The sequence below is a fragment of the Lynx canadensis genome, chromosome F2, assembly GCF_007474595.2.
Source record: "Lynx canadensis isolate LIC74 chromosome F2, mLynCan4.pri.v2, whole genome shotgun sequence".
Classification (NCBI taxonomy): domain Eukaryota; kingdom Metazoa; phylum Chordata; class Mammalia; order Carnivora; family Felidae; genus Lynx; species Lynx canadensis.
Window position 1 is genome coordinate 36,729,977 of NC_044320.2, and position 144,179 is coordinate 36,874,155.

The window sequence follows — 144,179 nt, forward strand, 5'->3', positions numbered from 1 at the left end:
AGAAGTAATAAATGGGCTTTCCGATTGTTTGGTAAACCAATTAATGAAGAGAAGTGCATTCTATGAACACACTGGGAAAAGATTTAAATTCTTTCCTGATTTGGCACAATTTACAGGCATCGATGAAGATATTTTAAACTCAACCCAAACCACAAGGAAGACATCCATGATGAATTGGTTAATAAATGTCATCAATTCAAAGAGTAGTTAATGCATTGGTAGTTAATGCACAAGAAAATGTGGAATGCCTTGAAATCATAATTCTTTTTTAAATTTTTATTATTTTTGTTTTTTAAGTAGGCTCCAAGTCCCAGATGCGGGACCCACCCTGCGCTTGAACTCACCATCCTGATCAAGACCTGAGCTGAGATCTAGAGTCAGTCGTTTAACCAGCTGAGTGTGTGAGTGTGTGTGTGTGTGTGTGTGTGTGTGTATGTATTTTTTTTTAAGTTCCCAGTAAATTAATTTCTAACCATCCCACCACCCACCACATTTTCAATGAGTTTTGGCTGTATACAAGTTGCATTTAGTCCAGGAATCTTAGAAAAGTGGGATGTAAATATTCAAACCGTTTTTGAGAAAAAAACAAACAAACAAACAACAACTTCGCATCATATTTTAGAATTAGAGCAGTCACGACTATGTCCATTTGGGTTATTACATTAGACTTACCCAGAAGCCAGTGAGTATTAGTTGATGCCTACAGCTTTTAATAAAACTGTCCTTGCTTTGAAGCCTTCATTTATCTGGAGGTGGGATGTATATTTAGAAAAAGACGTGAAAAGTGCGAAATGCTCCTGGACTCGGGTCTGAAAAGCCTCTTCTGAGGTTGTCATTCTCCTCTCCAGGCGCAGTTAATGGAGAGAGGGTTCTTTCCGAGTTTCTAGCTCAGGGCAGGCCGAGCCGCTGAGGGGGCCTCCCGCCTCCAGGGGGCGCGCCGACCGACGCGGCGTGAGGCCGCTCTGGCACAACTGGGGCTCCGCCTGTCTCGGTGGCCCGCCCCTCTCCTTCCCTCAGCCTGGAGCTGCCGCCGCCGCCGCCGCCGCCGGTGCTCGGCCTGTTCGAAGGTACTTGGACCGGGGCCCGTAGGCGGCCCCAGGACGGAACCGCTGACACCTCCCCTGCCGGCCCCGACGTACCGGAGAGCCCCGGCCGGGGGCCTGGGAGACGGGCTTTGGGGGAGTGAGTGGGGAGGCGGCCCGGGGCCCCCGCCCCTATTCGGCGACCGGAGGGAGCCAGACCGTGGCGTCGCGGGTCCGTGTTGGCTTCCCTCTGGGCCGTGCCGCCCGTGGGGGCTGGGAAAAGGCCTGCGAGGCGAGGGTTCTTGTTTGCTCTTGCGGGTAAAGGCCGTGACAGTCCGCAGGAGGAGGCAGCCCGGGTGTGCGGCCCGCGGCGGGCGGGCCTGGGGCGGGGCCCGCTCGCGATGAATCGGGCTGCCTGAGCCGCAGCCCTCCGCCGGCGCTTCGTCTTTGCGCCCGGACCCAGCGCGTGCTGTCGCGGCTTGCGCACCGCGCGACGTGGCTGGTCGTAAGGACCCTGCAGTCTAGGCGTAAGCAGCTGTTGGGGTGTGAGTGAGCGGTCCAGAATGGCACATGGCCCCGTGTTTAAAGACAGCATTTGCCTCTTAATGTGCAATGCTAGGAAGCAGGTGCTTTACCCGCCAGGCTATCCAATACAGTGCTCTGCCTCGCGGAAAAGATACATTTATTCTTTAAAACTGGCTACTGAACATCACTAGGTAAAAAAAAAAAAAAAAAAAAAAAAAAACCAACACCATTGAATAGTAACACTTCTCACTAAAGAATAACAATGGTACCAAGGAGCTCCTAGCTATAGTATCAGTGGTATAGGAATTCTAGTAATAACTGTCTTCCGAGCTTACTATGTGTCAGACGTTGTGCTGAGTGTTCGAAATACCTAATACCTCTTGCAGCAACCCTGTGAAGTTCCATTTCCAGTTTACAGACAAGGAACCGAGCACGGAGAGTCTGAGTTAACTTGTCGCCGGTCAGACAGCTAGACAAGACAGCTAGACAAGAGTGAGCTGGGATTTGAGCCTCATCTGCCTTACTCCAGTGGTCTGCTTCTGTACCTGTCACCTGTCCAGGCATGTTCTAGACGTGTTTGATTTGATTTGTAGCCTGAACTGGTTTCTCTCGCGCTTAATTTTCATGGCTATGAGCAAGGGCCCCATACCAGCTTCTTTTTAGTTTTAAAGGAGTTTCATGAGAAAACTGTTTGCTCATTAAAGGTTACAGTGGATAATAAATTAAGCTCATCGCTCCCAGTGCAGTTTGATTTGGAATAGAGTTGGGTTTATTTGGTTGTTTATGCAGTTAATTACTTCTCTTCGTTATTTGTATTTTGATACCATTTTGAATGCGTTTGCTTTGCCTTTGCAATATTATGACAGTAGTGCTGAAGGGAAATGAGAGATTTTTCAATGACAGTAAGTTCATCTCTTACTGGATGTAGGAAAGGCATTAGAGAGAGACTGAAGTAAAGAGAATGAAGAGATTTTTGCCATGTTTAGAACACATTGAGTTACTCTAAAGGATAAAGACTGCACAGTTCCTATGAACGTCAGAAGGGATGTCCTATTTCCCATGTGGAAAGAGGTTGGATATTATCGTCTCCCAAATCCCTTCGCCTTATCAGCATCCAAGAGTTTGCGTATTCAGCATTCTTGTAGCAACTGTATATTGAGTGCCTTCCATGGCCAGGCACTGTTCTACACACTGGGGATGGAAGAGTGAACAAAGGAAAATCTTTGTCCTCATGGAGCTAACTTTCCACTGGAGGAATGTGCGGGTGGGTACAATAAACAAAATAATTAAAAAAAATTTTTTTTAATGTTTATTTATTTTTGAGAGAGAGACAGAGTGTGAGTGGGGAGGAGCAGAGAGACAGGGAGACCCAGAATCGGAAGCAGGCTCCGGGCTCTGAGCTGTCAGCACAGAGCCTGACACGGGGCTCGAACTCACGAACCGCGAGATCATGACCTGAGCCGAAGTCGGACGCTTAACTGACTGAGCCACCCAGGTGCCCCTAAACAAAATAATTTTTAAGAATTAAAATAAAATATATCCAGTCAGATGGTAACAGTTGCTAAGAAGAAAAATAAAGCAGGGAAGGGGGATAGGAAGAACCAGAGAAGAAACAGATGTAGTTTTAAAATAAGGAACGGCGTCATGGAGATTTTTGAACAAAACCTGAGGGAGTGAGGGACAGCTTCGGAGCTATCTAGGGAAGAGTATACCAGGCAGGTGCTGAAGCCCAGAAACTGTCAGTCTTACTGGAGGACCAGCAAAAGGAGGCCAGCAGGTTTGAGCAGAGTGAGGGAGGGTGGGGTGGGATCTGAGAGCTAAACTGGCCTTGGTAAAGACCTTGGCTTTTTCTCTGAGTGAGGAGGGGAGTGGATGGAAGGTTTTGAGCAGAGGAGTTGGGGGATCTGACTCAACATTGTTTTGTTGTTTTTTGTTTTAATTTAACATTTATTTATATTAGAGAGCAAGATAGAGCGCAAGCAGGGGAGAGGCAGAGAGGGAGACGGAGACAGAATCCAAAGCAGGCTCCAGGCTCTGAGCGGTCAGCACCGAGCCTGATGTGGGGCTTGAGCCCACGAGCCTGAGATCATGCCCTGAGCCAAAGTCAGATGCTCAACCAACTGAGCCACCCAGGTGCCTCTCTGACCCAGTGTTTTTAAAGGATCGCTCTGGCTGCTGTGTTTAGAATCAATTGTTGGGGCAAGGATGGAGCAGGGAGACTGGTTAGGAGGTTGGTTCAGAAATCCAAGTGAAAAGGTGATGGGCGCTCAGACCAGGTGGTATCTGCCAGAATTTACGGATGGACTGGATGTGGAGTGCGGGACTAAAAGAGGAAGCATGACTCGAAGGCCTCTGGCCTGCTGTTGGAAGGATGGAGTTGCTGTTTACTGAGATGGGGAAGATTTGAGGGTGGAGAGATAAGGGGAGGTGAGTGGGATGGCAATCAAGAGTTTCGTTTTAGATGTGTCAGATTTAAGATGCCTGTTCAAATGAGGCTGTAGGAGGCTGGAGTTCAAGGGAAAGATCCTGACTCGAAATAGAAATTTGGGAGTCATTAGCAAATAGATAGTGTTTAGAACCATGAGATTGTATGAGATCTGGTCTAAAGAAAAGAGGATTGAGCTCTGGGCTTTGTGGAAAGATGATTGGTGAGATTAAGATCTTCCTGAGGAGGAGAAGCCTTTGGAGATAGGAGTGTGGAGTGTTAGAAGCCAAGTGAAGAGAGTGTTTCAGGAAGGAGAAAGTGATCATCTGTGTCCTGCTCGTTGGAGAAGTCATGTAGATGAGGATGGTGAAATGGCCAGTGGATTTAGCAACGCAAAGGTCATCGGTGATCGTGCAGAAGCACTTTCAGGAGAACAGTGAGGGAGAAAAACTAGTCTAAAACCCGGTTTACAGAGAAAATAGGAGAGGGATTGGAGTCTACAAGTATAGACAACTCTGCAGAGGAGGTTAGCTGTACATTTTCCATATATAATTTGAAAGCACTGTAGTCATTTCCATAGTAAATAATTTTATTTCCACCTTCGCTTACTTAGCAACTAGACTTGGATTATTTTATCAATGACTGGTGGAAAGAAATACTACTACTACTGGTAATAATTTTCAGTGGTATGCCTTTCTTCATGTGGAGCTGATGAACCTCTTTTGGTGCAGAATTTTTCATTAACTCCATGTTGACTTTTCTTTTGTTATTCACCCTTTAAAAATGAAAGAACTTTGGAGATTGTCACTATGCTATGGAAATTGTCATACCAAATTTGCTTAGTACCATTCTACTAAAGACTTTTCCTAGATGTCTTACAAGGAAAATAGAGAATTAGATCGTGTGTAGGCATTTCATAAAGAACTCTTTTGTGTTGTGTGTAAAAGATTTACCTATTTAATATAATTTTTGATATTAAAACTTAACTTTATGGTTATATCTTTGTAATAAAAATCCTTTTTTTTTCTAAACCAATACATAAACATTAGAATGATCAACTTAACTTAAACTTTATATATGAAAACTAAAATCATTGACAAAGGAGCTTCTAATTTACAGATTAAAAAGATGCTTGTTCCTTTTTCTTCCAGCTTTATTGAGGTATTGGTGACAAATAAAAATTGTATATATTTAGCTAGCACAGCATGATTCTTTAAGGGGTACAATGTGATGATTTAGTATTCTTTATCTGTGTTTTTAAAATTTTTTTAATGTTTATTTTTGAGAGAGAGAGAGAGAGAGAGAGAGTGCAAGCAAGTGAGGGAGAGGCAGAGAGAGAGGGAGACACAGAATCCAAAGCAGGCTCCAGGGTCTGAGTTGTCATCACAGAGCCTGATGTGGGGCTCAAACTCAGGAGCCTCGAGATCATGACCTGAGCTGAAGTCGGACACTTAACCAACTGAGCCATCCAGGCACCCCTTGGTATTCTTATATACTTATGTGAAATGATTACCACAATCAAGTTAATTAATACATCTATCACCTCACGCAGTTACGTGTGTGTATTAAGGCACTTAATATCTACTCAGCAAATTTCAAGTACACAATACAGTATTACCAACTATAATCAGCATACTGTACATTAGAATCTCAGAACTTAGGGTGCCTGGGTGGCTCAGTTGGTTAAGCATCCAACTTCAGCTTCAGGGCATGGTCTCTCAATTCATGGGATCGGGCCCCATGTCGGGTTCTTTGCTGACAGCAACGGAACATTCTTGGGATTCTCTGCCTTCTCAAATAAAGTCTTAAAAATAAGTAAAATAAATAAAAAGAACCTCGGAATTTAGTCATCTTGAAACTGAACATTTGTACGCTTTAACCGATATCTTTTCCTCTACCCTTCAGTCCCAGACAACCACCATTCTATTTTCTGGTTCTTTGAGTTAGGCTTTTTAAAATTCCACATATGGGGCGTCTGGGTGGCTCAGTCAGTTAAGCATCCAGCTTTGGCTCAGGTCATGATCTCATGGTTCATGGGTTCAAGCCCCACATCAGGCTCTGTGCTGACAGCTCAGAGCCTGGAGCCTGCTTTGGATTCTGTCTCCGTCTGTCTCTGCCTCTCCCCTGCTTGCACTCTCTCTCTCTCTCAAAAATAAATAATTGAACATTTTAATTCCACATATAAATAGGATCATACAGTATTTGTCTGTGTCTGGCTTATTTCACTTAGTATAATGTCCTCCATGTTTAATCATGGTATTGTAAATGATAGATTTTCCATATTTTTTTTTTATGTCTGAATAGTATTCCATTGTGTGTGTGTGTGTGTGTATTATTTGTCAACTAATACTTGGGTTATTTACACATTTTGGTTATTATGAATAATGGAGAGAGAATCCCCAGCAGGCTCCATGCTGTCAGTGCAGAGCCCAAGGTGGGGCTTGATCTCATGCCCCATGAGGTCATGACCTGGGCCAAAATCAAGAGTCCAGCACTTAACTGACTGAGCCATCCAGGTGCCCCAGTGCTGTTTAGTTTTTCTGAAGCTTGTCTTTGTTCACTAGGATTGTTGCACTTCCTCCAAGGAAGAGTTTAGAAACCTTAAATACTTATTTATTATTATTGTTATTGCCAGTAATTATTAGAGAAACAAAACAATTCTAAGACCAAACCATGTTTGACAAACAGACATATACCCATCTGATTAAAAAAAGGGACAGTTTGTTGTTGTTTTTTTTTTATTTTTATTTAAAAAAATTTTTTTTAACGTTTATTTATTTTTGAGACAGAGAGAGACAGAGCATGAATGGGGGAGGGTCAGAGAGAGGGAGACACAGAATCTGAAACAGGCTCCAGGCTCTGAGCTGTCAGCACAGAGCCTGATGAGGGACTTGAACTCATGGACCACGAGATCATGACCTGAGCTGAAGTCGGCCGCTTAACCGACTGAGCCACCCAGGCGCCCCCAGTTTGTTGTTTTCTAGTTCTCTGTCCTTTAACCATAAACACATATATACCAAAGAAATACTGATATTTGTATGTATTCAACAAGCTAGCCAATAAGTGGCACTTGTTTTTTTCCTGGAAGTTTGTGCCTCTTAATCCCCTTCACCTCTTGCCCATTTCCCCCACTCCCCTCACCTCTGGCAACCACCAGTTCTCTCTATTTATGTCTGTTTCTGTTTGTTTGTTTTAAATTCCACATATAAGTGATCATATGGTTTTTGTCCGTCTGATTTATTTCACTTAGCATAATACCCTGTAGGTCTTCCCATGTTGTTACAAATGGCAAGATCTCATTCTTTTTTACATAGCTGAGTAATATTCCATTGTATGTGTATGTAAACACACACACACACACACACACACACACACACACACACACACACAACCCGTATCTTCTTTATCCAAACACACACAACCCATATCTTCTTTATCCATTCATCTATAGATGGACACGTGGGTTGCTTCCTTATCTTGGCTATTGTAAATAATGCTTCAATAAACATAGGGGTGCATATATCTTTTCAATTTAGTGTTTTTATTTTCTTTGGGTAAATAGCCAGCATTGGAGTTACTAGATCATATGGTATTTTTATTTTTAATTTTTGGAGGACTCTCCATACTGTTTTCTATAGTGGCTGCACGAATTTGCATTCCCACCAACAGTGCAGGCGGGGTCCCTTTTCTCTATATCCTTGCCAACATTTGTTATTTCTTGTCTTTCTGTTCCTAGCCATTCTGACTGGTGTGAGGTGATACCTCGTTGTTTTGATTTACATTTCCCTGATGATTAGTGATGTTGAGCAGCTTTACATTATTTGTCTCTGGCCATCTGTATGTCTTTGGAAAAATGTCTATTCAGGTTCTTTGCCCATTTTTAAGTTGGATTATTTGTCTTTTTTGGTGTTGAGTTCTATAAGTTCTATATATATTAGATATTAGCCTCTTATTAGGTAATATCATTTGCAAATATCTTCTCCCATTCAGTAGATTGCCTTTTGTTTTGTTGATGGTTTCTTGTGCAAAAGCTTTTTACTATGGTGTAATCCCAATAGTTTATTTTTGCTTTTGTTTCCCTTCCCTGAGGAGACATATCTATGAAAATGTTGCTAAGTACTAATAGGTAGTACATTTCATAAATTTCTGAATACGGTCAATTAAAAGATACGTGCACAATGCTATTTAGGGATGGTAGCAAGTGAGTCAGAAAGAAATGCAAGAACACAAATTCGTAGTTTATTTAGCTAATTTTTCCACGTTGGGTCTTTATGAGACTAGATACTCTTCTATATTTTACTTTTTAAATTCAGTATATCAGGGGCGCCTGGGTGGCTCAGCCGGGTGAGCATCCGACTTCGGCTCAGGTCACAATCTCACGGTTCATGAGTTCGGGCCCCACATCAGGCTCTGTGCTCACAGCTCGGAGCCTGGAGCCTGCTTTGGAGTCTGTGACTCCCTGTGTCTCTCTACCCCTCCCTCACTCATGCTCTCTCTGTCTCTGTCTCTCTCAAAAATAAATAAACATTAAAAAAAAATTAAACTCAATATATTAAAGCTAGCCAAATATCCTATATATTTTATCTTATTAATTACGATGTCTTTTTCTCCCCCTTTAACCAAAGTTTAATTTTAAAGTAATGTCCTGGGGGGTGCCTGGGTGGCTCAGGTGATAAGCATCTGACTTTGGCTTAGGTCATGATCTCATGGTTTGTGAGTTCGAGCCCCACTTCGGGTAAAAAATACGAGCCCAGCTTTGAGTGAGCCCTGCTTCTCTCTCTCCATCTCTCCCCCTCTCCCCCTCTCTCTCTCCCTCTCTCCCTCTCTCCCCCTCTCTCTCTCCCTCTCTCCCCCTCTCCCCCTCTCCCCCTCTCCATCTCTCCCCCTCTCCCTTTCCCTCCCTCCTTTGTCTCCCTCCCTCACTCCCTTTATCTCTCTCTCTCTCTCTCTCTATGTGCCCCTCTTGGGATTCTCTCTCTCCCTCTGCCCTCACTTACTTGCACCCTCTCTCACTCAAAATAATAATAATAACAATAATAATAATAAATATCCTGAGTGTAACATTGTTGGAAGAATTTAGGCATTTGTAACTTTGGTGGCACTTTCAGTCCTAACATCAGTCATTTTTTTTCCAGTTGCCAACTGACACTGCTTCTTCAAGTCTCTCTGCCGTTCCCCATCTTTTGGCTGTGTTTTGCCTGTTAACTGTTACATTGATTTTTTTCTTAAAAACAAAAACTGGTATTCCCTATAAAGAGTTTTCCCACAGTGAGCGTATTTTTATCTCACTTGTTTATTCAGAGTATCTTTTTAGCTTGTTCTGCTGGTTATCTCCATGGTCAGTTCCTAGAATTTACCTAGTGCTCTGTCAGCATCCGATCCCTTGTGCTATTTGTTCCATTTAGATGTGGGTTTTCTTAGACCATAATTCAGTTCATCTCATTCTTGAAGAGAGTTTGGTATCATTACACCCCACCCTTCCTTTGACCTTCGTCTTTTGCTGAAACATGGAACACAAACAATATGTTTTCCTTCTTGGAAAGCAGTGACAGGCGCATGTAGCAGTAGGTTAGGTATCAAGTAGTAATGACCACTTTAGATTCTGTGTCATTTAAATATTTGACTCTAAGTAACAGAAAACCCAATTTAAATTGTCTTAATATAAAAGGTACTTTATTAATGCCTGTATTTAAAAAGTCCAGAGTTAATAATGTGCTTTAAGTGAGGTTTAATCAAGGCTTGATTCCATTTCTCTATCTACTCTTTGTGCAGGCTGTATGTGTGTGTGTGTACATGTGTGTGTATGTGTGCACATGTATATAAAATATATGTCAAAATGACTAAAGCAGTTTTAGGTGTTTACATACCATATTTTCAGGAAAAAAAGATAATGTATCACTCTAACATTCCAAGCAGAGTCTTACTGGACTTGTCACATGTCCACCTCTAAAGAAACACTACAGCTGGGGGAATGTAATTATTACATGGCTTAAAATAATCAGGGATGACCCTTTCAAGGCATATGGGCAGTGAAAAGTTATACCGTTGGGTACTATAGGCAGCAGAAGGTAAGAATGGATACTAGATAGGCAGCCGACGTGTCCACTACAATGACACTGGGCATCTGAGGATAGAGAAACACATATAGGGACGCCTGGATGGCTCAGTCGGTTAAACGTCTGACTTCAGCTAAGGTCATGATCTCATGCTTGGTGAGTTTGAGTCTCACGTCAGGCTCTGCGCTGACAGCTGGGAGCCCACTTCAGATTCTCTTGCTCCCCCCCCCCCCCCGTGCCTCCCCAGCTTGCATGCATGTGCGTGCTCTCTCTCTAGAAAATAAACATAAAAGAAAAACACATAATTAGTTTTAGATCGAAATGGTTTGTTAAGTTCATATTTCAGCACATGGCCATAATTGATCAAACATAAAAAGAGGAAGCCAGAAAGATGTAGTCAGAGCAGTAAATAAATTAAACACGGATCCTAAAACCTAAAACTTAAGTGGGGTTACAGCTTCAAGTCAAGGCCTTGGGTAGAGATTCCCGGAGCACAGGAGGAGTCCCAGTAAAACTGTTGGCTGCTGCCAGAACCAGATGGCTTCAGGAAGCTGGACCTGGCAAGGCACAACATGGCAGTCTCCCGGCCAGGAACTGAACTGGACTTTGGCTCTGGAACTAAGTCTGTAATAGCCCCACTATCACTGAGAGACAAGAGCTCAAACTTACCTTTTATAAGACCTGGTTCTGAACTACATTCCCAGGTGGCAAGGCAGAGGCAGCTCTCAGAGGGAGTAAGCACAGGGGGAGAAGGAATGGGGAACAGAAACAACTAAACCTTTGTCTCAAAATAAGCTTGCAGCACCAATTCCAAAAGGAATGAAGATCTAATGCTAAGAAAAACTCACCCAGTGATATTAGCATTGGAACACAAATTCAATTCTGATGCAAAGAATTTTAGGAAACCATCCAACAGACTTGTAAGTGTCTATATACTGAAAGAGAAAAAGGATTCATTTATTAAAAATGAACAGTAAATTATGAAACAAAAAGTAACAAGAACAGGTAGATATGAAGAATTAATTACAACTCTTAGAAATGAAAAGTTACAGTAGTTGAAATCCTTTTTTATCTTTTTACTTATTTTTTATTTTATTTATTCTCAAGTTGGCTAACATAAAGTGTAGTCTGGCTTCAGGAATAGCTTCCGGTGATTTGTCACTTAAATCCACCCAGTGCTCATCCCAACAAGTGCCCTCCTTAATGCCCATCCCATTTTCCCCACTCCCATCAACCCTCAATATATTCTCTGTATTTAAGTGGCTCTTATGGTTTGCCTCCCTCTGTTTTTATCTTATTTTTACTACCCTTCCTCTATGTTCATCTGTTAAGTTTCTCAAATGCCACATGAGTGAAATCATATGATCTTTCTCTGACTTATTTTGCTTATTTCTATCCACATTGTTGCAGATGACAAGATTTCATTCTTTTTCATTGCCAAATAGTATTCCATTGTATGTATATACCACATCTTTATCCATTCGTCAGTTGATGGACATTTGGGCTCTTTCCATAATTTGGCTATTGTTGATAGTGCTGCTGTAAACATTGGGGTGCATGTGCCCCTTTGAATCCACACTCCTGTATCCTTTGGATAAATTCCTAGTAGTGCAGTTGTTGGGTTGTAGGGTAATTCTATTTTTAATTTTTTGAGGAACCTCCACATTGTTTTCTAGAGTGGCTGTACCAGCTTGCATTCCCACCAACAGCACAGGAGGGATCCCCTTTCTCCACATGCTCACAAACATCTGTTGTATCCTGAGTTGTTAATTTTAGCCACTCTGACCAATATGAGGTGTTGTCTCAGTGTGGTTTTGATTTGTATTTCCCTGATGATGAGCGATGTTGAACATCTTGTCACGTGTCTGTTTGCCATTTGGGTGTCTTCTTTGGAAAAGTGTCTATTTCATGTCTTCTGCCCATTTCGTCACTGGATTATTTGTTTTTCAGGTGCTGAGTTTGTTAAATTCTTTATAGATTTTGGATACTAATCCTTTTAATCTGTCATTTGCAAATATCTACTCCCATTTCGTCAGTTGCCTTTTTTGCTGATTGTTTCCTTCGCTTTGCAGAGGTTTTTTATCTTGATGAGGTCCCAGTTGTTCATTTTTGCTTTTATTTCCCTTGCCTTCAGAGACATGTCAAGTAAGAAGTTGCTGTGGCCAAGGCCAAAGAGGTTGCTGTCTGTTTTCTCCTGTAGGATTTTGATAGTTTCCTGTCTCACATTTAGGTCATTCATCCATTTTGAATTTAATTTTTGTGTATGGTGTAAAAAAGTGGTCCAGTTTCATTCTTCTGCATGTCACTGTCCAGTTCTCCCAGCACCATTTGCTAAAGAGACTGTCTTTTTTCCATTGGGTACTCCCTCCTGCTTTGTCAAAGATTAGTTGGCCATATATTTGTGGGTCCATTTTTGGGTTCTCTATTCTATTCCATTGTGTCTGTTTTTGTGCCAGTACCATACTGTCTTGATGATTACAGCTTTGTAATACAGGCTAAAGCCTGGGATTGTGATACCTCCAGCTTTGGTTTTCTTTTCTAACATTACTTTGGCTATTTGGGGTCTTTTGTAGTTTTTTACAAGTTTTAGGATTGTTTTTTCAAGCTCTGTGAAGAATGCTGGTGCAATTTTGATTGGGATTGCATTGAATGTGTAGATTGCTTTGGATAGTATCGACATTTTAACAATATTTGTTCTTCTAATCCATGAGCATGGAATGTTTTTTCATTTCTTTGTGTCTTCTTCAGTTTCTTTCATAAGCTTTCTGTAGTTTTCAGTGTACAGATCTTTTACCTCTTTAGTTAGGTTTCTCCCTAGTTATTTTATGTTTTTTTATGCAATTGTAAATGGGATTGATTCCCTGATATCTCTTTCTGTTGCTTCATTATTGGTGTGTAGAAATGCAGCTGATTTCTGTACATTGATTTTATATTCTGTGACTTGGCTAAATTCTTGTGTCAGCGCTAGCAGTTTTTTTGGTGGAGTCTTTTGGGTTTTCCATGTCGAGTATCATGTCATCTGCAAAGGGTGAAAGTTTGGCTTCTGTTTTGCCAGTTTGGATGCCTTTTATTTCATGTGGTTGTCTGATTACTGAAGCTAGCACTTTCAACACTATGTTAAACAACAGTGTTGAGAGTGAACATCCCTGTCATGTTCCTGATCTTAGTGGGAAAGCTCTCAGTTTTTCCCCATTGAGAATGATATTAGCTGTGGACCTCTCATATATGGCTTTTATGATGTTAAGGTATGTTCCTTCTATCCTGACTTTCTTGAGGGTTTTTATTAAGAATGGATGGTGTATTTTGTCAAATGCTTTTTCTGCATCTGTTGACAGGATCATATGGTTCTTATCCTTTCTCCTTTTAATGTGAAGTATCGTGTTGATTGATTTGCAAGTGTTGAACCAGTCCTTCAGCCCAGGAATGAGTCCCACTTGATCATGGTGAATAATTCTTTTAATTTACTGTTGAATTCGATTTGCTAGTATCTTATTGAGAACTTTTGCATCCAGGTTCATCAGGGATATCGCCTATAATTCTCCTTATTAGTGGGCTCTTTGGTTTTGGAATCATCGTAATGCTGGCTTCATAGAATCATTCTGGAAGCTTTCCTTATGTTTCTGTTTTTTGGAACAGTTTGAAAAGAATAATTATTAACACTTCTTTAAATGTCTGGTAGAATTCCCCTGGCCCAGGGGAAACCATCTGGCCCAGGACTCTTATTTGTTGGGAGATTTTTGATACCCAGTTCAATTTCTTCACTGTTCAAATTTTTCTTCACTGGGACTGTTCAAATTTTCTGTTTCTTCCTGTTTGAGTGTTGGTAGTGTGTGGGTGTCTAGAAATTTGTCCATTTCTTCCAGATTGTCCAATTTGTTGACATATAATTTTTCAGAGTGTTCTCTAATAATTGCTTATATTCTGTGGTGTTGGTTGTCATCTCTCCTGTTTCATTCCTGATTTTATCTATTTGGGTTTTCTCTCTTTTGAGAAGTCTAGCCATGGGTTCATCAATTTTGTTCATTCTTTCAAAAAACCAGTTCTTAGATTCATTGATGTGTTCTGGTTTTTTGTTTGTTTGTTTTTTGGTTGTTGTTGTGTTTTTGTTTTTGTTTTTGTTTGCTTCTATATTATTTCTGCTCTCATATTTATTATTTCTGTTCTTCTGCCGGCTTTGGACTTTCTTTGCTGCTGCCTTTGTAGCTCCTTTAGGTGGAAAGTTAGGTTGTGTATTTGGGACCTTTCTTGCTTCTTGAGATAGGCCTGAATTGCAATGTATTTTCCTCTTACAACTGCCTTTGCTGCATCCCAAAGGGTTTGGACTGTCATGTTTTCATTTTCACTTGCTTCCATATATTTTTTAATTTCTTCTTTAATTGCCTGGTTGACCATTCATTCCTTAGTAGGATGTTCTTTAACCTCCCTGTATTTGGAGGCTTTCCACATTTTTTTCTTGTAGTTAATTTCAAGTTTCATGGCAGTGTGAGCTGAAAATATGCATGATATGATCTCAGTCTTTTTATACTTGTTGAGGGCTACCTTGTAACCCAGTGTGTGATCTGTTTTGGAGAATGTTCATGTGCACTCGAGAAGAATGTGTATTCTACTTTAGGATGAAAAGTTCTGAATATATCTGTTAAATCCATCTGGTCCAATGTGTCATTCAGATCTGTTGTTTCCATATTGATTTTCTGCCTGTATGATCTGTTCGTTGTTGTAAGTGGAGTATTAAAGTCCCGTACAATCATGGTATTATTATGTATACATTTGTTTATGGTTGTGATTGATATATGTATTTGGGTGCTTTCACATTGGGGGCATGAACATTTACAATTGTTAGCTCTTGATGGATAGACTCCTAAATAATGATATAATGCCCTTTTTCATCTCTTGTTACAGTCTTTGTTTTAAAATCTAGTTTGTCTGACATAAGTATGGCTACTCTGGCTTTCTTTTGCCATCCAGTAGCATGATAGATGGTTCTCCATCCCCTCACTTTCAATCTGCAGATGTCCTTAGGACTAAAATGAGTCTCTTGTAGGCAGCATATAGATGGATCTTGTTTGTTTTGGGTTTTGTTTTTGTTTTTCTTTTTGTTTTTATCCATTCTGATACCCTGTGTCTTTTGATTGGGATAGTTAGTCCATTTACATTCAGAGTGATAATTGAAAGATATGTATTTAGTGTCGTTGTGTTAACTATAGCTTTCATGCTTGTGGTGATGTCTCTTGTCCTCTGTAGTCTTTGCTGCTTTTCACTCACAGAGTCCCCATTAGGATCTCCTGCAGGGCAGGTTTAGTGGTCATGAACTCCCTTAGTTTTTGTTTGTCTAGGAAAGCCTTTATCTCTCCTTCTATTCTGAACGACAGAATATCCTTACTGGATAAAGGATTCTTGGCTGCGTATTTTTCCTATTCACCACATTGAATATTTCCTTTCACTCCCTTCTGGCCTACCAAGTTTCAGTTGGCAGGTCTGCTACTACCCTTATGTGTCTACCCTTGTAGGTTAAGGCTCTTTTGTCCCTAGCTGCTTTCAGAATTCTCTCTTTATCTTTGTATTTTGCCAGTTTCACTATGATGTGTTGTGGTATTGACCTGTTTTGTTGATTTTGAAAGTTCTCTGTGTCTCTTGGACTTGGATGCCTGTTTCCTTCCCTAGATTAGAGAAGTTCTCAGCTATAATTTGTTCAAATAAACCTTCTGCCCCTTTCTCTCTCTCTTCTTCTGGAACTCCTATGATACCGATATTGTTTTGTTTCATTGAATCACTTAGGTCTCTAATTCTTCCCTCGTGGTCTAGTAATTTCCATTCCCTCTTTTTTTCAGCTTCATAATTTTCCATAATATCATCATCTATTTCACCTGTTCTCTCCTCTGTTTCTTTTATCTTTGCCGTTACTGTCTCTAGTTTATTTTGTGTCTCATTTATAGCATTTCTTATTCATCATGACTATTTCTTAGCTCTTTAGTCTCTGTAGCAATAGATTCTCTGCTGTTTTCTATGCTTTTTTCAAGCCCAGCTATTAGTTTTATGACTATTATTCTAAATTCTTGTTCAGATATATTGTTTATACCTGTTTTGAGAAATTCTCTGGCTATCATTTCTTGATGGATTTTCTTATGAGAATTCTTCTGTTTCATCATTTTGGCTAGGTTTTTGTCTTTTGTGTGTTTTAATAGCTTGTTGTGTGTCCTGCACATACTACTGCAAGTACTCCTGCAAGTACTACTATATTAAAAATGGGTCATACACTGTCCAAGGCCTGGCACTTCAGGAAGTGTTTTTCACAGTGCGTTGTGTTTCGACTGCTCTATCCACTTGGTCAGTCCTCTGCAAAACTCCTCCTTGCTTGTAGTGGTGGAGCGTTTGGACCTTCAACCAGGTGTGCTTTGATTTGTTGGTTGAAGTAAGCCTGGAAAAAAGGAAAGGGGGGTGGGAAGCCTGATCCCATACAAAGAGAAAGACAAAAGGGACAGAAAAAAGACCAAGCAGAGAATAAACAACAACAACAAAACCCAAAAACCTATAAGGCTTAATGCAGAGAGAGAGAGAGAGAGAGAGAGAGAGAGAAAGGAAAATAAAGGAGACATAGAAAAGGTGTAAAAAGAATAGAGTAAAAATGCCTAAACAAACAAAATAGAAAAAAATTATATATATAATAAGATTTGACCAAAAACCAAATCAGAAACTATGAGCCTGATTTCAAAAGAAAAAAAGTATAGGGTAGAAAGAAAATGAAGAAAAGCAAAAGACAGACTAACACACAAAAACGCAAGACAGTGGTCTGTTGGTGCCTGGGACCAGTGACTGTGCTCCTGTGGAGAAGAGGCCATCTGGTTGGCTCAGTGTCAGTCCTACTCCAGTAGGTGAGCAGTTACCAGGCACAGAGGGGCAGGGTTTGATGTAAGTGTCCCACCTCCACTGGGGGAGCTCTGCTACTCCCTGAAACCCCACCATGTTGGCGATGGGGATCGAAATGGCAACATCCCAATCTCTCCTCCCCAGACTGGGTGTTTCAAACCACACTGTTCAGGCAACCCTCACAAGTAGCATGGGCGGTCAGCTTGTCCTGCTCCACAGTCCCCTGTGCCTCCTAGGTGCTCGGCTGGGATTCAAAACCCGATGTCTTAAAGGGCCCTACACCAACTGGATCCTGTTTTGGTACATAGCGCCACTCAACCCTGCCGATAAAAGGCCTTTAGCTGGTGCCTGTGGGGTCTTTTGTCCTTGGGGAGGCAATACACCCTCTTCCCACCATACTCAAGGGAGGGGTCTGTTCTCTCCCAGTGCACCTGGGAGCCCCTGAGATCACTGCTGCACCCTGGGGGTGGCTCCCCTCCCCCACAGGAGCACACACATGGCAGTGTCAAAGAAAAGTCATGCAGTCTGCTGTCCACAGAAGTGTTTCTCATGTCCTAACACAGTACCGCAATTCCAGTCTCCCGGTCCCTTTTGTCTCTCCACAGAAGGGGTTTGCTCTCCTCTGTGCCTACTCTGATAAAACAGATATCTCCCCCAATTCACATACACACACCTCAGTCTGGCCAAGCTGTCTCCCTCCACCTGTGGAGATCCTTCTGCCACTCTGCAGATTGATTCCCTGGATGTTCCACGTGATTTGACCTCAGTACAGCTGTGTTGGAGGGAGGAGGAAAATCCCAGTCCCCCTACTTCTCCACCACCTTAACGCCTCCCTCGAGATCCTTTTCTAAAGTGTAATAACCATTTAGACTCCAACCAGCCTGAGCATAAGTGAATTAGAAGAAGGTGCTAGAAACTGCACCTGGAATGTAGCATAGAAGAACCTTTTTTTTTTTTTTGAATAAAGGATAAATTGAACATTGAGTTTCCAGCACATATCTAATAGGAAAATAGGGTTGAAAAGCTCTATTTGAAGAGAATTCGCCAGAATTCTAGAAAGGCATGAGTGCTTTACATTACAAATACATTATGAATCCCTAACATGATCAATAAATCCTCCCACGTAGACCTTAGTGAAACTGTAGAACATTAAGCAGAAAGTGAAAATTTTTAAACCAAACAAAGAAAAAAAGTCATTCCTACGCAAGAACAACAATTAGACTGAGGCAGACATCTCCTGGCCATAATAGATGCCTGGAAGCATTAGAGCCAGAGCTTCAAAGTGCTAATGCAAAGTAACTGGCAACTACAGCCTCATGATCACCTCAAAAGAATAAAGTCAAAATCGAGCCATTTGCAAATTTGCAAAGACTGGGACAGGTTACTGCTCACAGATCCTCACTGAAAGAGGTGGAGAAGTGAACTTCAGCTAGAAAGAAGAATGAATCCAGAGGGGAGGCATGGGATTTTTTTGAAAAAGAATATGATTGATAGGGGCGCCTGGGTGGCTCAGTCAGTTAAGCTTCCGACTTCGGCTCAGGTCATGATCTCACAGTTCCTGAGTTCGAGCCCCGCATCGGGCTCTGTGCTGACAGCTCAGAGCTGGAGCCTGCTTCAGATTCTGGGTCTCCCTGTCTCTCTGCCCCTCCCCCACTCATGCTCACTCTCTGTCTCTCTCAAAAATAAATAAACTTAAAAAAAAAAAAAGGAAACAAAGGTAATAATGAAAGAGATGGTAGGAAAAAAAGCCAAAAAAAAAAAAAAAGAGAAAGAAAAAGGTAATAAATACACAACACAAAATAAATGGTGGACATAAGTCCAAATACGTTAGAAATCATATAAAATGTAACTTGATTAAGTTCACCTATGGGAAAAAATTCTTCAAAACAGTTAAAAAGCAATCTAGTTTCCTGCTGTTTACCAGACATGCATGTAAGACAAAAGCTATACATAAAGGTTGATATAGAAAAATATTCCCCCAAAGTTATAAACATAGAAAGCTAAATAATGTCAAATGTTGAGGCAAGAAACATTAATAGGAAGAAGCACATTAATAAAAGTCTTCCAGGAAGATAGAGCAGTAGTGCATGTACCTAAATATAGTCTCAAAATGTAATCCAAAATTAGATGGGATTACAGAAATAACTGATAAAGCCACAATTCCTGGGGGAAAATTGTAACATTGCTTTCAGAAACTAGTATATCAGATGGCAAAATATTGGAAGAATGTAGAACATTTGCACAACAAAAGTAACAAGATTGATCAAATTTATATCGAGAGTAGAATCCTGTCTTCAACTAATATTCATACATTCTTTTCAGACATATATGGGACATTAACCAAAAGGAAGTCAATAAATTTTAATAAATCCTTGCCCAAAGGCCCATTTTCTTTTACCACAATGCAAATGAATTAGAAATTAACAAAAAGTTTTTCAAATCCCATGTTTGGGTATTTCAAATGCATTTCTATGTAATTAATAGGTTAAAGAAGACATCGCAGAAAATATATATTTAAACAACAATGTGAAATACTACATGTGAAAGTCAGTAGGGTCCAGTTGACACTTCAGTGTAAATTTATAGATTTAAATAAATTTGTTGGAAGAGTAAAAGTGAGTTAAGGGTACAAATCAAGGTAGAAAAAGAAACCACAAAACTTAAAGTAGAAAAAATAAATACATAACAAATTAACAAAAGAGAAACAAGAACCAGAAGCAATAAAACAGCAGACCTGGTTCTTTAAAAATTAAATATACAAGGGTGCCTGCATGGCTCAGTTAAGCGGCCGACTTCGGCTCAGGTTATGATCTCACGGTTTGTGGGTTCGAGCCCCGCATCAGGCTCTGTGCTGACAGCTCAGAGCCTGGAGCCTGCTTCAGATTCTGTTTCTCCCTCTCTCTCTGCTCCTCCCCCACTCATGCTCTGTGTCTCTCTCTCAAAAATAAACATTAAAAACTTTTTTAAAAAAACTAAATATACAAACTTCTATCAATAACAATCTAGGAAAGAAAAAACAAGGAAAAGCACACACACACACACACACACACACACACACACACACACCCACCAAGAAAACCACCGGAAACAAGAAAGGAAACAATACAGATATAATAGGGATTTTTTAGTCATGAGAGTATATAATGAATAACTTTATGCCAATAAATTTGAAAGCTACAAAGGTTAGCAGTGGCTGTGGGTCATGAATTTGAAAGTGACTTAGCTGAATGGTTTAAACTCAGAGTGTTTCAGTCAAGATTTCAGCCTGGGCTAGTCATCTGAAGGCTTGGCTGGGTCTGGAGGATCTTTTCCAACGTAGCTCACTCACGTGACTGTTGGCAAAGAGCTTCAGTTCCTTGCTGTCTAGTGACAATGCTTCATCACACAAACCTCTGTAGGACTGCTTGGGTGTCCTTATGACATGGCAGCTGGCTTTTTTCAGAATGATCCATGAGAGAGTAAAGAGGAGGCTTCATTGTCTAATTTATGACCTATCTTGGAAGCCACTTCTACTATATCCTATTTGCTAATAGTGAATTAATAAGCCCATACTCAGGGGGAGGGGATTTTGACTCCTCCTCTTGAAGAAAGGTGTAGTAAAGAATTTGCGGGCATGTTTTTAAACTAACACACTGTACTTATGTAAGTGATATGGTAATTCAACAAAGAAAATTCAAGAGAACCTATAAATGTATTAATAGAGTTAGTAAGAATTCAGCAAGGTTGCTGATGTGAGTCAACACACATGTATCAGTTTCATTCTTAGTACTAGTAATAACAAAACTGTAATAAAGACCTCAATCATAAGCAGAAATAAAGGCAATAAGTTATTTAAAAATAAAATTTGTAAAAGATGTCTAAGACCTTAATGGAGAAAATTATAAAAATGTATTAAAAGGTACCAAAGAATACCAAAGATACCAAAGAATATCCAGATATTCCATGTTATCTGGGTATGACTTGCAGTAAATATAATTTCCAGTAAGGTTTCTGTCATGTTATCTGGGTATGACTTGCAGTAAATATAATTTCCAGTAAGGTTTCTGTCATACATGACAAAATAATCCTGACATTCAGATGGGATAGAAAATGGCAAATAATTGTTATAATGTTTTTGAAGAACAAGGTTGGGAGACTTGCCACATAAGATACCAAGAACTATGATGAAGCCAAAGTGATTAAAACAGTGTGATATTGGCACATATATATCCCGTAGACTATTAGAACAGAATAGAGACCTGGCAACAGACATACACAGACAGAAATTTGTTGTATATTAAACTACATTGTCCACTATTGTGTCTATTTAAATTTTAAATGTAAAGTGCCTAGCATTAATAACTACAGTACTGGTTCTCAGCATCCTGGTGTGCTAGTATTTAGTGCTGTTTTTAAGTATTTTTCATGATACATTTTTGTCGAGCTTAGCGTTATTTTTTAAAACCTTTAAGTATTTATGTCTTGGGACATACCAAGGGAATTATATGAAGAGTCATGTTGCTATTAAAACTTGAGATCCTTAGTCACTAACCACCCTTTCTCACGTTGGTCACAGCGACCTGGTAGGTCTCTGGGCAGTCTGTAAAAATAGTTTCTTAGGAAACTGATACAGGGATTTGCCAGCCCTATTCCCATTTCTGAAAGATTCTCTAGAACTCTGAATACATAGACTTAAACTGAGCCAACTCATGGATCTGCCATTTTAACAGGAGATGCTTTCTGGGAGCCAGGTCTCAGTCGGAAAGAAGATTGCTATAATTCATTGTCCCTTTCACTTGGGATTACTATGCTGTTGAACAAGCTATCAGGACTGCTGATTCAGCTGTGCCTTAGAATATTGGCATTTCCCACATCTTAGGTTCCTAAGTGGCATCACGAGAAAAGCCCCAGCCAAAACAACTTCTTCCTGTAATCCTTATTTTTATCCTCACAAACTGGCCTAGAAAATTTAGGGGAAAAAAGTCCCTATTTCTCTTTCTTGAACCTAGAGTCATTTCTAAGTATGTCACTCTCTACTTTCTTTTCTCTGGGTATCAGAAGATGCCTTCCCAAAATAGGTTGCCTCCAGTCCAAAGAAGGGGTGGCAGGAAAGGAAACAAAGGTTTCCTTTAAAGTCTCAGACACTTCTCAACCCTTTACTCGCTTCCTACCAAAGTTCTTAACTTCAATTCTTATTTCCAGTAGGGAGAAATAGGAAATGCTTCACACCCCAAATGGTGGTCCTTTTTTGCCTATAAATAAACATGCCATTTTTAGAGGCTATTTGGTAAGTTGGTTCCTTAGTCTCTCTTCAGTTGGTTTTTCATTGTGTCTCCTTATTTACCAGGGCCCCTGGAAGTTGAAATGAGTCAGGTAGGATGTGGGTCTAATAATGTGTAAGGAGCTCTTGCATTTTAAGGGTTGTCTTAGGCCGTAAATGTAAGCAGTATGGAGCTCTAGACTACGGTGATTCATATAGCTTCACACACAACCAGAGGACACCTCAGAGATGTCTACTGGATCCTCTGTGGGGTTGCAGGGCGTAGGGAGGGCCTTGTCCGCCCTGTGTCACTAGAATGGGTATTTTGCACGAAGGGTGCAGGACATGCTAGCACCCATCTGGTGCACAATTTAAAGCATTAGGTGCAGACAGATGACAATAGAATTGTGATAAACATTATGTTGTGTAGATGATGTATGTTTTATTTTCACTGTGGATCCTGAATGGAGCTAGAACCTTGAGAATAAGGGCTGGTTTGTAAAGTAGCCTATGAAGTTACAGCCTCTCTGGTTCTCAGTATCCTTATCTGTAAAATAAAGAGATTGCGTTGAATAATCCTGAATGGGCCTCCTGGCTGTAGAAACTTCATGGAAGAATTTAAGTTTCTCCTGAGAACACTTGTGCCTTCAAACTATTTGATGTGAATCTGATTTAAATTTTGTGAACTATTTAGAAAATAAGGAATAACTTACAAAAAGTTGTAGTTCCCGTATTTTTTAAGTAACACCAAATAAATGAATAAGTAGGAACATCACTTTTTTAGCACTTCAGTTTTGTGTAAACGAAATCTGCTATGGTGGGTTTGAGATTTAGATTTCTGAATAATCCTAGAGTTGTCATTTATACTATTAATTTACTTTAATTTTACTTTAAAAATTAATTTTTTAAATTGAGGTATAATTGATGTACAGCATTATGTTAGGTAAACTTTTTTTTAAGAGAGAGAGGGCACGAGCGGGGAAGGGGCAGAGAGAGAGGGAGACACAGAATCCGAAGTAGGCTCCAGGCCCTGAGCTGTCAGCACAGAGCTCTAGGTGAGGCTCGAACTTGTGAACCACAAGGTCATGATCTGAGCTGAAGTCAGACACTTAGCTGACTGAGCCACCCAGGCGCCCCTAAACTTTTTTTTAAAAGGAACATTGAGCTTCATCCCAACTCTGAATTTTCACTAATTAAGGATTATTGAGAATTATAATGGTAAGTAACGGTGAAATGAAACAGAGAGGGGTGCACCTGGCTGGCTCAGTCAGCAGAGCATGGGATTCTTGATCTCAGGGTTGTGAATTTGAGCCCCACGTCGGGTGTAGAGATTACTAAAAATAAATAAAGAAACTTAATTTAAAAAACAACTTTAAAAAAAATGAAATGAAACAAAGAGAAACTTACAAGCACTCCCTCTTGCTTTATTCCCGTCCTAGATGCTAAAGTTGCAGTTGAAGCCCAGGTGGGCCACAAGGTGGCGCCATTAGGTCATATAAATAAAGTGCTGCTGTTGTAGATAAAACTGGTATTTTTAAAAATCACTTTATTACACAAATAATACATGTGCATGAAAGACTTCAGATTGACTTCCCAGTGCTTATTTAATATACTTATTATATAATTACAAAATATAAGCTGAAGACTTCCTATGGGGGAAGGTCCCTTGCTAAGAATTTTAAACGGCGTAAAATTGGCACAGTAAAGATTTTGGAAAATACTGAAAAGTATTAGAATAGAATAAAATATCCAGGATACCAGTACACCCTTTGGAAACAATTAATTTTATTTATTTTAAGCCAATATCTTTTCAAAAGTTGAATTGTAACTAAATTTTAATAATGCAAAACTATAAGTAATACAAACATCAGAGGAAATATATATCGGAAATCCTTATTTGGTGTTTTTTTATTTTCTGATGGAGAAAGGGAAGTTTAGACAAGCATTTTCTCATTATCCCAATGAGTAAGAGATATTTGAGAATAATGAGTCCAGGAATTTAGTCACTTCCTATAAAGTAGAAAATATTTCCAAATATTTTGTGGTTGTTTTCTCACACTTAGAAAGGATTATTTTGAGATGATTGCAAAGAGTTAATTCATAATGTATGGCTGAATGTTTCCTGTAAGCATGTGATCAATACTTCCTGTAAAGAAACATTTCCAGGTATTTATTGGGTTTTTTCGCAGTTTGAAAACTTTACTTTGCACGAGATGTTTGAAAGGAGTTAATTCAGAGTGTGTGGGCTAGACTAATGTTTCCCTTCATGTAATCTTTGAGGAAAAAGTTTCCAAACTATTTCATTATATGGAAAAGAATTTTATGAAACCAAACTTAATGCCATAGGTTTTTTTGCCCATAAAATGAGGATAATGATAATACTTACCTTAAGGGTTTATATGAGGATTAAATCAGGTATTCCAGGAAAAGCACTTAAATAGTGCCTGGAATGTAATAACTTAGTAAATGTTAAATATTTTCTATCTCATTTTGCTAAGCAGTTGCTGCATAGTAATAGCAGACATATAAATAAATCCTGGTTTTTTTTATCAGTAAGTTTTCTTTCCTAAGAACCTCTACTAAGTAATACCTGATTAGCCTACTTCCAATTATTATATGGACTTAAAAATAAAGAACTGGCCTCTAGTAGCATTCTGTAGTTCACACATTTCAAATCAACCTCACCTTTATTGCATTAATAAGGCTTTAATTATGAAGTAATTGAAGAAATCACAGAATTAAGAATTTTATTTTAGAGAGTGTGTGCATAAGTGGAGAGCGACAGAGGGAGAAGGAGAGAGAGAATCTCACTCAGTCTCACGACCATGAGATCTTGACCTGAGCTGAAATCAAGAGTTGGAAGCTTAAGTGACTGAGCTACCCAGGCGGCCCAAGGATTTTAAATAAATCAAATTAGTCTTGGAAATACCACAAAATTACATATAAAGTAAAAATGTATCTGTAGCAGATCCAGATCTATCTTAAAATTACTCTTTGAACTTCTGTCAATTATTTTTGAGACTCAGAAGTAAAATTCAGAAGGTTCTACTTATAAACTTCCTCCTTCCCATGTTCTTCATGGTGCTGCAGTATCCTGAAAGGGTAATATTCTCAGTTCTTTTTAAAAAATTTATTTCCATGCTTTCAGAAGAGGGCTACCCTTTTCCTTTTTTGAAGCTCAAAATAAATAGCCATATATTTTGCCTTTATTTTGGACAGATACCTCAAAGGTTAAGAATTGAGATCCTCATCATATGATCTATGAGAATTTATTTCCCAGGGTCTTCTAAGACAGCTTCCAAAAAAATGGATATACAAGGATTCTATAAAAGGGATCCTAACTAAAGTGAACTGTAGTTTAAGATTAACGGAACAGCAGAATCTTTGAAGTTTTATAGTGAGTAAAGCAAGTGTTGCATCAGGATTGCTGTCAAAGTAAAACTGTTTGTTCATAAATTAGACTAGTTCCACAGCCAGATGTTACAGCCAGATCCATCTGTGTCACATCTTTTAAGTACATTGCCTGTGAACCCATTACGATAGTCAAATTTTGACCAGAAATGTTATTTTAAAACTCTCTTAGACTGTTTTGATTGGCTTAAAATGTCAACTTAAATGTGTGTGATGGAAAAATATGGAACAAAAATTTTTTTAATGTGCTAAGGAATTTAATAAAATTATGGAAAATTATAGAATGTAACCATTAAAAATTAAAAATTAAGAATTGTTTTGGAAGACTGGTAACATGGACGTATGTTCACAATACAGTAAGTAAAAAAGTTTAACATTTGTGTTTAGAGTATGAATTAAATATATATTCATACAGAGAAAAAAGGCTGGAGGATCATAGCACCCAAAATAGTAATAATAGTTATTTTTAGTTGGTAGGTAGCATTATGGGTAACTTTTATTTTCTTCTCTTTGCTCATATTCATATTTTGTAAAAATTTATAACAAAATGTAGAATTAGTCATAAGAAAAAATGTTACCTTAAAATCTTGTTAAGATGAACTTAATTGAGTGTATAACCCACAAAGAATTCTTGGATTCTCCCAAGTCTAGATTTCAAAAAAAATGTGCCAGGCACTATGTCATCTACAAGGATACACAGATCAGATCCATTTTTTGCATTCTAGAGACGAGTTCTGGCAGGAAGTTTTGCAAACAGTTGTGAACAAACAACTAAGCTTTGTATGAACCATTTTCTACTGATTTTCTTAATTGTGTAGAGGTGGCACGGCCTATTCGAGATATTGCAGACTCAATTTGAAGCCACTTCCAGCAGTGCGGCCGTAGACTCATTAACCTCTCTGAGCCTTGGAAATTATTAAGAGCACTCTATTAGAGAAACATAGCTATTGAAGATAAGCAGACAAGAAACACATTATTAATGTTTTGGGAAGGAATTAAATTTTTGTTACAATTTTTACTTGGAATTGAGCTAGATTTCTTTTAGATACGGCTTTTTTCCCTTGCCCACTGTCTGTGGATCTGTGCAGCGCTTGGGTTTTAAGAACAGTCATTCTAAAGTGCTAGCAGTTTGGATTTAATGACTCCATTGGAAGTTCTTATTTTATGGTTCTTTGAGGTTATTTTATATTTTAAAACAACTGTATCCTTTTAAAAGGTTAAGAATAACCACATGAGGTATAGAGAATCCAGATTTGGGTTTCCATTTGCTGTATACCGCTCAGTTTTAGTACCTCCCTCTGACATTAGAAAATGTAGGCAGTCAGATCTGAAAATGCGTCTCTCTCCAGGTATGCCATTTTTCCCGTGCATTTTGCTGAAGTGTCTGCTGCTTTGATCTCTGATCAAAGTTGCTATGTAAGCATAATGTCAGTCCATTTGAACCAGGAATGTAGCACTTAGTCTTGCCTTTTCCCAGTGGCCTTTCAAAATGAAAAATAAATCAATACATTATGTATGTATGTATTGGATATAGAAAAACAATTTAAAGTTAGGTTTAATAAGTATATATTAAAATACAACAGATTTTCTCCATTAGTTCTTAACCATCAAGAATACTATCTTAAATTTCTATAGATGTGATCCAATATTAACAAAAGAAAAATAGAGAAAGATTATTAACTAGAACTTTCCATCAAGTCAGTGACTCACATGCTTCCACTAAAACCTCCTTATTGTTTTGTTACTTGGATTGAGACAAGCACTGTGTGGTGCTGGGAGCCCTTGTTACTGACACCTAGGTGACTACCTCATCCCAAAGGATGAGTGGCTCCAGCCTCATGAAGTCTCTTAGGTGGTGCCACAGAGCATGGAGTTAGGAGTTTTAAATGTTAGGCCGTGCCAGCCCTTCAAGACTTACCCCCAGAGTCCTGCTTTTCACAGTCCCAGGGAATTAGTCTCTGAACCAGTCACTGTCTCTCATGGACACTAGGAGCTAGGAACTAGGCTATGGTGAACAACTAGAGGATTTGGGGGGGCTTGAGTGTTCCCACTGTTGACCATTCCTGTGGATTTTTCCTCTGCCAGGAATCCGTTCTCTTTTCCTTTCTTGGAGGCCTTTACTCCCCACTAGAGGTCACTCCATTGCTGGACGGTGCTCTGTTACCAGGGGATCAATGTTCAAGGCTCCATGCAGGCTCTCTTCAGTACAGTAGAGAACTGTCTCCCCAGAGCTGTGCCTGTCCTTGGGAAGGGAGTAACTATTATCTTTTGAGTGCTTAAGTCATACAACTGACCCGGAGTCCAAACCTAGGCAGTCTGGGTCCAGATAGCATTCTGGGTGAAGTAGCCAAGTTCTTTTAACAGCCTCTGACAGTAAAAAACTGCCTCTAGAATATTATACACTCCTAACAGTAGTCCTTCAGGAAAGTCAGACGGTATCTTGTCTTTCTCCCTCCTGCTTTTCCTACCTTGAAAAGAAATCTTCACTATGCTCAGCTTTTACATTCATTCACAGGGGAATAGACTCAGCCCTCTGTGAATCTCAAAAGATACTAGTTCCCTGTTCATACTCACACATTAGTGTTTCTAACTCTACTTGTGGAATGGTTCTTACTACACACTATCTTTGGTAAATACCAGGACCCCTGTGAATGCTTGGTCCAACAAACTCTTCGATAAATAACCTCTTAACTGTCCTGGTTGCCTGAGTCACCCAGACAGATGATCCCAAAGAAGACCTTACCTTCTTTTTGTTTGTTTTGATTTTGGTTTTGTTTTGTTTTTTGTTTTTTTGCATGGGGACAATAGGTACCTTCAGACTCAACTGTCTTTTGTCCAAAATCTTTAAGCCTCCATACCAGCAATTTGCACTGCTGGCCATTTATCCTAGAGAAACGAAGACTTAGGTTCACATAAAAATATGTACCCGAATGTTTTAGACAATTATGTTGAGTGAAAAAAACCAACCCCAAAAGGTTACATACTGTATGGTTCCATTTATATAACATTCTTGAAATGACAGAATTGTAGAAGTAGAAGACAGGATAGTGGTTTCCAGGGGATGAAGAGGGTGGGGGTGGGAGGGAAGTAGGTGTGGCTGTAAAAGGGCAATATGAGAGAGCTTTGTGGTGATGGAAATGTTCTGTATCTTAACTATCAGCGTCTGTATCCCAGTTGTGATATTATACTATAGTTTTGTGAGATACTAACACCAGGGGAAACTGGGTAAAAGTACACAGGATCTCCTTGTATTATTTCCTACAACTTCATCTACAATTATCTCAAAAAGTTTAATTAAAAAAATCTTTAGTCCTCCTCACCCCTTGAATAATAGTTAATAGATGTTCGCAATTTTATTCACTTTTATAACTTCTGGAGAAGCAATTAATAGATTCCTAGTGATTAAGGTCTAATTGGGGTCCAGACATTTTCTTTCAGGTTTCAAGTGTAATTAGGTCTAATGCATTTGTATGATATTAACTTTGAAATCACATAAATAAATCTGTAATTTGATCAAATGTACTGTCTTACGGGGCTTGTCTTCAAAAGAAAATGGCAGAAGCATTGTCTTTCCTGTGAATTTAAAGGAACTTTCTGTGAATTTATTTTTAAGTTTTTATTTAAAGTCCAGTTAGTGAATATACAGTGTAATATTAGTTTCAGGTGTACAATATAGTGATTCAACACTTCCATTCAACACTTTGTGCTCCTCACAAGTGCATTCCTTAATCCCTATCACCTATTTCACCCATCCTCCCCACCCACTTCCCTTCTACTGACCAAGAAAGTTCAGGAACTTTCTTGTGAATTTAATGGGTCATTTGAGGGGGTAACTATATAATCTATAATTCTATCTCCAAATGAGAAGCAAACTTTGTCCTTTTCATAGTGTGAACCCTACTATCTTCAGACTAACACCTGCACCATTTTAACTTTAAAAATCATATATTAGAGATAAGCTCTAGTCATGAAGACTCAACCCCCAGTTGTTACAATAAGAAAGTAAAGATACACACTGTGGGTGAACTCAGAATTTTGTTAAAGCAAATTGATTAAGTGGCTCGGTAATACGAAGTTTGTCTAAAATGGTACATATAATTTGTCAGTCCTCATCTTCCAGCCTAGCGCTGATAACCCTTATGATGCAAACTGACTTATGTATTTAAATGGAGCTTCAAAAAATACCATAATTATTCCCATATAAGTTTACTTAAAGGAATTTGATAACAGCATGAATGACCTCTAAAAGCTTAACCTGAATTTCAGCCTGAGCTACAAATTTGAGATTTTGTACTTATATCCTACCACTTAGTGTAGTATCTGCCATATTTGGGGCATATAGTAAATGTTTAATGAATTAACACTGATATGCTGTGGACATACTGTCTGTGCATGACCCTACTTCCATCATCCCTCAAGAATAGAGTCCAGTGGGGCAGACCAGGCACTCGAGATGTCCCTGAGTGCAGAGGGGAAACCTGAGTGGGTCCCAGCAAGAGCATAAAGGACAGGCAGCAGCATGTTTCAGGAGGAGCAGAATCTGGTGTATGGCAAAGATCGCAGGCAGATTTGAGCCAATTTTTCTTTCACGTTGAACAGCAAAAGGGGCAGGGGACAATCTCGTGGGCAGGTTTAAGTACCAGCATTCAGGATGGATTAGAAATATTTTTCCTTAAATATATCCTGTTTGGTTTAAATATAAATATTGATTATTTTTACTCCCTCCCCCCCCTTGCAAATAGCATTTTATTTCTAAAAATGCTTTTGTGTGCTACTCTGAGATCTAACCACCATTTATAATGTGAAAAAATGCATTCTGAATTCCAGTTACTTGGGGTGAATTTTCTGAGCCCAGTTTGTCCTCTACTGATGGCACATAATTTGATTCTTTTTCTTTTATCTTTCTGACCATGCTTTCTTGTTTGTGGGCGACAGAGCCTCTCCTTAATAAGTCCTTCAGTTCTCCCTTTTCATTACTTTATTACTTGTTATTTTACCAGCCTCACAAATTGATGCCTTACCCATAGATCTTCATAGCCCCACTAGTTTCTCCGTTTGATAAAACAGCTAGACTTTCTTCATGTCACACCCTTGTTATAACTAAATTTTCTATTTACTGTAGATCCTTGCCAGCACATTTCTGGATATTCTGTTGAACCTTCTTAAGAATTCAGAGAAACTGCTGGGTGACCACTGAAAAAAAAGATCTAATCTTAAGTTTTACGTGAGTATTTTTCTACTGTCGACTTCCTCATAATATGTGAAAGCTTTGATGCCTTGCTTTATGGCAGATTCAGTTATGTGATCAAGATGAAAAATGTTATCTCTCATTGGCCTTATTAAATCTGGGGGCAAAGTTAGTTTCTCAAGGACACAGAAACACTCACAAAATGCACCACACTTCTTCTCACTTAAAAAATAAACAAGAAAGGCTTTTTTTTTTTTTAACTGAGCCAACATTCGAAAGAATCCCAAGTCTTTAAACCACAAGAATTCGTACTGTGTTTGAACCAAAAATACCAAGTAGCTTGTTTTTCATTGTCTATTCTTACAGAATTTAACCAAAACACGTTATCTCTTGAAAAGCTCTTGATACGTGATATTTTACTTTTTAAAAAGTTTCAGATAGCTTTTCCTTTTTTATGATAATAATCCAGTGAATACTATAGGGGAAAATAAGGAGGTTACTGTTCAAAGAGAATTCTTTTTTTTTTTTTTATGTTTTTATTTATTTTTGAGACAGAGAGAGACAGAACATGAGCAGGGGAGGGGCAGAGAAAGGGGGAGACACAGAATCTGAAGCGGGCTCCAGGCTCTGAGCTGTCAGCACAGAGCCCGACGTGGGACTCGAACTCACAGAGTGTGAGACCATGACCTGAGCTGAAGTCGGACACCCAGCTGACTGAGCCACCCAGGCGCCCCCAAAGAGAATTCCTGACTATTTTAATAAGTAATTTCTTCTCGACAGGATACTTTCTTTAAAAAGTGTTATATAGTGGCATAATCTTAAGTTTATTTTATCTTGATCTCTGTAATTCTTAATCAGAAGCAGATTTCCCACTTATTTAGAGTTATCCTTAACAACTGCTTCTTACCCTTTATATGTAGTGGGTCATTAAGTTGAGCTAATGCTATTTTTCTGTCCCTCTCCAGTATGCTCCCTTCTGTCTGCCACTGCCTTAGATCGGGCTGTCATCATTTATTCCCTAGATTTCAACAGTGACCAGCTGATTGATCTCCCTGTCCCCAGCCTCGAATCTAGCCTCCAATCTAGCCTCTCCCTGTTGCCAACAGAGTAATCTTCCGAAAGACTGATATCATGAGACCATGCCATTTCCTTGGGTTGGAATCCTTCAGTGACTCCTTATTAAAATTCAATGTAATAACCCTTACTATAGAGTTGTGAGGAAGATTAAACAAAATTTACTGGGAACCCTGGGTGCGATGCCTGGCTTGGAGCAAGCCCTTAGCGTGCATTAATGTTTCCCCTTGTTACAGGGAACCCATGGAGGCAGCGGAGCTCTAGTGGAAAGTAACCTGTGTCTAGAGGGACAGAGGCTCTGCTGGGAAACCAGGCTAAAAGGAGAAGGGGCCAAGAATCTCACCAAACTCCGTAGCCATGCTTTCTTGAATCCCCTTGAGGTTAGACAGAAGCATAGATTGGTCTAACGTCCAATTCCATCAGTGTTCCAGAAAGAAAGACTTTGTCTGATAAATTACAAGGCAACCCTGTCTGTGACTCAGCTTTTGTAACTGTAGAGGGAGGAAGTCATCTCTATACATTGGTCTCTGCCTTTGTGTTTTCTTCTTTGGGTTTGTTTTCTCTTCAATTTCTTAGTAAGGTTTCTTTTGTCAGGCTTTAACTTTTTCTTAAAGCAACCAAGAGGGGGCCAGTTAGACACACACACACACACACACACACACACACACACACACACAGACCAAGAGATTGCTGGGGCAGGGAAGTATCAGTGAAAGAGGTGTGGACACACTGGTGAAGCTGGGAAAGCTGAGTTACTCAGATGGATGAAATTTAAAGTGGAGACAGTGGGGATTGCTGCCTTTGCCCTGCCTCTCTATTCCCAGACAGACCTGTTTTTTTTCATCTCTCAGTTTTCAGGCAATGGGAGTTTGGCAAAATCAGATATTTAGATAACCACAGAACAGAGCCGAATAGGATCGATACTGTAAGAAAGACACTCTGAGTTGATTCCATGATATTTCCAATTTTTAAATTCAGTTTATTGCTCTTCCTAGCTTTTTTCTTTCTATGAAAATAGAGGTTTGTGCTATAGACACAACATTTAGCAGGTCCTTATTGAATGTGAATTAAGTTATTTCATTGTTTTTTTTCATGCTGATTTAGTTAACTTTTGAGCAGATAGTTTTGTTTACCATATGGAATATCTCAATTATGATAAGAGGCAAATATGTGAAAGAGGATTTTTTTGTTTTAGATAAGAAATCTCTGTCAGCAGTAGCATGTGTTTAAAGTTTAAGGATAATGTTATATATGTCTTCTGACAATGCAGTGAATCTAAATCTAAGCCATTATATCTTTTTTAACTTTGAAAATCTTTCTTAATCTTTTTATATAATGAACAACGAAATAGAGCTTTAGAATAATTCAATTGCGGTTTTGATTGAATGGATATGAATAAAAGGCATTTTAATGGAAAATAAAATATAATTGATAACTTTGTTGTTGTTTCTGTTTGGTGAGGTAAGTTATTAGAGGCAGGAGGCCAAGAAGGATAAGAAATAGTGCTTTTCTAAATGACTTCATTGTCTTGATTTAGTTTGGCTTTACTGAATCTCACTTACCTCATATTTCATTACAGGCATATTCCATCCACCACATCAGAATAATGTCCTACGTTTTTGTAAACGATTCATCTCAAACTAATGTGCCCTTGCTACAAGCCTGTATTGATGGAGACTTTAACTATTCCAAGCGGCTTTTGGAAAGTGGCTTTGACCCAAATATTCGTGACAGCAGGGGCAGAACAGGCCTTCACCTCGCAGCAGCCAGAGGGAACGTAGACATCTGCCAGCTGTTGCATAAATTTGGTGCTGATCTTCTGGCCACAGATTATCAAGGAAACACAGCTCTTCATCTCTGTGGCCATGTGGACACTATTCAATTCTTAGTTTCCAATGGGCTCAAAATTGATATTTGGTAAGTTCTCTGTGGTTTTTGAAGTCTAGTCATTTCTTTCCATTAGGTTGTCAACCAGTGGTCCAATCTCAGAGTCTGTTGATTCTGCTTTCTCATTGATCAGCTGCAGTGACAAGTTCAAAAAGGCATTGAGGACAAGGTAATCTTGTTAGGGGAGTGAGGAAACAAGAGGCTGACTTCTGGATTTATGCGGAAGCAGTGCAAGCTTGTTTATGAAAATAGTGGTGAGGTTCTGCTAACAATTAATTGTGGTGTGAGACAAGGGAAAAAGAAGAAAAGAACTGACATTTGTTGAAAATCTGTTATGGACCGGGCACTGTGTTTACGTAACGTTAGCTCATTTAATCCTTAGAATGAATAGCTCTTGAGGTAGGTATTATCCTCATTTTACAGATGAATTAGTTGAGACAAGAAGAGTTTAAACAAAGGCAGAGGTCACACAGCTGGAATTTGAACCTTATTTGGTTGCTTTAGACTTTTGTTTTTAATTCTTAGACTTTTTGTAATGTATTTTTTTGCTATAAAATATAAATGTCAGATAAGAGTGAATCTAGAATCTGGAACTTTCCAATTAATTTCTAAGAAGCAGCTCTCTTTTTCATTTATTTATTCTCATTTATTCACTTTTACCTGTATATTCTTCCTTTTTCCCTATAAGAAAAAAAGTAGGTTAATTCAAAATTCAAGTTCTAGTTCAACTATTGGTTCTGCACTGCGCTTTAATTTTGAGTTAATTTGGCCTGTGCCTTATCACTGAGATATACACAAATGGGTACTAACAATACAGTCCATCTGTTACGATGACCTCTTCATATGTATGAACTTTTTTAGCAATCATCAAGGTGCTACACCCTTAGTTCTGGCAAAGCGCAGAGGAGTGAATAAAGATGTCATCCGATTGCTGGAATCTTTGGAAGAACAAGAGGTAAAAGGATTTAACAGAGGAACTCACTCAAAACTGGAGACCATGCAGACAGCTGAGAGTGAAAGGTACTTACGATATAATTTTTTAAGGGGCAAGCCAGTTTAAGTCCTTAGATCTTTTATGACAACTTTGTGAGCTTTCTATTTATTTGCTTTCAAGTACAGAGCTTTGATACTTTCTTTGAACTTTATATAGGTCCGTATGGCTCCAGATTACAATTGAGTAGCTATTAACAGAAAGGACTACGTGCCCACATGCATGTAATGTTCTGTTAGACCCGTGCAAGGAATCCTGCAATATTGTCAGCATAAGAGAGAAGAGGTAGTTAAGAGCTGCGTATTAGGGAGGGAAGCAAAGAGTTTGAGAATTTTAAGTGCAGGTCACAAACAGAATGGAATTCAGAAAATGGGGAGAAAGATAAGGCTCAAAACTTGGACAGTATTAGAACTAAGACCAAAAAGGCCCTTTCAAAGGCAGGAAAGTGGAGTGCTGAGGACAAGCAAAAACAGGAGGAGGGAAATTAAGATTTAACACACAATTCTGTAATGGGAAAATGAAAGTGATTCTCCCGTGAGTTGGAACAAATGAAATTTGGGCTTTTGTAAGAAACTGAGGCTAAGATGTGGTGACTGACAGGGTCTTTAGTGTCTCATCGTTTCTCATCTAGAAGCAGTTTACAGTACAGTTCAGGGAGCTCTGAAACTCCTGGCCCCACTGGCTCATCAGGTAAAGTTAGTAGGCCAGACTGCGTTGTACTAGCATGGGTTTTGGTTGACTGCCATGGAGTTGCAGCCATCCAGATACTACAGGGTAGGAAGGATGATGCACCTACTATCGTCCCCTCCCAAAATTTTCAAAAGAATATATTTCAAGGGCCCTCATCAGCTGTTGACCCAGTAGCTTGACTGATCTGGACTGGGAAATAGGATAATATGGTCCACGTAGACTGCTGGGGTCATGGTTTCTGTGAGTGCTAATGGAATCCTCTCTATTTTTTATAGTTGACCCTTAATTTGATTCCTTTGTACCCATGATTGCTTTCCCTCCTCTTCATGTGCTGGCTGGTGTACTCTGTGGGAACCATTAATTCCACTCTCAAGCTTAGGACTATTTGTTTAGATACTTCCAAGAACTTACTGCTGTCCAGAGTAAGTTTTACTTCTAGAACAGCACATGCTGCTCATGAGTTATCACTAGAAGCTGACAAGTAGATAAAATAAGCAGGAAGTCCAAGATACATTGAGATACCTTGGCAAGCCCTTTTCTCACACCTTTGTACCCCGGATTGACAGAATGCTATAAGCAACATAATAACATTGAGTTATCTATTATTTGTTAAATATGCTCTTCCAAGATAACTTGAAGTTTATTTTCACAAATACTTTAAGCTTCTTTGCCGTGAAAAATGTCCAAGAATGTGTTTCTGCTTGGTATATTTTGGGGACCTTCCTTGCTATATTTTGTTAATAGCCAGTTTCTTGGCATCTTCTTGTCAGAAGTATACTTTTGGCTTTATTTTGCCTCAGTTGTGATTACTTATTAGCTAAGTAGTACGTATAATTAGTCATTTGAGTGGCTCAGTATGAAATATTTACTCCTGCTTTTTTCGCATACCTGTCATTTCCTTTAGTATAAGGATTTGTATTATTTATAGCATTGTGTAAAGCCAGTTCTTAAAAAATTGAATTTTTTTTTTTTGATGTTTATTTTTGAGAGAGAGCGAGCATGCACATGCAAGCAGGGTAGGGGTAGAGAGAGAGGGAGAGAGAAAGTCCCAAGCAGGCTCCATGCTGTCAGTGCAGAGCCCTTCTTGGGGCTCAATTTCACGAACTGTGAGATCATGACCAGCTGAAATCAAGAGTCGGACACTTAACTCAGTGAGCCACCCAGTGCCCCCAAAGATTGAATTGTTTTTATTTTTTATTTTTTTAATGTTTATTTGAGAGAGAGAGAGAGAGAGAGAGAGAGAGAGAGAGAGACGGAGCAGGAGCGGGCGAGGGGCTGAGAGAGAGGGAGACACAGAATCTGAAACAGGCTCCAGGCTCTGAGCTGTCAGCACAGAGCTTGACATGGGGCTTGAACCCATGAACTGTGAGATCATGACCTGAGCCGAAGTCAGACGCTCAACCAACTGAGTCACCCAGGTGCCCCCAGAGATTGGATTATTAATACTTGTACTACCTCGTTGCCCTATCTTATTCCTGCCCCTCAGTATCATGGTAGACATGTGGTGGTTGACGCTTAAAAAGCTTAAAGGCAACATCGTTGGTCATTAGAAAAATGCAGAGCAAAGCCACAGTGAGTTACTACTTCATACCCAGTAGGATGGCTGTAATCAAAAAGATGGAATGACAGCAAGTATTGGCAAGATGTGGGGAAACTGGAACCCTCATACATTGCTGGTGGGAATGTAAAGTAGAGTAGCTGCTTTGGAGAGCAGTCTGGCAGTTCTGAGAAAGTCACACTGAGTTACCATATGAACCAACAGTTCCACTTTAGGTGTATACCCAAGAAAATTGAAAACATACACAAAAACTTGTACATGAATGTTTATAACTGTATTAGTTATAAAAGCCCAAAGGTGGAAACCACCTAAAAGTCCATCAGCTGATAAGTGGATAAACAAAATGTCATTCATGCATCTAGTGGAATATTCCACCATAAAAAGGCATGACATACCATATATCAATATGCTACCACATGGATGAGCTTTAAAACCATGCTACATGAAAGAAGCCGGTTAAATAAGACATAGATAATTCCGTTTATATGAAATGTCCAGAATCAGCACGTAGAAAGTAGATTGGTGGTTGCCAGGATCTGGTGGAAGAGGCAATGGGCGGTGACTGCTAAGCGGTACAGAGCTTATTATAGAGGCGATGAATATGTTCTGAAATCAGTGGAGATGGTTGTACAACTTTGTGAATATACTAAAAACCACTCAATTGTGCAACTTAAAAAGATGAATTTTATGATATGTGAATTTTATCAATAGAAAAGGTTAAGGAATAAAGCTTAATGGGATTGGCTAGCACATGGCATTGTGGCAAAGCTGTGTGATGATTAGCAGAACATGAAGCAAGTTTTGAATGTACCTAGCATTTTCCATTACCCTTAGGGTTCTCTGAGACAAAGCATAACTAAAGGGCCCATAAATCAAGATGGTGAAAAATATTTTCCCCACTCCCCCATATGTCCTAAGCTTAATGTAGTCATTTTTTAATTTGTGAGCATAGGGTGACAAAGACAGTGTTGATGACACACGTACAAAAAAAATATTATGTGCACACATACAGTAGAAAGCATTTCACTGGATAAGGTCACCCTAGGAAATTCTGATTGGCAGAGCTTCATGAGCTCCTAGAGAATGCCCAACTAAATTCTCATTTTATACCCAACATCTTTGAGTATGAGATTATGTCAACTTGGACATAGTCAATAAATTTTGAATAAGTCAAAATTAACCTGTCCTGAACTTCTTTATCTATTTATGGTATTATGTATTTAAACCTCCTCAAAGTTCCAATTTTATTTTTGAACTTGGTTTTTTTAAGTTTTTGTGTTCTGGTAGACTCCCACTGAAAATGTCCTTTCTTATTTAGAAAATAAACATCTTTTCATATATAAAGAAGAAAAGCTTGGATGTCAGGCAGACTGGTCAATTAGGAAGTCAGCTTCCTATGATTCTAGAGAAGACCTCTAATACTAGTAAATGCTGAAGGACTTCTGATTAAGTATCAAGAAGTAAAGTAAAATTGTAGGTTAGATAAGAATGCCGGTTTTTGCGTGATGAACCAGACCGTTTCCATTGTTCTATACCCAGATAGTTGGAAGAATATGAAGAGAAGGGGTTGAGGACGGGTAGTAAATGACCTTTTATAAGCAAGAGATAGTTGGCACATATGATTATGGTCATTGTGGTTTTAATCTAAATGCTACCCTGTTATTGGGCCTGTATGTTGTGACATAGTTGTGGGTGCTAATCCCTTTGAGCTTTGAATTCATCACAGTGTGGCCTTCCAAATACCAAAGTCAGATATCCTGTTTTCTACTTATAGGGGTCATATTTCTCACTGATAAGAGTTCTGAAAACCAGAATCAAGAATCCGTGTTTCTTTGTTTAGTATTTTCAGAGTTTATTTATTTTGAGAGAGAGAGAGCACGTGTGCACACCCAGGGGGAGGGGCAGAGAGAGAGAGGGAGAGAATCCCAAGCAGGCTCCACACGGTCAGCGCAGAGCCACACATGGGGCTCTATTTGCCAAATCGTGAGATCACGACCTGAGCTGAAAGCTGGAGTCAGATGCTCAACCAACTGAGCCACCCAGGCGTCATAAGAATCCGTTTTTATGGCACTTGTGCTACTGTATTTTCAATTAGATTCAGCCTTTCTGCAGAAGTGGAATAAACTTATTTTGTATTACTGTACCAGATAGAGCTACAACCAGTAGGAGGAAGCTGTTAAGAATTCCATAATGACTAGGCCTGTTCAGATGTACAACAGACTGAGCTAAATGTCCGTTTTTAGAGGATTACAGTTAAAAGAAGAAATTCCTTCATTGGTCAGATAATTGAACTAAATAAATGATAATTTCCTTTTAACTCTAAGATTCACACACTGTATATAAAATGCTTTTTTAGATTTACCCATCTTGACTTATTTTCATTAACATGAATTCTCAAGGTATGAATCTTTGTTTTGAATTCTAAATTTAAAGTAACCAAAATTTGGTTACTTAGATACTGTGAGTTTGAAACAACTCATTTTACAAACTTCACAACTTCTGCTTGGGGGAGCGGTCGGGTAAGCATCCCTTGATTTTGGCTCAGGTCATGATCTCAGGGTTTCATGAGTTCAAGCCCCACGTCGGGCTTCCTGCTGACAGTGTGGAGCCTGCTTGAGATTCTCTGTCTCCCTCTCTCTCTTTGCCCCTCCCCCTTTCTCTCTCAAAAATAAACTTTAAAAAAATAGACTTCTGCTTGGGACCTTTTCATTAGAAAAGGATTTTTAACTCTGGCTCTGCTGGATACTAAACCAAGAAACATAGTCATTGTGGCTTAATTTACAGTCAAAGGTAGACTGTGCAGATATATGCAGATACGTACATGAGTATGTGAATGTGTGCGAGTAGGAATAGGTCAGTTTTCTTCTTATAAGTGTTGTGTCCTGTCTTTTCTAGGTTACGTGGCTACTGTTGTATGTCTCCAAAATGGGTGGAATGCGTTGTTCATGTCTCTTTCCTTTTTCTTTGCTCCTTTCACAGTGCCATGGAAAGCCATTCTCTCCTCAACCCCAACCTGCAGCAAGGGGAAGGAGTCCTGTCCAGCTTCCGAACCACATGGCAGGAGTTTGTCGAGGATCTGGGCTTCTGGAGGGTGTTGCTCTTGATCTTTGTCATTGCTTTGCTGTCTCTTGGCATTGCCTACTATGTGAGCGGGGTGCTCCCCTTCGTGGAGAACCAACCTGAACTGGTGCATTAAAGGGGCTAATGGGGATGAGGCCAGTGCCTCACGTTCTGAGTTTCTCAAAAGTTTTCTCTTAGGCAAGGCAGTGAGGGCTGTACATTTTTTTCATTGTGCATTTTTAGGTGTTGTAATCCTTTTTGAACAACGTAACGTTTTCATTTGAACTAACCACATACCGTAGTCAAGTATACTTCATCCTAAAGCTACCTCTGACTCAGCCTGACTTGTTAGGAAAGCCTTCACATAGCCTTGTTTGATAAAAACGTGGAGGTGATTGAAGAATGAAAGACAAAGGAAGAGACTAGGGAGTCCTTGCTACGGAAACCTTACCCTGATATGGGACCAACTAAAGTGAGGTGTTCAAAAAAAAGGGTTTTCTTATATGATTTACTTTTTGTTAGCTGGTTGGTTTTGGTTTTATTTTTGCAAGAGTCCCCCGCTTTTTTTTCTTTTCATTTTCTGGGAATAGGGGAGAGAATGAAAGATTCAGCTTAAAACTTGTGCTTTTTTCACATAGCAAATCAGTATTGCAGGAATCTGTTTGGTTTATTTTAATATTTTCGAGTCTAGTTACAAACCAAACAGAACTTTTGAAAATGAGCTATATTTTCTTCAAAAATGATTGATTTGATCATATATTTATTTGTTTATAGGGCAACTTTGGTTTTCTTTTTTGTAAACTGCTTTGCTTGTTGTAAATGTCTGTGAAAAAGAGAACTTGAGTTTGTTTTGTCCACTTTCCAATTTCCCCTAATGTTTACTTCAAAGATCTCCTGTTCATCAAAAACATAGTCAGAAAACTCTTTTTCTACTTAATAGTCAGCAGGTAAAGAGGACTCTGACACATGTCGCTGTCACGGTAATTCTGTAGTGTTATTATTGTGAAAAATTCAGCTCTACAAGCTAGCTGTGTTGTCACAGCAGTCTCATAGTTTACAGTCATTTCACTTTACATGCAGTCCTGTTTAGAGGCCCTGTGAGAATTGTTGTAACAGTCCCATCCATGTCAGTAATTCTCTGATGCAGGAATGGATGGAGCGTTTCTAAGTTGACAGTGCTGAGCACTATGTGCTGGGTGCCATAAACTCTTTATGCATGGCAATACTGGAGAAATTGAAATCTGGTCCCCAAACTATGTTGCAGCTTTCAGCAGTATGTCTGAAGGTCTCTTGTGTTTGTTAACGATCCTGTTCCATATAAATCATATACTTGAGTTTTTAAAAAGTATATGAAGAGTTCCTAATTATTCATTGAGTATAGTCAGAAAACTGTAGTGAAAGAACTAATGGTTTTATTTTTTAGAACAAAGGCATCTAAGCTACTGCTAATTGAATTGTCGCTAGAAGTAGAAATTATAGTTTAGAGTAGGATTGGTATTTCTGTGATTCTTGTTGCTTCTTGATATTTTCTCTTGTATTTATATATGTAGGATTAGGCATTTTCTTTCATGTGGCTTTATCCTCTCTTAAAGAGCTGTTTAAAAATTCCTGATTTAACGGACTGCTTCAGGATCAGCTCACAGAGTCTTGTTTTTAGGGTAGAAACAAAATAAATCATACTTGGTAAAAACAGCAAAAAAACAAAAAAAACAACTGACTTTAGAATGGAGAACACTAGAACTCAAAATCAAAGTATACTCAGAGTGAAAGCTTTGGAATTTGCTCTATGTTTGTAAATCTAAATAGATATGCAGAATTGGTTAATGTGTATGTAAAGATACTGCATTTTTAAAAGATTTTAAGTGCTGATTTCTTTGTATTTTAATCTCTGCATTCAGCATTCAGTAATACTACCAATAAATGCATTTGTAGTCTCTTAATCACAACCCATTTTCTTAGTGTCATTGTCTTTTAATTTAGGGCACTTTGGAATAGGTTGCAGTTGCAACCTTTGAAAAGTTTTTTTCAAACCTGATGTAATAGGTATATTCAGTTTCACATAAGTTTGTCTTGTAAAGGCTCTGAAACTAATTTGGGTGAATTGCTTGTGGATTTAAAAGTGGTAATAACTGGGGTGCCTGGGTGGCTCAGTAGGTTGAGCGTCCGACTCATCGTTTTGGCTCAGGTCATGATCTCAGTTTGAGCCCCACATTGGGCTCTGTGCTGGCAGCGCGAAGCCTGCTTGGGATTCCCTCTCTCTCCCTCTCTCCGCCTCTCCCCTGCTTGCACTCTCTCTCTATGGAAATGAATGAATGAACATTTAAAAAAAAATTTTAAGTGATAACTACCATGATCAAGTACCTTTCTATCACATGTGACTTAACACGCCTCGTCTCGTGTCATCTCTAAGCCCCCGACCCAAGCTACATTTTCCCATTTTGTAAAGTGAGGAGACTGACACGGGGAGGGTTGTTACTTGCCCAGAGTCAGACAGATGGACATAGTGGAACAGGCATTCCAAGTTGAAGCTCTGTCTCCGATTATAAGTTTTTTTTCCTTCTGCCCTACTGTGTCATGAACCTGACAGTGGAGTCATCTAGAACCTTACCTGCTGCCATCACAGCAGTATGTTACTGAATTTCCACCCACGTTCCTAAATACTTAACTTTTCCTCATCCTGTAATGCACCATTTCCCACACCCTCTCAGTATTACCAACCTTTAAAATTGAAGTTCATACTCTGGCAGTTCAGAAAACCTTTCCTCATTAACCTTCTTTGCTGTTATTTCTCATCAGTTACCATACTCAATAAACATGGTTTTTTGTTTGTTTCATTTGTCTGTAATTACAAGCTTCATGAGACCAGGGGCTTAGTCCATTGTACTACCCTGTCTGCCCACAGCGCATCTTGTGCTGTGGAGAACTCTGTACACAAATATACTATTACTCTTTCACCTGCAGCTATATATTTTTTCAGATTAAATAGCTGTTTACATTTCACATGTTTTCTTTAACAGGCTGCATGTGTGACCTGTGTTGGTCATTCTTCTACAGTATGCTTGCCACTTGATGGAAGAATTGCAGTCTCGATCAGTGTAGCTCCTTTACGTGTGAGCGTGCAGGCTCGTTTACTACAGGTAAAAAACAAACGAACAAAAAAGCATAATTGGTATATACATGGTATAGAAGTCCAGGAACAATATTCACCTGCTATTGTTTGTTATTTTGGGTTGTTTTTTTTTTTTCAATTAGGCTTCTGTGGTATGAAATTGTTCATGTATGTATCAAAGTGCTTTCAGCTGCAGGAAACCAAAATCCAAATTGAAAGTGGTTTAGGGGCACCTGGGTAGCTCAGTCAGTTGAGTGTCCCAACTCTTGATTTCAGCTTGCGTCATGATCTCCCGGTTCATGAGTTTGAGCCCCGAGTTGGGCTCTGTGCTGGCAGGGTGGAGACTGCTTGGGATTCATTCTCTCTCTCTCTCTCTCTCTCTTTCTCTCTCTCTCTCCCTCTCCCCCCCCTCCCCACTTTCTGTCCCTCCCCCCTCTCAAAATAAGTAAACAAACTTTAAAAAAAGAAAGTGGTTTAAACCATAGGAAATTACGGAACTGGAAGTCTAGAGGTAGAGTAGACCCCCAAGGGTGACAATTCACATTTACCTCAAGTTCTCCTATGCCTCTGGCTCTGCCCTCCTGCTTGTTGACTTCATCCTCCAGCTAGTTTTGAGAAGAGTTTAGAATTTTCAGGCCTCAGCATCCATCTGTAACCATGTAGAAAAGAAGAAAGAGACTGTCTTCCTGTGGTGTTCTCCTGGGAAACTTTTCCTGCCAGGCCCCCAGCAAACTTTCTCTGGGTTTCATTGACTGACATTACATCATGTTCCCTATTCTCAAACCATCCAAGGCCACGCATTGGACGATTAACCCCGGATTGATGAACCAGTGATTGGTGAGGGTGGAAGTGATAGAGTTTATATGATTGGCTTGGAGCAGAGGTTTTAGAAATGATTGGAGGTATGGCTGGCAATTAGAGGGCGGGGGCCGTAGGTGTTTTATGTCCCACAGCACATGGGATGGTTTAGCTCAACAAAGAATGATTCCTTATGTTACATGATTCTTGAATGTTCTGTTGAACGTTCAAAAAATAAACAAAAAAACAACTTAGGTATTTGAGCCCTAAACCCAACTCTATTTTTTATACAGTTTTAATATACACTGTAATATAATTCTCCAAGAATACACCTATGAGATCATACTTTTATTTTGTTAAAACTTGACCAAGAATTCTAGTACCTGTTTTAAAAAATCTTATTACTGACAGCAGTGCCACTGATGATAATTAAGTCACCGACATACGTTGCGTGTAGGTACTAATGATTTTATTGCTTCTTCTTGTGTGTCTTTGCCTGAGCACTTATGTATTGAAATACACATTTTATTATCAATTTTTTCCACTTATTTTGCCTTTATATTACATGACTTACATGAAATCGTTCTACTGATTTTAGCAAATATTACTTTTATCCGGGACTCACATTCATACTACAGCTTCTCTTATTTAGTCATTTTGGCACGCCTTTCCCACATAGTTTATCTTAGAGGGTACACCGAGAAGTAGCATTTCTCAAAGTTAATAGAACACTGTGTGGGGGATGCAGGGAAGAGACCAGCATCCGGTGAAACTACTGTTTAAAATTGCTCAGGTCCAAACCATTCCAACTGTGCTAGACGAAGTAGAACTTTGGGATCAAGACATTTCTTTGTGCTCTGAAGTAGCTTCAACGCGGTGTTCTAGGGACGATTTTAGCCTTGCCATGGATACCTCCTTGACTTTCCTCACAGCACAGATAGTCTTGTGTTCTGTTCAGCCACCTTGGACTTTGCACATCAAAAACGGACAGTTCCAAAGCCCAAGGCATAGCGTCTACGTTAACCAGCAGTAGAGGTGGCCACACTCCAGTTAGGTATCAAGGAAAACAATATGGAGTCCTTGTTGCCTAATATTCGCCAAAAACTTATAATGATATTTATAGGTTATTGCTTGGAAGATGTTTACAGATTAGTACTGTTCAAACTTTCTGAAATTTCTGTATCCCTGCTGTCCAGTGTAATAGCCACTTGTTACTAGTGGGTTATTTAAATTAGAAATTCAGTACTTCATTAGCACAGTTATCTGAGCCTAAAACCCAATTCCACTGTACATTTTAAAATAAAACTAGCCACATTTCTAGTGCTCAGTAGCCACCAGAGGCTATTATATTGATCACGAGAAAGTTGTTTTGGACAGCACTGTTCTAAAATCTATGAGGTCAAATCAGATCAGTGTAAAGCTAGATATTGAATTGTATTATGGCAGTGCCCACCCCAATTACTTTCCCTAGCTCTTCATTAAGAGGTGGTAATATTATGCAATGCTTTTTGACTTGCAAAATCTTTGCAAATTGCTGTTATTATTCCTACCTCACAGTTAGAGAACTGAGGCACCTGAGGCAGGTTGGAATAGCATGCCCAGAGTCACACAGCAGAGCTGGGATTTGTGTTCAGGCGGTGTAAGATTGAAATCTCTCCTAACCCTCGTGCTCTGATGCTTTCAGAATTGTCCTGAGGAATAGTCCTGTGTACCCAACCACTGCATTTATTTAAGGAAAGTTACTGAGGATGCTGTTGGCACAATTCTTTGTGAAGACACCTGAAGAGGAACTTTTGCTTCTTCCAACTGCAAACAACTACATTTCTTCTGAGCTTTTGCTTTCATCTTATTTTCTCTATGACTTATGTAATGGATTAGGTAGAATTCTTCATTCACGCTAGATGCTGGAAAGCTTAATGCCAAATTTGGGTTCCCCTAGAAGGAATTGCAATGTAGGTCAGTATGGTGTTTTACTAGAACCTCATTCCTGGTTTAGTTTATATGCTCATCTTTAGTTTTATTTTCCTATTCTAAATGCTCATTTTTTATTTATGTAATTCTGTATTATTTAAGTCCCTTTATTTATTTTTGAATCGTGATAGGGGATGGATAGTTAATTAGACAGTTATTTTTATTAGTGTGGATTGGTAGGACTACAACAAAACTCAATTTCTGGAAACTAACGGCAGAAAATGCACTGACCTTTTGCAATTGGAAACAATAGTTTGTTGCCTCCTATTCAAAATACACTTATGGTTTCTGGTGTAGCTGCAATTGTCCGTTTCCCTTATTCATATGTCTCTCTGTTCCAAAAAGGATTTAAGTTCTGCTGAATAAGCAGGTATTATTCTAAACTATGGAAATCGAATGTCCTGGTTCTGTTCTAGCATTCTGATGAATCATTTGAGTGAAGCCTGAAAATTGAACATTAACAAGTTACTATAGTCACAGAATTTTAAAGATGAAGGGACATTAGGAGTCATCTAGGGAGGGGAAGAGAACCAAGAGGGACTGAATGACTGGTCCCACAAGTAAGAAAGGGGCAGAACTGTTCATGTGAATCCAGATATAATGTGTTACTCTTAGCACACTTTCCCTTATCCACATCTTCCAGCCTCCCCATAGGCTATTGTAAATATGATTTAAAAATACAAGTATCTAGTGTTAAACACATAAATATAAACTTTCTTGCCATTGTGTTCTGTGTACTTTAAATAGATAACCAAAATACTGATCTGATCAGTATACCGATAATGTCACAAGCCAAGAATGTATTTTCCTGTAACCCCACTCTATTTGTTTATGGGAGAATCACCATAAACCTATCATCTTCTCTTGATAAACACTTTGAGAAATCTTTCACTTCTCAAAAAGAAAAAAAAAAAAATCCACTTTGAATAATGCATTTTCTCTGTAAAGCACCTCATACCGTGGAGACGCTGCAAGCAAGCTAGGCAGAAGGCCCCCGAGTTTCTGCAGCACTTTTTCACTGGTCAGTCGCAGTACTTTTTCTTACGAGACCAATGATTTCTTCAGTCCTGTTGTCTGCTGTATACTTTTAATTAAAGTGAGGGGGTTGATGGTGGCAGGACTGTTTGTAAATGTCAGCCCTGGAGTTCTAAAATGCCCTGCTTGCCGGTGCTTCATAGGGCACACAAGTGCTTAGTTCTCTAGTGTGGCAGAGCTGTCTGTGGGTGTTAAGTGCGCGCCTCAGTAGGTGTTCCCAGGTGTCCTTTCCCACGTCTTTGAAGTAGTTCTAAAAAGGCAGTGAGAAATGAGTGAAGATAGAATAACCCACACTCAGAATAAAACTGTCATTGTATCTGCTTAGGAATCAATCCCTCATTTAGGGGTGCTCAGTAGATCCTTCTTGCTCCCTTTTTCCCCTAAAGGTTCTGTCTTCGTTTTAATCTGGGTTATTGTTTCATGTCCAAATTCGTCTAAGGGTCAATTTCATAATAAGCTCTGATTTAGGGTAGTTCCAACTTGAGATGTACAATAGTTAGTCTACTCTTGAGATAAAAAAAATAATAGATGGCTAAATTTTTGTTGGTGTTGTAGGAATCATTACAAGTTAACGTGTGCATATATTATTTTATGAGTAAACATAGTTAAGCAAGTTTCTGTTGTTTCTCTTTTTTACAGTATTCTTTAATGTGCCTTTAAAATTGTATGGTGTGTAGTGTTAGCTCCACAGAGTCCTTGTGCATTTTTGTATGCGTCCATACGCCAGAAAACCTTTTTGGAGGTTACAGAATAATTGCCAGCCTAATTCTCTTGCAACTTCATGCTATAAATTGCAGGTATTTAGAAGTGTGGCCTTACAGAGTTAGTTATTTCTTCATATAATTGGGCTACAAGAAGGTTATTCTCTGTCACAATAAAAATTAATATTCCCTTTCTTTGGGGGATTAATTTCTAAATTTGAAGACTCTGGGTCAGAGTTGGCTGGGCTATTTCACTGAAATTTCAGCCCCTAAGAAACAAAAATAGGTTTTGGAATAGTTTCTAGGTCACTGGCACAGAAAGCTGGCAAAAAGCTATAACTTACTTTGGATAGTCCTAGTTAGCACCATTCCATCAGTACAGGCTGTTCTTTTAAGCCTGTGACTCAAGTTTAGGAGAAAATAAAATGTAGGGATCCCCAAATTCTTACTCTTATAAAGTTCAGGCTTTGATTCTCCTATAGTTTAGTAGGGCCCCTGACTTGGGGGAAGGGAGACATATTTAATCAGGTGTCAGTTCTGTATTTCACCTTATTAAACTGTCCACATTCATCTTTTATTTTAGCTTTTATTCCAGTTCTGGATCAGACCGTGGAGGCTGTGGTTATACTGAAAAACATGCAGACTTGGGAGGTGATAGATCCCAGCTATCGTTAGTGTAGACTGACCTTGGTCAAATAACGTAAGCTTTCTAAACCTCTATCTTCATCTGTAAAACAATTAATACCTACCTCACAGACTTAACAATGAACAAAACTTATTTATTTGTGTGCTGTGTGCCTGCGTGTGTGTGTGCCTGACCCTATAAATTTTGATAGTGTTGTTATTCCCATAAAGAATACAAGGCTTAAAAAATGTGGTCCGTTTCCTAAGGTCATGGAGTAGACCATATCAAGAGTCTGATTCTTCCAGTTTAGTGCGTAGCCATTAGAACATGGTGCTTCTCATAGTCACCACATCTGAAAGTACTCAGTACTCTATAGGGATTCAGTGTAAGTTCTCCTCTTCTCTTGACAGAGTAAATTACGTGGTTTATTAACTGAACTCTAGCTTTTTATGTGCAAATGATCTACGCATTATCACACAATTTCTGATTTACTGAGGAAGCTTTAATAACTGCTTTATTAATTAAGACCCCTGTCCATGATTTTTCATAGCTGCAGCTCTAGAAGAACCCATAGAACCTTCCAGGCATCATCTCATTAGCTCTTGCTGCCCCTTCTTAATAATGGAGCTTCTTGGCCATGAATAGAGAGCCCAGAGACCTCTCTAGTGACAGGGAGAAGGAAAATGTTCAAGCTCATGACAGCTGGACTGCCCAATCTCAGGTTTACATTGAGAAGGGAAGTGTACCTTTTAAACCAATTGTGAAGTTTTAAAGTGTGAAACGCATATGAAGAGGGTGATTTCCATTGAGTTCCATGAAAAAAGATCTGGATGTGGGTAGCCATATTGACTATATTCTTTCAAAAGGGTTCTTCTAATGGAGCTACTCTTGAATATCACAGAGTAAATGAAAGTTATGGAAGCCTGTATTTTCTTTCTGGTTGAGTTTTTTTTTCTGTTGGAGAAGCATGATATTTTTCTCATGATTTTTGTATCTTAGATTATGTTGACAGTGTCAGATCCCCAGAGATGTGGTGACATCATCTTGCCTGATTACAAAAATATTTGAATGGCTGGGCTTAGCAACCCACCATTACTTCTTATGATCTTCAGTAAGTACGTGTTGGTCACATGAAATGGGAATGCACTAGATCCTTAATTAAACCTTCAGCCATACTGGAATTCCCATTCTGGAAAGTGGCAGCCCCAGGCCCCAACACAGAGGAGCTCTGCACTATCTCATTTCCCCTTTGGCAAACGCTTCACCTTTGCAAGGCCTGCCCTGCCCTTGTCTTGAGCTACAATTGGAAGAGAGAGAGAGACTTGAAAAGCAAGGAGTTCTTGTTCTTTTGGTCCTGACTCAAAGAATGCTATAAATAGAAGGGGCCTGGAGCTCCCATCCTACACTATGATTCTCTTTGGACAGACTAAACATTTGACCCTACTCAGAATACAACTTCTATTTAATCAAAAGGCAGTACGGCTGCTATTAAATCAAAAGGCTTATTCTTATTAGAAATTATTTCAGTTCCAGAGATAAATGGCTAAGGCCCTTTTCTCCTGCTGATTGAGATTCTTTGTCGTCGTTAATAGAGCCCTAATTACTAAGACCGTGGCCTAACTTTGGTTCGCTGGCTTACAACTGCTCAAATAACATTTCCAGTTGTGGAATAAATATAGATGACCACCTTATGTCAAATGTCAGCCTTTTAAAATGTGTTTGGATGTATAATGTTTCTTACTAATTTAATTTTGATAAAGTAAGATGTAACAGTCTTGCTTCTGGTGCTTCTGGTGCTTCTGCAAGAATGGGTATGAAGGGATGAGACAAGATGCCCTACATTCAGCGCTCCACAGGAAACACACACAAACCCACAACTTGGTCTCTCTACCTCGCTATTTACCAGGTTTACATGAAAACAAGCAAGGCACACCTTTTCGCAGACACCCTCTATTTGTGATTGGGAGGCAGAGTGGCTTAGTGGTTAAGCACATGGGCCTTGGAGTCGGACCTGGCTTTGGATCCCCAGCCTCCAGTTACAGTGGAGGGGCCTTGGGCAGGTTAACCTACCCTTCTTCCTTAGCCTCAGCTTCGCCGTCTGTTACATGAAAATAGTAACACGAACCAGAGGCTCAAATGAGATAAAGTATGTAAAATACTGGATGCAGGCTCTGATAGCTCTCAATTATTACCATATTTACATGATTTCTTTCCCTTTAGGCCAACCACTACCTAGAACTGTGCCAGCCCCCCACCCTGCACTTTAGGAAGCATTTATTTGCAGAAAGGTAAACTTCTGGTTTCTTGTAATTGGTCAGACCCTCAGGCGCTGGCTGATTGGGTTCCCAGATGACTGGATGGCTTGCACTCTTTTTTGAGCTTTCTTTAAATAATACCTTAATTGTTAGCTCAAGAGGATGTTGACCAGTCTCTACCAGTCTCCCCTAAATCTTCCCTGCCGGCAGCCCAGGACATTTGAGGAGCTACAGAGCACTTTCCTCTGGGTGTTAAGAGATGTAAAGGCAAGAACTGGAGAAGCAGGGCCTGTGCTTGCCAGGTCCAGACATTTGGTCTCTTATTTGCTCCCAGTGCATCTCTGTAGGGTAGCAGAATTGGGATTTTTTACCCTCCCCACTTCTACAGCGGAGGAAACAGGCCTGGGAGCTTTGCAAGGCGAGACAGAAGTTGAGCCCAAACCATCTAACCTCCCCCGGTCAGTGCTCTCTGCACCTGGCTGCTGTCGCCTCAGCATCAGAGGCCAAGAAAGGAGAGACACAGACGTCAGTGTCACTGACACCTGGGGCTGTCCCCATCATGACTGGTGTCATGGAGCGGCATCTCTGAAGCTCTGCAGTTGGAGAAGAAGCAGAAAGACCTCACCACTGGGCCCCTCCTGTCCAGTCCCACCCTGCAGTCTGCCCAGCGTACCCGCTGCCCTCGCAGTTCCTCAAGCTGAAACCAGAGGACCATCCCCTCTGCCGGAGCAGGATGTGACCTCCACTAGGCAAAGCACATCTATTTGATCTTGAACAAAAGGCTGCGATGGTGTCTAAAATGACAGCTCCCTGGCGGTGATGTCATGGTGTTTTGTTTGTCTCCATGGAATGCGGGGATCTGATTTCACTTGTGAAGAAAAATGGTCTGGGGAAAAAAAATTACTTCATTCGGAAAATTCCGAGAAGCCATAAATACGGTTTGCAGCTGATGAAAGCACATTCACAGGCAGACAATGGCTTTGGGATGGAAGCAGAGCCCTCTGGAGAGGCCAAGCCCTTCACCCCCACCCACTGCCACCAGCAGTCCTGCTTCTCCGGGGCTTCTGGCAAGACTGAGAGCAATTCCTGTGTCCGCTGAGGAGATGCTCCGTTCCCCAGTGGCAAGTTGGCTGGGGACAGATTTTCCCTGGTTCTCATCTGAAATTACCTCCTGCCCAGTTCATCCCTGGAGCATCTGGCACAGTTGCGTCCACCTCCCCTGTCCTAAATGATTGACCTGCATTTCTGAGTTCTGAAAGCAAATTAAAAATAACATTTTGTTTTGTTGTTTTCATTTCTTATTCACTTTCTAGCCTTGCAATCTCTTGTGAATCCTTTTCACTTTGCATATTCTTTTCTTTTTTTTCCCTACAGTTGGCACAGAGAGAAAGGGGAGAAAACAGAAGATGAAATTCTATTTTGCTTTTCATGAGAAATTTAAGAGTATAATTCCTAGTCCAGATCCTCCGCCCTGAGTCAGGAAGGAGTCACCACTGCCAGGAAAGACCAGAGGCAGAGAGCTTAGAACCAGGGGCAAGTTTTCAAGTGCTCTGCCTCCCTCTCCCCCTCCCTGCCTCAAGAATATAAAAACAATATAGCGAGATTATAGAATTTCGGGAGATCAGAGAAAGTTTCCCTAACCTAGCCCTTCCTTCCATCATTGTGTCTTCCTGGTGCCAGGTCCCTAGGTCACTGAGCCTCTCATTCTATATTGTCTGTTCCCCTGCCCCCAGCTTTGCAGCGCCCTTCTCTTGGGGCCTGGCCTCCGAGAAGTCCATGGTGTTTCCAGGCTGTGGGAGTTGGTTTTTCTTGCAACTCACTACAGCCTTTGATTTCCATCCACAGATTGGTTGCTAGAGACAAGCCCCTTGCATTTAGTCCTGAGAAGAGGAAGCCCTTCCCTTTGGCCTATGGCTTGGTTGCCAGCCCACACAGGTCTGCCCCAAGTATCTCAGCCCACCAGCTGCCCCATCTGCAGGTCTGAGCTGGGCCATCGTGGCATGGACACTGTCCCATGCCTGGCAGGCACCTCCTGGCTCCCACCTCCACCCTGTTAGCCTCAGTGACCCACCAGGCTGCAGCTTCATGCTCTTGAAAGGAGAGCTTGAAAGGAGAACCTTAGTTCGTGCTCTTGAAAGGAGAGCAGGTACAAGTTCAATGTCAGAGGAATCTCAGGAGGCGACTGCATATGTCCTTTGTGGGGGCTTTCAGCCCCCCGGCCACGGCATCATTAAATGATAGAGGAATAAAAACAAAGCCAAAGCTTCTTCAAATGTCCCCATTAACCCAATTAGTCAAATCCTGAAGGGGAATTTGTCTTAATGGAATTTGACTATATCTCAGTAGAACTTGAAATTAAAAAACCATCAGTTCACATTTAGGAAATGTGGATTTTCAAGCTCCTGGGATTTGATTTCTAGATACGTGTAGTTTTTCCTCATAGATCAGTGTTGCCCCATAAAACAGAATACAAACCAACTGAGTAATTTTAAATTATCTAGTTGCCACATTTTTATTTATTTATTTATTTTTTTCAACGTTTATTTATTTTTGGGACAGAGAGAGACAGAGCATGAACGGGGGAGGGGCAGAGAGAGAGGGAGACACAGAATCGGAAACAGGCTCCAGGCTCTGAGCCATCAGCCCAGAGCCCGACGCGGGGCTCGAACTCACGGACCGCGAGATCGTGACCTGGCTGAAGTCGGACGCTTAACCGACTGTGCCACCCAGGCGCCCCTAGTTGCCACATTTTTAAAAAGCAGAAGTAGTTGAACTTAATTTTAATAGTATATTTTATTTAACCCAATATATCCAAAATAGTAACATGGAGTCAATATTAAAAATTACTAATGAGATATTGTATATTCTTTTTGGTACTACCTTATTTTGGACTGGCCACATTTCAAGCCACAGTAGCAGCTTCTGTGCTGGATGATGCAGTTAGAGACAAGTGTCATCTGTCCTGGGAAGTGGGCAGTGGCTCCGAGAACACAGCTGTAGCCCAGCAAACCAGAGGCCCGCATCTGTTTGAGATCATAGGGTATGACCAAATCAGTGCAGGAGCCCATTAGAAAGTAAGTGCTATGGAAACAAAGGAAAAATAGAGCAAGGTAAGGGAATAAGTGCTGATGGTGGGTCAAGCTGCAGTATTAAAGAGAGTAGGTCAGTAGCACATCTGTATGCTAAGAGTTGAAGGAGGTGAGAAAGTTGGCCAGGAGAGCATCAGGATAGGACAGCTAGAGCAAAGACCCTCAGGTGTGCAAGCATACGCCTGGTGTGTTTGAGAAATAGCAAAGATACCAGTGTGTCTGGAGAGGAACGAGCAAGGGGGAGAATATTAAGAGATGAAATCACAGAGGTAAGGTGATGGGGGGCTAGATCATGTAGGGCCTTCAAGGCCATTGCAAGGACATTGCTTTTATTCTGAGGGAATCACTGCAGAACTTTGATGTGATCTGACTTGAATTTTAACAAGGTCACTCTAGTTGCTGTGTTGAGAACAGAGTGTAGGGAGGCAAGAGTGGAAGTACGAGGACCAGTTAGTTTATTTCCAACAAGATGATGATGGTTGGACCAAGGCTGTAGTAGTGAAAATGACAAAGAATACACGCCTTATGGATGTATTTTCAAGGTAAAGCCAATGGAGTAGGAGAAAAAGAATAGTCCAGTATGACTCCTAGGTTTTTGGTTTGCATAAACGGTGAGATGTCAGGACCATCTGCGGAGACAGAAGAGGCTGCAGATGGGCAGGTTTATGGGAGAAGATCAAGGGTTCAGTTTTTTTTTTTTTTATGTTTATTCATTTTTGAGAGAGACAGAGTGCCAACAGGAGTGGGGCAGGGAAAGAGAGGGAGACACAGAATCCAAAGCAGGCTCTAGGCTCTGAGCCATCAGCACAGAGCCCAACGCGGGGCTCGAACTCACAAACCATGAGATCATGATCTGAGCCGAAGTCGGACACTTAACCGACTGAGCCACTCAGGCACCCCAGGGGGTTCAATTTTAAACATGTTTACTGTAAGAGGTCTGTTTGACATCCAAATAGAAAGGTGAAGTAGGCAGTTGGAATTATGAGGCTAGAATTTGGGAGTGAGGCCTGGGCTTGAGGTACAGATTTGGGAATTCTCAGCATATGGATAGAATTTAAAGCCCTAAGATACGATGAAATCAAATCATCTGAGTGCATACAGGAAGAGCATCCCAAGGCCCTCCAACAGTAGATGGTTGGGAAGATGGGGAGAACCAAAGAAAGACACTGGGGAAGAGTAATCAGAGATGGAAGGAAAACCAGGAGACTACTGTGCCCCAGAAACTAGAGGAAGAGAGAGATTCAAGGAAAAAAATGTGAACTGTATGGGATGTTCTGGCAGGTCAGGTCAGATGTGAGAGATGAGAACTGACCGTTGGGTCTAACAACAGCATGGAGGTCACTTTAGTCCTGAGGAGAGCAGTTCCATGCGCCAGGGGAACGAAAGCCTGACTGGTGTGGATGTAAGAGAATCTGGGGCAGAACTGCAGACAGTATAGATAACTCCTTCAGGAGCCTTGCAAAACAGTAGCTGGCAGGGTAAGTGGGAGCAAGAGGAAGCTTTTTTAAAAAATCAACTTTATTGAGGAATAATTTAAATTTGAAGCATGCAGTTAAATGAGTTTTGACAAATGTATACACCCATGTAATCACAACAATCAAGATATATAACACTTCCGTCACCCCAGAAATTCCCTTGTGCCCCTTTATGGTCAGTCTCTCCCACCCCCTCCTCCCAAACCCAACCCCAGGCAACCACTGTTCTGCTTTTTATCACTGAGCTTTGTTTCGCCTTTTCTAGAATTTTGTACAAATTGAATCATACAGGATGTACTCCTATGCCTTGCTTCTTTTGCTCTGCATGTATCATAGTTCCTTCCTTTATATCACTGAGTAGTATCCTGTCATACAGCTATACCACAATTTGACTACTCATCCACTTGTTGTCAGACATTTAAGTTGTTTTTAGTTTGGGGCTATTATGATTAAAGATGCCATGAACATTTGTATACAAGTCTTTGTGTGGACATAAATTTCACTTCTCGAGTAAATTTCTAGGAGTAGAATTACTGGGTCATATAGTAATGTATGTTCAATTTTATAAGAAACTACCAAAATGTTTTCTAAAATGTAATTTTACACCCTCACCAGCGATGTATGAGTTCCAGTTGCTTCACAGATTTACCAACACTTGATATTGTCAGTCTTTAAATTGTAGATGAAGATTTTTTTACGGGGGTTGAGTGGATAGACTTGATTTCAGAATAGCTTTAGATTCCCAGACAAGTCTCAAAGACAGAACAGAGAACTCTGGTGCATCCTTTGCCCAGCTTTACCCAATGTTACCTTCTTATAGCACCATAGTATATTTGTCACAACTAAGAGACTGCCGTTGACATTATACAAGTAGCCCCTCTACAGTCTCTAACCGTATTTTACCAGTTTTCTCACTCATGGCCTTTCTCTGGCCCAGGAGGCCACGTTGGGTCAGGCCTCAGTCTCTCCAGTCTGTGGCCCTCTCTCCATCTTTCCTTGTTTTTAATGCCTTTTCAGTTTTGAAGAGTACTGGTCAGATATTTCATGGAATGTCCATCAATTTGAGTTTATCTGAGCTTTTCTTATGATTCAGCTGGGGTGATAGGATTTGGAGGAAGAACACCCCAGAGGTGAAGTGCCCTTCACATTAGATCACATCAGGGGCACATGACAGCAACATGGCTTATCACTGGTAATGTTACCCTCATCACTTGGTTAACATGGTGTCTGTCAGGTGTCTTCCCTATAAGGTTACTCTTTTTCCCTTTCCATGCTCTACTTTCTGGAAGCCAGTCACTGAGTCCAGCCCACCCTCAGGGAAAGGGGATTTAAGTTCCAGCTCCTGGAGGGGGTGGCATCACATGTATTACTTGGAACTCTTCTCTAGGGCAGATTTCCCCTTCTTTATTTACTTGGTTGAATCATTTTTACAGAGAAAGCTTTCTTTATATTTTAATTTTTTGTTTATTTTAGAAAGAGAGAGAGAGCACAAGAGAGGGAGAGAGGCAGAGGGAGGAGAGAATCTCAATCAGGCTCCATGTTCAGCCCAGAGCCCAACACGGGGCTTGATCCCACGGTCCTGGGATCATGACCTGAGCCGAAATCATGAGTCAGATGCTCAACCAACTGAGCCACCCAGGGGCTCCAAAAACCTTCTTTTTAAACGAAGGGGGAATAACAGCACATTTGTATGTTGGTGGAGCCAAATATTGTGAGAGTGTCTTTCATTTTTTTCAGCAAGTGTTAACAAATTTTTCATCATTAGAGTCCCCACCAGGCCTTTTCTCGTGTCATTTTAAACGTCACTTTTACCCATTATTCAGTTTCTTTAGGCCCCATTGGAAGTCAGAGGACCTGTAGAGGTCCGGGCAGAGTTTTCATAGATGGCCCAGGCATTAGGTCCGGTCATCCAGCAAACCCCTCAGTGCTTACAGAAGTATGGCCCCTCTCCCCAGCCCTCACCTTCCCGCCTTCTCCTTCCTCAGCCCACAGGATCCCAGACAGGATGGGGATTCCAGAGCTGGGGAAGAGCCCGTGTTTTCCTTGGGTAGGAAGGAGCCAGACATCTGTCATGAGGAACTGTGTAGCCGGGGCCGTCTGGTGGGGACTGTGGGAGCTGACAGTGGCTGAGGGGAGGGTTCTAGGGGAAGGAAGAAGCAGATGGAGCTGCTTGGCTCCAACTCAGAATCCAGAACAGTGGGCTCTGTTTCTTCTGTCCCCTCATTGGGAGGACAGAGCTCTGAGGACAACAACCAAGGCTCTGAGCCCTGGCAAGGAGCTCCAAGGAGAGCCAAGTCTGAGCACCCCAGGGCAGCGGGGATGAGATATGAAGGACTTTGGAGGTTCAGGTCAGAAACTCAGTGGTGGAAGAGACAGCCCAGGACAGAGAGGCCCGCGACAGGCCCTGGAAGGGACTTGGGCCACTGCCAGCCAGCTTATCAGCCCCACTTCCCCACCCCCACCCTCAATCCCTACACAGGGAGACTCTCATCTGGCGTCCAACTGGGGAACCCCAGGCCCACATGCCTGGGCCCGCAGGGTGTGGGGGTGGTGGACAGAGGAGTGGTGACAGAGGTGACCTATTCTGGGCGGCAGAAATGATCTCTAGGCATGTATTTTGCAGAGGCTAGCAGTATGGTGTCTATATAGATGTATATATTTGTAGATGAATCAATCCATACCCTGCTGTGACACCAGAAGAACGGCCACCATAAAAGAAGGTGGTAAATTCCCTCTCATTCAGAGAATACCGCTGTCTTCTCAACCAGCTGCCCACGGGTTTCTCATCAAGATAGTAATTCATTGTACAAGGAAGGGAACTTACCGTGTGGAAATTCCCGCTTCCTCCGGATAACAGTATGCGCAGTGTTAACCTTGGTGAGTAAGAATCTCCCTGTCCCCCAGCACCCCAAAGGCAGCTCTTCTCTGTGGAAGCCTGCAGCCACTCGAGGCCTTATCCAAACCCTCTGCACGAGTCTGAAAACTGCCCAGGACAGACCTCAGGGTGAGCTCAAAAGAACCGATAACCCCATTGGTCGAAGCAGATGTGATAATGTTCTTCCTGCCCAGCATCTCCTTCTTGTGAGGGCAGCACAAGGCTTTTCCTTTGGGGCAGCAGCTCTTCCCCGTCTGTTCATGTGCTTCCACGGGCCCAGGCCTGGCCCAGCACAGCGGCACATTTCTCTGGCTGCAGGGATGGACACAGGCTGAGCCAGTCGCGGTCGACTTTGGCAAGCACTGCTAGACTGGGGGCCAGGGCAGAGCCTGCCCGACGACGGAGCTGATGCCGAGGGCAGGAAAGCTAAGGGGCGGACAGAGTCCTGACTGAATCCTCGGAGCGCTTGGCTCCAGCTGGTCTTGTCAGTTACAGACCAAGAAAATTGCTTTTTTCCCTCCCTCCCTCTCCTCCTCCTCATCTTCCTCCTCCTGCCTTTTTCTCTCTCTTCTCCCGTTTATTTTGGCTCGGTCCAGTTTGTGGTTTTTATCTCTTGCACTAAAATTGTTTCAACAAATATCCTCATGGCACCTCTCCCTCACATGCCTGCCGGGGACACAACCACTGACCCCCACACAACCCCGGCCTCTCACCCAACACTGTTTGAGAAAGGCTTAAGCTCTGGTTTTTCACGGGTGCCACAGGGCTACTGTGGGAACCATCCCATGGTTCCCCAAAGGGGGACAGCCCCTTTTGTCCCCTACAGCATAAATGAGAATGTATTTTTAAAACTGAATCCATGTATCTTCCTGTTAAACAAGAACTTCTTGTTTTTTAATTAGAGAAAAGGGGGATATTATTCCTAATGCACCTACCATGAGGATTTTAGCATATTTCCTTACAAATGTTTCCCCAGTACACATTTCCTTGGGTCTAGCCCTGGTGCCTCACTGTCAGCAGCAGCAGCAGCAGCAGCAGCAGTAGCAGTCAGGTAATGTCATTAGCATTTCTCTCTCACTGTGGTTTTTCATGGTCTCTGTTTTCAACAGCTTCCCTACTCAAAGGTCCAGTCATGAGACTGGAAAGCAAGTAACTCACCTAGAACCAGGTGAGCCCTCTTGTCTCGGAGGGAGCTGTTACTGTAATTAACCACGCTTCTACCATTTCCGGGAATCTGGCCTTCATCACCCGGAGTTTTATACTGATGCCTGGGTCGGACCCCTAGGGAGTCTGCGTCAGTAGATCTGGGGTGGGTTCCAGGAATCTGTATTTCTGAGCAGTTGTGAGATGATACCAATGCTGCAGACCTCAATACGCAGGACTCACCTGGGAGCTAAAATGCATTTGCTATTCGGGTGATTCGTAGACCCATTCAAGTTTGAGAGCCCTAACTTTCAATTTAATAGTCACTTACTAAACACTAATTCATGCCTCTGTGGTTTTTCAGAAGCCTACCTTTCTCTTCTTGGGGGCCAAGTTTCCGAGTGGGGTATGACCTACAGCTTCACACCTAAAGCCCCTGGGAACCCCCAATGTCACATCACCTAAAATGGGAAACGTTAGCACAAGGTTTCTTTCACTCTTGTGTTAGAACCTTCCTCCAGCTGGTTACAGATTAAGGGGCAGCCTGCGGAGGATTGGAGGCTCAGTTCAGTTTCATATTTACTGAGTGTTGGGGACTGTGTCAGGGGCTACAAAAATAAATACAACATGGTTCCCATCCTCTAGGAGCTAATGGATAATGGGGAGGTGAACATAAAATAAATAAATGCTTGTAAGCTGAGAAGCAGCAGGGTAGAGGAAGGCGGTGTTCCCTGGGAGTCCAGAGTAGGGGCACTCAGCCAGTGTTAGGGACGGGGAGGCTGAGCCGAGTAGGATTTAGCAGCTGGCCAGGTGAAGGAGCGTGGGAAAGGCATCCTCAGCATGAGGAACAGTGAAGGCAAGGAAGCATGAGACATCCAGGTGCTGGCAGGTGTGGGATGGTGAGAAATGGAGCTGGGGTGGGGGGGGGGTGGTGAGGTGGGCCAGGTGCAGACCACTTGAGCTGAAAAGACGATTTAGAACCTCCCAGATCTCTGGTCCTCCAGCCCGAGAGCCGGACCTGGAACCAGCCTAGGACTATTGGAGGATTTTCAACCAGTCCACTAAGTGGAATGACTTGGTTTCTCTTGTTGCTTATAATCTCACCTCAAAGGCAGCAAGTTTGGTCAATAATCGCCCAAGCCTCATTGAGGCCTGCACATACCTGGCCACTGCAAGGCTTCCTCAATGGCTCCTGCAGCCAGAACCACATATCTGTCTAAGGAGGAGGATAATGTGTTTAGGTCAGGTTGCTGGTAATAGGGAACCAGATAGCAGTGAGTTCATTCAAATCCTGCCATATTTTCTCCAGAAAACAGTCCAGGGTTCACATGGGGGCCCTGTGGTCAAACTCAGGCATTTCTGGCATTTGAATCCATCATCCTTGACTGCCTTGCTACTCAGAGTGTGGCCTGGTGCCCAACAGTGTCAGCATCGCTGGGAACCTGTTCGAAATACAGAAAGGGGTCTGTTCCAGACCCGCTGAACCACAGCCTGCCTTATAATCAATCCCTAAGTGACTTATTCAAATACCTGTAATTGAACAAGTTGGCCTATACTCACTGCAGCGAGGGAGACCGCACACCTTGGGTAACTGTGGACCATCTCAGTTAAAAAGGGGTTTGAGGGGCACCTGGGTGGTTCAGTCAGTTAAGCGTCTGACTTCAGCTCAGGTCACGATCTCGCGGTCCGTGAGTTCGAGCCCCGCGTCAGGCTCTGGGCTGACGGCTCAGAGCCTGGAGACTGCTTCCGATTCTGTGTCTCCCTCTCTCTTTGACCCTCCCCCATTCATGCTCTGTCTCTCTCTGTCTCAAAAATAAATAAACATTAAAAAAATTTTTTTTTAAATAAATAAATAAAAAGGGGTTTGATAGGACTGGCAGGGCTTGGGCTTTGGTTAGGTGAATTTAGGGAGAGCCCAAGAAATCAGGCATTTGTTCTGGAGTGGATGCTCTCAGGAAATGGGACAATTCTATGACTGAATATCTTCATAACTCTTACCTATAAAGAAGGTAGACCAGATACAAGTTACATGTGTAATTGGTAAAGAAGCAGCCATCACTCATATTTGCAAAGAGTAGAAGGCGTTTAGTATTTTGTGGTGGTTTTTGTCTGTGCTTAAATAAAATTACGAGGCAGTCTGTTTTGACTCACCTCATCGCAATTGCAGAGTGACCTTGACTGATGGCATTCTGTGAGATTGTTTATGTTCAATGAGAAAACATCTAGGCCAGCTTCAAACAAGACTAATGCCTAGCTGAAAGTGTAAGGCCAGTTTCCAGATGTCAGGATCTGCTTTCTCCTTTCTCACTATTAAGGACAGAGAGTCAGTGTTTTAGAGTGTGGCTTCCTTATTCAAGGTTGTTTTGTGGCCCAATATGGTTGCTGGAGCACCAGCAATCCTATTAGTGTTCCAGGGAGAGGAAGCAGGGGAAGGGAGAATCAAGAGCACATTTCCCAGCTCCCTATAAAGAGCTTTTAGGAAACCCCATCCAACTCCTTCCATTTATACCTCATCGGCCATCCCTAGTTTCAAGAGCACAGGGAAATGTAGACTTTTATCTGGCTATGTTGCTGCCCCTCTCCAAATTAGGTCGTTTGGTAGGGCAGAAGGGGAAATTGGGTCTAGAATAGGCTACTGGCAGTCTCTCTCTCTCTCAGACAAGGAAGACTGGGCTTAAGAATGGGGAAATTCTGGGCCCTGGGGGGCAGCAAGATTTTATCTTCCCCTCTTTATCAGTATTTAACATTCCAACAACCAGAGCAAGCCAGTCATAGTAAAACAGAATCAGGGTCTCTCCAGTGTCTGCAAGAAATTCTTGTTAAAGGTAGAATTTGCTTCTCAAGTCTTCCACACCACCTGCTGGGAGAGCAGGAGCGATGTGTATGTACAAGCCAGAAGAAGGGCCCCCACGGCCACAGATGGGAGAGCCGTCGGCATGAGACCCGCACCTGTGAGCAGAGTCCGTCTCATCTCCTCTGTTAGAAGGCTGTATCCCAGCCCTGGGGAGATGAACAGCAGGAAGAGGGGGGAGAGAACCACTTAAAATGAGGTATGGGAGCTAATAAGACGAAGGCATCCCTTCTCTTTCCTTCCATGAACTAGCATAGCAGCTGGGAATCCCAAAGGTCACTGGCCTGTATGCACAGTAGGGTCGCACGGACGCCCAGGTCACATGACTCACCCCCACCCCCGTCACACACACACCCTCCACCTTAAGTAGACCTTCACTCCCTTCGGGGTGGCCCCAGTCATTTCCCAGAAGCTCCACAGGGACCCCCTCACACGTGCCCTTGGCTGTATGCCAGCTGTCTGCTACATTGCCTCCTTTGACACACATCGGCTGAGCACCTTCAAGCACCCAAGCCCTGTGGTAGACACCAGCGATTCAGGCGTCAGTGAGATACATCGTTATCCTGGAGAGCTGACAGCTTGTTGCAGAGGACACACAATGATCCCGAACACATAAATTACAAATTGCGGAGAAACTGTGTTAGAGAAGAAACCCAGCGGACCAGCAGGTGATAGGGTGTTCCTTGAAAATACCCCCAAACAGCCAGGCGTGTTCCCACTTCAGGGCACAGCTGCTGTGCTTTCTGCCAGGAACAAGTTTTCCCCTACAATCCCCATGACTCACTCCCTCGCTTCCTTCAGGTCTTTGTTCAAATGTCACCTTCTCAAATGCTGCCTTCCCCGATGCCCACCCCCGTCCTCTGCTCTCCCCAGTTCCTGGCCTCACTCTGTTTTCTCCACTAACACTTTAACACTTTGTTCCACAAGATCCGGGGGTTTTGTCTGTTTGGCCTCTGTCACCAGTGTCTCCAAATATATGCGATCGGCCTTCAGTGAATGTGTGTTGAGTGAATGAATGAGTGAAAAGCTAGCACAAGAACCGGGCAGTCGGGGAGGGCCCCTCGTGCCCTGCTGACCAGGAAGCTGATGAAGCACGAGAGAAGGTGATTTATGTTTTATCACTAGTCCTCTGGCTATTTGAGGCAGAATGGCTTGGAAAGAACTGAGTGTGGAAGAGGGGAGGGGGACAAGGTAGAAGGCCACTGCAGTGGCCAAGGCAGGGAGATCAGGGGGACGGGACGCTGGAGGAGAGGGGGCGGTGGGGAGCCGCTTGGGAGGTGGAGCAGAGAAGACTTGGACTTGCACACCTGGGCTCTGGAGCCATGGTCTCCGCGGCTTGAGTTGGGGCAGATGGGAGGACGAAGGAGTAGGGGGCAAGTCAAGCGTCCCCCTCTCCAACTCTCCCCCATCGTGGACCTCTGGAGCCCTGAAGCAGCTTGCAGAGAGTCTCAGCGTGGCTGCAAGGGTGTGCCACCTGGGAAGCCCCGCCCAGTTGGGCCTTGACCCCTGCCGAGTCCTTGGGGAGCCTGGGCCTTGCCGGTTACACGAAGAGCAAGGGGTGTGCCCACCCCCGCCTCTGGGAAACTTGTGCTCAAGCCCTGCTGGGGTGCGTCGGGATGGGAGGGGAGCAGACCTGCCCTTTCCCACCCCCTCTCTCCTCTGCAGCACCCACTGCTCCAACCTGACCTACCTGGCTCAGCTGACTAAAGTGTCCACAGGGGTGAGATGCAAGTAATTAACTAGCAGAAGCTCTGAAGCTCCCCAGATAATGATCGGCCCCGCAGACACCCGCGTCAAACCCTATCCACAGAGTTGGAAGGAGGAGGAGGATCAGGCTCCCCAGAATCCTGAACCCAGCAGGTGACAGACACCCAAAGTCCAGTCCAGCACCCTTCTCCAAGGGCTCTGTCCCCACTTCCAAGGCTACCAAGAGTGGCCCCTGACGAGCCCATGGGCCACCAAACCATGTCCGGTCTCTTCGAGGTTTGCACCTTCTCAGTGTCCCCCACTTGCCCTCCTGTCCCCACCTTCCCATTCCCCAGACATACTCTGATCCCATTCCCACTCTGCCTCCTCCATGAAGTCACCCCTCGCTGCCTTGCCTTCTTTGTGTTTCTTTTCTGGGTTCTTTATCGTCTGCATCCTTATTTCGGCATTTGGGGCTGTTGTGTGTCATCCGCTGGCTTTTTAATTCCTATAGGCTGAAGGGTACGTTTTACATGCCCACAGAGTGGTGGTGCTGAGAGCAGACCGAAGGTGCATTCCGGTCCCACCCGCTACTGTGTGACCTTGGGCAAGGAACTTCTCTGTGCCTCGTTGATAAAGAGGCTACTCATGCCCACTTGAGAGGTTCCTGGAAGAATTAAATGGAACGCTCTTTGCAAAGAACCCAGCCTGGTGTCTTGTGCTCAGTAGGGACTCCACACATGCCAGCTATTATTCCAGTATGACAGATCTCCATATCTGACATTGCACCAGGCATTCAGTAGGAGCCCAGTAAGTGCTCAGTGGCTACATGTGCTCAATCTCTGTCTTTAGTTGCTTCACATGGGTTATACATCAGAACATTTGTTTCCATTTCTCTACAGACTCAGATCACCACTGCAGGACTGCAAAAGCACAAGGCTGATCTCTCATTTCCTCAGAGCCTGAGCCAGCAAAGAGACAACAGGTCAAGTTCACAGAGAAGTGTAGAAATTGACCTTGGACCCCTCTCAAGGGGCGGAGAGAAACTTTCTCACAAAAATGTTTGCTATTCCTCCCATCCTTTTCCTCACAGACATCCCCAAAGCAAGAGCAGTCTCTGGGGAACCCTCTCCTTCAAAGACAGATCCCATGTGACCTGTTGCAGTGACTGAGGCTCTATCGAAGACTGGTGTGGTCACCATGACCCCTCCCTTACTGACCTTCAGGCCTCCAGGTCCTGGACCCAACCATTTTACATACATATGTCTCCTGTCATCGTCACAAAAACCTCATTCTACAGGTGAGGAGACTGAGGATTGGCAAGGTTAAGAAACTTGCTCAAGGTCACACAGCTGGTGAGTAGCAGAACCAAGATGTCCACTCAGTTTGACCTCTACCAGTCCATGCTCCTGCCTCTGGGCCACTCCCTTTTGAAGTGAGGCAGTCACTGGCTTAGAATCTGGGCCAAGTGATAGACCCTCCTGCTGGAACCTCAGTCTCATCCCTTCCTAGACAGAGGGAGGAACGGCCACCCTCCCACTGCCCAGGTGAGGGCTTTTGGATGGGGGCAGGAAGAGAGTAAAGGGTAAAAAAAAAAAAAAAAAAAAAAAAAAAAAACTCATTTATGGCTAACCAGATTTCTGTCTTGCAGCAATTCATATCCATTTCCCCTAATTTAGGCAACTCTGAATATGAGAAAAGCGTTCAGCCGTTTGAAGAATGCTATTCAACTCATGACAAAGAACAATTCTTTTGAATCTGTGAGAATTTTCTGGAAGTCACATGTCATTTTCACTTTCACCTATTAAAATTGAAGCTTACATTCAGCTTTTTAAAAAAAACTCCTCAGTTTGCAGAGGCAGCCAGCAGCCAGTGGCGCAGGCCGGGTCTCGGGCCCTTGCCAGAGGTCATCACTCTCTGGAAGCACCGACCAGCTCAGCAGACCACAGCCTTGGGCTCAGACATGAACTGACCTTGAAAGAAAGAAAGACCTGCACAAAGATCATAATGAACCAACAGAAAATATTCAACATCCGTCATTATCTCCACTTACGTGGAGCTTGGGAGCAGGATGTGGCACATTCCAAGAGCTGCTTTAGGGAAAACCAAGCCACGAGGAGATGGCGTTCCTGGGCTGGACGGGAGCCTGAGGCCTGGATGGGGCCTGCTTTCCGCACATCTGCTTCCCTCATAAGGGATCCCTGACTCCCAGGCTCTGCCAGGCGGAAAGCAAACCAGCCCTGGGCTAGGGGCCAGAGCAAGGACTTACCTGGAAGAGACATCTGCTAAGCAATTTGACCAAATGCAAACGCTGCTAGTTTAATGATCATAATTTCCTACAGCAGATTCCCCCAGCACCTCCGCTATCGTGTTAGTGGAATCATTTTTCAATTTACTAGGTACAGAGGAGACCCAGTGCACAGGGCCAGGCCAAGGGTGTGTGTGCATGTGCGTGTGTGTGTGTGTGTGTGTGAAAAATGCCTGCATTTTTCAGGAGTGAGGATATTTGCATAACACAGATATCTTTGCAGATACCAGACAAACAGGAAGTTTCAGAACTGATGCCATTTCCTTTCACTGTGAATCAGCAACCTCTCTCTTCTCACACAGAAATGGGGAAAATCACAGGGTCCAGCCCTGGATCATGAAGTGCAAGAGAAGAGCACGAAAGCATCAGAAGTCACCTTCTCTGATGGAGTGCTTCTCTGGGCGCCCACCTGCACTCCTCAGGCCATCCCCTTCCAGCTACCCAGCTTCCTGGAGCACTTCAAGATATGTTTGGATGCCCACCCTAAACACATTAGCAAAACAGTCTTCATCCACACAACCTATGTTATACCAGTGCTTGGGATGGGGCCCAACCGGCTCTAGGGGGACCTCCCTCGTCCTTGTTCCCGGCCCCAGGACTGTATCCCAGAGGAGCTCTGTGAAGTAACACGCCCTGGATGTGGCACCAGAAAACCTGGGCTCAGATCCCTGCTCCAACCAGAGAGGCCCTGGGCAAGCCACTTTCCCCTACGAGCCTCAGTTTCCCTATCAGTTACATGGGACTGATAGTGGCTCCCTGCACGTTTGGGGCTAATAATAATACAAGCGCAAGGCAAGAAATATAAGGCGGCAAATAAAAGCACAGGATTTGGAGTCGGATATCTGAGTTCAAAACCCAGCTCCAGTGTGTACTTGGCCGTGATGCTTGGGGCAAATTGCCTAACTTTGCCAAATGTTAATTTGCCCAGTTATAAAATGGAGGTAACGACAGTCTGTTGAGAGGATTCAGAGATATGACCACCTTGCACGGGGCAGAGTCTGGCTCACAGGAAATTCTCAACAACACGAACCAGTTTTCCTGCCGGCCCGGCCCCCCCGCCCCCCCCCCCCCCCCCCCCCCGGCAGCACTCCTCCTTCCTCCAGCGCCTCCAGGTGCTGTAAGATCCTGGAGGTGGAGACCACTGCCTGCCCCGCTGGTGAGGGTCCAGCACCTGGCTTAGCCCGTAATAAATCAGCTGAATGAATGAATGGATGCTCCTGGTGCATAGCAGGTGCTGAGGAAATCTATCTGTATAAAATAAATTTATACGAAAGCCACAGACCAACTCCCGCCCTCTCCTTTTTTGAAATTCCTAAAAGGGGGGCAGTAGAGAACAGTGATGACAAACATCCGGGGCTTAGACAGCAGTCAGGTCTGCCGTGTCCTTTAATTTTCCACTCTGAACCTAATAAGCAGGTAGAGGAATGTGTCAGGTACGTCCCAGCTTCACGACCCGGGAAGATGATTCTAAAACTTGACTTTCTTTTCAAGATTACGGGCCTTGCGTCTGGTATCCCTCTTGCCCCATTTCTCTTGGTTTCCTCCTTAGGTCTAATGGCCTTTTCTTGTCGAAGAGCTGGTGCCTCTGAAGTCCAGCCAGCTCCCCGTCCCCAGCCTCTTGGAGGACAGCGAGCCACACCCCACTGACTTACCAGCCTGCAGGGGTGCAGGCGTGCGACAGGCTGGTGTCTGCAGGAGGACAGCACGCTCACGCCAACATTTGCTCTGGGGCACGGCCGTTCAGCTCTCGCCTCGTGCCCTCTGTGCCAGGGTAGTGCTCACTGGCCACTCCTCCGAGAGCGAGTCCAGGATGCCGCGGACGCACAGCCTGAGTGCCCGGGTCTGGAGTCAGACAACCTGGCTTTGCACGCAGACTCTGCATGGACAAGCCGTCTGATCTGCTACCTCTCTCAACCTCAGTTTCCTAATCTGTACAACGGAGACCAGTGCTAGAGCACTGGGTGATGCAACATTTAATAGCTAGCTTTGGCGCCAACCTATGAAGTGAACCCCAGCCAGTACCAGGTTATACCTGCTAAATATTAGCTCTGCTCATTTCTACTGCAGAGGTGGGTATGGCTCCAGGCACACTGTAAACACTCTAAGCACTAGCCACTACTTTGACTACTTTTAAGTTTTGCTCGTGTCACGTAGTTCCCAGTGGAGGGACGTTCGGAGGAGGGATGGCCCTGGAGAGGCCCAGTCTTTGCCATCTCCCAGGTTGACTAAGGCCCTCCTGCCTTCCATTGCTCGCCAGAACCTTACGGGACTGCTGGGGATGGGACAGGACCTTGGGATGTTGTCTGCCTAATGTGAGTCACGGTGCCTCCCCGTGGTGCCCATGGCAGGAGTTCTTTTCCCCATGAACACTCTTTGCGAATCTTTATTACAGCAACAAAAGAGCCAGATAGCTGGTGGTCCAGTCCCGGGATGAGCACTGCATGTCGTATGTAAGCCAATCTGACAATAAATTATATTCATAAAAAAATATTTATGGTATAAGCCAAGCCAGTGTGTGGCTAACCTATCACGCGCTGGGGTCCCTCGCACTGTCTTGGAAGGAAAAAATCCAGAGGCGTACCACTACATAGGATCTGTGTCAGAGGCCAGAGTCCCTTTTCCTCATGTTTTGGACCAGTTTTTAAAAAGGAGTTCCCAGGACATTAGGAGCATGGAGGCAGCCCTCCCCCGCAGCAGGAGTTGAAGCTCAGGCATCCCCAGGTCTGCTTCCTGTGCCCCAATAATACAAAGGGAGAAACATCAAGGACACTGGGCCCAGCTGGCCAGAGTCTAGAGGTCATGTCTGTCCCCAGGGAGAGCCCGCTGGAGTCCATGCCTGCTAAGGGCCAGGATAGCCGCTCACTCAACGCTGGAGGCCTGTGACCCCCTGCCTGGGCTCTGATGGCCTGCTGGGCCCCCGTTGTGAGGAGTAAAAGTGGCCATCGATGTCCTGCAGACCCGGCAGTCCCACCATGGAATGGGCTGCTTGTCTATGAGGTCCTCTCCTGTCAGCTCATAAAAAATGGTCCTGCTGGAGGAGCGTGGAAGCTGGCCAGGGAGGGAGCTGACCGCACCTCAGAGCAGCGACTCTAGAAATGTCGCCTAGGTGATGGTTGCCCATCAAAGCCAGATAACAATGCAAACCCAAATGGGATTTTCTGGTAACTGTTTTATCAGCAGACTTTTTTTTTTTTTTTTTTAGAATTGCAACCTTTGTGAATAGGACTCCCAGGGAGAGTTTACCATGGGTTTTTCGAGCAACTGTATCTATCCTTTGCTATGTCATGACTATGAACAATATAACATAACATTGTAATCATAGAGCTACCATTTCCTGTCTGTAAACTATGCTTCTATCCTGAGCAGGTATTTATACATGTTCTCTCCTTGTAGCTATTCCTTGCCAAACACCCATGAGAAAGGAGTTATAGTAACAATTCTTCTTCTTCTTATACTTTTCATTCTAGTTTTGTGTCATTATTAATAAAAAATTTCATTAATAAATGTAATAAATCAAGAAAATAATTAAATAAGTAAATATTTATTAAATAAATAAAATTTATTTAATCAATAAATTAATACAATAAATTGTATTAATAAATGTTGTGATAAATACAACATTCATTAAGCTTTTTCAACATGCCAGGCATTGTGGTCATTGTCTTATAACTGACATCTCACTCGTTCCCTCCAGAGCCACATAAAGTATGTACAATTATTACCCGTTTCATGGATGAGTAAGAGGAGACCTGGGACTCCAGCCCAGACCTGCTGCCCCTGGAGCCTGCGAGCTTCCAGCTGCCCGGCCCACCTCCCTTCTCAGCCCTGCTTGTCCTTCCTCCTCTCTGGCCAGCAGAGGCAAGGGCCACAGGGCTGCATAACCCACGCCCAGAGTGCGAGCAGCTGAATCAGCCAGACTCCAGAATGCAGCAGACCTGGCTTTCCCAGCAGTCGGCGAAGACCAGTGGTAACTCTCCCGTTAGCACAAACAGGCTAGTCCAAATGACTTCTGAAGCTGCCAGGGCAATTCTGGATTGGCCACTCAGACTAACTGGATTTAGACTGTGGGGTTTGACATTCGAGCACAGAGGATGGAATAACATCAGCTGAAAGTACAGAGTTCCCATATACTCCCCCTGTCCCCAGCACCTTGCATTAGCACAATACATTTGTCACCCACAATGAACCGATCATTATTAACTACAGTCCCCAGTGCGCACTAAGGTTCACTCTTGGTGTACATTCTGTGAGTTCTGACAAATGTATAAAGACATGTGTCCACCTATACAGTATCCCACAGACTAGTTCCACTGCCCTAAAATTCCTCCGTGCTCTGTCTACTCGTCCCTCCCTCCTCTCTAACTCCTCACTGCCCAGCTCCTGCCCCAACCCCTGGCAGCCACTGATTTTTTTACTGCCTCCATAGTTTTTACCTTTGCTAGAATGTCACATAGTTGGAATTATGCATGTATGTAGCCTTTCCAGACTGGCTTCTTTCACTTAGTAATATGCATGTAAGTTTCCTCACATCTTTTTATGGCTACATAGCTCATTTCTTTTCATTTCAAATACTATTCCACCGGCTGGATATACCACAGTTTATCCGTTCACCTGTTGAAGGACATCCTGGCTGCCTCCCGGTTTGGGCAATTATGAATAAAGTCGCTATAAACATCCACAGCCAGGTTTTTGTACGAAGTTTTCAAGGAGTGCAATTGCTGGGTTGCATGGTAAGTATGTTGAGCTTTACAAATAATATTTTAAGCTTAATTTTTCTTTGGATGTTTTGTGTTTTAATGTGAGCACTTAAGTTGTCCTGGGGATTTGCAGCTCTCCCAACAAGAGCAAGAGACCTCCCGAGTGCAAAGATCTAACAGTCTAGCCTCACCTCCTGTCCCCATCCCTCCCTTAGCCTCTCCATCACCTCCCCCCCAACTTGGGGAAGAGGGGGTGCACAGGACATATCTGCTTTCAAACCCACCAGGCTGAAATTCCATGCAAAAGGCCTGGTTCACACCTTCTCTGGGGTAGGGAAGTAATTGTATGGCTTTTTACAAGCATGCAAATTAAAATTCAGTTCCTGTTGAGTGTGCACAAAGATGCCGTTCATGTCAAGCTAAATCGTTTAGAATGTCGACAGAATTTAAAAGTAAAATTGTGGACTCATTCTGGAATATAATCGAACTCACTGTACACACATTACAAGATTCTTGAATTTTAATATATTTCATTTCTTTCTCTACCTCAATGCTCCTTTTCTTATTGAATTGCTCCTTCCTCTTCTTGACATACCTACCTCTGCTTTGGAAAATCACACTCATACTTTCTTAGCTCCACAGGGCAAGAGGCTGGCCTTATTTCTCTTTGTAACACCTAAGTAAATATTTATTGAATGAACATTTCAGAGAAAAGTATCGTGGTTTTTTTCCCTCCAGTTTGGAAGTGTCTTTCCACTGAGTCAATCTTCACAAATGTGTACCCGTGAGCATGGTTGGAATGCCATTAACAGAGTGATTTAACGTGTATTGAAATGTGCTGTTTACTTCCTAGGGTTATAGAGTCTTGGAGGAGATAATCAAGGGCTTGAGTTCAACCTCAAGAGCGTGTCAAGGGTGTGTCACTGGAGTCGTGAGTACCCGCATCTCAGGCCTTTTTCACAAGTTCCTAGATAAGCCCCTTGCTGCTGCGCTCAGGGGCCTTTACACACAGTCCCTTGAGGCCTCATTGAGGCCAGCTGCTCCTGATCCCACTAAGGATCTCTGCATTGGTGCCTTTCAGGGACCAATTCATAGAGGAGTCTCTGGTGCCTTGGGCCACTACAGCTGCACTTCTCTGTAACCCATCAGCTCCTCCCTGGGTTTGCATTCAGACCAAGCCCCTCAGAGGAAGCCTGCAGTGTTGGATTTCTTTGGCTTGTTTATTTGACTAACCTCTGGTTCCTTCCACTGAAGAAATGGGCCCTAATTTCCAGAGAGCATTTTGAAATGACCATCACACTTAAAGTCTCTCCTCCAATTGTCTCAGGCATGGCCCAGGAAGAGCCCTGAGACTCTCCCACCTCTGGAAAGGGTCAGCCCCCACCACACTCCATGCCTTGTTCGAGGGTCTTATTTCTTTTTATTTTTTTTTTTTTAATTTTTTTTTCAACGTTTTTTATTTATTTTTGGGACAGAGAGAGACAGAGCATGAACGGGGGAGGGGCAGAGAGAGAGGGAGACACAGAATCGGAAACAGGCTCCAGGCTCTGAGCCATCAGCCCAGAGCCCGACGCGGGGCTCGAACTCACGGACGGCGAGATCGTGACCTGGCTGAAGTCGGACGCTTAACCGACTGCGCCACCCAGGCGCCCAGTCTTATTTCTTTTTAAATTACATTTTTTATTGTTTATTTTTGAGAGAGAAAGAGACAGAATGCGAGTGGGGGAGGGGCAGAGAGAGGGAACCACAGAATCCGAAGCAGGCTCCAGGCTCTGAGCTGTCAACACAGAGCCCGATGCAGGGTTTGAACTCACGAACCGTGAGATCATGACCTGAGCCCAAGTCAGACGTTTAACCAACTGAGCCACCCAGACACCCCAACGGTCTTATTTCTCATGTCCCGGGTCTTGACCATCAGCTCCAGAGTCCTCTACATGTATTCTCCAGAAACCCTCGGAGTGAGCTCTCATGGAAAGCAAAGTTTCTGTGGCCTCCTTCCCATCCCAGAATTCCTGTGGTGGGTATGCTGCATTGGCCCTGTTTTAGTGAGGGCAGGCTAAACCACCATAACAACCAGACCCCAAAATGCATCAACTCAAATACATTAGAAGTGTATCTCTAGATCATGTAACATTCCAGGGTGGATATTCCAGGTCAGCATGTAGCTCTATGCTGCAGGGTGATTCAGGGACCCAAGCTCCTTCTAGTTGTGGCCTCATCATCCCCCAAGGACTTTGAGCAAGTGGAAGGGGAACAAGAACATAAAGGAAGCGTGCTGCTGTCTCAAACGTTCCTCACACTCCATTGGCTGGAAGTCAGTTGGCCAGTCTTCAGCCACTCTTACCTTCAAGAGTGGGGCAACATTGCCTAGCTCTCACCCAGCAAGAAGGGGAGACTGGTTTTAGTGGGAAGCCCAAAGCCTCTGCTGCAGACCCCGTCTTCTTCCCAAGTCTGCCCTCCCTTGCCTTCCTGTTCTCACCCTGTTTGTCACATTTGTAATGTGATGTGTTGAGAATTTATAACTCAGGAACTAATACAATCAAGAGGCAGCCACCTACTGCTTCTTAAGGGCCAGATAATAGAATCTGCTCACTAAGGTTTCATCATCACAGTCTTAGCAACACGTGCCACATCCCAGCACTGGTCTCCATTAGCGTTCTTTGAGTTTTTATTTTGTTTATTTTAAAATTTATTGTCCATGCTGTTATTCATTATCCCCAGGCCTCACTGATGTGTACCAGCTCCAAGGGAAATAAAAACCAAACATTAGCAAACATCATCTCTGAGCACAAATACATTGCAGAGCTTTGTGCTCAGTATCAGTCTTGTGATATTAATCTTCAGATAATTTCTTAGGATCCCATTCAGATGCATTGGCTTTAATATTGTTAATGGAAAACAGGACCGGGCTTGGGGTTACAGACCTTGACACGAGGGTCCTGTAACCTCCACCCTCACCCCAGATGAGGCTGGTTCCTCCCACCTATCAAGGAACAAAAGAAGTCAAGTTGATTTAGGAAAGCATCAGACATTTATTGGAGGCCCTGTGGAATAATGTGAACTTTTGGCTTGGAGATGGGGGAGGGGCCAAGGGGGAAGGGAAGTTCAAATGTGGCGTCTTCAGAAACTGTATAGTGGTCCATGGGGATTTGTCTAGCTTATGGTGAGAAGCGTTCCAATTTTTTTATCACCTCAGTTTCCCATTTCTCTTCCTAATTGTTCACTGTGAGTGCCTCCCAGCCAGGATCTGCTTTCCACTGATAATCTATGGACTGACCTCAGCTTGTCCTGACACCCTCCCTCACTGTCTCATGGTTTAAGATCTGACTGGTACTCTTTGGCGGTGACTTGGTAAGCCCCCCCCCCCCCATTTCTCGGTTCAGCCCTCTCCACCTTGACAGTCTCCTGCCTGAATCTCTGCCCACAATTCCCGGTGAGAACCTCCCACTACTGCCCCTCCCCAGGTTGGCCCTCACAGGAGCCTGGGCCTCACCGCATCCGAGACCCCAGCATGTGGGCACTTTTAGGTGCCATCCTCCTCCTCCTTGGCTCCTACTTCCATCTGCAGTCTGCTGTGGGATTAGCTCATCTAGCTCAGGACCCCCATTATTGTCCTCCCCGCTCCACACAGCCAGGAGGCTCCCCTGTGCTGCCTGAGGCTGGAGTCTTCACACAGGGAAGGAGGGGCATTCCTGCCTGAAAACCTTCCTTCCTGCTGCTTTCCCAGCCTGGAGTTCCTGATCTGTCCCTTTTCATCAGGGCTCATCTTAACCCCACCAATGGCCTGATTCCACCATGGAGCCCCCTCTGATGAGGCTGAAGTGGATTTCTTGAGTTCTATATCCTTCAGGACTCTTGAGTTGCGGTAGCTATTATCAGGACCAGGTGAGAGGGCCTTAAATGGAGTCATCTACTCCAAAGGCAAAAACTCTAGATTTTCTGCAGGATGAAACTACTGGAATTATGCCAGACGCAATAAACTGCTCTCCCTGTTAGTTAATAGAAGCTTTTAGCCACAAAGTGGTGGGAGACGCACTTTGTCCTTGCAGTTGGGGAGCATGTAGAAATACCAGGTGTATCCACTCTTTAGTGTCTGTAGTTAAAACGAGTGATCACTTCCTCTGTCTTACAGATACAGTGTGGCCTTAGGAGGTTTGGGTGAAATTTTTACCCCAGGTGCCTCTGAAGATGAAAGGGTCTCCAAGTGTGGTCCTTGGAACGCCTGTGTGAGAGCCACCAGTGGCACTAATCAAAATGCAGATTCCTGGTCTCCTCCCCCAAGACTGGAGCCTCTGAAGGTGGGGCCCAGGAATCTGCATCTTTATCAGCACTGTCAGTGGCTTGACCATGGTCAGCTGTTTGGCACAGGATGCTGGCACCCTGGCCCTTCCACCCTGGGGGCCTTGTGGCATACCCTGGGGCCTCCTGCGTTAGTAGCAGAGATTTGGCAGACCCACCACATAGCTCTAAGCCCAGACGCACCCCTGGTTTTGGCACACGATCCTATACCCTTTTGCCTAAGTTGGCAGTCTATAAATATTTGTTGAACTGAACTGGCACCCTTAAGGGTAGGGCTTTGACTTCTTTATTTCTTTGGGCCACATCCTGGCACATAGTCAGTACTCCTTCTATCCCTGATGGTAGGTTGATCGATGAGGTCACAGATCCAGGCCATATTTGCAAAAAAAAAAAAAATGGGGAAGAGACAGCAGCTTTAGTTAACACCAACCTCCCTGCTCCTCAGGATATTTCTAGAGGAAGAAGTTGTTTTGTTGATGTTTAAAATCCACAGATTCTCAGGTTCTCAGCTGGGCAGAGACCCCCTGGTGTGACTCAGGAAAGAAGACATGAGTGCAGGTACCTTTTCCAAGGAAGAGCTGATACTGGTAAGTTCATGATGTTGACCTTGAGTGCCTTGACAGTGGCTTGGCCAAAAAGAACGTCTGTGTGCAGTTTTTGGTTTTTGTTTTCCGGGGTAAAGGCCATGTCAACAATTCTTGGTGTGCTTCCTGAGTTTTCTCAGCTTAAAGGAAGGTGACAGAACCCTTGAGGTATGCAGGGAAGGAGCCTACCACTCATTGTGGTAGAGATCTGAATATGGCTAAGAGAAAATCTAAACTTTTTATGAGGGAACAATTTTAAGCCAAACACTAGAAGGAAATTGGAAAAGGCTTAAGTGAGCTCTCAGGCAATGAGCTAAGAGATAACCAAATATGAAGGGATTCTCGCAGGGATTTATTAGTGTCTCAATCAATCAGCAAGTATTTACAGAGTAAAACTACAGGCCAGCCTCTTACTGGGCTACAAGAGGATTCATAACAAGCCCTTCCTCAAGGGTTTGCAATCTGGATGGAGAGCTAAGACAAGCCCTCTGGAAAGAGAGAACCACACAAAAGATCTCAAAATAAGCATGCCTGCCTAAACAGCTAGGAAAATTCTTGAAGTGAGGTATAGATTCTGAGTCTTACCTTGAATCTGAAATTCTTAAGTTTTCAGTATCTTGAATGCTTATATAGATCAAATCTACTTGTCTAATTGCAAGCAACACAAACAAACTCTGGCCTGGTTCAAGAAGAAAAGAAACTTAGGAAAAAAAAAATCAGAGCTGGGAGGCTGCGCTGGGACCCTGGCTCAGAAAATGGGTAGAAACAGTGAGAAGCTGGGGAACAGGAAGCACCACCAGGTAACCCCACAGGAACAAGCTGGTGAGGACACCACTGTCACCATGGCAAGGCCTAGGATTCTAAGAGTTTCAATTCAAAGCCAGGGGCAAGAGTCCTGTGCCACATGCCCACATCCTAGCTGCAAGGGAGGCTGTAAAATAGAGTGGCTGGAAGGTTCTGGTTTTTAGTAGGAGACAAACACTCATTCATGAGGTGGGGGATTCCCCAAACATGGCTTCAGGGAAGCCAGAAAAAATAGCAAATGTTCGCCACACCTTCCATATCTAGTACAGAAACAGAAAGTATGGATGTTAAAGAATAATCAGTTTTATTAACAACAACAACAAAAAGGAATACTGCAGAATAAGAATTGTGCTGATTATCAATACAGTAAGACTCCGCTCAGTGGGAGTTGGGGAAGTCTTAGTAGGAAGGGGGACCTTGATGGCTTTGGAGCATTGCGATAAATGGAGACGAGGTGGGGAGGATCCCCAGGTTGGGAAACTACCTAGAAGTCAAAGTTAGCTTGCCATAGGTGTGGGGGCAGGGAGAAGACGCCCTGGTGTCCCTACCATGTCATCCCTCTCCAGGCTCGAGATCCCACAAGAGGAGACTCACATCATCCACCTGTTGCGGTGTCTTCAGAATTGCCCAGAAGTCCAGTTTATCATTACTGAGAGTAGCATGCCCACGACTCCTTTCAGCAGATGAATGAGGAGGGCCCACATTTGACATCTGACTACATTATACCTGGACTAATGATGAGCTGGAATCAGTTGTTGCTAATTGCTCAGTGTTAAGCTGTTGTCAAAGTGCAAGGTGAACAGGTGAACAGAGATTACCAAAAATGGAAATAGTAATTGATTTTGCTTGTATGTAGTATCCTTCATAGTACTCCTTGCAGATAAAAGCAACTATGGCCTCTTAGACCAATGGTTCCTAACATGGATAGTTACCAGGGCATCACCCAGTGAGTTTTTAAAAAATATTTCCCAGTCCATCCCAGATTAGTCCTAAATCAGGAATTCTACGAGGGGAGCTGGGAAATTCTGATTTTTTTTCAATATATGAAATTTATTGTCAAATTGGTTTCCATACAACACCCAGTGCTCATCCCAAAATGTGTCCTCCTCAATACCCATCACCCACCCTCCCCTCCCTCCCACCCCTCATCAACTCTCAGTTTGTTCTCAGTTTTTAAGAGTCTCTTATGCTTTGGCTCTCTCCCACTCTAACCTCTTTTTTTTTTTTCCTTCCCCTCCCCCATGGGTTTCTGTTAAGTTTCTCAGAATCCACATAAGAGTGAAAACATATGGTATCTGTCTTTCTCTGTATGGCTTATTTCACTTAGCATAACACTCTCCAGTTCCATCCACGTTGCTACAAAAGGCCATATTTCATTTTTTCTCATTGCCACGTAGTATTCCATTGTGTATATAAACCACAATTTCTTTATCCATTCATCAGTTGATGGACATTTAGGCTCTTTCCATAATTTGGCTATTGTTGAGAGTGCTGCTATAAACATTGGGGTACAAGTGCCCCTATGCATCAGTACGATTTTTAAAGGCTCTCTGTGATATTTTCATGATTATCCATGTTTGGAAACAGTGCCCGAAACATTTCAATATATCTCAAAGTTCCCACGTATATTCCTTTGGTTGTCTATGAATCTAAGACCCCTCTTCACTTTTTTCCCCCCACTTAACTCTATCCTCTACTCTTTTTTTCCCCCAACCTGTAAAAAAATTCAAAATCCAGAAAAGTTGAAAGAACTATACAGTGGTCACTCATATAGCCTTTATCTAGATTCTACACTTGTTACCATTTTGCTATATTTGCTTTATCACATATCTATCCAAACATCCCTCCATCTTATCTTTGATACATTTTTTAATATGAAATTTATTGTCAAACTGGTTTCCATACAACACTCAGTGCTCATCCCAACAGGTGCCCTCCTCAATACCCATCACCCACTTTCCCCTCCCTCCCACCCCCATCAACCCTCAGTTTATTCTCAGTTTTTAAGAGTCTCTTATGGTTTGCCTCCCTCCCTCTCTAACTTTTTTTTCCCCTTCCCCTCCCCCATGGTCTTCTGTTAAATTTCTCAGGATCCACATAAGAGTGAAAACATATGGTATCTGTCTTTCTCTGTATGACTTATTTCACTTAGCAAAACATTCTCCAGCTCCATCCGCATTGCTACAAAAGGCCAGATTTCATTCTTTCTCATTGCCCAGTAGTATTCCATTGTATATATAAGCTATAACTTCTTTATCCATTCATCAGTTGATGGACATTTAGGCTCTTTGTTACATTTCTAAGAGAGTTGCAGATCTCAGCATTCCTCGCCTATAAGCATTTTAGCCTGCAAATCATCAGCTAAAGTTCACTATTTGTAGATCTTTTTTTTTTTCCAGGTAGAATTTACAAAAACTAAAATGCACAAATCTTAAATGTACCAACCAATGTGTTTTGACAAATGCATGTCCATGTGGAACCCAAACCCTCGTCAAGATATGCGATATTTACATTACCATAAAGAGTTCCAGATACCTCTTCCCACTAAATCTCTATCCCCACTCCCAGAACAGCAGCTATTCTGGAACTTCACATACATAAAATTGTACAGCACATATTCTTTTTTGTGTAAGGCTTTTGTCACTCAGCTAAAGATTCATCATTTTTTGCATTTATTATTAGTTTCTTATTGATTTTATTCCATTTGTATGCATATATCATAGTTTGTTCACTCATTCTCTTGATGATGGACATTTAGGTTGTTTCCCATTTTTAGCAATTATAAATAAAGCTGCTATGGATATTCTTGTATGAGGCTTTTGTGGAGATATGTTTTCATTTCTTTTAGGTAAACACTTAGGAGTAGAATCACTGAGGCATAGGAGAGACATATGTTTAATTTTGTAAGAAACTGGCCAGATCTTTTTTTTTTAAAGTGTTTGAACTATTTTATACCTGCTAATAATGTATGAGAGTTCTGGTTGCTTGGCATCCTTACAACATTTAGCATTTTTAGTCATCTTACTTTAAGCCATTTTGGTGGGTATGTAGTGGTATCTCATCGTGGTTTTAGTTTACATTTCCTTGGTGATTAATGACGTTGAACACTTTCTCACATGCTGGTTGGTTGGTGGTATATCTTCTTTTGTCGAGTATCTGTTCATGTCTTTTGCCTGTGTTTAATGGAGTTGTTTCTTTTACTTTTGAGATTCAACTTGCCAATATTTAGTTGAGGATTTTTGCACCATGTTCATGGAGAATATTGGTTTGTGTTTTACTTTTATTGTAATAGCTTTCCTTGGCTTTAGTATCAGGGTTATGATGATCTCATAGAATGAGTTCATTTTATAAATAGTGTTAATATATCTTTTTTGACCTTTATTACAATCTGCCTCTGAATTTACGTTTATATTGTGCTTGTAGACAGCATAAAGGGGGTTCTTCCTGGGGCGCCTGGGTGGCGCAGTCGGTTAAGCGTCCGACTTCAGCCAGGTCACGATCTCGCGGTCCGTGAGTTCGAGCCCCGCGTCAGGCTCTGGGCTGATGGCTCAGAGCCTGGAGCCTGTTTCCGATTCTGTGTCTCCCTCTCTCTCTGCCCCTCCCCCGTTCATGCGCTGTCTCTCTCTGTCCCAAAAATAAATAAACGTTAAAAAAAATTTATAAAATAAAATAAAGGGGGTTCTTCCTTTTCTCTTTCCAGTCTGATAATTTTTTAATTTAAGTGGAGCATTTTGGTCGATTCATGTTTAATGTAATTAATGTTTGGTGTGGGTATTTGGTTTTTGTTTTTAGTTTGTCCGATCTATTTTTATTCCTTTGTTTCTCTTTCCTGCTCTCTTTGGAGCTAGCTGTGCTTATTGGGTGGGTGGTGGGGTGGGGTGTTTTGCTTTTTGTGTTTTTTTTTTTAATTACATTTTAATTTATCTACTGGCTTTTTACCTATCCCTATTTGTATTTTTTTAATAAATGCTCTACAGATTATAATAAATATCTTTAACTTAAAATAATCCACCTAGAGTCAACATTGTACCACTTCACAAAAATGTAAGAATTGGCAACCGTATAGTTTCATTCATTGCCTTCATCTGTATGCTCTAGTTGTCATGTATATTACATCTACATATTATATACTTTACAATACAATGTTATAAATTTTGCTGTAAATACTCATTTGTATTTTTAAAGATATTAAGAGAAAAATAGACTCTTACATGTGTCCACATACTTAGCATTTATAGTACCCATCATTCCTTTCTGATGATATGAGTTTCTAGCTGATATCATTTCCCTTTAGCATGAAAGAACTTTCTTTATTCATTTCTTATAGTTCAGCTCTGCTGATGACTAATTCTCTTAGTTTTCATTTATATGAAACTATCTATTTCACCTTCATTTCAGGAAGTGTATTTTTCTGAATATGGAATTCTGGGTTGACAGGGGTTTTTTTGTCTTCCAGCACTTTAGAGAGGATCTACTGACTTCTGATCTCCACTTTTTCTGTCCTTCCCAAATGCATCAGCTGTCATATTATTAGTCTCCTGTTTGTAATGTGCCATTTTTCTCTAGCTGATTTTCTCTTTATGTTTGATTTTGAGCTAAGATGGAGTTCATATCTACATGTGGCTTTCCTCATATTTATCCTGCTTGGGGTTTGCTTTATATTTTTGTATCTATAATATTATGTCTTTCATCAAATTTGAATTAATTTTGGCCATTATTTCTCCAAACATTTTTCCATGACTCATTTTCCCCTTTCCTTCTAGAAGATAGACTTCTTGATACTGTCCCACGGGTCTCTGATCACCTGTTCACTTTTTTAACCTCATTTCACTCTGTTCTTCAGATTGTTTAATTCCTGTTGATACATCGTTGTGTTCACTGATACTTTCTTCTGTCATCTCCAATCTTCTATTGAGCCTATTCAGTGAATTTTTATTTAATATTGTATTTTTCAGTTCCACAATTTCAAATTGTTTATTTTTTAAATAGTTTCTATTTATCTGCTAAGATTTCATATCTTTCATTGGTTGTGAACTTATTTTTCCTTACATTCTTCTTTTTTAACATGTATTTATTTATTTTGAGAGAGAGAAAGAAAGAGGTGGGCAGAGAGTGAGCAGGGGAGGGGCAGAGAGAGAGGAGAGGGAGAATCCCAAGCAGGCTCCACACTGTCAGAAGAGCTGACTCAGGGCTTGATCTCACAAACCATGAGGTCATGACCTGAGCCAAAATCAAGAGTTGGACACTTAATTGACTGAGCCACCCAGGAGCCCCCTTTACATTTCTGAGCATAATTATAATAGCTGCTTTAAAGACCTTGTCTGCCAGTTCCAATATCTGGACCATCTCAACGTCTGTCTCCATTCACTGCTTTTTCTCTTGAGTATGGGTTACATTCTCTCTTCTTGAAACGTCTAATGATTTTGAATTTGGTCATTGTGAATGATACATTGTACAAACTCCAGTTTCTGGCATGTTTTTCAGTAAAGTGTTGATTTTTATTATTGTTGTTTTAAGAAGCAACTAACTTGGTTGAACTCCAACTTCAAACTCCCCCTCCATTAGGCAGCAGCTGCATTTTTTGTTTTGTTCTTTTATTTATATTTGAGAGAGAGAGCATGCACAAACAGGGGAGGGGCAGAGAGAGAGAAGGAGACACAGAATCTGAAGCAGGATCCAGGCTCTGAACTGTCATTCCAGAGCCTGACACAGGGCTCGACCCACAAACTGTGCGATCATGACCTAAGCCAAAGTCAAATGCTCAACTGAGCCCTTGTTTGATTTTTCAGCCTTAGCTTAACTGCTTGGAGTTTGCCCTATACATATGTAGCTCAGGAGTCAGCCAGAGATTTGAGCAGAGTTTATATACAGAACTTGGGGTTCTCTCTCTTTGGCTCTATCCTTTCTAGGTTTCCCCCCTCACTTTATAGCTGCGCTGGCAGCCCCAAATTCAGTTATCTGATTTCTCAAGCCAGTAAGATTTCCAGTTTGGGTCCAAATTACAGTTATTTTGCACACCTGACTGAGGTCTACCACTAGGTAAAACCCCATAAAACTTTAAAATATTTTAAAAGGAAGCTCCCCCATAGTCAATCTCTTCTTCCATGTGTCAACTCTCCTCTGGTTTCTGCTTATGATCATGCTCTAGTGCCTTCACACAGGTTTTTTTTTTATGCTTTGTCCAGAGTTTATCACTGTCATCTGTGTAGAGCTGGCCTAATACAACTATTACACTTTTCTTGGAATGCAGAACTCTTTCTGCTGCTTTGAGTATTTTTAGAGACAGTTGCTGGGCAGTCATTTGGGGTTTTTTTTTCTAGCAAGGCTGTAAAATGCAGTAGTAGTTAAGATCCTGGACTCTGCAGCTCAACTTCTTGGGTTCAAATCCCTGCTCTGACTACTGTAACTTTGTGCAAAATACTTGCCTTGACTCTGCCTCAGTTTCCTCACCTTTAAAAATAGGGGTTATCCCAAAGTATCTTCTAGGTTTGCTGTAAGGTTTAAATACATTAATATGTAAAGATCTTGGAGGAATACCTCTTTCATCGCAAATAATAGTTATGCCCACTTTGCTGGGTTTTATTGATATTATTTCACTTCTCATCTCAGTAAACTTTTTGGTGCACAGAGTTTTGGGCAAAGTTAATTATCATCATTTTACAGGTATGCAGATGGAAGATCTCAAAATTATAAATAGAAGTCAGAAATTATAGCTCCAGGCCTCTTGTTCTTTGCTAATTTACTCAGTTGCCATCTTCTCTCACCATTCACTACCCTGAATCCTTTAGTGAAATGAGCTTGCCCAGAAAAGTTACCACAGGTTTCATTCACTAGGCTGAGAGAACTCCCAGACCTCTTCTTAAATAAGGCATTCTGTTACGAAGCATTGTTGGCTTTTATTTATGTTTGAAGGGCTACAACATTCCCACTGCCTAAGAGAAAAAGCTTTTCTCTCAAAAGCTTTTCTCCTTGGCCACATACCCCAGCCTTGAGTTCATATTCTGAACCTACGACTTCTCCTAAGTGGTTGAGTTTATTATTAACAATGTCCTTTAAACCTTATCTAAACCTTGGCTGGTGCAGCTGGGGTGGCAAGGAGGGAGAGCTGGTATTTTCAATTGCTCAAGCCTGTACATCAGGAAGATTCTGGCACCTGCTCCACGCAGAGAGTTCCTCTCTAGTGCGCCCCATCCTAAAACTCAAATTTTTAAAAAGCCATAAGGTGGGTTCCCCTTTTGAAAGGGGTCCTGGTAAAGCTGTGAGAGAAGGCTGATTTTGAAAAGGGCTTGGTTTCATCAGGGTTACAAAGTCAGCCTGAGGCTGCCAGCAATGCATTTTTTAATCATTTGAATTCAAACACGTTTAGGCAGGCATCACCAATCTCTGTTCTGTTTTGACTGGTGCCTACAGGGAGTTGGGTTTGTAACCCTTGAATCAACTTTGACCTAGGAGCATCTAGAAGAGTACAAGAAAACCTAGATTTTGGTGCAGACATTGGCACCTGAGGAAGGGTCCAGAGACCGGAGAGCGTCAGCACTAGTGGATGCAATCCACTAAAGACACAGAAGCACAGGCCCCAAATTCCAGCCTACCAGTTCCAGGCCCAGCTGCTGTCACAAGCTATTTAGGCTCCTCGTTATGGTTATATAAGATCTAGTTGGAAAAATCCACCTGCATAGCCTAATTTTACATCTCAAAAACTCAAGTCTAGCACAGTGTTATTCGTAGGCAATTACCATAAAGAACTAACTTGGGTACTCTTGTGCAAGTCAAGAATGATTCAGTATTTAATGGAATGAAGTGAAGTTGATCTGGGCTCTTAGAACTTTGGAGGAGATTTTGGAAATCCAATGGGAGCTGCTAAAGCCACAGACCCAGGGTTGACCATTGCCTGCAGCCCCTCGGCCTCTGGTGGCCATGGTCCCCCTCCTCAACTGAGACTCCACGTTGCTAGCCAGAGATATCTTCCTCAGGCACCATTTGATAGTGTCTCTTTCCTGCTCAAAATTCTCTTAGTGGCTCCAAGAGCCCTTAGAAGAAACCCAAGCTCAATGATGTCACCCATAGGGTCAGAGTCTTGGCCTCAAGTACCTCTGCAGTCAGAGCTGTTACTGCACCATTCTCTCCACTCCCTGACATCAACCCTGCCCTCTGGCTACAGTCATAGATGTGTTGTACCTAGCTTTTGCCATGCTGGGTCCTCTGCTTGGGCCACTCGCTGTCTCCAAACCCCACACCCACTGTATGAGTTTCCTATTGCTGCTCTAACAAATTACCACACAGTGGCTCAAAACGAGTTTATTCTCGTAGACATCTACAGGCCAGAAGTCTGAGATCTGTTTCACTGGGCTCAAGACAAGGTATTGGTTGGGCTGGTTCCTTGTGGTGGCTCCAAGGAGAGACTCCATTTCCTTGCTTTTTTCAGCTTCTAGGGGCCCCACGGCTCCATCTTCAAAGCACATCACTCCAATCTCTGCTCTGTGGTCAGCTTGCTTTCTCCTTGGCCAAAGTCAGCTCTCCCTTTGTATGCCTCTTATAAAGATACTTGTGATTACATTTGGGGCCTCTCAGATGACCCAGGATAACCTCTCATCTCAAGATACTTAACTTAATCACCCCTGCAAAGTACCCTTTGGCGTCTATAGAAGATAACATTCACAGGTTTTGGTGGTGAGGATGTGGACATGTTTGAGGTCCCACCAAACTGGCAAACCCCATCTGCCCTCCAGGTTCTGCTCAAACTTTAGTCTGTTCCTCTAAGAGGTGTCCCTGATCCCCAAGGCCGTGTTCAGGAGTCAGGCTCCCTCATGAAGCACCTCACACATCAGATTGTAATTGCCTTGTTGTCTCCCTTCTCTCTCCTGTCAGTGGCTCTAGGGGATCTCATTCACCATTTTCCCCTCAGTATCCTCAAAATATGCTCAATATATATTTGCTCAATATATGTTTGCAGGGATGGAGTGCCCCTCTGGCTGATGACTCAAAGATGAACAGCCCTAATGAAGTGGGCACAAAGGTTCCCTGGTCAAGGTGTGAAGGGGCCTGAGGAAAGCAGGGCTGTAGCTAGATGTGCTGGTTGGACAGGTCACATAAAGCCCAGGAGGTGCACCCCTTGTGTTTGGATTCTAGAGCTTTGCATAAGGTGTACAAGAGCCCAGCAGCAAGAGGCCCAGGATCCTCACTGCAGCTTTCCTGTTGCTTTGACCCCAGGGACGTGGCTCTTGGGAACAAGTACTCAGAGTCCAACTTCACTGCACCTCTGTGATGGTCTGTGACTGGCTCGTTTAGACATTGATTAACTTTTCAGGGAAACACAATCATTAGGCAAATTCCATCCACCTATCAGGGAAGATATAAACATGAGCAAATATTAACCTAGACACATGGGTTTACAGCCCACAGCTGCACACGGGTGGTGCCAGCTTGCGCCTGGGTCCGGGTAGCTGTTTGGTTGAAGGGAGTGAAGCTGACAGTTATGTGCTTTCAATTTATGCCAACAGATATGGGAACATGACCGCTGGAATGTGGACTTATACACGGGCAAGGTTTACATATCAGCAAGAAACACAAACACACATGCCCCCCACCAAGGCTATATTCTATCACAGCTGCACATGTTTATTTCTGACAAGGCTAACCTAGTTTTAATTATTTATGCCAAAACTGGTAAGCCACTAAAAATGTCCTGCAGAATGGGGGTGCAAGAGGAAAGAAGTCTTAGTAACCTGAGACCTTGCTAGGGCAGGCATCCTGCCCTTAACTCCTACAGGCAGCAAGCTCAGTCTGTTTACTAGTGCACTCCTTTGACATGTGGTTGAGGTAGTGTGGGTGGGAGAGACTTCCATGAGTTTCTTTTGGATGGAGACAGGGCTGGGCTGTCTTGTCAGCTCTCAAAAAGCATACGTCTCTTTGGCACTGGAAAGGCCGAGATGGTGCAGGACTGACCACCCCTTCCATGGAGGCCACCAGGCCACCTCTGCCATCCCCACCCCCTTAGGTGTCTGAGGCTGGTGGCTGGACATTCTGGAACTCACTGTCAAAACACTGGTCCTATTGGAACACGAATATCTTTATTCCCTCAGCTGGCAGGCCCTACCTGCAGAATCTTTGACACTTTCTAGACAGTTCAGGGGACTTTATCTCTCCTTATGTCCCCGACAGGATCCTTTCCACCCTCAACTGTCCTCTCTCCCTTGCCCCTGCTCTGCATGTTTACTCTGCTACCTTTATTCTGTTTGCTCTGTTACCTCATCCATCTGGAGTCCTGCGCTTATCAGCATCCTGAGCACAGGAGAAGATGAGCACGAGAGGGAACCTACAATGGAAAAGATCTGTGCATTTGATTCTGACATGTCACATTCCTGGTGCCAGTTGGAAAACTGGGATTCTTTTTCCCTGTCATCAACCCCGACTTGACAGATAGCTTAGGGTCATGACTAAAAGCATGGATTTTGGAGTCAGACAGACCTGCGTTAGTGGTGGTATTGCCCTTTATAAGCTGTATGCCCTTGAGCCAGCTAGTCTGCCCAACTGCTCCTTGGTCTCCCTGTCTGCAAAATGGGATAATAGTGATACCTACCCCACAGGGTTGTTATGGGAACTAAATGAGACTATGCATGTAAAAGGCTTATGCAGTGAGTGATTGATAAACATCAGCTATTGCTACTATTGGCAATAATAGGATTGTGGGTAAAGTAAGGGCAACATATAGAACCTTTGGCTAGAGAATGCTGGTGAATCAACCACTGCATCACCTCTATCTTATATCAGGGTATTTGGAAGTATTACGGAGGGTGGAAAACTTTTCCAAGAGGTCATGGAAGGCATGGTCATGTAGGATGGAATTCTGAGAGCCCACTCCCAAATATCTCCAGGATCTCTAAGTCAATGAGGAGAATCACATCTTGATCCTACATTGTTTTGTGGAGAATCTGTAACCCTCCCCCTCCAGCCAAAAGAACTCCAACAGAAACTGTCATAAGTAGGTTTAGTGCCAGAGGGAAAACGTTGAGCCACCCACTGGGGAGGAGCTGGGCCATCCAGCTTCATATTATAGGTCTGAGAAAAACAGAAAACAACTCCAGGACAGCTTTAATTCACCGAACCAGCAGCCTTCTGGGGTCAAAAGCTACTTCCCACAGCTATCAGGCCGGAACCTTTAAAGAAGGAACTACCCAGGGCTGAAGTAACCACAGATGGATCCCACTGGTTTTTGTGGTGGGTAATGTTTGTTTAACATTACGTCCAAATGTCTAGATTGCAAGACATATATGTTGGCACCAGAAAGTATTTATAAAATTCTTATTTGAACTCCATACTGGGTTGGGTACTGGGAGAAATCAAACTGAAACCAAACTGCTAGCCCCACCCTTGTAAAGAAGGGCTGGAACTGGTCCCAGGTTTCAAAAAAGTGGACAAGAAACCAAAAGAAGGGAATCATATGAGCAAGGAGGACTTGCCCGACTTTCTCAGCTGTTTTCCAGTTCCAGGAAAAAGGCTAAGTCGTGGACATGGCAAAGTAATCAGGGGCTTTATTAAGATCTGGTTTCCTAGGTAAGCCCAAGATAGTGAGAAAGCCCCCTCCCTGGGAACATTTGGCTCCTTTCCATTGCTAGGCATTTAATGACATATTCCGCTTAGCAACCTCCCTGTGAGTGTGGGAAGTGAATGCTCCACACCCCCCTCCTCCACCCCCCCCCCAAAAAAAAAAAACTGGCTCTGCTGTGCTGGGTTACTTTTTCTTGGCTTTTCTACCAAACTTAAGCATTAATATCCTCTATTTGGCAATGACTTCCTGTTCTGGCAAAGAAGTAGAAATTGTTTTAATGGGGTTTTTGTCTGTTTGCTTTCTGGGTTGTATTTTTTTGGTTTTATTTTTCACCTCAGTGTTAGCTATAAATTTAGGTTTGTATTTTCAGGTTTGACCTTAGGTAGCAGGATAGAACACAGTTAGACCAGGCCAAGAGCTCCAGTAGCGAAACAGCTTAGGCCAACATGCACTTCACTTCTGGGTTCTCTGTGCATTGTCCAAAGAAGGGAAATGTCCATAAATGTCATCTTTGTGAAAAAAGGAGGTATAGATAAGAGAATTTCAGATAGGGGCCTCTGTCAGCTAACTTCATCTCAACAAAATCCAGCCTACATCTGGGCCTTTGGACAGCCACAAAACGTTTCTCCACATATTTACAAATACTATAAAATATATACATCTGTGCTTACATAGTAATGGAAAATCAGATAATTAAAACATTCTTGAGCGCCTGAGTGGTTCAGTCGGTTGAGTGTCCAACTTCAGCTTAGGTTATGATTTCACAGTTCATGGGTTCAAGTCCCGTGTCAGGCTCTGTGCTGACAGCTCAGAGCCTGGAGCCTGCTTCCAATTCTGTGTCTCCCTCTCTCTCTGCCTCTCTCACACTCACGTTCTGTCTCTCTGTATCTGAAAAATAAAACATTAAAAAAATTTTTTTAATCTTAATATTGATTATTTCTAGAGGAATGGATCCATGAAATGGAGACGGTAGTTCAGATTTTACTTGATGTCTTTTACCTTTTTCTTTTTCCTGAGGACTTTTTAAACTGCCTTTTCCCGCAGCATATAATTACTATTATTATTTTAAAAAATCAGAGCACCTGGGTGGCTCAGTTGGTTAAGCATCCAACTTTGGCTCAGGTCATGATCTCACAGTTTGTGGGTTTAAGCCCCGCATTGGGCTCTGTACTGACAACTCAGAGACTGAAACCTGCTTCAAATCCTGTCTCCCTCTCTCTCTCTGCTCCTCCCCTGCTTGTTCTCTCTCTCTCTCTCTCTCTCTCTCTCTCTGTCTCTCTGTCTCTCTCTCTCTTTCAAAAATAAATAAATAAACATTTTTTGAAGTCATTTAAAAATGTTTTTAAGAAAAAAAGTGTTTCTCCACAAACATTAGTATGTTTGAATCATCTGAAAAATCATTTATTCACAACTTACTATAACAGAGCTCTATGACTGAGAGGCTGTTATCTTTCAAATAGTCTATGAATTGCTTTCTTCCTTTGATGGATAAGAAGTAAAGAATCGGAAACTAGGCAGGATTCCATCTCACTGCCCACCCCCTCCACTTCTCACCAGTGATTAAACTATTCAAGCAAACTTTCTTAAGCAAACCAAAGATAAGTCTGAAATAGCTGATGTAATGGTGACCAGGTTTTTCCTTCCGGCAAATTAAGACAAGTTATTATGCTGTCAAATCTTCACCACTGAAGTCACTTCTCAATCTAGAACTTTTCTGTCAAAGAAATTGCAAAATTGGATCCACTTGGAGTGACATAAGAGAACAGAATATTTGACCAAAAAGATAGGATAGAAGAGTGAGTCTTTGCAGTCTGCTGAATGCGTACACAGAAAAATTTTTTTAGAGATACTTGGTTTTAAAAGGTTTCATTTGTGTGGATGGGGCATGTCAGGATATAAGGCTAGAGAATAGTATTCTAGAAATAGTGACTATCACTGGATGGTGTAAGTTCTCATGGGGACTCCCATTGAGCCTTGAGTAGGTGCTGTGAGACTCAGAGTGGGGGACTGGATATTTGGGGATGACAATAATCTTTGAATATTTGCTTCCATGTGCAGACATTGGAGGAGTCCCAGAAACCCTCTGGTGGGTCAGATGCAAAATACTCAATGGTTAGGGCTGTAGGCTCTGGTGTCAGCTGGGCTGGATTGGAGTCTTGGTTCCACCATCCCTAGCAAATAATTTAATGTCTCACTTTCTTCATTTGTCAACTGGAAATTATTATATGACTTACATGCTTCAAGGGCCTTGAAAGGTCAAGGTGGTGGTGTATGCAAACATATTAGCATGGTGTCAGCCACAGATTACAAATGTACCTGACCTGGGTCTATACAATCTCCTGAAGACCATGTACAGGAGGGTGGCGTCATTGGGAGGCTTATGTTCAAGTTCATACAGGTGTTAAAGACCAGGCTGAAGACTAAAGTCAGTATGCACGATTGCCCCTTCATTGTCTTTAAAGATGAGGTGCTTTTCAGATAGTAGTGATTTGGGGAGTTGGCAGGCTGCCTAGAGTAAAAATATTTTAAAAAAAAAGTGCCAACAAATTTCAATTAGTGGCTGGTACCAAAAATATCACAGAGGTAAACCATTCTGCTTCACTATGGTTTCACACTGGGCATCCCCTACCATGGCTATAGGCTTCTAGAATAGGCAGATGGAAATATTTTATGTGTGTAAAACTCTCAAGTCATACCCAATTTCCAAAGTCGTATTGTTTACTCCTACCATAGTATGTTTTAGGCCATCATCTGGTAAAAAGTTTGCAGTATAAATAAATTAATTCACTAATTCACAATTTATTCAACAGTGGTTTATTAAGAACCCTACTATGTATAGTTCTGGGCAATAGGATTATTCCATCAATGAACAAATCCCTGTGCTTATTGAGTTTACTCCTAGCTGGAGACCAGCAGAGATTACCTAACTGGGCTGTTCTTTGGATTCTGTCATGGGCTAGTGGTGAATCATCTAAGCAAGAAGACCTCAAAGGCTCTGTGAACGGAATGATGGCCAGGCATTTAGAACCTGAATGGAAACCCCCAAAGTGGCTTCCTTGTGGGCAGCCATCCTTGAGGAACACTCGGCCTCTCTCTCTAGAAGCGAGAACGTGTGCCTCTCTCATAATAGGCTGCCTTTTTGAAATCAGGCTGAGGGCAACTCATGTGGTCACATGGGGTTCACAAACCACCTCTTCACCGATCCATTTCCTGCAAAGTGGCTATTAGCTTAGCAATGTGAGAGGATAGGTCTAAGAGGAAAGTATGGGAGGCCTGGATCTTATAAGCAGGAAAGAAATTTGTGAAGTGCCAAGGTTTGGGACAAGAGATTCCTGCTGTTGCTGTGGCTGGTGATCTCACGGCTCAGAGCGTCTGTGGGAAGGGGTGATGGAGTTAGCAGTTGGCTGCTGAATCCTTCAGGACCTTCCACTAAGAACCACAGAGGCTGATTCTGGTCATTGAGCAGAAAGGAGTTTATGCAAAGGAAATTGGCTAGCTCACAGAAGCAACCTAAAGAACCAATCTCATAGAACAGCATTCAAATCCTTGCTATAGAACCGCCCTGGTGAAGAGCTGCTGCTCTGCGGCTGCCCCACCAAGGAAAGAGGATACCAGGGCTAACACTCCTCTGGCACTACCTCTTCCCTGATTCTGCTAGAAGAAATCTCGGTTGCCATCCTTGATAGCAAGATGGGTTCCACCCAGAGCCTTTTTCTTTTCTTTTCTTTTCTTTTCTTTTCTTTTCTTTTCTTTTCTCTTTTCTTTTCTTTTCTTTTCTTTTCTTTTCTTTTCTTTCTTTCTTTCTTTCTTTCTTTCTTTCTTTCTTTCTTTCTTTTCTTTCCTTTTTTTTCCCAGAGCCTTTTTCTTTAAAGTTCTCCCTTCTAAGCCAAATGTAACTCTGATGGCTGGAATCCAGTTCAGATGCCTGTGCTCTAATTGCAAAGGACTTTGGGAACTGTTTTTCTGGATTCTTCTTGATGAAAGTAGGACTCATGAAGCTGGAATATCCCAAATACAGCAAAGATGGGTTAAAATGTTGCTGGATAGCCAGGAAACACTGCAATTGTCTATGTCATTCAACCCCCTTATCTAACCCAAAGCCAATGAACACCACCCACCAATGTGAAGCACAGCATCAACTACAATAATTCTCTGCCTAACACAATTCAGCTCTCCTTCAGGCAAGCTAAAATGAAATAGGTATAGCTCAAACTCAGACAGGGGTGGGCCCTCAGAAGCAAAGCAAAACAAAACAAAAAAACAAAAACATAATTGTAGCCATTTCATCTTTTACTGGAGAAAACTGGCAAGCAGTGTTTGTAGTATAAAATCTTCAGGGGGCATTAGTTCGGTAACTAAGGGATTACCAAGTACTCAATGGGTACCTCTCCTTTCTGGCCACCTTTCTCTTAGTCTCATGCAGGAGAGAGGAGCTACCCCAGAATCTTCTCTCCAGCTTCCTCTCCAGAGATAAAGGCTTTGGATTCCGGGTATCAGATCTCTGGCAACAGGGCTGCCCCCTCATAAAGGCTCAGGATGCAGTTGTCCAGAGTGTCACATTGTAGACTATAAGATGTGAGCGCCGACTTCTCTGTGTTGGGCAGTCCCTAGCCAGAAAGTTCCCCATCAGGGCTCAGAGTCTCCCAATTTCTCTCCACATCCATTTTCCCCTAAGCTGCCCTCTGGAAAAGGACTATAGTCAAGTGTGAAGGTCACGAATTCTTACCTGTTTACCTCGGAATCATGGCAGCCCTTGAAGGTCCCTCAGAGAGGGTGTCCTGTGACCCACTTTGAGGATGCTGCCCACAGTCTCTCAGGAACGGGCAGGGAAACTGGTACTAGAGCCCAGTTCTCTACTCTCCCATAATGGCACCTCTTGTTCAAGGAAATTCATCTAATAGAGGACAGAGACTTAAGCCAAAGGGTTGAAACTCCTCTTGTGCAGTGTCGCTCATCTTTGAGCCTTCGTGCTAAGGATTGCTGAGTAAAAGTACAGCGTTCCAGGAAGCCACATGGCAGTAATGATGCAGTGAGTAGAGCAGGCAGTCCCGTGGCATCTGTACCTGGAAGAATGTCGGATGCCCTCCACTCGAAGGGAATCAAGACTCCAGGGCTGGAGGAAGAAGGGAGTCGGGTTGAGGTTCTTCAGCAACCTCAGTTTCCAGGTCTTCCCATCCTATGACTATGAAGCATGCTTCTTTTTCATTCCACACCTCCAGGGAAATGCCAGTCCTCTGTCCCACTGGCCAAGTTCAGTTTCTGTGACCATGATAGCTTAGCAAAGCATGTGCTAGAGGAGAAGAGTCTATGGGATTTCAAGTTTCCTCCTGTCTAAATTAAGGAATTGCACTACATGATCTTTAAAGCTCTGCTGGACCAGGCTCTGCCACCTGGGAGAATGCTGGCGGGGGGTGGGTGGGTGGAATTACTGTGGAGGAGACACTTTCGAACAGGCCTTGAGGAAACGTTCGGTCACAGCTTAGAAGCCTGGAAGCTGTGAGTGAATCTGAATTCTAACCAGAATCTAAAACAAGGCCAACAATCAAGGCTCCAATGAGTTCAGATGACCTCTATGGTTGTTCATCACAATGGGAGGCGACTGTCCTGAAAGTCTGGGCTTAGGGAAGTCTGCCTTCATGCTGTCTGCACTCATCTTTGTTCAGCATCTACAGAGTGAAGAACAAAACACAAGGCTGCCACCTCACCTTGGGAATCTGCCAGACTTTCTTGTGGCTTTTCTACACCTGTTGCCCCAGATGTACCCCTTGATCCCATCACTCAGCTGAACAAACACCGCAAGTGTTAACTTAAATTTTCAAATAAGTTCCTTGATCTGGTTGCAAGACTAATGTCAGCCCATGCAAAACTGTATTCTAATTACACTGAGGCTCTTACAGTCCAGTCACAGAGTAAGACCATGATGCATGAAAAACAGTCCAGCCATCACAAGGCAACTCTATTTACCTTAAGTTCTTTATTTGTGCTTCTTGACCATCATGAAGGAGATAGATGTCTGGGCAACACTGCTCACAGCCCTCCTCTTCTCTTCCATCCATTTCCTTCTTACTCCAAACATGCTCCAGCTTCTCTTTCCTCTCAAATATTGGATGAAACCTCTCCAAAATAAATTGGGGTACCTGTTGTCCTTCTCCCCTTTTTGCTTTCTGCATTACAACAGCTCCTAAAAGCTTCTGGCAACATAGAACCCTGGGGAGAGGCCAGGGAGGGCAGTGCTTACACACGAGGATAGTAGTTCTAGAACAGGATCCGCTGTCTACTGAAGCAGATAAATGGTCATTCAACACACATTTGGGCCACTTCCTTGGGATCCACTTCCTTCTCATTTTGCAAAATGCTTAGAGGTTTCTAAATTTGTTGTAGCGCCTCGGGTAAAGACTAGAAGGTGGGATGACATCTGGGGACAGAGGTAGAAGAAATACAAATGCCTGTGAAAGAAAACGGTGAGTCTTGGTGGGAATTATCAGTGTGAAGAGAAAACAGGAGCCAAGAGTAGCAGCGGTATTGATTGGTTGGTCAGTCTGCACATCTGTTATGCTGAAGCAGACTCAGTAAATAGTAACAATGGTGCTAGTATTTACTGTGTTGATTATGTGCCAGGTACTTTACGCAGAATGTTCCATTTGTTCCTCATGACGACTCTGTGAAGTACTCTCCCTCTGTTGAAGAGACAGAATTTAAAGTCGGGGAGGTTAAACTATTTGCCCAAGGCCTCACATGTTAGTAAGTGGCGGAGTTTGGAATTGAATCTGAGCGGTCTGATTCAGAGACCGTGCTTTTAACTTCCATGCGCGCTTTAGTGTTTCCCCACAGAGAGGCTCCATTTGGGAGCATGGAGAGAGGCAGATGCACAGAGACTCCAACAAGGTCACAGGCACATGGGCAGGACTGCTGTTTCCTGCACAGAGCAAGTTAGGAGGGGAAATCCCGCTTCTCCTAAGACACATTGCTATTGCTTTAGGAAATGCCGCACAGGCACTATTGTGGCGTGGGCTAATGGCGCAATAAACAACTCCAGGATACTAACAGCTTTGGTTTGTTCCCTGCCCACACGAACTCTAATGAGATGGTCCTGGTCAGGCAGCTCTCCTGGGCTTCTCCTCCACACAGCGACTCAGGGACCCGGGCCTCTGACCCTTCGCGCTACGAGGTGGGAAGAAAGCGAGGGAAGACATGCCGGCTACTTAACCACTCAGCCAGAAAGTCCCACATCACTCCACCTCATGTTTCACTGGCCAGAATGAATCCCCCAGGGTGGGTTGGGGCTCAGAAATGTAGTCCCTGGATGCTTAGCTGTTTTTCAGCAGCAACTATTCACTCTGGAAGGAGACCGTGACTCTCTAGGGGTCACTAGTGATTTCTGTCCCACACTTGACAGAAAGAGTGGAGAGTCATATGATAGCCTGGTACACGATTTTGGCATCGTATGGGCTGCTTGGGGACCAAGATGCTCTAGGGCCTTAGACAGGGTGCTTCTCTTAAGGAGTAGGCCCAGGAGGTCAAGCCCATTCCCTAGGCCCATTCCCTAGGCCCCAGTAGCCTGCTGAATCTTGGCCTAAGCACGTAAACTGGGGTCTGCCCTAGCATGTGGTCCGACGTCACTGACCAAAAGCAAAGGCAGCCTTGCTGGAGAACTGGTTTCTGAAAGCAAGACCATCCTTCCTGTGGGTTTAACTAGAATCAGTTATGTGAGGTCACATGACATACAGAGCTTTTTAATAAGCTCCTACTGACAGGCCCCTCTAGGAGTCCGGGCAAGAAATATTGAATCCCAAGATCTAAATCCTCAGACTAAAGACATTTACAGAAAGAATTTGAATAAATGTGGCTGTCAGAAGGGAAAGGGGCCAGAAAAAAGGGTGGACAGATTCTGAGCAAAAAAAAAAAAAAGAAACCACCAGGCTGTTCTCAGACTCATATTTCAAATTCAAGTTTTTATGTCCCCCCCCACCGCCACCACCAAATTGTCATTAATTGTGGATTGTGCGTCCCTTGGAAGTTTGTTAATATTATTAGTTCTGGAAAGGCGTTTCCTGCTTCTTTTCCATAGGCAACTGTTTATTTAGTCAGCTGGTTCTCATTTCTGAGCACAGGTTCAGTGGTCCAGCTAGAGGATAATGGGCTGAAATGTCTCGAATGAAACTTGGATAAATAAATAACTCTGATATTTGTTTTTCAGGAGTAGATGAATACAGTATTGAATCCACTGGGGTTAACCTGGCCCCTCTTTAGGAAAATGCCCCTGGATGGAAATATTGGCGGATTTGAAAACTTGAATTGTAGATTTTCTGAAACGCCAGCACTCTTTCTGTACATCTGACACTCTGTACTTGGAAAACAATCCATAACTATTCTTCAAAATACCCCTCAGAGGAAAACTGCAAAATTTCCCTTAGTTTCCAGATGAGGAAACAGGCTCTAGAAAGACAGGCATCTCTCCCAGGGTCACAGAAAGGGCATGAACTCGGAGATCACGGGCCCCGATTTCTCACCCAATTTCCCACTCTGGTCAATCTCACCTTCATGAGGCCACTTTTCCTACCAAACAGCCAAAAGGATGGGCTCACATAGACCTACTGAGTTGCTCTGAGACCTTTTAGAACAACTGTAGGAATTGCCACCTGAAATTAGTGCCCAGTGCCTTAGTCAGTGTTGTGTACGTAAGCAGTCACATTAAAAAGCTTCCACAGAGGCGCCTGGCTGGCTCAGTCAGTTAAGCCTCTCACTCTTGATTTCAGCTCAGGCCATGATCCCACAGTTTGTGGAATCAAGCCCCACATCGGGCCCTGTGCTGACAGTGCAGAGCCTGCTTGGGATTCTCTCTCTCTCTCTTTCTCTCTCTCTCTGCCCCAGCCCCACTCATGTTTTCTCTCTCTCTCTCTCTCTCTCTCTCTCCCTCCCTCCCTCCCTCTCTCTCAAAAGAAATAAATGAACATTAAAAATCCTCCACAAAGCAGTTTTTCCTTGACTTGCAACCCTTCCTTACCCGCCAGTCTCACTCCATCCGCTTTACTCTCCTGTGGTCCCGTTGTCCGTCCGCTCTCATTCTCCCTCCCTCCATCTCCTGGCTCTCAGCATCCTCTGCTGTCCTCCTGCTGCCTCTCCCTTCCACACAGCCTTTCCTGGATAACCCACTCACAACTCTGCACAAGCACAGGCAGCTTGAGTGGATGGGCTCAGGCAGGGAGTGGCCCGGGGGCCCAAACTCCTGTGGGTGCCAGTGTCCAGATGTGGGGCGTGCTGGCCAGAACAGGCTCAGCTGCTCCAGCAGTCTAGCAGGGCAGGAGGTCACAACCTCGGACATGGGAACAGATGGGACTCTGAAATACAGAGGTGATGTCAGAGACAGCCAAAGAGCAGACATAGCTGTGGTGTCATGGAAAAGGGCACTCTGGACACACAATCAGAGAGCCTGCCTTCAGATCCTGCCCGGACAATTTCCAGCTGTGTGACTTTGGACAAACTTCTCTGAACCTTGACTTCCTCATCTATAAAATGGAGGCTACAACAACATTAGCAAATACTTACATGGCTCTTCATGTATCCCAGATGTCACTCTGAGCACTTTGCATATGTGAATTTATTCAGTCCTGACACCAGCACTCTGGAGTGCGTACTATCGTGGGGTTCGTTGTACAGTTACAGAAATGGAGGCACAGACAGGTTGACCAACTTGCCCAAGATCTCCTGGCTTGCGGAGGCTGATCTGGGATTTGAACCCACGAAGACTGACTCCGTTATCTCGTAGGGTGACCGTGAGGTAACCTGTAAAGCTCCTAGCTCAGTGCCTGGCATAGAGTAAGCACTCAATAAAGATTTGGAGATAAAGGAGGCTTGATGTGGGGGGCAGATGTGGATGGGAGTCAGGACAAGATCAGCAAAGGGAAGAGGCTGAGTGGCACATGTGGAAGGACAGGCTGGACTGAAGGACAAGTAGGCTTCGCAGACAGACCAAGTGGGAGCTTGGGTTTGAACTGGGCCTGACGTCTTAGCTTAGCTGTCACTTCTTCCAGGAAGCCTTCCCTGACCTTGCACGCCTGAACCAGGGGCTCTTCCTCTCTAGCGTCTCCTTCGGCCTGGGGACCAGGCTCCCGCGTGGCTGTACTTTACTGCACTCTGATCACCCGAGCTGGCTTCTTCTCCGCACTGTGGGCTCACCGGGGACTTTGGCCTGCTCACCTGTGCACACCCAGGGCCTGGCGTCCAACCTGACACAGAGCCGGTCTCCAGAGCTCTGCTTAGATAAATGAGGGAACGAGCGGATTGGCACGAAGGCTATCTGGGCAAGCAGACTGACAGTATTCCGGCCTCTTGCCCAAGCATCTCGATTCACACAGCAAGGCAGGCAAAACCATAGAAGCCCCCCAGCCTTCATGCCCACTCCGGGCCTTGGTAGGTCAGGGTGACATGTCCGTGGAGCATCTGCAGGGTGTGTGGCCGGCCCTGCAGCAAGGGAGCAGACAGCCACGAACAGCCAGCCTTCCTCAGGGCCTGAGGGAGGGGCCTGTGAGCAGACCCCCCTCGGCCTCCAGACTCCTCTACCACTCTGGCCCAGGCAACACTGTCCCGGCCGGAGAGTGACCACAGCAGCTGGGAATGGTCCTGGGAAGCCACCCTTCTAAGTCCTTCACCTTTGAGGTTCCCCGAGGCCTCCGGAGTTTACCTTATGTCTGGAGAGAGAGTGCCATGAAATACTCCTCTCAGCGGACTTCTGAAGTAGTGGCTTTTCTTATCCCCAGGTCCATCCCCAACAAGGCAGGCCCCGGGGTCACCCACCCCAGTTCCAACCCGGCTGCTCTGGACCCTCCTCTCTCATTAACACAAGCTCTTCCTGCTCCTTCCAGGCCTAGGGGTTGGGCAAGCGTCTCTCTCAGGGGGATCTCCACGGAACCTCTAGGGGAATTCCAAGCCCCACGGCTTGCCTGCCATCTGAACTTGGCCTCTCTCACAGCTGCTCAAGAGAGCTGGCATGCTGATTGGGAGGCAGCACAAACCCTTTGGTTTTCTTTCCCCGGCACTGTTGCCCGGGCCAACCCCCTGTACTCAGAAATGCCTTATTGTATAAGCTGCAAGAGGGCAGGCCAAGATGTGATAGGTTTGGGCACCAAGTGTAAAATCAATGTACAATCACCTAACAGGCCCAAGGTCAATTTTTATGGTCTCACTATGCAGTTTCCATCAAGCCCTGCTATTTCTACGAAGCAAGGCAGGAAAAACCATAGTTGCTACAGCACTGGCCATAATTTCCGGACTTGGCCCTTCCCATTTGGGAAAAATCTGGACTTGGGACTTATACCTCCATCCTGTATTCTCTGTACCTCTTTTTCTGGATGCACAAGATAGCAGGAAACACAGGTCAAAACAGTCATTGTGCCAGAAAGATCCAGAGATCTCTCTTGGTGGCAGACATAAAGGGCTTCCTGATAATCTGTTCTCTGGAACACGCAGGGCAGGGAACATTCCAGGCAGCCCTCAGATATCTCACAGTAATGAAAGTTCCCAGTAAATGAAATTGTTGCAAGATGCAAGGAGCGATGTGGCCAGGGGCTGGCTGAGGCTGACGGTGCAGGCTGGGTGGGTGAAAGTATGACACATCTCCATAGTGCTCTTGACCGAGTGGGGGGTCAGGCCAGTCCTGGATCAAGTGAGCGGGCTGCTCCCCCCCAGGTGTGACCCGAGGGCAGGTAGAACATCATGATATATGAAGTCTTAGAGCCCAGCCCCAGTTCTATTCCCAAGACCTCAGTAAGTCACAGACCTGAGGATGTGGAGGTGACAGTATCCGCTGTGCCTCTCAGGGTGGTCATGAGGTTGAAGCTAAGTGACGGTGACGGCTCTTAAGCTGTGGTTTCTTCGCTCTAAATGCCCCTCAGCTCTGTGACGCTGGGGATGCTACAACCCAAGATTCTCCTTTGCCAGCTGCTCCCTGCTAGATGCTGCCAATGGCGAGGAGTAGCAGCAGGACCAGTGTGGGACGAGCCAGGCCCCTAGGCTGCAAACTGTAGGGAGGCACTTACTCTGCCATGGGCCCTGCACCTGCCCGACCCTCCAGAAGCACCTGCAGAGACTCAGACCAAATGCTGGTTCCTACCACCTGCAATTTACAAACACATGTATGTCCGTCTCACTTACGGAGAGCCAACCTCCTAAACATTCCCAGGTATTCGTTTTAATGACTTACTTTTGTTTTGTTTTTTCCCATGACAATAGACAAGTTGCTTTTAGTCAGTGAGGAGCACTCAGGGCTTCAGTGTGGCTGCAGAAATTCCTGAGGGCAATGGGGATGGGGAAGTCCTTGCTTCCTGTCTCCGGAGGAGGTGAGCATTGGCTTGATTAAAGGAGGTTGAGACGATACAAGTGGCCTGGATTCTCCTGTCAGTGGTACCCACGCACCCACACCTGGCCTACACTGTTTTGCAAGAGGAAAATGAGTAGACCGAAGGACGGACGAGCGGTCAGCAAGGATGGGCTTGGAGGAAGGAGTGAAAAGGAGCCCAAATTGCTATGAAGGAAAAAGAGTCCCTGGAGTTCAGAGTTGTCTGCCAAGAGCAATCAGCCGTTCATGTGGGCATTATTACCCCCAGTTCCAACGAAATCATGATTCCGTCTGGTTTAAGGAAAACAAAATCTATAGTGTTTGATGATTCTGTTCCCATAATAACACTAAATGAGCAGACAACATCTTTAACTCTGCTTGCAGAAAAATACAAGCCATTCTCGTGGAGTGATGTTTCAATATGAAACTCACTCTCGGATTCACCTCTGCCTCCCTTCCCCCAGCTCTACTGCTCTAACCAGTATTGACATAACAGATGCCAAATCATGAAGCTGTTGATATTATGCTCTGGGGCATCTCGGTTACAACTGTCATGTGATCTTTGTGTCTGTGTCCCCTCTGAGGCCTAACTCTGGCTCGCCAAACCCCACAGACGGCAGCGCGGGTCAGAGAGGAGGACGCGCAGTGGATTGTTTTCCATGCAAGAAAATGATAGAAACAGACCAACTCTAGCAGCTTCCAGAAATTATAGCAGATAATTCCAGAAATGAGTTACGCTTGTAATTTAGGGATATACTCCTCTTGTCAGTCGTCCTGTACTGATTTGCTGGAGCTGCTATAACAACGTACCACAGGCGAGGTGGCTTGAACAACAGAAATTCAATGTGCACAATTCTAGAGGCTAAAAGGCCAAGATCGAGGAGTCAGCAGGGTTGGTTTCTTGGGATGATAATTGCAGTGATAGCTAACAACTCCTGTAGTGTTTGGAAGTATACTAAACATTCAACTTAAATCTAATCCTTAAAAACAGTTTTATATGGGACATGCTGTCATTGCTCTCCTTTTACAGATGAGTGACCAAGGCTTTAAGAGGTTATGTGACTTGCCCAAGTTTACACTATTAAGAAATACAGAATCAGAAGTATGAAGTACACCATAATGTGAACTCAGGTTTGCCAACTCCAAAGAAACCCAGGCTTCAGAGGATCCTTTCCAGAAATTAATGAAAACAATTTACTAACCCTTAGCACATATATACACTGAAGAGAATAAGGTGCAATATCTTTGGAAGAAAAATAATGCCTTGGATATTTTAAATTGTAAATAAAGAAAAGAATATATGCCATTTCTGGATGATAACTGGTTCCACAATTGAGAAGTATTTTAAAGACGAAGCTAAAGTGGGGGGGGGGGGGAATCGATGAATAATTAAACATTATTTGTTGATGTTCTTGGCATTGAATTAAAAAACAAATGATCATTATCCATCTTGGAGAAAACCCCAGCTCTCAAAAACACATTTTGTACTATGAAATTTGAACCTTAACACTAAGACAAGAGCAAGAGCTAAATTAAGTAGGTAAGAAACATCTATGTTTATTTGCCTCTACCTTAAATATTAAATCACATATTTTTATTGACAGGCTACACCTATCTCAATATTATCTGGTCTAACTCCTTTATTATCCTTGGCAATCTCAAGATTCCTATTTATCGTAATTTATTTTAAAAAGTTTATCAATCAGGGGTGCCTGGGTGGCTCGGTTGGTTAAGTGACTGACTTGATTTCAGCTCAGGTCACAATCCCAGGGTCATAGGACCAAGCCCCGCATCAGAGTCCATGCTGAGCATACACCTGCTTACGCTTTTCTCTCACCCTCTCCCTCTGCCTCTCTCCCCTCACTTACATGCTTGCTCTCTCTCTCTCTCTCTCTCAAAAAAAAAAGCTTATCAATGATCCAACTGTCTGGTTTTTAACATAATATCTCTTTTACCTATTCTTTCTTCTCTGTCCTGCTACCTGACCCATCCAAGCTGGATATTAGCTAGCTAATCTTAACAGAAAATGAATGCCTATGATCTGAAATCATTGTTGAATTAAACATTTCAAACATTCCAGATCAGCCTAAATTAGGCTTCCTCCAAAATGTTAGAACTACTCAAATATGGCTGGTATTTGACTTAACTAGTTAATATTAACCATAGTTCTGTAATTAGCAGTAGCAATGAATATGCCATTATCATTGCAGAAAAATATGCATCCAACATCTCCTGTACATGGTTTTGTCAAAGTTACTAAAAAAAGATGGCAGTATTTAGTTTTATGCCCTTAAGGAGACAATAGAGGCAATAATTTAAGATCAATAGTCTACCTTGTATATATTCTACTTAAAGACTCAATTTGCCATAAATTGGTAGTACCCTGCTAACCTTGAATTTATCCACAAAGAGTGTCTAAGGACTGAAATAGAGAAAAAACACTAATTCCTAACCCAAGTCTTCAGCCTGATCTAACATAAATCCATTTAATGTTGAGTTCCTGAATGTGTAATGCACCCTAGCTAATAAAAACATTTGACAGAAGGATTAAGTGACCAAAGTCCATAGTGGCCACATTGAGACTTTAACTGCAACAGACATTAATCAACAAACCCTCCGAGGGAAATAGTCCCTTTGTAATAAAATCAATATTGCTTTTTAAAAACATAAATAATGCAAAGCAGGGTCAAGGTCAACAGTAATTTGCTGCAAAGATATACAGGTTCACGATCTCACACAACAAAAATACCATCTTATGTCCAGTTTCTATTGGTGGGGAAAAGGGTATGTTGCTGTTGGCTCTATTTTCAGGAGCACCTGGGAGGTGTACTATATATCCCATCACTCTCCAGCATGGAGACCCCCCCCTTCTCAAGTACATTCTAATCTCCAAACCCTTCTCCCTTACTTTAACTTCTCGCTCTACACATTATAATTCTCAGACACTCATTAAGTCTCCCTCAACACTTGAGATTACCTTATTATCTCCTTCTTGCCATACTGTGAGCTCTGGGAAGGATGGTGACAAATGTTTTAACTTTCCTAGCTACTTAACATAGCATAGCACTCATTCCAGAAATGCTTGTTTAATAAATGAATACGCTATAAATTAGTCACTTTTTAAACCATGCCCAATCCCTGCAATCTGTTGTACGATATACCTTTATGCCCGCATGTGATTTCTTTCTCTGGTAATAACATTTCAAATGTTATTCAAATGACAAAGTATATTTTTAAAATGCATTATTTTTGTTCATAGTATGATCACAGTACACATTCAGCTACTTTGCTAGATATTAAACAGGTTTGTCAGAATAAGGATCAAACTAAACTTAAATATTTTCAGTAATCTAGAGTGACTAACTTTCTGTAGTATCTAAAGAAATGTACTCAAAGAACAAATATTTTTTTTAACTTTTCCAAGAAGAGAATTGGTGGGGGGGGGCACTGAATAAATTACTCTTGCATCTTACAATGTGAATCAGATTTTAGGAGCTATATGACAAAGTGAGGGCAAGACTGTCGTGTGGAAATCCCCCCAAATGGGTACTTGTGCTCCAGCCCGGTCTGAAATTTTGCAGCATGGCATAGACCCATTGCTAAGCAACCCTGATGTTGGGACCATGACTCCCTGCCTCGACAAAGCTGTACTCCAGCCCAAGTAAACAACCCTGCTGTCTTACACAGGCAAAGGGCTGTCAACACAATATTTTCACTCAGCTCTGAAAACCTACCATTTCCAACCTCGGAGAGCACAGAGTGCTCGCTTGCTAAGAGGAATCTGCTGCTTAAAGTCAGAGGAGACATACTTAAAAGCTAAGAAGTCACAAACCATACAATACTCAGAGCCAGATGTCCAGAAAACAACATCACCATTTTGTGCTTGAGTATTAGTTTTTCTGCTGAGCCCAAGTGAGGAATGCTGAATACAGCTGTTCATATTTGTATACATACCTCTCACATTGCACTTCTGTGTGCCAGTGACAGAGGCCTTGACCTGTCGGGTAGTTTCTGTTAAGCAAGGGAACTGTTTGCACTGACCGGACTTAAGTGGTCCAGTCTGCTCAAAAGGCCTGCTTTTAACTTAGAGTCTTCCCTATGACTTGAAATCCTAATCTTGTGGGAGAACCTTCTGTGGAAAAGATAATGAGAGGGGCAAAATCAGACCCCTTTCATGCCCCCGGTCTCTGCCAATATCCTAACAGATAGATTTTAGATGTAGCACTCCTTGTGATAGTGAGTTGTTATATTGTTGAAGTTCCCTTAAGCTGTTTTTGACTAATTCCCCAAGAAACCAGGAAGCTCTCATTTTTCCTCTTCTATCACACACACACACACACACACACACACACACACACACAATATGTGTGTATTCTTTACCTTTGACTCTGCATTATTTAATTCGTATTTTTTCATAAAATAAGTCAGCATTTTATGTTGCTCAGACTGTGTGAGGGTTCAGTGAGTATTCTCAGGTAGGTCAGTGAAGCATGGCATAGCACCATGTGATGGTTTTTAAATATGTCCACAAACTCTTTGACATGCCTTGCTTCAAAAGATAAAACCTAATTCCTTCCCTCTTGAGTATGGGCCAGATCTAGTGACTTGCTTCAAAGGAATACAGTGTGGCAGAAATGATGCTATGTGACTTCGAGTTTAGGTCATAAAAACAATAGCTTCTGCCTGGCTCTCTCTGGGATTGCTTTCTTTGGTGGAGGTCAACCACCATGTTCTAAGGACGCTTACGTGGCCATTTAGAGAGGCCCAGAAAAAGAGGAGATGAGCCTGGTGCCAATAGCTTGCATCTACTTGTCAGTTGTGTGAGTAAGCTTTCTTAGAAATGGATCCTTCAGCCTGACAAGCATTCAGATGATTGTAATCCCAGCTGACATCTTGACTGCAACCTCATAAGAGATCTTGAACCCAAACCATCCAATCAAACTACTCCCAAATTTCTGATCCATAGAAATTATGAAAGATAGTAAATACTTGTTGTTTGTTTGTTTATTATAATCCTAGTATAGTTAACTTACAGTGTTATATTTGTTTCAGGTGTACAATATAGTGATTCAACAATTCTATACATTACTCAGTGTTCATGGTAAGTGTGGTCTTTAATCCCCAACACCTGTTTCACCCATCCCCCCACCCACCTCCCCTCTGGTAAAACCATCAATTTGTTCTTACAGTTAAGAGTCTGGTTTTTTGTTTTTGTTTTTGTTTTTGTCTCTTTTTTTCTTTGTTCATTTGTTTTGTCACTTGGATTCCTTTCTCTTTATTTTTTGCATTTTTTTACTATTTTTTTAAACCTGTGGTTACGTTAATATATACATATATACATATGAAGTATATACATATAAAATGTATATAATATATATAATATATACATATATATAACATACATATAAAATGAATATAACATTTTATGCATACAGCAGTCTATTTTAAGTTAATGGTCACTTAAGTTTGAACCCATTCCTTACTCCTCTTCCCTTCATGTTTTAGGTATATGGTGTCATAATTTACATCTTTTTATTTTGTGAATACCATGACTGATTATTATAGATCTACCTATTTTTACTGCTTTTGTATTTCCTGTTTTTCTTATTCCTACTTGTGGACTTTTCTTTCCACTCAGAGTCCCCTTTAACATTTCTTGTAGGTCTGGTTTAGTGGTCATGAATTCCTTTAACTTTTGTTTGTCTGGGAAACTCTTTATCTCTCATTACATTCTGAATGATAGCCTTGCTGGATAGAGTATTCTTGGGTACAGATTTTTCCCTTTCAGCACTTTGAATATATCATGACACTCCCTTCTAGCTGGAAAAGTTTCTGCTGAAAAATCAGCTGATAGCTCTATGGGTTTTCCCTTGTATGTAACTGTTTTCTTTTCTCTGGCTGATTTTAAAATTCTCTCTTCATCACAAGTTTTTGCCATTTTAATTACCAGGTGTCGTGGTGTGGACTTACTTGGGGGGAGGGGGTTCTTTGTGCCTCCTGAGTCTGGATTTCTGATTTCCTTCCCTAGATTCAGAAACTTTTCAGCCATTATTTATTCAAATACATTTTCTGCTCCCCTTTTCCTCCCCCTTCTGTGATCCCTGTAATGTGAATGTTATTATGCTTGATGGTGTTGCTTAATCTATTTGCATTTATTATTATTTTTTCTCTCTCTCATTCAGCTTGATTGCTTTCTATTACTCTGTCCTCCAGGTCACTGATCCATTCTTCTGCTTCCTCTAGTCTACTTAATTTATTCCTTCTAGTGTATTTTTAATTTCAATTATTGAGTTATTCATCTCTGATTGGTTCTTTTTTATGTTTTCTATTTCTTTGTTAAGGGTCTCACTGAGGTCCCCCACTATTTTCTTTTTTTTTTAATTTTTTTCATGTTTATTTATTTTTGAGAGAGAAAGAGAGGGAGAGGGAGAGACAGAGCATGAGCAGGGGAAGGGGCAGAGAGAGAGAGGGAGACACAGAATCTGAAGCAGTCTCCAGGATCTAAGCTGCCAGCACAGAGGCTGATGTGGGGCTTGAACTCACAAACCATGACTTCATGACTTGAGCCAAAGTCAGATGCTTAACTGACTGAGCCACCCAGGTGCCCCAACCTCCACTCTTTTCTAAAGTCCATTGAGTATCTTTATGACCATTACTTTAAATTCTTCATCAGACATATTTTTTTTTTATCTCTGTTGCATTTAGGTCTCTCGTTGCAATTTTGTCCTGTTCTTTCATTTGGGACATATTCCTTTGTCTCCTCATTTTGTCTAACTCTCTGTGTCTCTTTCTATGTATTAGGAAAATCAGCTACCTCTCCTGCTCTTAAGAGGAGGGGCTTTATGAAGAAGAGGTTCCTGTAGTGCCCTGCATCACAATGTTCCCTGTTCACCAGAACCTGGCACTTCAGTGTTTCTCCTATGCATGTTGCATACACCCAGATGTTGTGGCTGTGCCACTTCTGCCTAGTCATTTATAATAGCTGTCTTTGCCTATTGTGGGCAGGGTTTTGTCCCTGTGCTGTTAGGGCCAGTCTGGGGCCACCTTGGACTTAAGCTGAGACAGACCAGATCTTTGTTAGAGATGCAGTAGTGCTGAACTGCAAGAAGGGCTCACAGTGCCAGCAAGGTCATTGTTGGTGGGAAGGGACCTGTATCTGTTAGGGACTCAGGCAGGCTAGGTTGGAGGGGGAAGATTTGCAAAAGGGCATGGCAGCAGGGCGCATGGTGTTAGCAAGGTTTGGGTGGGTCTGCTGTGGGAGGGGACCTGGAGCTGAGTCCTGGCTGGCAGAGGCACATGTGTCTGCAGGAATATGTGGGGGTGGGCACACTGTAGGCACAATGCTGGTTTCCATAGATGTCTGTGTGTTTATGCTAGGGGAAGGGGAGGAAAATGGTGCCCTCCTGTTCCTTTGTTCCGGGAGAAGTTTCCCAGTGATCCCTGTCCTTCTAGCACATGCTCTGAGATTGGTAAACAAATCTCCCTCCTACTCTGCCATTTCACTGGAAGTTAAATATTTGTTGCTATTTTAAGCCACTAAGTTTTGATGTAATTTGTTACACAGAAATATATACATGCTCTTCCCTCCTGTGCTCCTGACAAGCAACACCAATTGATTATGGAACTCTTGTCCCCTGAGCCTGGACATAGCTTTGCAACCCTTCACACATTGATTGCATTAGGCTGTCACCACTATAAAAGATTAAACCCATTTGCCAGCACTTATAATGGGGATAAACTAGAACTGTTAAACATTGAAGCCAACAGTTTAGAAAATGTCCTTTTACTATTAATAGTAAGTGAAAACTAATTTTAGCAACCCTTTGATTATGATATAGATGCTATTTACACAGTATTTACAATATTGCACAGATAAAAGTACGGCCTATGGAGAATGATTTTTGTGTGTGTGATTCTGGCCTGTTTCCCATGGTATTTTCAACTTACTCTACAAAAAACAGGCATCATACACCAGCTCAACAATTTGGTCAAAGTGAATTTTGTGTATGTAACCCAGTTGCCCAGGCCACGGTAGTGTAGAGGTAAAAATAAGGTCACTATCAAAAGTAAAGCTTGGGAGTGATGCCAGCAAAATGATGGAGTGGGTAGCTGTAATTTCTTATTTCCCCAAGGAAACACACACACACACACACACACACACACACACACACACAAGCTGAAACTTTCAGAACTAAATTGTCAGAACTCTAGAAAACAGCCAAAGGTTTACAGCATCCAACAAAACGCTGAATCAAGAATGGCAACTTGACAATGATAGGAAACTTCTGTGGCATTTTTATTTGCCCTGGCCCCATTCCCTTCCCAATGTGAAGGTGGTCTTGAAGAGGTGGCAGCCTGTGTTCCCAGTGTTAACACATTACTGTTTATATCTGTTCTAACACACATCTTGTTCACACATTATTGTGTATGTCCATTCTAACCTGTCTGAAGGTTACCAAAAGATGCTTGTCTTAGTTTTTCCTAACTCAGAACTCAGGCCAGAAAAGCAGTGGGCATAGTTTGAGAATGTTACTAGGTGAATGAACAACCCACAGAAGCCTAAGGCAAAAGATTACAGTCCAAATATGCAATAGATGGCCTAAAATCCCAGAGGGAAAGCTGGGGAAAGTTCTTTGGGAAATTAGAACATTCAAAGGCACCTGTATGTGCAGAGGAGTTTAGAAAGCCATGTACATGCTCAAGGCAAGATGCATGCTCAGAAAATGCTTGAGAAGACCCTAAGCTTTTACCTTGTGCCAATCCCTAGCCTCAATGCAAGTCTAAGTGTTAAAGTGCTCCAGCAGGAGTCCATGAAAATTAGGATAAGTGTTTGCTTTTTGTATTTTTCTCTTTCTTTCTTTCTTTCTTTCTTTCTTTCTTTCTTTCTTGTGGTAGTTTTTGTTTGTTTGGTTTCATGTTAGCTTTTAGCATTTAACAAAATCTCTATCAAACATTAGCTGAACATAAGCAATTGGAACGGGGACTTCAGTGACCGTACACACAACCAGGAATAAGCTTTGCAAAAAATAGTTTGGAAAGTCATTAAACAAGCAGACAATTATAGACTTCAATGATTCGTAAAAAAAAAAAAAAACAAAACAAACACAAAAACACAACAACAACAACAAAACAAACCAAACAAAACAATAACAAAAAAACCCAGAAAATCTTGAGGAGGGGAAGATTCTGATTTTCAGAGTTATGACATAATGGTCAAACATCCACTTTTCAACAACAACAACAAAATCACAAGGTATACGTGAAAAAAGACCAAGAAAGTTTGGCTAATTCAAAGGAACAAAGCAAGTGGACAGAAACCATCCCTGGGAAAGTCCAGGCATCAGACTTACTAGGCAAAGATTTTAAAACAACTACCTTAATATGCTGAAAGAACTGAAGGAAAAAAATGGACATAGAAATAAAGGAAATCAGGAAAGCAATGTATTTAAAAATGAGACTATTGTAAAAAGCAACCAAAAGCTATTCTAGACTTAAAAAATACAATAACTAAAATGAAAAATTCACCAAAGAATTTCAACAGTAGATTTGAGGATGCAGAAGAAAGAATCAGCAAACTTGAAGATAAGAGAATTGAAAGTATCCAGTCTGAGGAGCATAAAGAAAAAAATGAAAAGTGAATAGAACCTAAGAGATCTGTGGGACACCATTAAGTGGACCAACACATGTTTTATGGAAGTCCCAAACAGAAAAGAATGAGAGAAAGTAGTAGAAAGTATTTTTGTACATTCCCAAATGGTGCCTGGATGGCTCAATCAGTTAAGTGTCCGACTCTTGATTTCAGCTCAAATCATGATCTCACAGTTCATGAGTTCAAGCCCCATATCAGGCTCCATGCTGACAGTGTTGAGCCTGCTTGGGGTTCTCTCTCTCCCTCTCTCTCTCTGCCACCCCCCCCAAAATAAATAAATAAACTTTAGAAAAAAATTTTAAAAAAAGACATGAATCTACATACCTAAGAGAAAAAGAATCCCAAAAGCAGCAGAAGTGACTTATACACAAGGGACTCTCAATAAGATAAATAGTTGCTTTCTCCTCAGAAAACATAGAGAACAGAAGGCAGTGGGATGATATATTTAAAGTGCTGAAAGGAAAAAAAAAAACTGTCAAGTAAGAATTCTATATCCAGCAAAACTGCCTTTCAAAAAAATGAGGTAAAATTAAGATATTCTCAGATGAAAAGTAAAGTTATCAACATGATAAAGGGCATTTGTGAAAAGCCCACAGCTAACAACATAGCCAATAATAACTGAAAGAGTTCTCCCTAAGATCAGGAAAAAGACAAGGAGGTCTGCTTTAACTACTTGCTATTCAACATTGTACTAGAAGTTCTAGCCAGAACCAGGCAAAAAAAGAAATAAGACATCCAAATTAGGAAACCAAGAGCTAAAACTGTCTCTATTTGCAGATGACATGATCCTATATAGAGAAAATTCCAAAGAATCCACAAGAAAGAAAGCTATTAGAGCTAATAGACAAATTTAGCAAAGTTTGGCAGGGTACAAACTCAACACACAAAAAAGTTGGACCCTCACCTTATACCATATACAAAAATTAACTCAAAATGGATGGGAGACCTACACTTAGGAACTAAAACTATAAAACTCTCAGGGGAAATCGTTATGATTTAATGTCACTGAATTTGGACACTAATATATATACATATGTTATGTTATTTGTATATATACATACACAAATATATACACACACATATATATATGCATAGACATTTTACCAAGATTTTAAAAAATAAATTGTTAAAAGTATAGCTGAGGTAGAAGAAGTAGATCTTTTTCTCTCCTTGGGCGCATTCTCCTAAAGCATTGCCTTGTCAGCATTTTATAAAGATAGTGTTGATGGAGCAAGGCCACAAGGAAAACCCAATAGAGGAAAACAAAACAGGTCCACTTACTTACCCACCAACCAACAGGGCAGGTTTCACCCCCTCAGGAGACCCAGCCCCCAACGTCATGACTCAGGTGACCATTCAGTAACACTCTGAGGTCTTCATTTTTTCTAAATAGATCTGATATCTCTAGAAAAATGTCCCACGTGTGCCTAGGTAATCCCCTCAGGTACCACTTGGCCGATGTTTTCCTCTTCTTCTCTCCCTAAAGTCCACCTCATAGGCTACTGCACCAAGGCTTTGACTCAGTTCCTAGTACTCAGCAACCCAGTCTCCAGCAGACACCCAGGGATGCATGGGGGCTGAGGGAAGGAGGAGTCCCCTTTGTTTCCCTGTGTGTGGTAGGTCAAAAGTTTACAAATATAACTGCCTAATATGTTCTCAAAGTCTAGCAGAGATTTCAGGAAATTTTGTTTAGTTTTGTCACTCCCTCCCCTGGAACTCAGGAGACCATGGGCACTGCAATAGGGGTTCCTGGTGGAAAGGAGGGAGTCAGTCTATGTAATAAACACAGGGCTGTGCTTGAAAATACCTGTCTCATCAAGCTTTGATCTACTGGCCTTGATCTAACTTGGGAACTTCAATTATCTAACTTTAGCACGAATTTTCTCCCAGGAGTAGCCTCTAACCCTTGTGCATATGCAGCCAGAGTGGAATGCCCTGCCAGTCCCCCAGACTTGTTCAGACATGACTACAGCCTAGGGGGGCCTTTTGTGGACAATTAATTTTCAATGTTCATGGTGGCTTCCTGTGTGCCAGACGTAGGAGTAAAAGCTGTAGATATGCTAATCTCCTTACTTTTTTTTTTAATTAAAAAAACATCTGTGTGTTGGGGGAAATTTGCAATGTACCAAAAATTCTATCTAAGATAATTAATACTTGCCCTCAATCTCATTGCTTATCGTTTCATTTAATCCTCACAGCAATGCATGGAGGAAGATTGAATTGTTTCTGTTGTTAAGGCAAGGAAACCTAGGCTCAAGGAGAGGTTATGGACCTTGCCTGCGGTCAGACCTGGGAAGTGGATTTGCACTAGGGGAAACCAGACTACCTTTCATACCACAATGCCTCCTCCAGCTGAGATTCCAGCTGCATAACTTACTGGAGAGCTTCCTGGAAGCTCAGAGTTTCCTTTTACAATATTCTATACTCAGACCTTGCGGAACTGATGATCCCAAAAAGAAGAAAGGGGACCCTAACGGTTGCCAGCCACAGAAATAGCTGCTAACAACTGTGGGTGGACCTTGGGCAAGATGACTTCTTTTTTTATATTGTAAAAACTTGTTTTATATTGTAAAAATTATTACCCCCATCGTGTTAGTTAACACCTCTGTAATTTCAGGTAATTACTGTTTCTTTTTTGTGGTTAGAACATTTAGGATCTACTCTCTTAGCAACTTTCAAGTATATCATACAGTTAGTAATGAGGACTTCCTAATCTTAACTATAAGGACTGGACTAGTCTAAGGACCATTAGAGATGACATGTAATATGCCTGAAGAAATGCCAGGTGCGAATACATTCTTGGAAATTAAATGGATGTCCCTCACAGGTCCAACCTTCCATGACCGTTACCTTTTGCTGTTGGAATAGCTATTATACCTGGATCACTAATATTAAGGTCAAACCGAAGTGGGAAGCATCTCATCCACATTGTCAGGCACTTGAAAATTATAGGGAAACATACTAGCAGGGCCATAGTTAAGATAGGAGTGTTAGCCCCAAGAGGAGTAGTTATTTTGCTTCTCTTAAATTCTACCATGGTTCTTGTTTTTGCCATTTTGATGTCTATCTCACCAAAGCCAGGGTTTGTTTTTTTTTTTTTAAGTTTATTTCTTTTGAGAGAAAGAGAGTGGGGAGAGACACAGAGAGGCGGAGAGAGAGAGAGAGAGAGAGAGAGAGAGAGAGAGAGAGAGAGAATTCCAAGCAGGCTCCACGCCATCAGCACAGAGCCCAATGGGGGGCTCAAACTCATGAACCGTGAGATCATGACCCAAGTTGAAATCAAGAGTCAGTCGCTTAACCAACTGAGCCACCCAGGCGACCTCACCAAAACCAGTTTTAAGTTTTTTCCAACTCCCCTGCGCTCAGGGACCTTGAGAGTTCTCACTGAATCACAGGCATAAAGACCTGCCAGGAAGTCCCTGAGTTGTTTTTGTGATAAATTCCTTACCCAACTAATTTTAAATTGTCTCCAGGTGCTGCTCAGTGATTGCGTGAGCAGCCTGCAAAATGGAGTGCAGGGCTCCTTCAGCTGGTGAGACAGCCTGACTTTGGGTGTATCTGGTCAAGGACATCCTAAGTTCTCTAAGGTGTACCTTTCTTCCAACAATCCTCTAAGTTCACCTGCCAGCCTTGGATAAGATGCTTTTGCACTTAAAAGTCACCCCCAAAAGTTGACTCACCTTCCCTGGTTCACAATGTCACCATTAAGAAAAACTCCAGCCCTCACGGCCTCATGTTGACTACACACCCTGCCCACAACTTCCGCAACAACACAGCCAGTCTCTGACTAATCCTCCCCTTACAAATGATTCATAGATAGGTCCTACCACCTCCGCCAGTGGAGTTCTCCCCAGCAATTCTCTACCACAGACAGAGCCACCAGCAGCCCCCTCTCCCCTTCTCAGGGCTCAGGAGCTACAGCGCTGGAGATAGCCTCCCTGGCCCCTCCTCAGCAAGAGTCGCTGATGCCAAAAGGCAGTGGGGGAAAGTTTTCAGAACAAGAGTTCTGGAATCAGGTAGGCCGTCGATCAAGTTTGAGTTCCTGCACTTGTTGGCTGCATGACCTTAGATACATTGATTTATTTCTCTATCCCTTGTTTTCCTTATTTGTAAAATGGAAAGATAACTACACAAAACCTTAGGGGGATTGTGAGTATTGAATAACATGAGGCATAGAAAGCATGTAGCACATAGAAAGTGCTTTCTAAGAGCTAGCTATTATTATAATTATTATCACCATTAACAATACCCAAAGACTCAGCTCCACTCAGAGGCATTAGTCACCTAGCCCACTGTGAGCACCCCAGACTTGTGCCCAGTGATCTGCTCCCGCTGTCTCACCCTCCATCCCTCTTGCTCACTCTCTCCAGCAAGTTCCCAGAACATTCCATTCTCCTTCCTGCCTTAGTGACATAGCACTGGTGCTTCTCTCTGTCTAGAATACTCTTCCTATTCCTATTCTTATTCTTATCTTCTCTTTTGCCTGGCTGACTTCTCATCTGTCAGGTCTCAGCTTGGATGCCACGGAAGGCTTCCCAGGGAAGCCTTGCTAAGCACTCAGTATACCCCACCAGACCTGGTTAGGTTCCCTCTTAATGCCATTAAATGCTGTACCTCTTTGGAACACTATCCATAATTATAATTATATCAGTATGAATTTAACCATAATTATGTGTCTATTCCCCCCTCCACCATAAACTATAATTTCCATAGGGTAGGAATTGTATCCATCACAGTGTCCTTGTCACCTAAGAAATGGCTTGGCACTAGTATGAATGAATGAGAGAATGAAGAAAAGAAAGGTGGTAGGGGGTAGGGCGTATGGTTGGGGAAGAAAGGAAGATTCTTGGCTACATTATGAACCATTCAAATTATACCATTCCCGATTCCGGCCACACTGGCTCAGCTCACAAGACTGGGCTTCTTGTGGATCTCAATCATCCCTGTGGAGCCTAACACCAAACCAAGCTTTTCTAGACCCTTCTCTAGAGGATTAGATGCTGCTTCTAAACTTAGCAGGCAGTGCCTGGTGTCCTGCAGGGCATTAGCTAAACTCTTTGAAATGTATCCAAGCCACCTGCCAGCCTTTGCATATTCTCTCCCACTTGGGTCAGAGGTGGTGCCAGATCCCCTGACTGGCCACCTCTCCTTGAAGGCTACCTGGAGCTCAGCAAATTTCCCATGCCCTAAAGACATTTAGGTGTCATTTAGGTGCCTCATGCTTCTGGTTGGACCCTGGGGCAGGCAGGGCTCGGGGTCACCATTAGAACCTCTAGGGTAGTCAAGCGGCCAAACTCTCAGGGTGACATCCTGAGGTCATTTCTCACCGACTTTCCATGGAATATTGTAAAAACATGACATTTCTGTAAATTTTAAAAATAACTCATTGGAAAAATACGAATTTTTCACAAAATTTCTTACTTGCTTACGGTGTATTTACTATAATAACCATGTTAAAGTAATACATGTGCCAACACACACATCTTCTCTTTTTTTGTAATGTTTTTGAGAGAGAGAGAGAGAGAGAGACAGGACACGAGTGGGGGAGGGGGAGAGAGAGAGAGGGAGACAAAGAATCTGAAGCAGGCTCCAGAGCTGTCAGCACAGAGCCCGACATGGGGCTCAAACACACAAATCATGAGATCATGACCTGAGCTGAAGTCAGACGCTTAACTGACTGAGCCACCCAGGCGCCCCAACACACACATATTTTAGTCTTACTACACCTATGCTAATTCCCATGTATACCTTGGTTTTTGTGGAAAAATGCATATGTCCAGATCCAATCAACAAACCTAAATAACAGTCCTTGGAACCTCAGTCCTTGGTAAGTGGAGGATTGCCTGCCTGTGCACCAGACCGCAGGCCTCCTTACAATTAAGAATGGGAGAGGGGCACCTGGGTGGCTCAGTCGGTCAAGTGTCCAACTTTGGCTCAGGTCATGATCTCCAGGTTCGTGAGTTCAAGCCCCACATCGGGCTCTGTGCTGACAGCTCAGAGCCTGGAGCCTGCTTCTGATTCTGTGTCTCCCTCTCTCTCTGAGCCCCCTCTCAAAAATAAATATGACAAAAAATTTTTTTTAATGGGAGAAATTCCAGGAGGGATATAGTTCAGGTTCAATTTTAAAGTAATAAGACTGGTTTAAGAATGCGCTTGGGGAAATCCATCACTCGCTAGGGTGGCCCTCCTTTCTGTCTTCCAGCATGTTTCATATCCACCCCCAAGTCTTTGTTCACACTGATTCTCCTGAATGGTATAGCTTCTCCCTCCCCCCACCCCTCACCTGGTTGGACTCAGCCCATCTTCTAGGTCCAGGCTTAGAAATTCCTGAAGACTTCTCAGGGCACCTGGGTGGCTCAGTTGGTTAAGCGTCCGACTTCAGCTCAGGTCATGATCTCACAGTCCGTGAGTTTCAGCCCCGTGTCAGGGTCTGTGCTGACAGCTCGGAGTCTGGAGCCTGCTTTGGATTCTGTGTCTCCCTCTCTCTTGCCCCTCCCATGCTCATGCTCTGTCTCTCTCTGTCTCTCTCAATAATAAATAAACGTTAAAAAAAATTTTTTTTTTTAAAGAAAATTCCTGAAGACTTCTCCAGTATGTACCCACCTGCCCTTCTGAACTCTCAGGGCACTTAGTACATGTCACTGTCAGCTTGCTCTACAATTGTCTCATATACAATTCTCCAAGTCACATGATGAACTCCTCGAGGGCAGTGATTGTGCCCGGTGCGTCTCCACAGGGGTGAGCTCATACTGGTTCTCACAAATCCTCGGTCCTTTTATGGAATTGGAACTGCAGTCCTACCCATCTCCTACCCCTCTCTACTGCAAATGCTCTAGCCCTCTAACCTCACAGAAAATGGGGAGAATGAAATGGCACCAGCCCAGAACACCCAGGGATTATAGATGTCAACAGAAAGTATGGATGTTTATATCCACCAAAGATTTCGGCTGGCGTGGGGAAACCACGTGTTTTCTAGGAAAGGGGACATCTTATTAGAGCAGCGAGTTCAGCTATGGGGGTTGTGTGGGGTGACAGGATGAGAGGACAATCAGAGAGGCTAAGAGAAGGCCAAGTTACTTGGCATAAGAGAAATTAAGGGAGGAACCCAGCTGAAGGACCCTGATACATCAGAAGAGGCTGGAAAGAGGAGATCGCTGGCAGGACAGCCCGTGTAGCTGCACGTACAAAAAGAGGGAGAGGACCAGGAAGATAAAGACAGAGAGGGAGCGATGGGGCAGCATCATGAGGAATGAAACTTTGTGGTCAAGAAAGACATGTTTAAAGACAATTTTGAAGAGTTGTGCCATGTGACATATAACGTTCTCCTTCTCTCCCTCAGAAACCTACAGTAAATATCAACATTGCCCCCTGATGTTTTCAGAATCAGATGTGCAGAGTGTTTAGTACATTTGTTCAATAGGCAATGGGTATGGCAGTTCTCACCGTGGGCACAGATGCCCAAGGAAGGCCGGCTTGGGGACAAATGGGTAACATGTTCCTTTTTTCTTTTCTTGTCTTGTCTTGTCTTGTCTTGTCTTTTCTTGTCTTTTATTTTCTTTTCTTGTCTTTTCTTTCTTTCTTTCTTTCTTTCTTTCTTTCTTTCTTTCTTTCTGTGAGGGTGTCGGGGTCATTCTTTATTGATGTAAAGACTAAATAAGAAAAACACGATTTGAGAAAACGAAAAACAAAAAAGTACCCTGGGTCTCACTAGGTTACTAGTATTTTCCTTCTTCTTTTTTTTTTTTTTTTCCTAACTCTGGTTGAACCTTTAAGAAATGTGTTCTTAACCTAAATCCCAGGTAAACCTCTGAGGTAAAGGAGAATCCCCATCTTTGGCAAATTATGTTGTACCCATGGACGGCTGATTGCTGCTTACTTATGGCTCGATTAACAGGGGAAAAAAAAAAATCCAGCAGTTTCGAAGTGTCTTCGTGTCTTTTCTCAGGGAAGACCAAAGGTGGAGAGGGAGCTTCCCACCTCTGTGGGAGAGCATTTGGCTCCAGCAGCCGCACCCCCCGTGGGCTACATAGCAGGCTCACACTTACCATTTAATTTGAGAAACTGGAGAGAGCCAAGAGCAACAGATTGTGATTTGTGGGTGTCAAACTCGCCAGAAAGCGGTCAGCGTGTAGGCGACAGATGGGAGAGGGTGCTATTCCTTAGCTGGTGGAGTGGAAGGTTCAGGGCCTCCTTCATTTTGAAACCTGTGGCTTTTCTCTGCCCGGGAGACCTGGCCACGCTGGGGTGGCCCTCAGGAAAGTCTGAGTCTACAGGCTTCTGAGCCAGAAGGTCAGGCGTGGTTACTTTAAAAATAAACTCTTGTGACTGTAACCCTGGCTCGGCACACACATCTGCGGCCTTGGACTGAAGACACTGGCCACAGCTATGATTCGCGTTCACCAAAAATAGTCATTTCAGCATCCGAGAATGAGATTGGGAAGGGAGGGCCAAGCTCCATTTCTCGCTCTCTGGTTGCTCTTTTTCTCCGTGGGACCAAACGAATCACCGCGGTCCTTGTTCTTCCCCAAGAGTGTATTTAGGACCATTTATGCACCGGACATGGTGCTAGACGCTAGGGAGTCAACAGTGAACAAATTTGATGTGGCCCCTGCCCGCTAGGGCCTCAGAGTCTTGTTGGGCGTGTGTTAGTTTCCTGTGGCTGCTCTAACAACATCCCGCAGACTGGGTGGCTTCAAACAACAGAACTTTATTGTCTCCCAGTTCTGGAGGCCAGGAGTCCAAAATCAAGCTGTTGGCAGGGCTGTGCTCCTCCCAAAGATTCCAGGGAAGAATCCTTCCTTGTCTCTTTCAGCTTCTGGTGGCTGTTGGCGGTCCGTGGCATTCTTTGGCACATGGCTGCCTCACGCCGGTCTCTGCCTCTGTCTTCACGTGGCCTTCTCCCCTGCATGTCTGTGTGTCTGTGTCCGAACTTCGTCCTTCCATTAAAGACAACGGTCACGCTGGATTTAGAGCCCATTCTAAACCAGTGCGGTTTCATCTTGACTAATTACTTCTTTAAGGACACCATTTCCCCCCCAAAAAAAGGCTACATTCTGAGGTTCCAGGTGGACATGAACTGGGGGGCTGGAGGGCACCGTTCAACCCGGAACCAGATGTCAAATGATAAACCAATAAACTCAAATAAAAAGACACGGGTTGTATGGCAAGCGCTCACCTGGGTGTTTTCTGTGTATTTCTATTCCATCTCCTTCTCACAGGTACACCCGGTCAGCATGCACTAAAGCGGAAACAACAGCAAAAGGAGATAGCACCCCGGGTGCCGGCAGGAAGATTCTTGAACGCGTGCAGCCTGCAGGGTCTGTGTTTCCTCTTCCAGGGAAGGGCCCAGTAAAAGGAGAGTAAGAAGACAGCATAATGACGAGAACAGGGGAGGTGGGCAGCAGAGGGTGAGGTAGGGGAGGCTTCAGACTTGGAGAAGAAGGGGCGCCTTCTGTGGCGAGGATCAGGGAAAGGGCATGGCCGAACTGGTCTTGAGTGTGCCCCCTTCCCCCAACACACACACAACCCTCCACCTTGTCAAGAGTCCCAGGCACTCGCAAGTCCCTCCAAACCAAAGGAAGAGACTTGAACACCTCTGTGGAGATGGGGCAGTAGGAGGAATTGAATAGAACTAACCGGAATTTCTGTCTGAGCCGAGGCCGTGGTGGACACACCATGGCTGTCTCTGTCCATGTAGATGGCACTAGGAATGGAACGGGTGCACTGGCACAGAATAACAAAGGGGCTGCTTTCAGCTGAGGGCCTGAGAGGAGCTCTCTGAAGAAGTGACTGCTGGGATGGGACATGAGGATGGGAGGAAGTTCACAGGCAGAGGGGCAGGGCTGGGGGCTTTTCTGGCAGAGGGAACAGCTTGTGTATAGGTCCCGAGGGGGGGGGGAAGAGGTAGGTATTTTTAGTCTTCTGAATGGAGACCCTGCACAGTCCAAGTGAGGAATCTGGAGGTACAATCAACAGGACTGAGTGAAGGGATGGTGGCAGGTGGGGGAGAGGGTGTCAGGGGCCTCCATAAGAAAGAGTAGCTTCAAGAATGGCTCAGAGGGGCAAGTTGGGGCCGGAGGGTATGCAGCCTTGATTTGGGGGCATGCGGAGTTTGAGAGCACTTCTAAATGGTCTTGTGGAAATCCCAAGAAGGCAAATGAATGGCTGGGTCCGAGCTCAGAGAGAAATCTGGCTGAGGACACAAAGACAAACGTGGGAGTTAACTCAGGGGAGCCAGTGAGGGTGAATCCATCCAGGCCAGCCGTGTGGCAGAAGGAGAGAATCATAGGTTTTATTCTGAATGGAATCAATCTATATCCTACAAGAGAGTGATGCTCAGCTGATGGCAGTTCATGACTGCACAAACACGGAAGGTGTTCCTGATAGTCTCCTGTTGTAAACGACACCGAGATGAGCAACCTTGTAGCTTTTGTGGATATCCTTCCATTATTTCTACAGGATAAACGCCCTAGAAAATCAGAAGAGGTTCATGTTTTCAGTGGTTTTTGATCATTGTCTCTGCATCACCCTCCAAAGCAGTTGGGTCTATTTATGAAGCTATAGGTGTGGTTTGACCACGGGGAGCACTCAGACGGGCGGGCTCCCTCCCCATCTCCCACCACTGTCCACAGGGCAAGTCCAGGGAGGGTGGAGATTGTAGTCCCAGGGAAACGCTCCCGTGCACAGGTCTGCATGAGAAGCTTCCGGGCACTGAGTGTTCCTGAAAGGATTCTCTTGAGTGTCAAGAGTGTCCTCAAGATGGGAGGCAGCCCCCTCGGGGAGTTCAGAGCTATCAGATGAATGGAATTTACATGACTGCAGGTGGGCCAGTGTTACTTGTGGTGACAGGTGACGTCAGGTGTGCAGGGTCAGAGAGAGTTCTGGGTTTAATATGCAGCCCTCATGCCTTTCTTCAGGCTCTCAGCCTCACACAGGTGCAGCCTGACAGCACCTCAACCGGGGCTTCTGAGACCACAACGAGGGAGAGCACAGGAGCCTGCTTGTTGCTCCGCGCACACACACCCTGGCACATTCCCCCTTCTAACCCCCCGGTCTGTCCTCAGGCAATGGCCAACGGGATAGCACATCTCTGCAACTCTCCCTCCTTCCCCGCTCTGCTCTGCGTGTCTCTTGCTCACTGGATCTCACCCTTCAGTAAAGGATTTTCCTTTAGGTTTTTGTGTTAGGCTTTGCTTTGGGGGCAAAGCCCGGCTAACGCAGCAGTTTCCAGTTGTGCGACCTCGAGAGGATGCCTTAAGCTCACCAATCTAAACGTTCTCATCTCCCAAATGGGGGGAAATAGGAGTGCTTCCTGTGGCAGGCAGATTAATGGCCCCCCAAAGATGCTGGCATCCTGGTTCCTGGGACCTGGAAATACGTTCGATTATGGCAAAGGGAAGTTCAAGCTGCAGATGGGATTAAGGTTGTTAATCAGCGGGCCTGAAAATAGGAAGAGTGTCCCGAATAATCCAGGTGGACCCAGTGTAACCAAAGGGTCTTTAAAAGTGGGAGAGGGAAGCAGAAGAGAGAGGGGGTTGCTGAAGAGATACATAGGGGTGTCAGGTGGCGGGCTTTGAGGCTAGAGGAAGGGGCCGTGAACCAAGGGATGTGAGCAGCCCCCAGGAGCCGGGCAGGGCGCAGAAACGGCTTCTCCCCTCGAGCCCCAGAAAGGAATGTAGCCCTGCTTGCCCCTTTGATTTCAGCCCAGTGAGCCCGGCGTCAGCCTTGGAACCTTCAAAACCGTAAGGTAATATGTTTGCTTTATTTAGCTACTAAGTTTGCAGTGATGTGTTACAGCAGCAGCCCAACAAAGATGCTTTCTTCTTGGGCTATTGTGACAATTTTATGAGCTGATATATGTAAAGCACTTGACCCGCGGCCCGGCATAGTTACTGCTGTTACTGTTCGGTAGCAAATAACTCTCCAGGACCTAACACATTGAGATGCCCGAGTCCCATCCCTGGTGATTCAGGAAGAAAAGTGTAGCCCTTTAAGAGTTACGCAAGTGACGCTGACGCACAACCAGGGCCGGGAACCATGTCTTTGGGTCCCAAATTATAACCTTGCGGCCACCAGCGCCACTCAGCTCCTGGCCGTTGGTACCGCTGTCCTGGCCCCTTCCCAGGCCACCCCACTGCCTGAAAAGGAGCCAGAGCCTGAAATAGCAGCCCCATCCCTCAGTCTGAAAATGCTCTCCTGCCAATTTGATATTTTTGTCACTGTGAATGCTTCCTTTTTCTGCATTTAAAATATGAAGGCACTTAGACAACGTCAACATACTGGGCCATGTCCTCAAGGTGGGGGTCACTGGACCAGCAGCATCCTCACCTGGAGCTTGTTAGAAATGCAAATTCTCCATCCCATCCCAGACCTAGTGAATTAAAAACGGTGGGGGTGGGGGACCGCTCAGCATCCATTTTAAAAAGGCCTCCAGGTGATCTTACCGTACCTAAGGTCTGAGAGCTGCCCACTGCCCTGGGCGTTGTACTAGAGGCCACAGGCTGGGTGCCACCTGCCAGGTGGATTACATGTTTCATAACTTTGATATCCTGTCTTTTCCTACCATCCTCTGGAGTCACATAGAAGGCTTACAGGACATAAGGTTTATTAGTGAAATCAACAAATATTGAGTGCCTACTGAATGCCGGGCACGGAGCTAAAAAGTGGGGTGCAGGGGTGGGGGAACAAGCCAGCTTGGGACCTGATTTTCCTGGAGCTAGCAGGAGACATTCAACAAATCATTCCCTCACAAGGTAGGATTTGCAGAGTTTTTTTAAATCCAGGCTTCTCAAACTGTCATGTGCAAACAAGTCGCCTGGGATCTTGTTAAAAGGCAGATTCTTCTTTGGGAGGTCTGGGGCGGGGCCGAAGAGCCTGCATTGCTAACAAGCTCTCAGGTGATTCTGAGGCAGCTCCTCTGAGGGCCACATTTTAAATAGCGAAGCGTTAAACCTCTTCAGGCAATTTCCTATCCGTTATCCCATTCCAGCCCACGGTTTGGTTTCTCGGATAAGAAAAGGTGGAAGGAAATTAGATGCTCATTTTCAGGTAAAAACCAAGGTCCTGAGACTTTGCCATGTCAAGGGCTTGCACCCCAGAACCCAGAAGCCTCTTAGGCCTCTGCCAGTCCTCAAGGGAGGCTGGCAGTCGAGACAAAGGCAAAGGCAGCTCCCTGATTAACTGCTGCTCTCTTTTATCACAGAACCGCAGGGCTCTCCCTGCACTGGGCTTGATGTGAGGGAGACAGCTGCTGGTTCTCCCTCCCGTCCAGGACTTTGATAAGAAAACAGATGTGAATTTGCGATGCCTCCCAGTTAAAATGCGCTCTTGGGCCAGCCCTGAATGATAAGGAAGATGCTCTCCCCAGTCGCTGAGGGGAAAGAAAAACACAGGAACTTCGCAGCCCCTCTCACTCCCCGACTTTTAAAAACAAAAGCCTCCCAATCTCCTTCCTACAGTGAAGGGAAAATGGGGCGCAGGCTTTTCTTGGCTTGTTCCCAGCCAGGGCAGCTGGAATCTATTGGACGCATTCAAACAGTCCCTCTTTCCTGAGATGGGCTGGCTGGGTAAAAGCTACATTTCATTCGAGAACACTGTTTCCCCTCCTGGGCCTCTCCCCTCACAGCGGAGAATGCTCCCACCAAGGGCCATGCTTTCTCTCTTGTACCCTGTTTTTTGCCTCCACTGAGCTTTCTCAAGGTTTGGGAAGGTGGTAGGATTTTAAGGGATTCTTTCTTTGGGAGGCTCCACCCCACATCCCATTAAACCTATTAGCAGCCACATCTCATGTAGCCAACATTTGGCCAATTTGAACAAATTATTATCTTGGCTGTAAAACGTATGATACGACTTTTCTAATTCTGCTTTTGAGACCAGTCGCCTACAAGGACTACCTCTAATTTACAACTGGTCTTGACTTCTCTACAATCATTATGCAAAGTAGAAAATCTTTGCAAAGTCAGAAAAGCAAGCCTTATGGGTTTTAAGCCTCATGAATTTTTTATGAATTCCAAATTTAACTCTTCATGAGGTTTAGCGTGATACTTTGGTAGGCATTTAATCAAACTTTCATTAGTTTCAATGTTGCTATTTTCTTTTCCTACTTTGGAAGTTCCCTACAATTTTTTTATTTTATTTTATTTTATTTATTTATTTATTTATTTATTTATTTATTTATTTATTTATTTATTTATTTTTAGGGTCTCCAACATTTCTGTCACCTCTTGAAAGTACTTAGTGGTGAAATGGCCCTGGATGAGGAAGGGCAGGCTGGTGGGAACTTGGGCACAGGGTGGATGTCGCCTGAGGGAGCCACTTACCAGTACTGTGAATCCTCGTAGCATTTTGCTTAATTCCTGCATTTCCTTACGTCCAGGGATCCTGCTTCCTCCCCGAATCTGGTTGCCATGGTGCCAGGGAAATCTCAAACTGTGTGTAGAAAACTAGGGAGACTCATCAGATCCAGGGACTTGGTTCAAATTGAGTAAATTTTAATCATAGGAAGAGAGCAGTGAGCAGTGAGCAGAGGGAGTGCAGTCCAGTCTGGAATGAAAGGGAACCGAGAGAGTGGGGAGCAGTGGAATGGGGGCCTGGGGCAGCCACTCAAGGCCCTCTATGTGAGGTTAGTCCTGTGGAGGGCATCAGATAGCCTTTCAGTAGTCCTGGCTCAACTTCCCCTTTGCTGTGTGACCCTGGGCAAATCATTTCACTTCTGTGCCTTAGATTCATCTGTACAAGGTAATCATAATGGCTGCCTCCTAGAGCTGTTGTTGGAATTGAAAGAGCTACTGTCTGTAGAGTGCTTGGCATAGTGCTTGGAATATGCTAGATGCTCAAATGCTGTATACATCTAAGCACTTAGTGGAATTCTATCAAAGTAAGTCATCTATATGATATTGTGGGTGGGGTCAACTTTCAGCCTCTCTGCCCTTAGTACATGACTCTGGTCCTAAGGGAGAAGAAAAGACTTATTTTTCTGACGGCTCCAGGGCATGTTGCGGTCCGTCAGACACCCACAGTTCTTACCTGATTACGGGTAAATCCAACAGCAAACACTGGCTGAGGGAGGATTTTCTAAGATAAACGCGAATGGAAGGAAATAACAGTCTGCATTTGTAAGCCGTCCCTACCCTCCTCCCTCCCACCCCCAGGAAACCTCGAGGGTAATGAGGTGGCGATTAAAACAAACGTATTGGGCTAGTGATTCTCAAACCCTCAAACCCACATGTACTTTGGACTAGCCCCAGAGTCTGCCACTGGATTCTGGGAGAGAGGAGGGGGAAGAGTTTTGAGGGAGGTTTTATGATCCAGGCTAGGAGGTGACTGACGGTGCTCTCCCCACCATTCCCTGGGCCAGACTCAGGCACACACACCCCCTCTGACCGTGAGGGGGGCTGAAAAGTGGGTCAACCACGTAGCCACGAGGCGAATGAGCCAGCTGTGCCCACAACGAGTGATTTTTAACGCACGGCTAAGTTCAAAACCTGCTCTCCTGGGGCAGAAGGCAAAATTGAAATCTCAAAAACCGAAGAGACCGAAGGAAATGATGATCCACCGTGGAAGAGAGGCTTATGGTTTAGAGCATTATCCCCTACACCCGCTTCGATGTTCCAGATGAGGTATCACAGGCTCCGACTTGCCCTTCAAAGTCCTGCGGCCCCGTGTCTAGGCCTCCCCTTCCCCACTCGGCACGCTAGTCAATTGTGTGCCTGCCTGTCTCTTTTACGCTGTAGGCAAGGGTTTCTTTAATGTATTCATCCCCAAATCCCAAGTGTCTGATGCGGTCCTTGCCACAGAGTAATAGGTGTTGGTTGAATATAGTTGCACAGAAGATAGATGCGGGGGGGGGGGCGGAAACGAGGCCAAGAAGGAAAAGCCCCATGGTTAAGAACACAGGTTCCGTCTCTCACTCACTAGCTGGACAGGGTCCTTAACCTCTCAGTACCTCGGTTGCCTTGTTTGTAAAATAGGGTTCATGACTGCAAACACTTCAAATGCTTGTTGTGAGGCTTAAAAGAGCTAACCTACCCAAATGTGCTTAGAAGAGTGTCTGACTCAGTAAGTCCTGGGTAAATATTGTCTCTGTTTTTGTTAGTAAGACAATAAGAAACTCTACACCTGAAAGAATGTGGGGGCAGAAACGTGCAATCACAAGAAGGGACTGTTTGCACACAGAACGGGGGGGTGGGGTGGGAAGGAGGACTCTGATGGAGAAAAGTTTCCCCACGTACCCTGGCTAGGAAACTTCAAAGCAAGTACACATCAGAGGGTGACATTTAACTTTTCACAGAGCAAATGGAACATCACCATGGTCGCCCTGTTTAGGCTGGGGCAGGAAATGGGTCAGTCATTGCCGAGCACAGGTGACTTAAGAGTCCCACGGGTGCCAAGGCGAGGCTGGTGTTTTGAAGAGGCAATGAGGGGGTGTGCGAGAGAAAGAGATACACCTGGGGTATCTGAGATCCACCAGATCGTACTTGACGGTCTTCAGGCCGCAGGTGGCTGCTTTATTGCACTAAAATTTTTCATAATTCAGAAGATCTATTGCAGCAGCTGCATGACAAGATGTCAAAGATTTGGAGGGATTTGAAAGTCTATTAGGAAAAACCCTGCATAATAAGACTAAGGGAGATAATGCCATGAATTTCAGTTCAGCTATTCAAGGCTTAGGTGTATCTGGCCCGGAAATGGAACATAGACTGCTTGCGAGGACACCAAGACCAGATGTCTAGTTTGTGGATTACCTGGGCCTCACTGGCTCTTTCTCCGTTCATTAGCCCCTCTCAGAAGGTGACGAAGAGACCGAAAGCATGAGAAGCCAATTACTCGAATCTGATTAAAATGAAGGGGATGGTGTGAGCCTGCCCTCCAGAAGTGCCCAGGTGATCCGGGCTAAGGCTCAGAGGAACATCAGGATCCCTTCCATTGTTAAGACCCCAGGATTAGAATCCTGCTCTCTACATGCCGTGGTCCCCCCCCCCCCCCCGCCCCGTCAGGAAAGGGAGCACCACATCCTTGCCTGACTTCCTTTAAGACCGATCTGACCCCTTGTGAGGTGTGTGATCCCAGTTGGAAGAACAGTCCACGATTCAAGAATTTTTCACCAATTCTCTACCTCCTGGCCAATGCCTATCATTTTGTAATCTGATAATCCACCCTTATCTGAAGGTTTTTGACTACCATTACAGTGCAAACTCCTGGGAATGTCTTCTGGCCTTTGCATCTTACTACTGAAAGTTACTTTAGGAACTGAGGGATCTGAGGAGAGGGACTGAGACTCGCGAAAGGTGCGTACAGGGAAATAAACACTCCAGAGAGGGGCGAGGGAAAGCCAGAGTTGCCAAAGCCCAACTCCTTGTCTCTGTTTAAACTCCTTGTACAGCATTCTGCCCAGAGCATGAAATCCACATTGTTTACAATGGCTTCAATCCCCTGTGAATTCCACCTCATTCTTGGCCACTTCCTGCTCACTGCCCTAAAGCTGCACTGGTCTTATTTCAGTTTCTCGAACATACTGAGCTCTTTTCTACCTTTCCACATGTCCTAGCCTCTACCTGGGAAGCCTTGTCTGCGCCCCATCGGAAAACAGACTCCTCAGAGGTTTACTCTATTTTCCTGAGAAGAGGGGGGCATTTCTACCACCAGAAGGGCTCTTACTCTCTTGATTACTGTTGTACCCTTGGCACCTGGCTCATCTGTATAGTCCCAATTCAAGTTAGTCGTTGAATGAATAAATTTGTTTCATGGTTTGGTTGGGCAAGCCCCGAAGTTTGGTTCCCGGTAGGATCAGGCTTGATGAGTGGGCTGAGTTTCTAGAATAGTCTTCCTACCAGGTTCCAATTTTGGTGAAACTATCTTCGTGGGCACAAATGAGTGTGCTTGGCACTCCTGATTCATGTCCCCAGTCACCCACCTGTGGATCATGGTGCTGGGCCCCCAGGAGACCACCACCTCATCCTCCATTCACTTTTCATCGCCTTCAGCCACAGGAACGATGGAGGGCCACCGAGTTAGAAACCTTCAGAAAGAGAGCTCATGAAGATAGGATTTCAGGGTTACAGAGGATTAAATATCCTGGCTAACGTCCTTGTTATACTGAGCGTTCTAAACTAAATCCTGAGCATCAGGACTAAAATAAGAATAAGAAGGCAACTAAGCTTCTCACATAGAAAGCAGTTTTCCTGGGGCACCTGGGTGGCTCAGTCGGTTAAGTGTCGGACTTCGGCTCAGGTCGTGGTCTACACAGCTCGTGAGTTCGAGCCCCGCGTCAGGCTCTGTGTTGACAGCTCAGAGCCTGGGGCCTGCTTCAGATTCTGTGTCTCCCTCTCTCTCTCTCTGCCCCCTCCACCACTTGTGCTCTGTCTCTCTCTCAAAAATAAATATTAAAAGGGGCACCTGGGTGGCTCAGTCAGTTAAGCGTCCGACTTCAGCTCAGGTCATGATCTCGCGGTCTGTGAGTTCGAACCCCACGTCGGGCTCTGTGCTGACAGCTCAGAACCTGGAGCCTGTTTCAGATCCTGTGTCTCCCTCTCTCTCTGACCCTCCCCCATTCATGCTCTGTCTCTCTCTGTCTCAAAAATAAATAAACGTTTTAAAAAAAAATTTTTTAATAAATATTTAAAAAAAATTAAAACAAAGAAACCAGTTTTTCTCTCCTGGGATCCAGAAACACTTTCCACCCTGTGCATCCTGAAGGTAGGAAACCGGTCTGCCATCCCAAGGTAGAAAATGTGAGCAACCCTCATGTAAGATGTGTTATATCCAGAGGAGTGAGCCTCATTAAGAGAATATAAAAAGAGTATACTGCTCACCTGTTTTTGCCCCCACTCTGGCTACCAGAATTTTTTTAATTAAAAAAATTTCCATATATGTCTGTATACACACACACACATATATATGTAATCACTGTTAAATCCTCTTGTATATTCTTGTTCTTACATGTATATGGTGTACATATGTATACTATATATATATACACATGTGTGTATTCTTATATATATACATGTATATAAATATAAATATACAAGAGGATTTAATAGCGGTTATTTCTGAGAGGTTGTAGGTAGTTTTTGGGGTTTTTTTTTTTTGTAGTTAGATTTTCTTTAGTTTGTAAAATGAACGTGCTTTACTTCCAGAATAAGAAAACAATGAAAATAATTTTTGGCAAAGCAATATGTCCTCATTAAAGAAAATTGGGGACCCCTGGGTGTCCCAGTCTATTAAGTGGCTGACTTGCGCTCAGGTCTTGCTCTCACAGCTGGTGAGTTCGAGCCCCGCGTCGGGCTCTGTGCTGACAGCTCAGAGCCTGGAGCCTGCCTTGGATTCTGTGTCTCCCTCTCTCTCTGCCCCTCCCATGTTCATGCTCTGTCTCTCTCTCTCTCTCTGTCTCTCTCTCTCTGTCAAAAATAAACATTAAAAAATTTTTTTGAATAAAAATTTTAAAAAAATTGCAAAATATAGAAGAGTTACAAAGAAGGAAAAGTTATTCAAATCAATTGCTGTTCACATTTTGGGTTTTTTAAATTCAGTCTTTTTTAAAAAGTAAACTATTTTGTATAATTTAGCACAGTTATAATTCTATATGCAAAATATTCTTGCCTCTATTTTTTTTAATTTAACATTTATTAATTTTTGACAGAGACAGACAAAGAGAACAAGCAAGGGAAGAACAGAGAAAGAGAGGGAGACACAGAATTGGAAGCAGGCTCCAGGCTCTGAGCTGCCAGCACAGAGCCCAATGCAGGGCTCGAACCCACAAACTATGAGGTTATGACCTGAGGTGAAGTCAGTTGCCTAACTGACTGAGCCACCCGGGAGCCCCCTTTTACCTCTATTTTTAAACTCATTTCACTGTAAGCACTTTCCATGTTGTTATTTAGTCTCGGCAACATTATTTTAACTTGTGAATAATATTCTAACTATTGAGTTGTAGTCTGACTTTGACTTGTTACCTCATTAGAGGACATGTATATTTCCAATGTTTCACCGTTACAAGCTGCCCTTAGCATGCCTTGCCCTAGCATTTAGATTTCATTCTGAAGGCAATTTCCAAGTCACTGACAGATCTTGAGCAGCCGAGTGACATAATCAAGTTTTCATTTCAGAAAGATCTTCTGGCCGGCTCACCTTCAGGGTGACAGACCTTCAAGGTAGACAGAACGGGGCTGGAGTGGAACCCTCCCAGTCTCTCCTTTCACAGAAATCTATACCTGCAGTTCCACATCTTGCCTCACTTTACATGGGGATATAAAATTTTCGAGTACTCTGGAGATAGGAATCCAACTTCCCTATTTTACAGGTGGTCACGTAAGGCTCAGAGTTTCCACGGCTTCTCTGAGGACACATAAAGATGTAGTGAAGAACTTCAACTAGAACGCAAGGCTTCTGATTCTAGTCTCCTGCCCTTCACTAGAGTAGACCATAGCATATGAGGTGACTGAAATGTCCTTCCCATACTCAGAACTGTGTTAAGTTGAAGAGAAGTTTATAACTATGTAACAAAGGCAGGGATCCATGATGGTGGTGGTGATGACTTCACAAAGGCCAAATAATCACCAAAGTCTGATCTCCCTTGACCTTTGAAATAAATAATAATGCCCAGGATCTACTTCCAAGCTGGGCATCATGTGAGCTATTTTATATACATTATTTCATTTAATTGACACTATAGCCCTATGAGATTGGTATGCTTCCCATTTTACAGACGGGGAAAACTGTGGCTCAGAGAAATGACTCACCCAAGTGAATGAGGAAGTTGGAATTAGAACTCTGTTCTCTTGTGTGAGTTTTACCAGGACTAACCATTCAGACAATACTTTCATCTGGCACATAATTTCAACTTTTGAAAGGCATGGCTGAAAAGAAGGGAGGCTGGCTGGCCAGGCCAGGGGCATGCCTATTGAGAAGGGGCTGGCCACTCCTTCCAAAGATGACCCCCTTGAAGGACATACAGGGCAGAAGTGGAGCTCCACACAGCAATATGTTCCACAAATAACTGTGGCCATAGCCATAGGTCACCAAACAGGTATGGGGCTGTTCAGTCAGAGCCATACTTATGGACCTAATCATTAAGAATGCCAGCTCCAAACTCAAAGGGTATGAGATAGGACAGGAACATGAGCCGTCAAAAGACCACTCTTTTTCCAACCTTGAAATCCTTCTCACCGGCTCCTATCAACCTAAATCTAAACACGTGTTGCCATAGGCAACAGAGTTCGTGGGCTAACAAAACTGCCCAATGCAGATGCACTCTGGAAATCTGATAACAGGCATTCGCTATTGGGTTATGCCAATGTGAACTTATTTGGAACAGCTGTACCTGGCTCGGGCACATAACAGCAGCCCATAATTAATTTACCGCCCATGACTGATTTACTGGAGAAAATGCAGGGCACCAAGAGAATAAATGTCATATTCATTTTTATTTCCTGCCATATACAAACCATAATAGTTTGACTCTACTGTGCTGGAGATCTCCTCCTCTAGATGAGTGAGATGGAAGGAAATTATGGTGGTTGCCAAAAGCACTGAAAGTAAGGAGAAGTAGCTCCTTCTTGAAACAAACAAACAGAAAAACTCCCCTTATTCAATGAAGGAGAAAACGAAGGACCACCTCGAGTGCTTGTCTGCATCTCAATTCGATCATTATTACAAACTGGGGCTTCTCGCTGTGATTGGTTTTGCTTACCCTGTGGCAATGGGTTCTCTTCCCCACCCTACCCGGCCCCCAGATATCAGGGGAGCTCACCCTTGCCCTGCTTCAGGTGACTCAAAAGTCACCTTCCCCAGGAGGTCCTCCCTAGTGCTCTAAAATGACACAAAATCTCAACCCAAAATCCCCTCAACATTACTTACTCATCCTTCTGCTTTTTTAGCTTCTTAGCATTCATTACTATTTCGTATCCTCTATGTTTTACTTATTTTGGTTATGTTGCTGGTTTAGCTGATACTTAGATTGTTATGATGGTTTTCTCCCTCGCTAAAATATAAGCTCCATGAGAGCAGGGATCTTCATCTTTTTTTGTTTGCTTCTGTTTCCCCAAATTTTGAGCACAGTGCCTAGCACACAGTGGCTCTCAGTACGTTTGTTGAACAGGTGACTGAAGGCATAAGGTCACTGAGAAACTACTAAGAGGTGTGACTAAGGAGTGATAGACAAAAGTATCCCTTATTTGATCACTCAGATATCAGTCATCAGCCTCTATTAACAACCAGGCACTGGCTAAGAGCTGTCCATGTCTAAGGTAGAAAACCCAAAACGCTATTTTAAAAGATGGCTTCAGGATGGCTTGCTCTAGGAGACGGGAACAGAATTCATCCTCAGGATAAAACTGCTCAGCTGTTGAGAAAACAATCAGTGATACTTTGCACAAAAATGACGAGATAATGGGGCTGAGGTTGATTTTCATAGATGACGTTAAATCAGGACTATGACTTCCTTGGAGAGTGGTTTTGGTCATTTTTTGTGAAGGGATTTTCAGTGTTCCCTCACAAATGTTTGAACCAAATGAGGGAGGAATTCTGGACTTGAGAGTGAATGGAGATTTGAGAAGAAATTTGGTTGAGTGAAGAGACCCCAGGATCATCATGGCCAGCCGGTTCCCAAGAAGGGAGACCATAGACGCAGGGTTCCTTTCAATGTGACATGACTTGTAGATTTGCAGGGATGTCTGAGACCGAGTGGCCCAGGAATATGCCCATCCTTCAGCAAATCTTGCACGGGACTTGTGTACTCTAGTCTGGTAAACAGCCTCTTGTCCTGAGGCTTCTTCCCCCAGGTCCCACCACCACGGCCTTGAGTGCCCTTGCCTCAAACCTATGACCCCTTAACCTCCCCAAAGATCCAGACACGAAAGAGTTATGCCTGACGTAGCAGGGACCCTTTAGAAATGATTGACCATTCAACAGGCCACAGCAGTTGTGAAATATTTTGACTCTCACTCCTGCCTCCACACCCACCGGCTCAGGTTTGGAGGTGGGTGGGGAATAAAGGAGGAGGCTGTGTCCACAGCTAGCGTGAAGCAGATCAGAGAGGAGGAGTATGAAGAGGAGCGGGGAGACAGCTGAAGGTAGAAAAACAGACGGTGCCATGAGGTGGCACGTGGGGGCAAATGATAGGCAACGTCTGGGGTACACAAGCACTTGCCACATCTCTTCAGAAATATCCAGAGGGGTCTTTTTGTCCTGCGGTCAGAGCAAGGATTCAACCTGTAAAATTTGAGTATTAAAAAAATGAGCTTATCGGAGTCTGGGAAACTTGGGGATCCTGAGATTACATAGCAGACCGAAAGAATGGCCCTTCCCATGCTAATTCTGATAGTTTTGATTTATATCAAAGAATAGTTTGTGTCAGCAAAGCATAGGCTGAAAGAAAACAGCATAATTCCCCTTGTATTTAATCAGATGCTCAACTGTCCAGGGGCCATGCGTGACGACGGCTGGGTCCATGGTGCCCCTTTCAAATCAGACACGTTCCACAGGTGTGAGCATCCCAGGGAGGAACACGGGTCCCCACTGTGTTTATTACTCTGCTCAACATCAGCATTCGCGTCTTTTCTCTTAACATCAGGAAAAGTTGTGGGGCGCTATGAGGCAGAAATAGAAGCAATCCTTTTCCAGAGGCCCAAGCAAACACTGCTGGGGGGGGAGAGGATTATTCTACCATCCTACCCTTCTACTCTTCCACAGGCTTTTGTCCTGAAGTTCTCTCTCCTCCTCTTGTCCTTCCTTGCTGGGTCTTTCCTTTTCTTCTCACATTTGCATCTTTACCTTTTTGATAAGGTTCGAATCCCACTCTCTGACAACATAGTTGGCCCCATGTCAGGCACCGAGGACAGGTTCTGACCAGGGCTTGTGGAAGGCAGACAAATGGCTCCCGTCTCCCTACAGAAAAGCCAGCTAAGGCCCAGGAAGCTGGAGGAAAAAAATGGTGATTCACCCTGATAGCTAGGACTCAAGAGGGAGCTGTCAACTTGTGAGGGAAGGAACAGGTGGTCCCTACCTCCGCCTTGCCCTAAACTCTTGCCGGAGAAACTCTTTCAAGAAAACATCTCATTTGAGACCCGGGAGGTGTGTGTGCCATGTCTTGCCAGACTCTTTCAGGATATTCAGAGCAAAATATCTTCTCTGCTGCTTCTTGAACTTTCTTGCCTGTAAACTCTTCTCTGGCTTTACTCTGGACACTCTGACCTCCTTGTGGTTCCCAAGGATCTGCCAAGCTCAATCCTAACTTTGAGCTCTGCACTCCCTGTTCTCTTTTTCTGGAACACTCTAGATGTCTATGCGACCCTTTCCCTCGCTTTCCTCATGCCCCTGTTCAAACATCACCTTCTCAGAGATCCTCTGTGATGACTGGATCACACAAATAACATACATCTCTAGTCACGGTCTCCAACCTTACCCAGCCTTACTTTTCTTTCTAGCACTTTCCTCACCAGACATATCTGACCTTTGTTTAATTTCTGCCTCTTTTCATTAGTATGTAAGCTCTAGATATGAGCCACATGTTTGTTTTGTTTGTGGCAGAGAGCTCACCACCCAGCAAAGAACCTGGCACAAGGCAGGGACTGAATAAATACCGTTGAATGAACGACTCACCCGACTTTTTCACCACCAAATGTTGTTTTATTACTCATTCTACTCACAGAAATCCTAGAAATGCTTATTATAGCACCGAAAGCCTGTCCGAGCCTTTAAGAAGCAGACGCGGACATATCCTCACCAACTTGTTTTCATTGTAGCCACGTGGGTCTTTGGTAGAACTTGTTAGCGTCATCCAAGGGAAAAGTCAAATTGTCACCAGTTTGTTTCCAGCTTCTCGCATCCAGGGGACAGGACCGCTCACCCTGGGAATTGCTGTTTTATGCCATCGGTTACACACCTTCTTCCCACTAAAGGAACACGTGTCCACACAACATGCGTGGACACACTTATTGATGTACCACTGAGACGGCACAGCACTGGACTAAAAAATATCCTGTCTGACCATTCCATAGCAAGCGTGTTTTCAGGCACCCACTAGGTGCTAGAAGCCTGGCAAAAATCCCCAGGGCTGTGAAGCTTACCCTGCAGAAATCCGTGAAGGCCTGTTAACTTGAATTAAAAGTGACATAGAAACCTAGGACCTTCAAAGACATGAATCCAGGCTCACATTTTATTCTCAAACGTCCTGGAAATGGATAGTGGTGGTTGCACAACATGGCGAAAGTACTTAATGCTGGTAGTTAACAGACTTAAAATAAACCACTTTAACAATTTTTATGTTTTCTCTATATTTTACCACACACACACAAATTTTTTTTTTCATTCTCTCCTTCCAGGGCGTATTGTTTAAACGTGTTTTGTGCTTCACAAATCTGCGCTCCTTTCACTTAAATTTCTTTGATTAGGTAGAAAAGGAGTCGACCAGAAGGGTACAGGGGAGCTTACAGAATTCTCAGGAGGACGGGAGAAATAGGCTTGGGGTTGGGTCGTGAGGAGGGGCAGTCGCGGCCTTGCGACAGAACTGAGCTGTCACGGGGCCACCAGGCACGGGTGCTACAACTTACAACATCGCTCCTTAGACCCAGAACTTCCTTTACTGTGACTTCCACTGCCTTTCTCTACACCAGTAGCACTGCTGCACCAAACACAACCTTTCGGTTATTGCCACCGCCAAAAAATCCCCTCTACCAACTCTACCCAAAAATAGATTCTAGATTCTTACATGTCCCACTTTTGAAGAGAAGTTTCATGTGGGCCATGGTGTCCGACCGGTGGAGCCCAGGTCACATGTCTGAGCTGTAGCTGCAAGGGAGCCTGGGAAAAGTTTCCTCTCTGGGGAGCGAGGGCTCATGAGGCAGGATTTTCTTCAAACAGGAAGAATTTTCCGTAGGTGCTATGCAGCAAGGAAATAGGATGAGTGTCCCCTAGAGATAGGCCCTTAATTTGCCCTTCTTTTTTCCTCCTACCCACTTTTTCACTTCTCTGTAGTTTCACTTACGCTCTGCCTCTTCCGACCCTTATGGAGTGGGCACTAGAAGCGTCTGGAGCCTTCCCCATGTCTCTCCGCCTACAGATGCACGGGGAGTCTTGGGCTCACTGCGTGCTGGAAGAGAATCAGAACACAGAGTAGCTTCTCGGCAAGCCAAACTCCCGACATGCTTAGTTTCCAGACAAAGTTTAGAGATTTGGGACAGACTGCAGGATGGAGCCAACAGAGGTAGAGTGCACAACTTCTCCCTCTCAGGGTAAGGTGACCATTCTTACTTTGGAAAAATATTGTCAACCTGGCAGGTACTCAGGGCATCTCCAACACGTCTGTATTGAGCGCCTTGTATGTTCAATGGGCCAGGCCCTGTTATAGGTGCTAGGGATTCAGCAGTTGACAAAATGTACTGTCCTCATGTATATTCTAGCGTGGGGAGGCTGACAATAAGGAAATCAATACATAATACATTAGATGGTGGTAAATGCTGTAAAGAAAACCGAACAGGAAATGGGGAGGGTTTACTATCACTGCCATAACAGACTGGATGACTTCAACTACAGAAGTTTATTTTCTCGCAGTTCTGGAGGCCGTTGGTAGGTTTGGTTTCTTCCAAGGCCTCTCTCCTTGGGTTGTAGATGGCCATCTTGCCCATCTGTCTTCGCATGGTCTTCCCTCTGCATTTGCCTGCGTCCTAATCTCCCTTCTTATAAGGACATATGAATTAGGTTCCCAAACTCATTTTACCATAATTACCTCTTCAAAGTCCCTGCCTAGGGGCTCCTGGGTGGCTCAGTCAGTTGAGCATCCGACTTCAGCTCAGGTCATGATCTCACGGCTCGTGAGTTCGAGCCCCTCGTCGGGCTCTGTGCGGACAGCTTGGAGCCTGGAGCCTGCTTTGGATTCTGTGTCTCCTTCTCTCTACCCCTCCCCCCATGCATGCTCTGTCTCTCTCACTCTCAATTATCGCTTCTCAGCCTTTTGGCTAAGATCAAGTGTAAAAAAAATTAATTAAAAAAAAAAAGTCCCTGCCTAAAATACAGTCACATTCTGAGGCACAAGGGGTTAGGACTTAAACCTATAAATTTTAGAGGCACACAATTCAGTCTTTATCAGGGGGAAAGGGAGTGCAAGAGGATTATATATTGTAATTTTATTTACTTTTTGTTTTGATAATATTCATTTGGGGGTTTATCTTAAAATTTTTATTATGAAAATTTCCAACCCTACTCAAAAGTAAAAAATACACACGTACATGCACAAAACCATCTACCGATCACCTGCCTCAACAACCAACACATTTTGCCATATTTATTTCATCTTTGCTTTCATTTCATCTAATGCTTTCCCCATTAATTTTTTTTTTAATTTGTTACTGGAGTATTTTTAAACGATCCAGACATCCGGTCATTTCATCCTTTAAAACTTCAACATGGGGGCGCCTGGGTGTCTCAGTCGGTTGAGCGTCCTGCTTCAGCTCAGGTCATGATCTCACAGTTTGTGGGTTTGAGCCCCACATCGGGCTCTGTTCTGACAGCTTAGAGCCTGGAACCTGCTTCGAATTCTGTGTCTCCCTCTCTCTCTGCTCCTCCCCCATTCATGCTCTCTCTCTCTTCTTCAAAAATAAATAAAAACATTAAAAATAAATAAATAAAACTTCAACATGAATTCCCCTAAAGGATATATACTTCTATAACTATAATGTCATCACCCATCTACCAAAATTAACAGTCATTCCTCAATTTAATTGAAATTTTCTCAATTATCAAAATTATTTCTACAGTTGTTTGTTCAAATAAGGATCCAAATAGTCCATTCGTTTTGTTGGGTGGTTACATCTCGTAAGTGTTCTGTAAGTCACTTTTAATCTAGAAAAGTCCTCCCTGCATTTTTCTTTACAAGTAACTGACTTGCTAAAGAAACCAAATCAGATTCTCTAGTGCCTTACGTCCTGGCTTTCATTGATTCCTTTTTATGATGCCATTTAATATGTCCTTCTCCTCACTATATTTCCTATAGATTAGGAGTTCAAATATATGGCTGGATTTGCTTCAAGTTTGACTTTCCTCAAGAATACTTCATTGGTGATACTGTTCATTTTGTTTGTACCTCCTACCTGGAGGTACATAATGTCTGATCGCATTCAAAGTGTTGTCAAGAGGGGCACATAGGTGGCTCAGTTGGTTAAGCATCTGACTCTTGATTTCAGCTCTGGTCCCGATCCCAGGGTGGCGAGATGGAACCCCACATCTGGCTCCAGGATGGGTGTGGAGCCTGCTTAAGATTCTCTCTTTCCCTCTCTCTCTTTAAAAAAAAAAATGTGTTGCCAAGATGTATCAGTGATCTGGGCTGGTAATACCTTGAGCTCTCTATTGTAAAGTTCTTCATTAATCTCTGTTCTACCTTCTATTGATGACCCCCACCTGCTTCAATTTTTTTATGCAGGGCTACAGAATGGCAATTTTCTTACTGTGTCATTTCTTCCATAATTCGGTCCCTCTGTAATTTTGATCTAGGAGAACTTTCCTTCATCCACTAAGGTTGTTTGGTTACTCTGAAGTTTGAGTTGTACTGAAAAGGCAGGACAAATTCTGGGGATACTCTGGAACCTTCCACAAAATCAGCATTTTAATTGAGTTACATTCAGAGGACACTAAAGAAACTGAATTTTGAGAGGATGTCTACATTGAATCTTAGTAAAATAAGTAGATAATTCTTTAGTATTCACTTAATCTCTAAAGTATCAGCTTTGAAAACCTGGTGTTCCACAAATGAAGAACAGAGTTTTCAAAGAAGAAAGCCTAGATAAATACTGACCACTTTACTGATGGAATAACCAATAGACCATCTAATGTAGTGGTTCCTCATCTTCTTTCTCCTGATAGACACACGACCAATGACACCCAGTACCTCCAAAGAAGTGACAATAAAGCAGCACTAATGATGTGCTAAGTGCTCTACACACACAAACCTACGAAGATTGATACTCTTATCCCTCCCCCGCCCCCATTCCCACATATGAGGAAACTGAGGGAAAGGAGGTAAAGATAGTTGTCCGAGGTCACACAGCTAGTAACTTAGAGGAGCCAGGAGTTAAGCCCAGGCAGCATGGCGTCAGTGTGTGTGCTAATAACCACATGACACCATGACCGAGCTGGCAAACACAGATGAATGTGTGTAATTCCCAGAGAGTTAGCTAGAACTAACTTTCTTTACTATTCAGAGAGCAACTTCAAATCCATTCTCATTTAATTATGTTTTCAAAGACCTAAATCAGAAAGTATGTGCTCTTGGGTCAGTGAAGAACTCATTGTGACATACATGACCTTGATCGTGACAGACTGATGGAGACTCTGATTTAGAGTTCAGGGCAGAGGGTTACTTCTTACAGGCTGATGCCGTTCAATTCCAGATGGGTTTGGGGGTATCTCCTGAGTGAACTGGATTGCCTAATAATAGCTATTATTTATATAAGCTTGGATGCTGATGCTCTTTAAACATAATTAACTCCCTCATCTACTGAAAGGGCTTTTCTTCCCCCCTGCCCCCCAGCATGGGCCTCAGGCTAAACCTATACCCTTGAGAATACCCCCCAGAAAGTCCTGTGGGGTCCAGGCAGGGAAGTTGTGTTTATCCAGTTTCTTGAAGGACCTGTCAGCCCAGCCCTGCCTCACAGAAGTCGGTCCCAGAGTGAACAGTCTCGAGGACATCTTGGTGAGCGGAGGTGACCTCCGAGAGAATGTCATTACCCCCTCCCAGAAGCAATTTGCCCACTCCCCTCCCGGCCCAGGAGGGCACTCTTTGAATAATGCTATGAAGCTTCTGAACAGCCATCTGCATACTGCTTCATCCTCTGTGACATTCATCAAAGAACACAAAATCCTAGAGACAAAGCTGACAGGCATGCCTTATTCTGACTTGACAGCTTTCACGTCTGTGTCAACCTGTCTTTCCCCATTTAGGAATCACCATGGCTTCAGCCTCGTTTCTAATAACATAGCAGCCATCAGTGACTCAAGCCAGATATCAGTTGCTACCCAAACTGCACCTTATTCAGGTTCTTTTGTGATCCCTGAGTCATCACCCACACCGAGCCCGGGCTCGGCTCCACCTGACAAGGCCTCCCATCCTGTGGCTTCTTGCCAAGGCTGCTCTCAGCCTAGGCTAATTAGCACCCTCTCCCCCCCCCTCCGCCCCCCACCCGCACCCCATCCTCTGCTGTCTCGCCCACTCAGGCAGGCAGGAATTGAGAGGGAGAGTTCAAGAGCTGTGAAAAATGAGCAAGGTTTGGAAAACAAGAGAAACTGCAGACTGGGAGCCCTTCGTGCCAATTTTAGGGCAGCTTCTGTTATGAGAGCAATAAAGAAATAGCAATTTATGCAATTTAGAAGTAAATGGCCCTTTCATCTGGAGTGGCTGTTTAATGCAAAGCACACTCCACCGGAGAGGAGGAGCGGGCTCCGGCTAGAAGCGTAGCCTCGATGCCGAGCTGCTGCTCGTAAAGCAGCTGGAGGTAGAGACGGAGCAGAAAATCGCCTGGTGATTGCAAGATTTCATCTTATGCTTTTGTGTGTCCTGAATGTTCTCTTCCAGGGGGCCGGCTCTAGGAGCAGTCACAGGAGGCAGGCTGGCCAGAGCATTCGTCATTGCCTGACTGTGGGATGGATGAAGAGGGACAGTAAGAGACAGTGATAGCAGCATTCAATCACTGGGATCATTTCCAGGGATAAGAGTAGAGATTTGCTGTCATCAGCAAACAAACAAACAAACAAAAAAAAACCCCACCTTTATCGACATAATGGCCACACGAAGCAACTTGCCTCCCCCTAGTGTGTGGCTGGGTTTGGAACCAGCTGGGTCACTGCTGTCCCAATGTGGTTCAGAGACCACCGTCAACATGAGAACCAGTTGCTAGCTTACTAGAAACGTGGACTGTTGGGTCCCGCCCAGAGCTACTGAATCAAAATCTGTATTTTAACAAGATCCCCTGCACCAGTTGAGCAATACCCTCGAGGCCCCCCTCTCAGTTGTGCGGAGACAGGTGGGGGCGGAGGGGAAGAGATTAGCTGGGAAAGCACTTTCCCTTGCAGGAGAAAGGGGCCTGTGAGTAACACAGGCTCTCCCCGCCCAGCAGGAACCCTGCTGAAATCATGACACCCTCACCAGTGAGTCATGTTCACTTTCTTCCTTCTCAATTCTACTGGGTTCCTACTCCCTCCAGCTAGGTAATACACCAGGGTGCAGTGACCTAAGCCCTTTATTTATGCAAAACTATTCTCTTTTTGTCTATTGGAAACCATGTTCATAAACACGCATGCAGCTGAGTGTATCAGAGTGAGGGAGGCTCAGCCCCCTCTCTGGAGGAGCCCTGCCCGCCCTCACCGCCACCCCCTTTCTGGGTGCAGGCCTCCTACCCTCAGCCGTCTGAGACCAGCAGGCAGGTTGACCTCTGCCACCGAGGCCCCCAGCAAACTTCCAAAATAGCCCCCCCCCTTTCATCATTGGCCCCACCAAATGCCGGGAGCAAAGAAAAGTTCGATTACAAAATGCATTTTAAAGGAAAACCTCCCAAGTTTTTTTTTTTTTTAATCTTGCAAATATTTTGAGAATGTCTGTGCTGCGAAGACTGTGAAAAATGCCTGCTTCAGCATCCATCAGCGTTTAAGAAAATCGGTCTCTGATGTGGCGAATGTGAAAAGTAGAATGTATTAAGAAGTTGGGCTTTTCTTTTTATAATAGAAACCACTGGAGTGCCCGCGTTCATCTCTTCTTACATCAGAACCTGCTTTCGGCCCCGGGGCCCTTCTGCCCCTGCCTTTTTTCCTGTGCTTCGAAGAGGCACTGAAAATGGGGAAGCTGATTTATGTGAGCAGAGACGTGTCAGAGTTGGATTTTAAAAAAACAAAAACAAAACCTTGCTGATGAGAAAGTTCTGTGAACGCCACCTTTAGGCCGGCTAATAGGACAAAATGCGTGGTCATTTTCAAGTACTAGGTATCCGACAGAAAATGGACACTAGGGTCCTAGTGGATGACGTTGGTTGAGGAACCTTATGCTGTGCTCTGCCCACGAGCCCAGCACGGCCCTGCCACAAGGTAGGCACTCGGGGAATGTCTGTGGCCGGCGGAGTAAAGCAATGAGAGACATGGAAAGCAGACACCGGGTGGTGCATCTCACTGCCTCACCTGCTTTCCTCTGCGGGCGAGATTTGGAGGCTGAAAATCGAGGATGAAAATGGAACAGCAAAGATTTGGGAGAGATTGAGCCATAACAACCCTCAGTCCTCCTGCTCCGCTAAAGTTACTTTCCTATCCCATTTGCTGGGGGCCTGCCTTAGGCCAGTCAGCGAGGCCTTAGGCCCTCAAATAGGAGAACTCGAGACAGGGATTCTTTTTAACTTTTTTTTAATGTTTATTTTTGAGAGAGAGACCGAGCATAAGTGGGGAGGGGCAGAGAAAGAGGGACACACAGAATCCGAAGCAAGCTTCGGGCTCTGAGCTGTCAGCACAGAGCCCGAGATGGGGCTTGAACCCACGAACCATGAGATCATGACAAGAGTGGAAGCCGGACGCTTAACTGACTAGGACACCCGGCGGCCCTCACCTATTTTTGTGTTTACTAGTAGTTTATTATATCTGCTTTCATTAGAATGTAGGCTGCATGAGTAAAGGCATATTTATGCTTTTTGACTGATGTAGCCCAAGAATAGTGCCTGACACTTAGAAACTGCCGGGTAAGTGTGTGTTAATGAAAGAGTATTCTGAAGCACATATGTGGCCTGGTGTTGCTCATTTTGCGATACATCTTTGGGTCCAAAGCAATCAAATTCTGAGCCTCATGAATAAACAGGGAACTAAAGAGGGATCATAGAGCCCTGTGATTCCCAGATTCCAGGGTGGTTAAGAACCACACGAGGATCTTGTTAACAATGAGATTCTGGGTCCCCATACCCAAAGATTCTGATTCAATAATTCTCAGAGGGGGCCGAAGAATGCGCACTCGAAAAAAGTGTAACCATTCATTCTGCTATGGGTGACCAGAGGCACATAGTTTGAGAAACGCAGATGAAGTCTGAAACACCGGTTCAGTTCTAGCTTCCCCAGACCACCCAGCTGATCAGCCAGAGTTGGGGTTAGACCTGGCTCTTCCTACTCTCAGTGCAGCACATTTTCCACTCAGTCTCTCTTTGTATATGTTTATAAGCTTTGCACGTATGTTAATTACCATGGGAACACAGAAAGCTTGATGAGATCCTCCAACTGTAGCTGGGCTTTGAGGCATCGGTTAATAGGCATCTTCGGAAAAATTTGCCTTCCCAATTTATTGTGGTTGGTATTGCCCCTGTGCTCCTAGAGACTTTTTTAAAGTTGTAAAGGTGCTTTTGTGATGTGCTGATGCCGTATCATTGGGCAGGAGGGAACACGATGAGAGCCAGGGGCCAGGGCTTTTGCTCAAGCAGATTTGGGGTGTGTACTAAAAAGACACAGAGAGGTTTGTGTGAAAAAAACCAGACCAAACCGGTATGATTTAATGCATGGTGAAGAGCTTCAGGGCAGCTCCAATAGAGTCCATTAACTGAATAGAAGGCAGTAAGCTAAAAATCAAGCTGTTGTGCGGAGGAATTTCACTGAGCCTGAATGAATGAATACTGGCTTAAGGACATTTCAATTAAAAATTTTTAATGGGGTGCTTGGGTGGCTCAGTTGGTTAAGCGCCTGACTTCAGGTCATGATCGCGGTTCACAGGTTCGAGCTCAAGCTCTGACAGCTCGGAGCCTGGGGCCTGCCTCGGATTCTGTGTCTCCCTCTCTGTCCCTCGCCCCCTCGTTCTCTCCCTCTCTCTAGGATAAATAAAACCTTAAAATTTTTTTTTTAATTTACCACAAATCTTCTTGGGATGGAGGTTAGATCCTGGAGGGGCAATGGTGGTGTGTAAGTTCCCAAGAATAAATCCTTAAAGACTTATATTACCATGTATGGCACTTACAGGGTGCCAGGTTCTGTTTTATGTATTCTCACATTTGATCCTCCTAACAAAGCTCTGTGATAGATACGGTTATCCCCATTTTACAGATGAGGAAACAGAAAAGTAAGCTGCCTAAACAAAGTATCCCTTACCAAATATCTGAGCTAAGACTTGATCCAGGCAATCTGGGTCCAGACCTATGCTTTGAAACAACCACTCCTCTCCTGTATATCTGAAACGTAACAGGCAGGACTTCTGTCTTCTGGAGCATGGCCCCGAGGGTTGATGAACCATTTAAAAATGGAAACTGGAACACAATTGAACCGCGCGCCCCTGTGTGTGTGTGTGTGTGTGCGCGCGCACGGGGAGAGGAGGAGGAAGCGCTGAAAAAGGACTCTGGAGAACAGAAATACCCAGGGTGGATT

The 144,179-nt window shown here is 43.4% G+C and overlaps 1 protein-coding gene and 2 long non-coding RNA genes across 3 annotated transcripts; 2 read left to right on the forward strand and 1 right to left on the reverse strand.

The window, feature by feature from the left end:
* The first annotated feature begins 989 nt into the window (after positions 1 to 989).
* On the forward strand, positions 990 to 41,936 carry ANKRD46 (ankyrin repeat domain 46). Its single transcript, XM_030303791.1, has 5 exons — positions 990 to 1,067; positions 30,665 to 30,766; positions 33,384 to 33,721; positions 34,553 to 34,711; positions 39,910 to 41,936. The coding sequence occupies exons 3-5, from the start codon at positions 33,411 to 33,413 to the stop codon at positions 40,124 to 40,126; spliced, it is 687 nt and encodes a 228-aa protein (XP_030159651.1). The 5' UTR covers positions 990 to 1,067; positions 30,665 to 30,766; positions 33,384 to 33,410; the 3' UTR covers positions 40,127 to 41,936.
* Positions 41,937 to 42,265: 329 nt separating this feature from the next.
* Positions 42,266 to 58,281, reverse strand: LOC115505967. The gene is made up of 4 exons (XR_003966191.1): positions 57,873 to 58,281; positions 53,365 to 53,507; positions 43,648 to 43,748; positions 42,266 to 43,121 (listed from the first exon to the last, which is right to left on the reverse strand). It is a non-coding gene; the product is annotated as an uncharacterized LOC115505967 (long non-coding RNA).
* Positions 58,282 to 63,215: 4,934 nt separating this feature from the next.
* On the forward strand, positions 63,216 to 68,389 carry LOC116737865. Its single transcript, XR_004343147.1, has 2 exons — positions 63,216 to 64,413; positions 64,506 to 68,389. It is a non-coding gene; the product is annotated as an uncharacterized LOC116737865 (long non-coding RNA).
* Positions 68,390 to 144,179: the final 75,790 nt, after the last annotated feature.

What these genes read in the sequence shown, in the direction of transcription:
- ANKRD46 (XM_030303791.1), top strand. Translation starts at nt 33,411, where the DNA reads ATGTCCTACGTTTTTGTAAACGATTCATCTCAAACTAATGTGCCCTTG. An exon ending in GGGCTCAAAATTGATATTTG is followed by an intron (nt 33,722 to 34,552) that starts GTAAGTTCTCTG and finishes GAACTTTTTTAG; the next exon opens with CAATCATCAAGGTGCTACAC. An exon ending in CAGACAGCTGAGAGTGAAAG is followed by an intron (nt 34,712 to 39,909) that starts GTACTTACGATA and finishes CTCCTTTCACAG; the next exon opens with TGCCATGGAAAGCCATTCTC.